The sequence below is a fragment of the Manis pentadactyla genome, chromosome 5, assembly GCF_030020395.1.
Source record: "Manis pentadactyla isolate mManPen7 chromosome 5, mManPen7.hap1, whole genome shotgun sequence".
Lineage (NCBI taxonomy): Eukaryota > Metazoa > Chordata > Mammalia > Pholidota > Manidae > Manis > Manis pentadactyla.
Genome location: NC_080023.1, coordinates 173,490,802 through 173,632,789, shown reverse-complemented (window position 1 = coordinate 173,632,789; position 141,988 = coordinate 173,490,802). Strand labels below are relative to the sequence as shown.

Below are 141,988 nucleotides of genomic sequence, written 5' to 3'. Positions count from 1 at the left end.
CCAAGAGGCCGGGTCATCTGAGGATGAAGTCAACACAATGGACACAGAAGGAAAGGTGGGGGGCCTCCAGCCTGGCCACACTGCTGGAGCTGCAAAATCCACCCCAGCATTGCCTGCCCAGTTACAGCAGTCCCAACACACTCCTGTTATCCTTAAAGTCAATTCAAGTGGCGTTTTCTGTGGCAGCAGACCCAAGCCGCCCGGCTGCTGTGTGGCCCAGTCTTCCTAATAAAGATGAGTCCCCGGAACTAAGATCACTCAGTCCCTGACACCCACAGGCTTTCCCAGCAATAGAGCATCTGCTCCAGGGGCCTCTTGTATGTGACCTTTCTTCTTTGGACTTGACTGACCTTAGACATCTGTACTTGGGAACATGTGTGGCCCAGTTTGACCCAGGAGCCCTTCCAAAGCTTGGTCTCCATGGAATCCAGTGGCTACCCTCTCAGAGCATTGCCCCATCTGCCTGTGGTGCAGTGTGCAGGCTCCGGCCCAGACAGTGTCGGACATGCACCCCTGAGCCTGGTGAAACCTCAGAAGTGGGGAGCAGAGGAAACGGGCCTTCTTGGTTCAGAGCACGGAGCCAGGAGCTGCCCCCCAGGGGAGGGATCTCACTTCTGGGATTCTTTAGGAGTTAAATAGTGGAACCAAAACCAGGAGGAACTCAATGGGTCCAGATGAGAAGCAGACCCAGAGGACCCCAGCCCTAAAGCAAGACTGCTCCTGAGTCTCACCACAGATGCAGCGCGGCCACAGTCTCCTTGTGTCTGTTCCTTTTCCTGATTCTGCGTCCTGGTGGGACTCCAGTGCAGACACATGTAGGGGGAGGCATCCCCAGTGCAAGCAGAGATTCAGCCTCCTGCCCTGCAGACACCACACACAATCTCATGCATGGAAGACAAGATATATTCCTGTGGAGAGGAAGGAGCAGAGGCCAGCACAGTCGAGGGCAGCATCCTCTGCCTTTTCCAGGGCATGCCAGCCACTCCTTCACAAGACGCCACCATCAATGCAGGACATCCAGGTTCCCTTATATTCTTCTGTCTACGATTACAAATGCATTACATTCTTACCGGAACAAGTCAAATAACCACAATGCACCAAAAGAGCTGACATACCCCATCCTTCCTCCACCAGCTGCAGTCTCGCCCCCCATCTCTTCTCTGTGCCCCCATAAGCCCCTCCCACAGGGGCCCCAAAGTGTCATCATATCATAAACATCACTCAAAACTGCTCTCCCTTAAAAACCTGCAGCACCACCTATCCACATCTATTCATGTGGATCAAACTTGTGACTTTTCATAGATGCCAGCACTCCTGACATTCCCTGTGAGTGACATCTAGGTTGTTTCTGGTTTGTTTGTTTTTTAGCCACAAACCACCCCGAAATCAACATCTATGCATGCAGGTGTCAAAGCCAAAATATGTGACAACTATACCCTGTCAGGTACCAACCCATCAGGCAGAAGTGGCCTCTAACGCACAGCGCGGCTGAGGAAGGTGGGGAACGCAGGTCCTGAGTAAAGGAACTTGGATTGCTGAGATCCTGTGCTTTTATTCTCTGAGATCCATTTGTATAAGTGGGATCGCTGGGTTAAGGGGTGTGCACTTTCTTTTAACATAAGTTGTCAGAATATTTTTCCAGCAAACGAGGATACAACAACCTTACATTGACCACGTACACAAGAACTCTTAGCTGAGAGGGTGGAGGGCTGCAGAGCATAGCACACGCTGTGGGTTGTGTCCACTGAGCAGGAAGAACTTTCTTTGCAAAGATGGGCAGCATCTTAACTGCATAAAAGACAGCAAGGCCCACATGGTGAAAGATCCCGTCCAGCCACCCACATGCCACCATGTCAGGGGAGGGCAGGGACTCGGCTGTACCAGCCCCGCCAGTGCCTGATGCTGACTATGTCACAGTTCATTGCTACTGTGGAATCTTTTGATCCTTTCAAATGTACTGCTAAAAACTCCTTATTTGTATGTATTTGAAAACATACAGTGAACCCCCAAAATTGGGAACTGGTATTCTAGACCAGCCCTATTCGATTGAAACATAACCAGATAAGCCACATTTTAAATTTTCCAGTAATTCCATTTGAATAAGAAAAAGTAAAAGTAAAAAGAAACAGGTGACATTACTTTTAATAATATATTTAATTTAACCCAATATATCCAATATCATTTCAACATGAAAATTACTGATATTTTCACTTTTTAAAAATACTAAGTCTTTGAAATCCACTATGCGTTTTACACTTGCAGAAGGGTTCACGTTGCTGCACTGGACCACTGGCTGCCTGCCCAGCCTCCCAGGGGTTTGCCGTGCCCTGAGGAGCTGGGCCCGTGACTTCTCAGCCCCATGAACCTGCCACGTTGTCCCCAGCACCCAAGTAAATGCTGCCACAGTGCGATGGGAGCTCCCCACTCCCCCCAAAGATGGCAGTCATCAAAGGGGCTTCTCTTATGTGGAACAAAGATCAACATTTGCCGCCCTTTTCAGCCCCTGAAGCTGGTCTGCCTTTTGGAGGCACAAGGAATAAGTGGCTCCTTCGTGCCCAGGGATGTCAATGCCCTCAGCACTCAGCTGGGACTACTGAGCACCTGCTGTGTGCCAAGCTCTGTTCAAGATGCTGGGACACAGCTATGAACAAAGCAGCCCCTGCACCTTGGAGCCCAGAGTTGAATGGGGCAAATATGCAAAGAAGCAGCAATATCAGCCTGTGGGAGCCCCAAGGAAGGACCTAACCTGGCCTTGGGGTCAGCAGGCCTGCCAGAGGGAACACTCTGGACGTAAGTCTTGGGAGATATCACGTAGTTATCATGTGGGAAGGGGCTGGAGAGGGAGTGGTTCCAGGCAGAGGAACAGCATGTGCTAGGACCCAGGGCAAAAGGGGCCTCTGGGGGGCCCATGCTAGCTCCCAGCTGGCTGAGATGCAGAGAGGCATGAAATAGGAAGGCAGAAGGTGTTGGAAGAGCACGGTGGGGCTGCATGTGGCTTGCTAATAGGTCTGGGATGTTCTAGATTTTATCCCAGAGGCACTGAGGAATGCTTGCACAGAGTGCCCAAACCTCCCAGCCCTGATTCTCTCCTCAAATAGGCACCCAGCCCCTCAGCTCCCTGTTCCTTCATTGCTCCAGTTTGCACAGCAGCCTTGCTGAGGCTCCCGAGGGGAAGCAGGGAAGGGTGGAGGGCTCACACAGGAGGGCCAGCGCCCATCCAGGCCACCGCCTCCTCGCCGCTCACACTGCGTTCGATCCCCAGAGACCCCCCCTGCGCTCCTCTCAGCAAGCATCCCCCACGCCCCTGCCGTCAGCCTCCTGCTCCACTTCCCCCCTCTTGTCCCCACCACTTCCACCACACTGGCCCTCTTCCCTTTCCCAAGCACCGAGGTGTTTCCCACTTCAGGATCTTCGCACATGCTGTTCCCGCTTCCCCGCCCCCCAGCCCCCAAGCAGGCTGGCTCCTTGGTGGCCTTCAGATGTCAGCTGAGCCAGTGCCTCTCAGACCAGTGGTGCCACCTCCTCCCTTAACGCCTTGGTCATCAGGTCACAGATTGTCATGTCATGTTTGCCTGTGACTGTTAACTGCCTGCCCACCCTCCACAGAGGTCCCTGAGCTCCTGTGGCTGTGTCCCCAGATCTGGGATGTGCCCAGCACAGGAGAGGCCCCCCCACAAATATATGTTGAATGAATAAATGAAGTTATCCAAACCTTTCCAAGCTAAAGTCTCTTCATCTGAAGAGAGAATCATGGTCTCCCCCTCCCCAGGTTTGCAGGGGGCTGCCTGGGGGCTGTACGCGAGGCCCCCGGAGCCCAGGGGGGCTGGTGTGACTCCCCAGTGACCGGCGGCCCTCGTGCCCAGCAGTGACGCCTGGCTAGCAGGATGCTTCTGAGTGCAAATCTGGACTCACACTGCTTGGCTGTACGGCCTGGCTCCCCCTGGTCCGGCCTGGTGACCTCAGCAAGTCTGTGCCATAGCTTCTTCCTCTAAACAAAGGAGGCACTGCCCTGAGGGTGACCGGAGCTGATGCTCACAGAGCTGTCAGCAAGCCCCTGCCACAGAAAAGGAGGCGGCTGTGATTAACCGTCCTCCCCTGGAAAAGGCCGAGCTCCACACCAACCCTTCACTGCAGAGTGCAGCCCCAGGGAGGCAGGAGACAGCAGTTACAGGGGCACTGCCAGGCTGGCTGCTGCGGCAGGCAGGCTGTCCCCAGGGGGACCGGAGGGCGCCTGCCTCCCGGACCAGTCTGCCCGAGGAAGGAGGGGAAGGCGATTCCTCTCCTGGCTCCCTCCCCCTTCGGCCTCGCCGTGGACAAAGGTGTGCCCTGTTGGGTGTTGACTGCTCCCCCATACTTATAGGGTATGCTGCTCTGCCTCTTGGGGTGGCATGGAGAAGCCGGAGCATCTGAGAGTCCTCTCCAGGCACACCTGGGCCCTGGAGTGGCCGCATACCCCATGCCAAGGACGCGATGCAGGCTGTGCCAAGGCCGGACCTCACCGGGGTGGGGCGCAAACCCTGAGGTGCGCAGAGGGGAGCAGCACAGAGGGGGCCGCTGTCTTGCGTCCTGAGGAACACAGTGCTCCTCTGCTGGGGAGTGGAGGCAGGCCCAGGGAGCAAGGGGGGCCATGCGAACCCTGGGGGAACCAAGACAGGGCTGGGTGCATGTGGGCCAACTCACGGGTACCCACCCTTCACCTCCATGACAGGCCAGTTAATCAAGTTTCCAGGCTGTTGTAAAACCTAAAACAATTAGCATTTCTAAAATAAACATCACTATTTCTAAAGCACCAAGAATAGTGCCCGCATAGACAAAGCACTATGTGAGGGAAGGTGAATAAGTTAAGTACGTCTGAGTATTTTACCAGATTTTGAATGTTGTACCGTGGTTTCTGGCTTGTGCTTTGTTATTTGGTTTATTTACTTTTTCTTGGGCCAGAGTTACCTGTTGGGAGAGGCGTGTGGGACGGTGTGGGGCGGGAAGAGCTGGCCAGCCCCTGCGGCCTCCCTGCCCTGCTGGGGGGCCAGTGATCCATTGTTCCAGAGTCCCAACTAGTGCTGAAAGCGTCATTTAAAAATAAAATAAGACAGGGGAAGTCAGTTATGCTGAGACTACGGTATTTTCCCAAGCTGTCTGCAGGACAGAACAATAAAAAATTTACCCGTAATAGCATTTTGCTGAGTTTTGCCACGGGAGGTCTTTTTCTCCCCCCTGGAGTTTGGAATGATTCTGGTCAGCTGACATCCCTTCCTCAGCCCGCGTCCTGCTCCCCTCCTCCCCCTCGGAGACCCTGCAGCCAGCCTGCCTGCTCCTCTTCCTGCCTTCCCCCGACAAGACCCGTCTGGACCCCATCATTTCACCCCTCGGAGCTCCAGGAAGGGGAGAGGAGACCCAGACAGCCTTTAATCAGCTTCCCCTCCGCCTCCCCCCCTCCCTCCGACAGATGTGTGCGAAGAATGGTAAACAAGGGAAAAGAAAATCCAGGCAGCAGGAAACTTAATTTCTTAGAAACAAGTGGGATAAGAGATGCTAAAAATTGGCGGGAGGGGAGCAGGTGACGCAGCATGCTCCAGGCAGTGTATAACGCAGTGATGACAACAGCTATGCATATAAAAAATCAGTGTGTATTGATGATGCTTGTTATGTAAATGCATAAAGAAAAATCTGGAAGGACACACTGCAAACTTTTAACAGTGGCTCCTCTGGACTGGGGCGCGAAATGAGAGATGGGAAACGAGAGGGGCCACCTGATCTGTGCTCCATCCATGTTTCTCCACTGTTTAAATGTCTTCCAAGTAACTTTTTTTCATAATTTAAAAAATTAAAAGGGGATCTCTATCCGATTAAAAATATACTTGAACTGTGCTGTATCCCTTGTTGGAGAATACCTGGGGAAAGGCCATATACCACCAGTGGGAGCGTGAATTGAATTGGTAACAGTCATGCTGGAAGATGATTTTCCAGGCTTTGTGCAAATTTTAAGTATGCAAGCCAGCACCCAGCAGCCCCATTTTTCTGGGACATGAGCACAGGGAAGAACATCCACTCAGGGATTATCCATAACAGCAAAAACTGAGACCTTAAAAGTCCCTCTGAAGGAGCTGGCAGAATAAACCAGAGGGCACAAACCCTGACGTCTACTGCAGCTTTAAAAGCATGAACCAGAGTTACACATCCTGACAGAGAATGCTTTCTGAGATAGAGTGTTGCAGAATGACCTTTATGATCTGATACATTATGTGTTTTCTGTGGGTGCCTGCACAGGTATGCAAATGCACAGAAAGGGGCCTGGAAGGAAATGCACCAAACTGATCCCAGGGGGTGGTGGCCACCAAGTTCTTCTCCAAATATTTCTGGCCCACTCCACTTCCTGACCACCTTCAAGTTGGGTGGGGCCATGTGGCCACTTAGGGCCAATAAGTTGTAAGTGACAATGTCCCAAGGCCACTTCCAGGCTGCATATTAATTGATGCTGGCAAGCCACGTTCAAGATGGGGCTGCCCGCCAAACTCATCCCCATGAGCAGAGAGCTCCCCACAATGCAGATGTCCAGGCAGCTTTGAGCCTGGAGAACTGAGCTCTTTGTTGTTATCCCTGTCACAGAATAACTCAGCCTTCCCTGGCAGGTGCACCCCAGGAAGAAGCCTGGGACCTGGGCAACCTGGGTGGGGGACCCCTGCCTGCCCTCTCCCACTGCAGGCGCCTGTTCTTGGCCTCCAGCCACAGCTGCAACCTTACGGTTCCCAGGAGGCACTGGCACCGAGAAGCATGCCTTGTTCTAGGTGGTGTCCCAGAGCTGAGCATTCAGTAGGGGCTCAGTCAACTTCAGTGGAATTCAATAAATGAATACATTTCTTAGGAAGCTGCAAGGATCCAAGGGACACAACACATCCTTGCCAGATCTGGTCTGACAACTTCCCAAAATCCTCCCTTCGTCACAGCAGCAGAGAGTGCTGCCTGCCTTCCCATATCCACATTCCTCTCCTCCCTGAACAGGGGGTCCTCCAGCTAAGGGACTAGGTTTCCCAGCTGCCCTTGCAGCTCAGACACCATGAGATGAGCACTGACGTTGCTGTTCGGAGCTGCAGGAAGCAGGGCCCCTGAAGAGCTGGATGGACAGCTGGGGAGCCCCTTTTTGCCCTAGCCCCCTGCCTTTACTGGCTTTCCGCACAAGCTGATGATAAGTTAAGGACTCAAGTAAAAATGGACTTTTTTCAAAGTAGTACAGTGGGGAAGTGAGTCAGAGAAAGAGGAAGCCACAGAGCATATTGATAGGCGAGTTATCTGTGAGCAACTGAAGCTCAATCCTGCGGGGACCCTGGGGGAAATGGTAGAGAACATGCCTGTCACAGTCAACCCTCCCAGGAGTCAAGACGCTGGGGTATTTCTCCACCAACTCTCGTTCATCACTGAGGGCTGCCCCCTGGCCATTTCTAGCTCTCCCTGAATGAGCTTACCCTGAAGAACAAAACTTCCGGCAGAGTCACAGGAGTTCGCAGTAGGAGACTCTCCACATACACAGAAATAGTGAGAGTCAACGACAGCTGTTACACATCCGGTTCCCTTCTTCCTGCCTGGAACACAGAAGTGCCGTCTGGCATTCCAGGTGCCATATTAGACCACAGGGCAAATAGGAATGGAAGCCACATTCCTCATCCATAAAAGGATAATAGTAAAAGAGCCTACCTTATCAAGGTTCTTGTCCACTCTTTCACCAAGTAGCTATTGAGCAGGTACTATGTGCTGCCCTCCAGTTGAAGAAAGAGCAGTGAATGAGACTTACGTCACCTTCCCTCCTAGATGGCACAGTCTGGGAAGGAGACAGATGTTGATCACGTTGTAAAGTGCATACCTGTGAAAGAATGATTGTGAAAGTTCTACAAAGATAAGGGACTGTGATAGGAGGGTTTGACCTTGTCACACACAAAGGTCCTGAGGTTGAAGTGATTAACCATGAGGAAGCCTGTAAACCTTTAAGATCCAAGACTGGTAGTACTGGATGGGAGCATAGTCAGTATGTCCTTGGGCCAAAGTTAGGAAACTTTTGCCTCGACAAAGGGACTTCCCTTGTTATGATTCTGTCTCCCACAGGCCCCCTTCTGGTTTGGATTCCAGCATGGGGTCTGCCTGCCAGGAGAAATGGATTGGGCACTCATTTCCCACAGTAGGTATTTCTTATGATAGGCAAATTCGGTGGCATTCTGGTCTCCTGTAAGGGCTTGGTTATGATGTAAAATGGGCCAAGCTAAGCAAGCTGGCACAACAGGCTTTACACCCTGTAAGCGCTGGTGTCCTTGACTTATTCTGAATTACCCCAGGTAAGCAGCCTGGCACACCTGGTGGGGGAGGGCAGCCAGCCAGCCTTTTACAAGTGGACATTTTCTCCCTGTTGGAGTTACTGGGAGGATTAGAAACAGGGCTTGGGACCTGGTACGTTTCCTCTTCATCATGTCCCAGATTTCAGGCAAGTTTCTCAATCTGGCTTCAGGCAAACCTGGGGCTCCAGGAAGCACTCCGCCCCTGTGCTTTTCCAGACATCAGCTGAGGGGCTCAAACATCCTAAAAGCAAGTGTAAGCTCTGCCTTCTTTGTCTCCACGTGACGCAGTCTGGCTGGCCCCAGCAGCAAACAGAGACGGCATTTACATGTCGCCCCCACGACCTCATTTCTAAATTCAAACATCTCCCACAATGGGCTGCTGGGACCTTCCTGCCCTGCAAATGCCTATTTTTCTTTGCCTGGTTAGATCAGGACTTTTAAAGGGCTCATCAGTGACCTGACACAGCTTTCCCTTGCAAGGTTGTCGCCAGCTGTGAGCCCCTTGCAGCAGGTCCAGGGGGACCAGGCCAGACGCCGGTCCATCTGTCTGCGGCTCTGGCTGTGGCCCTACCCTGGATCAGCCCTGTGTTTACAAGGCCCATCTCATGAATGATGCTTGGTGAGGCCAGGCCGGGGCAGGCAGGGAGAAGTCCCCACGTGTGTCAGGGGCCTCCCTGCCGGGGATCAAATGTCACAAGGCTCCTCTGGTCCTGCTCACCCTTCACTACCGGGGACATTGAGGCCGAGAGAGGGGAAGGACATGACTCAGGTCACAAAGACTTCAGAACACAGCAGAGAAGAGAAGAGAGAATGCTTGCCTTCTCTCTGCTCTCCACAAGTCAGCCTAGGCCTGCCTGTGGCATCCCCCCAGCACTTCTCCCAGACCTCTCACCTTTCAGGGGCCCTTCTGGCTCTTCAGGCGGGAGTCGGGACCCCTCGTCTCTGCCTCTGCCACCCTGAGCTCCTCCCACCACATCACCAAACCATCTTGTCTCTACCTAGACACTTGTCTGCTGCCCATGGCATGAACCTCCTGAGGGCAGGGGTGGCGGGATGCACATGCTCACACTCATGCTCACACACACTCACATGCAGAGAGGCTGAGAGATGAAATCCTCAGTTACCTCCAGCTGCACATTCCTGCCCCTGCACATGCCTGGCTGTGTGTCCCAGCAGGACCAGGCTGGCTGCAGAAGAAGGGGATCCTCTCATCCTACTTCTGCTCTGATTTGCTCTGTGAACTTGGCCATGCCTGCTTCCCCCCCAGGCCCATTTCCCTGCCAGTAGTGAGTTGGATCACATGTCACTCTCTTACACTCATACATGCATTCATAATTTAGCACAAGCCCAGACTGCAGAGCCAGGCAGACTGCATCAGATCCTAGGCCAGCTCCTCTCTGCTGTGTGACTCTGGATGAATCACTCCACCTTCCTGAGCCTCAGTCTTCCCAACTCCAAATGATGGCAGTATAACTTCCTCATAGGGCTCTATGATATTCACATAAACCATTCACGGGGAAAACACCAACACAGCACCCAGCACTGGGCAAGCATTTGGTTTTTCTTAATTTGGAGTATCCCAAATGCAGAGCCTGAGACAAGGATTTTGGTGTGATTGGTTTGAGGGTGATTCAAGAGGAGAGGGAGTCAGGAAGCAAGACAATGAAAGTAAATCAATGCAAGGGGTGGTAAAGAGGTCATGCTGTGGTCAGGGACCCACTTGGAGGCTATGCAGGCCAGGCCTCACCATGTCTCACCAAGGGCCAAAGGGTCTTTACCTCACAAGTCTTGTCTATCATTGGCTGAGGGCTGCTCCCAAGGAGGGGAGAGGAGAAAAGCCTCAGCTCCCAGCACATGTGCTTGCACTTCTAGGCTTGGAGCCAGAATACTCCTCCTGTGGACAGAGAAACCCAGAGGCAGGGAAGTGCAGGAAGCCACCTGCAGCCAGCCTCTAGGGTGGACCGTGGGGATAGCATGGGCCACTGACAACATCTGCTACAGCTGCTGCCAGCGCCACCACCACCATCAGCAGCAGCACCATCATCACCTCCATCATCACCTCCGTCAGACGCCAAAACATCACGGTAAACACAGACCTTCCACATCTCACAAAAACAAACTCAAAATGGCTCATAGACCCAAATGTAAAATGCAGAGCTAAGAAACTTGAGAAGAAACATAGGTGAACACTTAAATGACCTTTGGTTTGGCAATGGGTTATTAAGTGTAACACCAAAAGCATGATCCATGAAAGAGATAATCAATAAGCTGGGTATTATTAAAATCTTCTGCTCTGTGAAAGACAATGTCAAAAGAATGAGAATATAAGATTCTGACTGGGAGAAAATATTGCAAAAGACACAGCTGATGAAGGGCTGCCATCTAAAGTATACAAAGAACTTTCAAAACCCAATAATAAGAAACCAAACACCCAATTAAAAAATGGGCCACAGACCTTAAGAGACACCTCACCAAAGAAGATATAGAGATGACAAATAAACATATGAAAAGAAGTTCCACATCATATATCAAGGAAATGCAAATTAAAACATGAGCCATCACCATACATTTATTAGAACAGCTAAAACCTGGAACCCTGACAACACCAAATGTTGACAAGGATGTGGGGCAACAGGAGATCTCATTCTTTGCTGGTGTGAATGAATGCAAAGGGGTGCAGACACTTTAGAAGACAGTTTGACAGTTTCTTATGAAACTAAGCATACTCTTTCCATGGGATCCAGTGACTATGCTCCTTGGTATTTACACCAGAGCACTAGAAACTTATGCTCACATAAAAACCTGAAGACAGGTGTTTATGGCCACTTTAGTCATAAAGGCCCAAACTCGGAAACAACCAAGATGTCCTTCAGTAGGTGATGGGTAAGTAAATGGTGAAACAAGAAGATGAGAGAACATTATTCAGTGCTAAAAAGAAATGAGCCATCAAGCCATGAAAAGACCTGAAGGAGCCTTACATGCATATTACTGAGTGGAAAAAGCCAATTTGTAAAGGCTGCATACTGTAGGCTTGCAACCAAATGACATTCTGGAGAGGCAGAACTATGGGAACAGTAAAAATATCAGTGGTCGTCATGGGGGAAGAGGACAGATGAATAGCTGGAACGCAAGAGGTTTCTAGGGCAGGAATAATACTCCACAAGACACGATAGTGGCCACAGGGGTCATCATACATTTGGCCAAACCCACAGAAGGTGTGACACCAAGAGTGACCCTAATATAAACTCGACTTTGGGTGATCACGGCGTGTCACTGTAGGCTCACGGTTGCAGTGCATGTCCCACTTTGCAGGGAGTGTTGATAAAGGGGGAGGCTGGGCACACGTGGGGGCAGAGAGATTATGAGAAATCTCTGTGCTGTCCTCTCAGTCTTGCTGTGATTTAAAACTGCTCTAAAAAATAAAGTCCATATTTAAAACATAAAAGACCATCAGGGCTAAGGAAAGAAAAGAAAAAGCAGAGCAAGATGACGGGGCTCAAGATTATTGAGGGGCTGGAGAGGGTGCACTGTGAAGTGGAATCATCAGGGAAGAGAAGGCAGCATTTGAGGAAAGCAGGAGGGGTTATCCAAGTCAGTCTCTGGGGAAGGAGGGCCCCAGGCAGTGGGAACGGCCAGTGCAAAGGCACTGGGGCCATGGTGTGCCTGGCACATTGGAGGCACTGCAAGGAAGCCGGTGCGCTGGCCAGAATGAGCTACGGGGCGTGCAGGGGAAAGAGCAGGCCAGTGGCTTGTCTGGGGGATCCTGACCAGGTAGGACTCTGAGCCCATTTTAAGAGCTTTGGTTTTATTGTGAGTGAAATGGGAACGTTGCAGGGGTTTGAACAGAGTCATAACATGCTTCGACCTGTAATTTGGAGCATAGTGGCTGAGGACAGAAGCAAGGGGACAGGACGGGGCCACTGCCGTGGTGCAGGCAGGACTGTCTGGTGGCCTGGGCCATGGCGGTAGCAGTGGGCAGGTGTGGTGTAACTGGCATGAGGCCCCACCAGCAGAGAGCGGGGGAACGGGGGGCACGGCCTGCTCTTGTCCACGGCCTCGTCCCGCCGCCCCCAGCGCGCCGGGCCCTCCCCACCTCCCTGCTGCTGTCTCCCCAGCAAGCCCTCTGTTTACACGATGTCTAGACAGGTCTGCGGGGGGGGGGGGCGGTCGGAGAGTGGAGTCCCCCCCGTAGCAGTTCTCAGGCTGGGCACGGGGCCGTTTCCACAGAGAACAAAGCCGAAAGACGGAAACGTGCCTCCGTCTGGAGAGTTCATTAAATAGGAATACGCTTAATTCTTTTCTCTATCAGCTGACAACCTCCAACAGATAAAGCTTATTTTATTTAAGCTTTCACACGCCCGGCAAGATAAATATCCCTGAATTCCAGTTTTCACAGGAAAAAAATTAAAAATGAATGAAGCCAGAATCTTGAGAAGGTTCCTCAAAACTTGAACAAGGACAGAACCACGTGACTGGGTCTGAGTCAAATCGCCCCACGCTGTGGGCACGGGGGATGGGCCGGCCCCCGGAAGGGGCACCTGTGGACCTACTGGTGGAGGGTATTCCACAGCGGACACCTGTCCGTAAATGTCAGCTGGTTACTTCCCTTCCCTGTGCCTCAGTCTCCCCCATGGAATTCAACAAGCTCTGGGGCAAAATCTTTGCGCAGGCCCTGTCGGAGAATGTGTGTCTGTGTGGTGTCCCTCCCAGATCTTCAGGGACGGAGTCGTGCCCACGGGCAGCACCTGGGCCCTGACCTCAACTGCTGGCCCATGCCCAAGGGCCTCCTTACCTTACCAAGGCCCCTGTGCCCAGGATGGAGTCAAGGGGCTGCAAGTCGGGGGCTCTGGCAGCAGGGGCAGACACCGACGTCAGTCTCAGCAGAGAAGGAGCCTGTTTATAGGACTTCCCAGGGACTCAAAGAACTACCCGGTTGGAACAGGCTGTGACCTCCAAAACGGAGTGGGACAAATCGTGATCCAGCATGGGGGCTGCTGGGTGGTGAGGGCCCACTGGGCTGCCCACACTGGGCCAGGACCCCTGTGCTGCTCCCGCCCTGGGCTGTCCTCGCGTTGACAAATGACACGAGCTCTAAATCACAGAAAGTACCCAACCAATGAAGATCTGGGGCCAAGGGCCCAGAAAGAGGAAACTTCAGGACACAGGCTGCAAGGCAGGAGCAAGCCCGGCCTGTCCGAGGGCCAGTTGGGTGCAGGGGGACACCAGCATATGAGGAGCGTGGTGGGAGAGATGGCGGGGGGGTGCCCTGGGCAGAGCTGAGGGGCCTGCCTAGCTCAGGCAGGTCACCGGGCTTTATTCTGGGTGACCTGGAAAGTTCCTAAAGTGCTTTGGGCAGGCATGAGGCATGATAAGTTTTTAAGTTTTCAGATCATTCTGGGTCCGTGTCCCTTCCAGCTCAGAGTCTCTAATGCTAACTAGTATTTATAAAGTGCCTACTGTGCATCCCACCAAGAGCTAGCAGAGGCCCAGCCTCTGACCCTCCTGGCATGGGTCAGGGAAACTGGACATGGATAATGGTCAGTGCAAATGGGAGAGTGAGACGAGGGCCCGCACCACAGATCTCGGCAGAGGCTCAGCGCCCTTGGGTGCTGAAGGCGAGAGTCTACTACACACGGTACCCTGGGCCCTGTCTGTGCCCAGCTCCATAACCAATCTCACCTCCCCAGGCACGGGCATATTCGTGACATCTTGATTCACACACCTCCAAGCTGAGAGGTGACAATGGGTGAGGCAGTGGCAGGTGGCCCCCAGCCTTCCCACCTACCAGGGGCAGAGAGAGGGCCGCCCAAGAGGCCTACGTGCTGGCCGTTTGGCAGAGGCTTCCCAAAGTCATCAGTTGGCAGCCAGATCAAAAGCAGAAAAGAACTGATACAGCTCCTTGCACAGGGTTTATTTCTAATTAATTCCTCTCTGGCACATGCAGAATCTGCACTTTCTCTCCCTCCCAGCTCTTCCAACAGCATGCATATTTAAGAGCTTTACAGCCTTACTCGTGCTAAATATAAATCATGTTTTAAGCTGAGAATTCAGTGTGAGTCGGTGGTCTTCATCCGAGCATCGCCATGTGTGACCAGACCGACTGATCTGAACACTGGGTCCCTCCAGCCCCGTGATTTTTCAGGGATGTGCCCATCAACCACAAGAGGCCAATGAGAGACTTCCCTGAGACTTCTGCAGGGGCCAGAAGGATAGAGTCACCCTCTTTTCACTTAAACCACTACAAGAGGAAATCCTGGCAGCCGTCTGGTCACCAGGAGGGGAAGGCTGGACTGTGGCTGTGGCCAACATAGAGAAACGCAGTGCCCAGAGGCAGAAATAATGAGAGAGGCTGAGTTGTAGTCACACTGTTTGAGGCCCTTGATCCAGCCACACCTGAAGCTTAATCCAGTTACATGAGGCATTTTACAGGAATAAATTGTCTTTCTTGCTTAAGCTGTTTAGAGATGGGTTTTCTGTTGTTTGTAACCAAGAGTCCTGATGCTACCAAAACCCACAGAAGCATCCTGACATGGTCGTCATGAAGGAAAAGCCAATAATAAATAGGATGGTGCCTGGCACACATGGGTTCTCAGTAAACATTTTCTTCTTTTCTTTCCTTCTCCACCTGGTTTGTCTCTTCACAGCAGGACCCCCAGGACACAGGACAAGAGGTGGAGCCCTCTGGGGTCCCACTACCACAGCTGAACTCCATACGTGACAGGTCTGTGACATTCCTGGAGCAGGTAGAGGAGGGAGGGACCCCAGGCCACGCTTTTCCATGGTCCTTCCTGGCCTAACCGCTCTCCTCCTTCCTATTACTATTATCAACAGCATCAGACTTTCATGCTCCTATTTGACTCCTTATGTATGAGGCACTGTGATCCCCCAGTAAGCACTCACTCAATCCTCTCACAATTCCAGAGGATTCGATACTGTCATGAACCCATGTCCTCCAGCTGGTGCTCCTCCTGTGAGTGGAGCCATCATTTACTGCTCTGTGCTGGGCCCTTTCACATTATCCCGTAAGATCATCAAGCCCAACCTCTGCCGTGAGCAATGCCATCATGGTCCCCATGACAAAGGCAGGAAAACGGAGAGGTTGAGTCACTCCCCCAAAGCCACACAGCTAGTGTGCATGAGACTGAAACCTCACTCCCTCAGCCCCCAGCACCCTGGCTCATGTCCACTCCATGCGTGGTCTCCCACTCAGTTACCCCAGCAGAGGCCCTAGGCTGGCTGGATCCGAGCTGTTTCCCAGAGGCACCCAGTCATGCCCCTCTTAGAAGCAGCCCCGGAGGGAATATTCCTAACAGTTTTCTTGTTGGGAAAGTGGAGGGGACTCTCCAAAACCTTTCAAGAGGCCACTGGCTATTCCAGGAGGGATGCAGGGGAGTGAGGTTGAAAGATGTTACAGAATCTGGAAGAGATGAAACTTTGAAATGCCTTGTGGGGAGAGAAGAGGATGCAGTCAACAAGACGCATCGCCGCTGGATCCTGAGTTGAGGGATTTGTGTCAAACCCCAGTCCCATTGATCCAGCGCTTTTAGGAGGGCCTGGTTTGTCCCATTAGACTAGGGAATGCCATCCTGTGCAGCAGAATGCCAGCTCATCAATGTGAGAAGAAAGAGAGCATTAGCAAATTCACTATTTGCAACTCCCAATAAAGAAATTGATCCAGAAAAGGATCACCAATGGATACTAAAAGCATTAGCTGAGAGGTTGTTGGGAGAACAGATGCTTTGCAAGGAGCCAAAAGGTCTCCCTAAAGAATAATTTCAAAGGGAAAACAGAACTTTTCACACTGGAAAAACTAGGGGCGCCATTGTCTCCAAGGGACCACATTTAGCATCACTAAGAGTGGGCCAACCTTGCATTATGATTTTATAGAAAGAGAGAAGAGAAAACGGGCAAATGCCAAATGTAGGATGGTCTGCAGGACGGCTGGATATGTTCACTTCAAAAGTCAGTGCTGTGGGAATGACAGGAGCAAGGAGAATGTTCTAGATTTCAAAAGGCTCAAGAAATGTGAAAGTTAAACACAATGTGAGAAAGTTGTTAGATCCTGATTTGAAAGCAAAACAACTTAAAGGATGTTTGGGGGATAATTGGGGAAATTTGTGGACTGGACAATAGATACTAGGAAGGATTTATTGGAACCTTTCTTAGGTGAGACATGGTGGTGTGGACATAAAAGAGAACAAACTCTTTCTTAGCAAAAGCAACTGAAGTGCTTAGAGGTGAGCTTTCATGGTGTCTGCAACTTGCTTTCAAACAGTTCACACACATACACACACACACGCTTAAATAGATACAGCAAACTTGGCCAAAAGTTAGCCTTTGTTAAATCTAAGATGTAAGTACCATTCCAACAATTCCATGTATTTGACAATTTTCATAATAAAAAAATGGAGTAAAACCATCCTGTCACTTACTATGGAGTAACCTTGAGCAAGTCCGTTCAAGGCTGTCACTCTCCACTTCCTCGTCCATCAAACTGGGACCATGAAAACCAAATCTTCATAAAACTCTTGGAAGTAGTTTCTACATGAAGTATTCCATGTAGAAACCTTGGTTTTAATGTTTGACCCCTGAAAGCTACATACTAAGTGCTACATATTAGCATCATTAGAAGACAGTGAACTAAAATATGCCCTGCTCTAACCAAAGACTCCAATCCAAACACACTCAGAAAGCACAGAATACTCCTCCAGGACAGGAGGCCAATGTTTGCCCTGGCCTCCCCCGACCAGCACATCCACCCAAATTCAGTGGTCCAGGGAAACAAGCTGCTTGGGGCCACGGTAAGGCTGGGCCCCCGGAACCCATCCCTTTTTCATTGTCTCCTAGGATCTTGGTTTCTACTAGAGAAGACAAGAGTGGCTTACACTCCTTGACATAATTGCACCATGGTTCAGTCGAATCAGCAAAGATGGAGAAGGCTGATCTCGGGCAAGGTTGGTGACAAGCAGGAAATGGGCCCTCACATCCATTCTTGGCGGACGGTAGCCAGGCACAGCTGCCCTGGAGGGTAACTGGCACCATGCCACAAAAGCCCGAGTACCATGTGTGCCCTTTCATGCATCAAATTCCATTTCCAGGAATCCATCTTAGGGAAGGAAGGAGTCAAGTCCATAAAAATGTACGGGGACATCCGTTCCTGGTTCCATTTGTAAGAATAAAAAGCAGGGCCAACCTAAATGCCCATCGGCAGGGGAACACACGACACAGCACGGCCATCCAAACCATGGAGCAGTGTACTGTGAAATCAGCAAAAAATGGGGATCTGAACAAATAGTAACATGACAAGATGTTCCTTCACTGCAGATTATTAATACAGAAAGAAGCAGTTACCAAAATCATACGTGTAAAATAACCTTATGACTAACATTCGTGGTGGTGGAGGGCTGTCTGTAAAAGGAAGTATTAGGAAGATCGGTTAAGTAAGTCATGGTACGGCCGTATGATGGGATTCCATGCAGCTATTTTTTTTTTTTAATAGGGGAACTCCTAAGTGCTGGTGTAGGAACTCAGATGTATCGTTGGCACCACCAGCGAGGTGTGGGACAATATGCATAGTATTACACCTTTTATGTATGAAACGGGATTCAAACACATAGGTGTATTTTCCTGTAACTATATAGAGACCATTGCTGCCTAGTAACTAATGAAGGATGTCACCTGGGGGTGTGGCACTGGGCTGTTGGGGACCAGGAATGGGAACAAGACAATGCTGCAGGCCTTTGGTACTGTTTGGTTTTGAGCCTTATGAATATAGTACCTATTCATCACTTGCCTTCTTGTTTAATGTATCGGAAAGTTACTCTGTAACGATAGTGTGTGAAATTGTACGAGTGCCCCTTCAATGAGATCCCTAGTAAATTTTATTGCCTTCTTTATGGCTGTTTAAATATCCGATTCTTGTTTTACAATAAGCATGCATTCTTTTCATAAGTAACATTTTTTTTCAAAAGTTTCCATCCTGAAATAAAAATTATAAAACCAGCCACACTTGCTTTTCTTTCTTCTCTGTTCGCTGGTCTTAGTTCACCTTCCCCTGGAGCACCTCTCCCACCCACTTACACCCACTCACGGGTTTATTTCCTAACCCCGTCAGCTCTCTATTTCAGGTCTATTTATTTATTCACAGGATTTGAACAGGACCTTCCTCCCTGAGCAAACATCTGGGGGCGCACAGGCCCAGGGACAAAGCCAGAAGCATTTCGGGGAACGCAGGCCATGGAGAGGAGAGCCAGACAAGATGGTCACAGGCCTGCAGAGTAAATAGGAAATCACCACCTCCAGACAGAAAGGAAAATCAAGTCCAAAACTGTTGACTTGTGTTCTGGAAACTCATCACAGTGGCAGCATACTTTAAAAATAGGAAACAACTCTCTAGGTCCAAGTAAAGTGCAGCTTTCCCTCAACCCTAAGCCATGATAGATGGAGTCAGAGAGAAAGAGGCAGAAAAATGTATGCTTATCTAATCCTTTCCACAGACAAGTAAATAATATTAGACTCCTGATAAAAATAATAATAGCTAACATGAACATGGCACTTAGTATGTGCTAGGCACTAGTTTAGTGTTTTCAAATATAATAACTTTTCTAATATGAACAATTATGATTATTCTTAGTATATAGATAAGAAAGCTAGGCACAGAGAGCTTTCGTAACTTGCCCAAGGTCACACAGCAGCTGAACACTGAAGCCAGAATTAGTCACCTGGTCATTTGGCCCCTCACCCTGCTGCCACCACTGATCCCCACTGCCCCCTTTCCTGGGGGAGGGAAATGAATTGAGAATTTAAAGAATTTGCCCCGGTTACAGAGCTGCTGTATTCTAGGGTATGAGGTCTTGTTCTTGGGCTCCAGTGGGGACCGCTCAGCAGACCCCTTCTCCCATGGCGCCCTGACAGGCCAGTCGGGGTCGGGCCAGTGTCCCGTGTCTGCAAGTGCATACAAGGGTACACTCGGGGCTTCGCCCCAGCCCCCACCCCACCCACTGTGCCCTGATTAATCCGTTCTCAGTCCGACCCAGCAGGGTCCAGCCTGCATTCCCCAGTCCCCATTATTTATTGTGCCACTGACTTGGAGGCAGACAGTTGAGAGAAGGAAAACATGCCTGTTTCCTAAGGCTTAGCAAGCATGGCCACACCTGAGAGGGGACAGGGGTGTCCACAGCCAGGAACGGTCAGGCCCTGGAGCCCAGCGGCTCTGCTCTCAGGGACACTGGCCACTCCCCTCCCTGGCGCACCTCGCAGCAGAGACACCCCGGAGAGCTCCCTTGGCTATTCTGGCGACATGGGCAGCCCAAGGTGCGGTCAACCTGAGAAGGGGCAGTGCGTGAGGGTGGACAAGCCGGACCCTCTGGCAGAGAAGTTCACCCACCAGGCCCGGGAGCATTCCATGACTGGCTGTGTCATTTCATGGCCAAAGGACAGGACTCACCAAAGTGTCTACTACTCCCCAGCCTCAGCCTAAACTAGGCTGAGTGGCCTTCCAGTCCCCTGGCCCCCCACACCCTCGGCAGGGACACACTCACGTGTAGCTGGGCCCTGTTCCCTCCGCCTCCCACACGCATGTGCCGGGCACACAGCATCTACCAGGTGGTGGAGTCAGCAGCAAGGGTCTGTGCCCAGTCCCGCTGGGCAGCCCGGGTGTGTGGCTGACTTTGAAATCACTTTGGCTTTTGAGCCTTGAAAGGGGTTGATTCTGACAAACTGACCTGAATGGCAATGGCGTGGGGCCTTGATCTGTGTTCAGCTGGGAAGAAAATCAGCCACTCCGAGGAGACGATGCTGTTTAATTAGGTCTAGTAGTTAACTCGGAGTAAAGGCAGCATGCTGCCAGGAAGCAGGAAGGAAAAGGAACCTCCAGGGAGCTCACAGACTTCAGAGGAAAAAGCAGCCAGGGGTTTAGAAATGAAGCATCCACTCCCTGCAGGAAGCAGACCCCGCCTCTCAGTCAGGCACTGAGGGTGCTTGCTCTCCCGGCTCCCCATCCAGTCAAAAACCAGAAGGAAAAAACGCGTGAGACTGTGTGGTAAGGACTCACACCTGCACGTGTGCGTGCACAACGTACAGGGCCACAGGGGCAGAGCCAGTTTCTGCCACAAACAAGACAAGCCTTTCCTAATGCTCTCAACAGCACGTGGGGTTCATAATAGCCAAAAGCCTGGGACAACGCCGATGCCCACCCACCGCAGAATGGACGACCCAATGCCGAGTCCTGCGTGGAGCGCTGCAGAGCAGGGAACAAGAGCAGGCTGCTGCTGTGCACAAAAACATGGAAGAAAGGAGAGGAAACGGAGATAAAGACAAGCAGCAGGCACCAAAGGGCACATCCTGTATGCTTCCCTTAACACCAAGTTCAAGAACAGAAAAAAGGCCAGTGGACAGTGAAGGAAGGTAGACTAGCCCTTCCTTAGCAGGAGGTCAACATGGCTGCTGAGATGCTCTGTAGCTTGATCACAGTGGGGGTTAGACAGGCACATATATGTGCAAAATGTGTATGTAAACGTGGGAAAACATGTTGAGTGGCACATTTTACAAGACCCGTGCACTCTTCTGTATGGATGTTATACCTCGATTTAAATATATGCATATTTAAAGAAAACCCTATTCTAAGTAACATGGCAGCAAGACGTGCTTCTCTGCCGTGGCACTGCTCCGTGTCACACTTCTGACACGTGCAAGCTCAGTGCCCCGCATCCCTCCCCATGCAGCAGACAAACCACTGCTCAAGTAATGGGAGCGATTATCCTCACAATTATAGGTTGAATTCTTCGCAGTTGTCTCTCCAGTTCGCAACATAAATTATACATCTTCCCTGCACTCTCTTTGCCCACATGGTTTAATAAAGTGGGGAGACTTGGCATTTCTTGCTTTTATTTAAGGGCTCCGAGGGGTGGGGAGACGTGACGACGCTGCAGATTACTGATTTGCTCCTCATGAAATTTCACGGCAAGCATAAAGCCGTCCCTGCACCACGCAAGCGCAAGAGGGAGAGATGAATTATGCTTCAAAGTTATAGGATGTGCAAATTGATTTGGGAACGCTAGCTGTTTTCAATTTCATTTTGCCATTATTTTAAGAACATCCAGGCTTTCCCAAACAGGAGTTTATAGGCAGATAGGAAAATACAATTAACACTTAAACTGACTGCCTGGGTCCTGGGAGGTGGCTGTTTATGCTCTGATCTGCATAGCTAAGGCAAGCGTGATTCAAACCAGGCTTAAACAAGGAAACAATGAAACATCTAAGAATAAATAAAACAAAAGAATCTGCTGCCTTTTTTCAGTTTCTCCTCCCCAGCCTGCCTCTCTCTGAACTTTACATGGAAACTTCTCTGAGTTGGTGAGAGGATTCCAGGGACTTTTAGATTCAAAGCTTGAGAAGAAACATACCTTGCACAGCAGAGCCCAGGTGAGGTGATTTTGTTTGTGCATCTGCAAAATGGGAGGCCAAAGCGGTGGGAACGCATGGGCTTTGAGACAGAGAGATGCATCCCAGTATTGGCTTGGTCACGTCCCAGCTGGTACCAGCCATTCCACCTCTTGAGCCTCAGTTTCTTTATCTGCAAGCTGGGGATAATAGCAGCACCCATTTCCTAGTGCTTGTTGGGAGGATGAAATCAAGTGATTCGTGCAAAGCACACGGCAGGGAACAGGGTGCGCAGCAAGCGCTGGCTCTTTCTGTCATTCTCTTGCCTAGTTTCTGGTAAAAAACAGGTCAGGGGCCTGGTCGCAAACCCCGTAGGACCGGGTCCCTGCTTCACCTAGAAGTAAGGCAGCTCCATAATTTGTGGGAGCCAGTGCAAAATAAAAAATGTGGGGCTCTTTGTTCAAAAAGCAGGGGGACGTGCCATTAAAAGTACTTTTTCCTTGCCCCCACACTCTCTCTCTCGACGTGCCATGGTGTTTTTAAATTTGCCACTCAAAGTCGTCCTAAGTAAAGAAAAATGCTTAAATTATTAGCATGAGTTTTATCATACATCTGCATATTACTTAAGGCCCATTTTAAATACAAATATGTAAGAGCATTTAATGCATCAAAGAATCACTGAGATCACAGGATTTGTGCTTCTTAGCTCGTATATGCATAGGTATTTTGTTCTTACCGGAATAGTAACACCACCACTCAAAACTCGACCATTTTTAGTTCACCTCTTGATACATGCACACTCCCCCAACACTCTCTGTCTCTGGCTTACTGATAAGTATGGGAGGACAGAAAGAAAAAGAAGTTGTGGGTTGCCTTATCTCTCCCTTTCCTTTGACAGCAATATTTTCAGCATAACTGGTTGACTGGCACAGGGAGAAATGTAAGAAAAGATACAACATGGTCGCTTGGCCATCAGTGTTTCACAGAATGACCCTGCCTTCTTTCTGTTAGGAGGTTCAGAGGGAAAGCGTGGCATCTTGAGGAGCCCATGCCACTGCTAATTCATTGATACATGTAACATGCTCATGTTGCACACCGGAGTCTCACTGAGCTCCCATGAGAGTTCTGTGCTTGTGGGGTATCATGAGCACATGTGGATAGGGCAACAGGGAATGGGGACATGTGTACTGCACATGTGTGTCTCCTCTGCTCACACACATGTTCCATTGCTCCATGGACTTCACTTATGAAACACAAGTTCAAAGATAAAACTATTACACATGTCCAGATGGTGACAAGAGAGCCTTGCTTGTGGTCCCTCACCCCACCAGCATTCCTGACACCACACTGAAAGGTTACACAGCAGACTTTGGAGTGTCCCTTCAGAACACCAGTGGGAGGGTGGGGAGGCAATCCCTGGGGGCTTGATCAAGCCATTCCTGAACTCCCACTCACAGAAGTTGTGCCCTGGGAAGCTCCCCAGTCCTATTCCTCAGAGGAATTGTTCCCAGGAACTCACAGAGGAAGTTGGCAGGGCAGGCAAGTACCCACAATGGGACAGGCACACTCTGGACTCAGCATCAAGCTCAACCCAGAGCCTGGGACTCGTGCCTTTATTTTGGAAACATGGGAAAATCACAGAGAAGGCCAACAGAACCAGGTCTTTCACTGGCAAAATCAGCATTTGTCCTCTTGGCTTCAGCACTTATCTGGGTGACTTGGAGAAATCCCTTCATCATTCTGAACGTCAGCTTCCTCATCTGTAAAATGAACTAACATTTGCCTCATGGAGCTTTTGGGAGAATGAAAGGAGTATAAACAAAGCGCTCAGCTAGTGTCTACCGTGTGCTGATCATCGGTAAGGTGTTAGTCGCGGTGCCCACCAAGAGCCTCCCCAAGCGTGGGAGCCAAGCTGGTCTCAGAGAAGCCAGGAGCCATCCTAGCAAGGCTGCCAGGGTGGGCACCTGCCCAGAGGGCATGGCAGTCCTTGCGGCCGGGCAGCGCTTTCCTGCTGATAATTAGTCCTGGAGGCTGGCTCCTTGCTCCTCATGATTCTTTGCTTTTCTCTGACAAGGAATATTCTGCTTTCCCTTCTCTCTCCTGGGGGCAAACCCATTTCCCTCTCAACATCGTAGGCAACAAACCAGAAGGGAAGAGGAGAAGCATGCCTGGTCCTGAGGGGCTGTTGTAAACTCATGATTTAATTATCTTCAGTTGTAACTGGCAAGCTGTGTGCGATCTTCCTGCCTGGGCAGCCTGATGGTTTCTCTTTGCTGAATGTTAATGATGCTTTGCAAAACCTCTGAACTGGGCTCCCAGGGAGAAAATAGCTCCTTGTGGCAGGCAGATGGCAGAAGGGCTCTCTGGGAAGTGATGGCTGGAGGCACCATTGTGGGAGCCCACCGTGACACATTCTACACACCCTGACCCTGGCTGAGCATCCCCTGCCTGCCAGACCATCTCTCAGCTCCTTGTGGGTGCCAAGCACCTTCCCACCTCAGGGCCTTTGCACATACTGTTCCCACTGATAGAACATTCTGTCTCCAGACGTCCAGAGCTGCTCACCCTCAATCCTCAGGGAAGCCTTCCCAGGCTCTGCTCTCTAAAGACAGAGTCCTCTGCACTCATTGGCTTGCCTGTTTTCTGAGAAGCACTCACCTCAGCCTGCGAGTACTGTCCATGTCTGGCCAGTTTATTTGTCTCGCCTGCTATCATGTCAGTTCATGAGGTCAGAGCAGGGGTGTGTCAGCCTCACTCCATGTCCTGAATCAACAAATAAGTGTTGAGTGAATAAATGAATGAGCGGGATGAGTGCTTGGGAAACGGGGAAAGAGAGCAAGGAGCAAGCAAGGGATGTGTTATCTTGCCGAGACCTCAGTGTCCCCGGGCTCACCTGCTTTGAGCCAGTGACTAGACGAAGTACTAGTTTTCACTGCTCCTGAAGCAGGCACCCTCACTCCGCAGAGTATGGGTGGCTGGGCGGATGGATGGATGACGGACGATGGGCAGATGGATGAATGTGGATGGGCGGGTGGACAGGTGGATGGGGAGACACCCAGGTGACAGAAGAGTGGAGACCACCTGCACGTCCCCTGAGCTGGTTTCCGCGGGTGGGCACGGGCCCTCCCTCACCCAGGGACAGCTGCACAGCAGTCCCGTCCTTCTCTCTGTCCCGGTGGGCTGTGCCCCTGGGCCCTCAGCTGCCCCACACCCTTCCCTCCCAGCCACACTGTGGCCTTCCTTTGCCGGGACCCACTCAGCCCCTGATTGTTTTCTCGCTGTGACTCACTGTCAGTGCTTCTCCCGGCAGCCTTGCTGCTCAGTGAATGGCTGCCTCCCCGTGAGCCTCTCTCTTGCCGGCCAAGCCCCAAACAGCACGGAGAAGGCCTCCGGCTAGGCGCCCTCAGGGAGAGGAGGGGAGCATTGTCAGGCACCTCTAGACAAACTGAGGCAGTCAGCAGGTTATTTGATCTCCCTTCTGTCTGGCCGGGAACTTGGAGGTGGTTTTTCCATCCTACAGGCAAACAGCGTCATGACGTCATAGAGATTTCGAATCTCCCCAGATAATCTACACATCCGATGCGGCTTTCAACAGATTTAGCAAGCTACCCCGTTTGTGTGGAAGGAGACAGATTAGAGAGGACAAGTGGGGGGGAGTCTGCCCGGGCCGGGGCTCCTCCTGAACCTCACCCCTGAGCTGCCGCTCCTGCCTCCGCCCAGGCCCAGGCCTGCTGCCGGCCTCAGTAGTAAACTCTGTGCAGCTGGCGGGTAAGATCAGACAGGCACAGCGAAGGAGTAGAGGAGGCAGAGCCACATGCCCGTGGGAACTTAGGTGGCTGCGTGACCTGGTGCAGGTCAGGTCACCCTCTGAGCTTCCAAGGTCACAGGGGTCACAACTCCTGCCACCTGCCTGGGCCCATCTGTCACTCATGCTGTGCTTAACAGGGTGGATTAGGCCTCATTCTGGAAAAGTATTTGCAAATGTTTATCCACCCTGGACCAATAGCCCCCTTGAGGAAAGGAGAGGGAAGGAGAGGGGTCAGGTGCCCACAAGCTGGGGTGCCTGTGACCCCAGAGGATGGAGGATGAACCCCAGGGGAGGGGCGGTGGTTCAGGGAAGGGAAGTCAAAATCACAATTTCAGTGTGCACCAGAGACTAGGGGAATGTCCCTGTTCCCAACACCCCCGGCCCTCTCTTCAGGCTTCAGTTTCTTTTAATTAATCCAATTCCTTCTTTTATCAGCCCCAGGGGTCCGGGGAAGGGGATCCCTGTCACCACAGGCCCGGAGGATTAGATGCAGTCTGGCCAATGTCACTCGTGTGAGCAGAGCTGGACCGCGGGCCTGGCATGCAGCCGGGCACAGTGCCTCGCAGGCCCACTGTGCAGCCCTGAACTCTGGAGGTGCTGCCAGCACTGAGTGGGCACCCAGCACCCAGCAGGGACAGGAGACCAGCCAGAGAACATGGAGATGAGCTCCCTGCCTCCAGCACTCCTGCTCTGGGCAACAGGCAGTCAAGGAGCAAGAGGGCATCTGAAGGTTAAGAGCCGTGAAAGAGGCACTAAAGGGATGTTTACAGTGGAGGGATTCTTCAAATGGTCACAGAAGCCCCTCTGGGGTGAGGGGAGATTTGAGACCCAAACAATGGGAAGGTGGCAGACATGGAGAAGGCTGGGAGGAGAGCATCCCAAGCAGAGCAAATGGCAGGTGCAAAGGCCCTGGGGCAGGAGTGTGCTAAGTGTGCTTGAGAGAAGAAAAAGGGGCCTGGGTGAAGGGATGTGGGCAAGAAGGAGAGTGACCTACAATCTGAGGGTCAGGTCCACAGGGACAGATCACTTGGACCTTGAAGGTTGCAGTGAGCAGTTCGGATCTGACCGCAAGTGGCCTTGGAAGGGATGGGCTCTGAGAGGCTTGAATGAAATAGTGAATGATGACGGTGAGAGTGGTGATGGTGGTGGTGGGGATGGTGAATAAAAGTGTCAGTTTGGTGGCTGCTCCCCGGCCCTGATCCCTGCCTCTGGCCAGGGGGACCAGCTGCTGTGAGAGATGCTGGCACCGAGGGGACACCCTTCCCAGGGGTCAGCAACCTGCAGCCAAAAACTGACTAACACTGGGGTACAAAAGCCTGGCCCCTTGCTTCAAGAGAGGCCAGCTCTGTGGTGCATTCACACTGCAGAGCTCCCAGGGGCTGAGGCTGGGGCTGACCTCCAGCTGAAGCCGCACCCTTGCTCAGCGGCCCCCCTGCCCGCCTGGCGCACACCCCTTCCCCCAAGAACAGAGTTGCATGCAGGCTCATCCCTGTGCCAGGATCTGCTTCTAGGAAACTGGGCCTAAAACAATGTTACTTGAATAGGGACATTTATCATCTTACAAAGCACATCCATGGCAGGGTAAAGGTGGGGTAAAGGATGAGACTTCTCTGGCTTGGGAGGTGGAAAGGAAAGTCCTTCTGTTCCTTCTTACCTGTCGATCTCTCTGGCTGGCATAGCCCCCGGAGCAGGGTCACTACCCCACTGAAACCAACTGGCCCACAAAACCTAGAACATTTATTATCTGACCTTTTACAAGAAAATGTTTACTGAACCCCTGCTCTAGACCCACTCCTTGCCAGCTCTGTTAAGGGAGGGAGAGAGAGAAAGGGCACTGGGCACCAGTTTTATCCAAGACTTTTCATGCACTGCATCTCCTCTGATCCTCAGAGACTTACGAAGGAAGCACAATTATTATCGCCATTTCATAAACAAGGAAATTGAGTCTCAAAAAGATGAAATAATTAGGTGCCAAGGTCAGGATTCAAGCACAGCACTGTCTGACTCCAGTGCCTTTAAGTTCCTGCACCTGAGTGAACCGATCAATTGTGCAGCCAGGAGGCTGACTGAGCCCAGCAGCCTCAGGAAGAGCCCCCACCCCACCCTCCCTCCCAGCCTGGGCAAAGGCCCTGGCAGGCACACGCCTGGGGCGGATGACTCATTGTTGAATCACCAAAACAAACAGAGGCTAAGACGTCTGTCTGGGCCTCGAAGAGCCCCTCTGGGAGTGGGGAGGGACCAGAGCAGGATGGCAGCTCAGAGGCACAGGAGGCAAGGGTCCCACCCTGCTGCTTTGTCATCGCTGCATCCTGGCCCCCAGTGAGCAGCCACCCCAGCAAGGCTCAGCCTTCCTGCAGGGGGAGAAAAGCAGGCACAGTGTCTCCTGGTCCCTGGAACAGAGCTGGCTGGGAGGTGCTTTGCAGACACCAGCTTCTGGCTGTTCCCCCCCAGGCCTCAGTCGCCCAGGGAAGGTCTCACCTGGGCGCTGCAGCAGCCTTCCCTCCCCCCGCCCCCCACTGCTCCTGTCCCACGCCCTCTGCTCCCCGCAGCTGCCAGCTGACCTCAAAGTGCTGCCCGGGGTGTGCTGGTCCCGGCGTACAGCCTCCCTTTGCTCCTGGTTTGAGAAAAAGCTGTTTGCCCGAACTGCAAGGCCCTACACGAAAAGCAGAGGACACCCAGTTCAATTTGAATTTCAAATAAACAACAGATAATTTTTTTAGCATGAGCATGTCCCATACAAGACTTGGAATATACTTTTTGTTTTGTCATCTACCTGAAATTCAAATGGAACCGTGCATCCCGTATTTTTACCTGCTAAGTCTGGCCACTCTATTGCACACCTCTCTAACTTCACCACCCCTCCCCATCCTCCCAGAGCTCTCCCCCACCCCCATCTACTCTGTTCTGGAACTTACCATGCCCCACCCACCACAGGGCCTGTGCCTCATCCTTGTTAAATTCCACTCATCCTTCAGAGCTCAGCTCACATTTCACTTCCCCACTGAGCTCCCTGGGCAAACCATGTTCCTGTCTTAGGCACATACAACACCATGTCCCCCACCCCCTTAGCACGTCTGTGGTTTTACACACGGGGATGTGATGACTGGGCTCACGTCCAGAGCTCTGACCAGATGTCCACCCTGTAAAGCCAGGACCTCATCTCTCGTGTTTGCTGCTGTGACCCCAGCGCCCAGCACAGTGACCGACACACTGGAAGCTCAGTAAACAAGTGTCCAAAAAACAAATGGCCCAGGCCTAGAACCAGGAGAGCAGCGCTTCAGCGGAAACCCACCATGACCCTCATCCATGGGGCCTGACTCCACTGCAACTTGTGCGGGCTCCACAGCTTTGCCACGTCCCAGCGGGGATCCCAGCTCCCGTGTCTGCCACGGGCAAGGGCTTAAGAGCACAGTCTACAGAGTGGACCTGGTTTGGGGACACAAAATATGAAAATTCTGAGTAACAACATGTGACATTGCAGTGCATCGTTTTTTAAAGTTTCATTTTCTTCTCAGGAAAAAAAAAAAATCCCTTTCCGAGAGTTAACCATTTAGAGGAACTGATGAGGTGGAAAAACTGGCCAGCACCAGCTTCGCGTGCCTTCTTTCACGAGCAAGAGAAAGATGCTTGTGAAAATAACCGTGACACCAACCTCAAACCCAGCACTCTACAAATGCGTGCGTTTTCTCAGACATCCAGTGGGGCGGGGGGCCAGGCCCACGGATGTGCCCCTGGGAGGTAAGTGAGAGAACTGGCTGGAGCCCAGGGCTGGGGAGGTTCTCCTCGCTTCCGCTTCTCTTTCCAAGAACCAGTTAGGAGATAAAAAGTCACTCAAATCGCCCCAAAGTTCAACCAGAGGACTTCCACTCCTGGCGATTACTGAATGATTCCCTCACAGAACACGATGCTGAAACCTAAGCCTAAAGCAACAAGCAGCCCCCCTGAAGGTGCTGGACAGGCATGAGAAGTGGATCCGGAGGGAAGGAGAGAACTGGACAAAGCAGGTCATTACCTTTGCAGCTTCTGGCCTGAGGCTAAGTGCAGCTGGCACAGTGCCAGACACGGACAACAGGGCCATCAGGGGTACCCTGCCTTTCTGGTCTTGGTACCCAGAAAACAGAAGCTGGTGAGCCCTTGCTGCTGAATAGAACAGGGGAGTCCTGGATGGAAAAGATTCAGAGAGGAAATCCCCAAATTATGTGTGCCCATATATCCCATTGACCCCCTGAGCACACCTGGGACAGACACAGATCATCCCAGGTAAGATAAAGATGTGAACTGAGCCCACAGCTGCTGCCCTAGACACAGAATTTGGAGTTCAACATCAGTGCCTGGTAAAACACAGAAACAGCACTCATCAGAGAAAAACAACAAAATCCTAGAACCTTTACAATTTAACAGTTATGATACCCAGGTGTATCCATTTGCCATTGATGATGTAACAGATTACCACAAATATAGCAGCTTGTTAAACACAGTTATTGTCCCACAGTTCTATGTCAGAAGTCAAAACTGGGCCAGCAGAGCAGGTTCCTTCTGGAAGCTCCAAGGGCAAATCCCTTTTCAGCTTCTAGAGTTATCCTCATTCCTTGGCCCCTGCCCCTTCCTCGCATTACCCGGCCCTGGGCTTCCATTGTCACATCTCCTTCTCTGCCTCTGCCCCTCCCTAGAAAGAGAGCTGTGATTACATTGAGTTCCCCCAGGATAATTTGGGTTAATTTCTCCCATCTCAAAATCCTTAATCACATCTGCAAAGTCCTGTTGCTACATAAGGTCACACACAGGTTCCAGAGATTTGGATGCGGACATCTTTGTGAAGGAAGGGCATTGTCCGATCACCGCAGAATACAATCCAAAAATTACCCAACACACATGAAAGTAAGAAATGAAAGCTTTTCTCAAGAGAAAATGAAGTCCACAAAGATAAACCCCAAGATGAACCAGATGTTACAAGTTGAATACAAAGATTTTACATCAGCTATTCAAATTATTCAAATAAAGTTATATACACGCACAATTAATGAAAAGACAGACAATCTCTGAAGAGAATTAGAACCACAAATGAGGACCAAGTGAAAATTGTAGAACTGAAAGATACAGTATCTGAAATGAAAAAATTCACTGGATGGACCTTAACAGCCAAATGGAGAAGACTGAGGAAAGAGTAAGTGAACTTGAAGATAGGCTAGTAGAAAGTATTCAGTGTAGAAAACAGAGGCAGCAGTGAAAAATAAAAATGAGCAGAGCCTCAGGAACCCATTTAAATGCCATGAAAGTGCCCCACATGTGTGGAAATAGAATTCTAGAAGGAGACGAAAGAGAGAATGATGGTTAAAATCTTTCCAAATTTGGTGAAAAACAGAAATACACTGCTAAAGAAGTTCAGTGAACACCGAGGAAAATCAAAGAATCCTGGAGCAAGGCACATCGTAGTGGAACTACTGAAAGCCAGATTATATACTGCAACTTGAAAGCCACAAGAGGAGCACATAGCACAGGGAAAAAATGATCCAATTAAAGCTGGCTTCATATGAGAAATCATGGAGGCCAGAAAGTGTGGAACGTCTTCAAAGTGATGAAAGAAAAGAAACCATCAACCAAGAATTAGGCATCCAGTGAAAATATCCTTCAAGACTGAAGGCAAAATAAAGCCATTCTCAGATAAAAGAAAATGAAAGGCAACTGTTGCCAAAGGGTGGGTCTGCACTACGTGAAATGCTGGAGGGAATGAACTCTTCATCATCCTGAAGGGAAATGATGCCAGATGGAAGCTCAGATCCTCATAGAACATGAAGCCTGAAATGTATGAGAATCTGCAAAGGGTCTACCTTCTTTTTTCATCTTAAATTCTTTAAAAACTATAGAACCATCTAAAGAAAAAAATCATAGCATTAGTTTGCAGGGCTTATAATGGAATATAGGGGTTTTTAATGGACTATTTAACAATTATAAGATAAAGGATATAGAAATATGAACTTACCCAACTGTAAAATTTCTACATTTTACATGAAGTTGTACAATATTGACCAAAAAGAGAGTATGAAAGTCAAGGATATATGTTCTAATCTCATAGCAACCATAAACAATAATGCAGAGAAGTATATCTTTTGAAACCAATAGGGAAATCAAAATGAAATTCTAAACAAAAATTCAGATAATCCAAACATCCAAGAGTAGGGAGGATGAAGCAAAAGAGCAAAGCACAAAAACAAAAAGAATGGAAAAATCAAAGGAGACAACAGAACCGAAAAATAATAAAATGGTGGACCCAAACCTAATGATATAAGTACTTACATTAAATATTAATGTAATAAACACTCAAATCAAAAGATAGAGACTATCAGAATGGATTGTAAAAAAAAAATAGATGAAACTACATGCTGTCCTCAAAAGACACAGTAAGCCATCAATGAATGAAAGCAAATGGATAGAAAAATATATAACATACAAACAGTAAGCATATGAATGTGACTATATTAATATCAGATAAAGTAATAGTGTTTTCAGAGGTAAAGATGCCATTCTACAATAACTGCTGTCATTTCTTGTGTTCCTACTGTGTGCTAGGCCCACATTCTGCTACCATAACAAATCTGAGAGGCAGGGACTGTTCTCACCCCCATTTTATAGCTGAGAAAACTTGTTAAATGACTTGTCCGAGGTGACACAACGAAGCCCAAATTGTTTGCCACAAGAGCCTTAATTTTGGGCCTCCCTACCGTCCACCCCTTGAAGCTAGCCATCAGCTGCCTGGGCATGCCACTCAGCCAAAAAAGAATCGTTGACCTCTCCTCAATAGAAGTCTGCTTCCTGCCAACATTGCCCATCTCAGGAATGGCACCTACACCCACCCAGGGGCACAGCCCAGACCTAGAACCCATCTTTAGTGTTCTCATGTCACAAGCCCCATTGCTCCCCCACCGCACTGTAGCCTGGACCTGACCACACTTCACCACCTCCTCCGGGCCGCCTCCAAAGTCCAAGTCACCGTCATCTCTCCTGTCTCAGACACACTGGAGGCCTACAGCCACTCTTGCCCTCCACCCCCTTCATCCTCCACATGGCAGCCAGCTGACCTTTTGAAAGCATGAATCAACTTCCTCCCATGCTAACCGCCCTTTAATGGCTTCTCATCACACTGGACCAAATCCTGTCTTCTGACCCTGTCTGACCTCCCTCTCCACTCCCATCCTCTGATTCACTGTCTCCCACCACAAGCTTGCTCCTGTCTCAGGACCTTTGCACAGACTGTTCCTTCCGCTTAGATGACGTCCCCCCAGATCATCACACAACCAGCTCTTTCTCATCAGTGAGGCCTCAACCCACATATCACCTCCTCAGAGGGGCTCACCCTGACCACCCTGGCTGAGGCATCCTCTCCCCCACACTATCACACAAACTCTTTTTACTTTTTCTTCGTCCTTCTCGGTGCCTACATGGTTTTATTTCTTTGTGCAACCATCACAGTGAACAAGTGCAGCTCAAGACATACTCATAAATTGTGTTGTTTTTCTCCCATTGTCTGTTTAAATTTATTCAGTGGGGCCATTTTTCACCTTGGGTGAAAACTTGGACAGGCCCTGTGGCTTTCTGATCATTCTTAAGTAACCAGATACAAGACCCTCCCACCTATAATTCAAATGCCAGGCCCCATGCAATAGGCAAAACTTTGTCCTTGATTTAATATGAAACTGTGCCCTGTCCCTTGCTCCAGGTTTGCTGCAGATGGGGGGGGAATCTTCCCTCGGGGATCCTTCCTGCCTGTGGGTTAATACCCCCCCCCTTGTATGTCTTGCTCCCCTGGCTCTGCCCCTCCAGGCCTGGGATGCAGGGATGGGAGAAAAGCAGTCCTCACTGGCCTGATGAGCCAGCCCCACTGCCCTCTCAGATGGACAGATATTTATCCTGACTTTGCAGGATGGCACTTTGGAGACCCTCACCTCCAACTGGTGGGTGTCTGACCTGCAGTTCTTTTGTAGAGAGTACAATTATCTTAGTTCTAACTGGGGGCTCCCTCCCCAGGAAAGCCCAGTGCCCGCCCAGCTTCTTTCTTCTGAGGACTGTTCACTTCCCGGGTTCTGGGTGACCTTTCATTCAGGGCAAAACATGGCCCACTCTGACTCTTGTATGTGCCGGCCATTGTCTGAGTCATAGGGCACAGCCATGCATCTTTGCTCCCACCAATGCTGGGCTGACATTAGACTGCTCCCCAGCCCACCCCTGCTCTTTGCAAACTCCCAGGGGAGTCAGGCACCATCCATTTCTACCCCCAAACAACAGAGGCCACTTAGTAGGAGCTTTGAGTGGCCTCCTTTCACACTGTCCTTCCTGACTCGAGGAACAAGGAAGCCCCCAAGCCCTGTTCATGGGGAGAGACTCACAGAGCCATGCCAGCTCCTTGGAAGATCCTTCCTTCACCTGCCTCTTTCGTGTCTCCTCCTCCAGATCCTTCTAAGCCCCCAGTGACTCAGAGAACTTCAAGGGCCCCACATGGATTCTTGCTCACCTCCTTTTGGGAAGTACCTCACGATGGGCTCTCTCCCAACTCCTTTGCCATCTAGAATCTAGTCCTTTTAGGTCTTTGCTGAAATGTCCGATTTAACACAAATACATTTGCTGGGCTCCCCCAACAAGAATATAACCTCCCTGAAGACAAGGATTCTCTCTCATTCTCAAATACATCCCAGTGACTGGCAAATCATAGGTGCTTAATAAATATTTTTCACCCTCATCTACCAAGGCCAAACCCCTGTGGCTCAGCCTGCCTTCTCTGGACGTTCCCCGGGTCAGGCGGAGGGAGGGCATTAGGAGGAGTGTTTGGGGGGTCCAAAAGGCTGAACACATTATCCCATCCGGAGGGGCAGTGAAGGAAGGGCAGAGGGCGCCATGCTGGGGGTCTACCCATGGCTCAGTGAGGCCACATCAGCGGCGAGGCAGGAGGCGTGAGGCAGGGCTGGAGAGGCAGGAAGGGACCCGATCCATAGAGGAATGCAGGTCATGTTGGGGAAACGATTCTACTGCCAACCAGCCAGGCACCACTGAAGGATTTTAAGCAGAGAATGACACCCAGCATGACAGTCTTTATAGCCTGGTCACCAGTTACGCCCCCTCTCCATCTCCTGGGCTTGCGGAAGGTTTGCCCATTTGGCCATGTGACTTGCTTTGGCCAGTCACAAGGAAGCAGAAGTTCCATGTCGCTTCCGGATGGATGTGCTAAGGGGCCACACCCCCTTTCCCTGCCGCCATGATCTTCCAAGCACAGGACCAGACCGAACCTCTGTCGGCCTCCCTCGGCCCCTGAGTGGCCGTGATGAGCAGAAGCCCCTGACAGCCCACGCTGATGTGCAGCACCGGGAAGAAATAAGCCCTTGCTGCATTAAGTCACTGAAATTCCAGGACTGCTTGTTACTGCGACATAACCCCGCCTATTCTGATGTTCATTTTAAATCAATCATTCTGGATGCTGTTGGAAGAAAAGACTGGAAGGTGGTAGGACCCACCAGGGGAGTATTACAGAACAGGCGGCACCAGGGTAGGGGGAGAGAAAGTCAAGAAAAGTCCATTGATTTGAGGACTTCAAAGGAAGTAGAATCAATGGGAATTGTGGCTGGACTGCACGTGGGGTGACTGGAGGGGGCGGATCACACCCAGGTCTCCAGCGGACACACTGTGAGGACAGAGGAGAGGAGCGCTCAGTGTGGAAGAGAACACAAGAGCCGCACAACCCTGGGGGTCTGGATGATGTGGTGAGCGGAACACAGTCCCTCAGCAATATCTACACCCTGATCCTCAGAACCTGGCATCGCTACCCCACGCCAGACAGAGACCGCAGGTGTGATTCTGGGCATGGGCCTCCGATGGAGAGCATCCGATCCAGCCACATGGGGCTTTAGTACCGAGAACCTTTCCTAGCCAGGTCAGAGAGAGAGAAGACAGGGAAGGACGTCAAAGTGATTCAGGACGAAAAGAGCCCCCTTCTGTCACTGGCTTTGATGACGGAGGAAGGGGCCGTGAGTCTGGGCATGTGGGCCCCACTAGAAGCTCGAAGAGGTGAGAAACGGATCCCCTCCTAGAGAATCAAGAAAGGCACACAACCCTGCTGACGCCTTGATTTTAGCCCAGTGAGACCCATGTCAGACTTCCGATCTCCAGAACAACCAAGTAACAGATTTGCGTTGTCTGCGTTTGTGGTAATCTGTTCCAGCAGCACTCGAGGATTCATACAGAGAATGAGGTCACATGTGGACATGGTGAGCTTCAAGGGCATGGGCCCTCCAAGGGAGAGGAAAGGTAGTCATGAACAGGGCACGGCCAGTACTCTGCAAGCCCTGGGACCCCTTACACAGCTGCTGTTACCTGCGACTTTTCCACAGCGGACTCCCACGGGTGACAGGAGCCAGAGGGCCTGGAAGTTTACGGCCCCCCCCACCCCACTCTGTGGGCAGCTTATCACCAACCCCTGGCCAGGGCCAAGGTCTAAAGCCCAGCTCTTGTGTGTCTACACAAAACAAACTCCGAGGCACGGTTTACACCCCAGACTCCCACAGACAAGGCTGCACTGCACCGTTCCACCTCCCGGGGTCCTTCTCTGCCTCCCTGCTGCCCCCACCCTCCACCAGCTGCTTCCGGAAGAGATTCCCGGACAAATCACTTCCACACACATCCTTGCCTCTGGGGAGCCCAGCCTGAGGCAAGGTACTTGAAAATAAAGGTCCGGAGCGTCCCTCACCAAAAGAGAGTCACCGGCCACATGTAACTGTTTACACTGACATTTAAATTATGTAGTATTGCAGGAAACTAAGCAGCCCGCTCCTCAGGGGCACCGCCGCAAGCTCCCTGCAGCCTTGCATGGCTGGGAGCTGCGATACAAGAGGAGAAAGAGCATTTCCACCACAGAAGGCTCTGGACAGTGTTTGTCAGGGCTCTGGGCCTGGGGCGAGTGGTCGCCAGTGTCTGTAGATGGAGAATGAAGCCTGGAGACAGCCTGACCTCCCGAGCCCATGCAGCGTGGCCCTGGTCTTGCTTCCTCCGGCCTTTCACGGAGAGCAGAAGGGTTCTGGACGCTCGCTCCAGCCACAGCACACCTGCCTCTCCGCGTGAGCTGGCCACCCCTGCTTTCTGCCAAGACAAAATAGATCACTGGCGATGTTTGAAAAACCAGAAGGAAAGATGTATAATTGTCCCCTTTGGCCTGTCAGTCACATCATTAATATAGATGTTTAGGAAGGCAACCTTTTTATCTTTGCCTGTGAGCTGACTGAGGACTTCCCCACAAGATGACAAGCAAACACTTCCCCCACTGTCTTCCATCTGCATCCCGCTAATGCTGTCGATTGGCACCAAGTTGCAGCTCCAGCTGATGGATGCTGAAGCCACCTCGGGATGACAGACCGCTTGCTGGAGTCTCGACATTTGCTAATCAGTTTATTAGGCAGCAGTTGGGAGCATGGGGCCCGGACAGAAGTTCTGGCTTGGCTACTCAGCAACTAGAATGCCATGGGCATGTGACTTGATATCCTGGATATTCAGTTTCTTTGTCTCTGGCAGGGGTGTTTTAGAAATCCCTGCCTCCCTGGACCACTGATGGGGGACTAGCTGGGATGAAGCAGAAGGGCCACTGCATGGCTCCTAGGACAGTCTAAGTCCTTAAACTCTAGAGAGGTTTTTGTCATGACATTGTTTAACCATGGAAGGGTGACTCATGTGCCTCCCCCCCTCCCAGCTCCCAAGGCAGTCCCAGAAGTCCAGGATACAACAAAACTACCTTGAATCAACAAGCTCAAACTTCTGGAAGATTCTCCCCTAAACAGAAAACTTCCCTATGTAGGCTTTGATGTTGGGGAGAGAACACGGGCTTGGCATCCCACAGCCCGGTGACCTTGGGTAGGCCATTGCACCTGCTGTCCCAATCTCTGCTGTACGATGACAGTGTCCCTTCAGGGAAGAGCGGAAGATCAATGTGCATATCACCTGACAGGGGAAGGTGCTTAATTAAAGAATTCTCCAGCGTTTTCCTGCAAGAATTACTTAGCAAAGAGCTGGCCTTCGGTAAACTAGTATCAGAAAGTATCCAGGAAGATCCCACGGTGTTTGCTCTCAAATTCAACAGAGATGACCTATGGCAGAAAGCCCCTCAACCCAGAGAAAGGACCAGCTTCCTGTGGGAATGAGTGAGTGCCAAAGACCAGGGCACCCCTAACTCAGGGAAAGCTGACACCTTCCTAAATTTAGTAAATGGTGTCCCCAATTAACCTACCTAAGCCAATCATGGTAAGCCCATCTCCCTTGGCAGGAGTTGGTTCCATTTAGCCGGTCAGCTCGTAGCAATCTTGAGGCCACTATTCCTGTTTAAATAATGGGCATGTGTCTTAAGTTAACCCAGTCAGACCTCGGGAAAGGAGGACTTACATGCTTAGTTGGAAGGGAGGTTTTCTTCTTCTCCCAAAGGACATGAGTAAGGAAGCCTGTTGCCCGGGCTCCTGGTGATACAAGGGGAGCCTGAGAACAAAGCCAGTGTGTGGAAAAGGGCAGAGCCAAGAGACTTGCCGCATAATGGAAGCAGAGCCTTGATCACAACATATCTGAAGCCCTCCTTCTGGACTTCACATTATGTCAGAAAATAAGATCTCTTTTTCATTTATGTCTTCTTGTTGAACAATTTATATTTCTATGTAGGTTGCTAAACTGTTTCTTTCCTTCATTTAACAAAGGTTTATTTAGCAACTACTCTGTGCCAGACATTGTGATATTCATCAGTGAAGAAGATAGTCTTTAGGCCTGACCTCAAGAACTTACAGTCCAGGGGCCCTAGATGACCCTCAACCATTTCTAATATAATAAAGGGTGGGACAATTTGACCACAGTCATGGCTATGAAAATGACCTAAGACCAAAAACATACTTATTTATCTAACAATCCTATGCTGTGTTGGTGTTGGGGGCATGGGTGTTGATCAGCCCCTGATAGCCGCAAAAGGGGGACTGACAAATGGGACTGCACAGGCCTCTGATCTTAACAGTTTTGAGCACAAGCTTTGGAGCCAGACAGTCCTGGGTTCACCGGCAACTTCCAGTTGTGACCCTGAGCAGACAGTCCAACCTCACTGAGCCTTGTCCTTGTCATCCATATGATAAGCTAATGTTAGGATCTATTACATAGTGACATTATGAGGATTATATAAACCACTTTAGTTGCAAGGAAGGCTGGGAAAGTAAGTGTCTGATCTGTAAAGCTTGAATGTGGAAGGTGGGCTCTGCCTCCAACCACCATTTATAATGTTGGGGATTCCTAAATTTAAGAGAGGGGTTGGACTAGTGACAGCTAAGACAATGATACGTGTCCATAGCCCTCTGTGAGGATCCAGGTGCCTGGGACAAGAAGCTTCCACTTCTGAAAAATGCATGTGGCACACCCTCCTGAATGGCTAAAATTAAAAAGACAGACAATACCAAGTGTTGACAAGATTGTGGAGTACCTGGAACTCGCATACAAATGGTAAGAGTATAAAATGTCTCAGCCACTGTGTAGGATTGTCTGGCCAGATCTACTGAAGCTCAATGTATGCCCGCCAACATTCCACTCCCAGGAAATTCTTGAGAGAAATGAATACAGATGCTTCAGAAGATGTGTACAAATGTGGTCAAAGCAGACAATTTGATCCTAACATTTTTTTAGCACAGGCTCAAAGTAGCTGGACACAACCCAAATGCCCATCAACAGCAGATAAGATAAATAAATTTCAGTCTATTTACACAATAAAATACAGAGCTGCTCAGCCTCATCACTGCTGACATTTGGGCCTGCTAATCTCTGCTGGGGACTGTCCCAGGCACCATAGGCTGTTTAGCAGCATCCCTGGCCCCCTACCTACCAGATGCCAGGCACACCCACCCAGTTGTGGCAACCAAAACTGCCTCTTGATATTGCCAAGTGTCCCTGGGGAGCGAAGTCACCCCAAGCTGGGAACCGCTGCTGTAGAACAGTGAAAGGAAGGAAGGCCAAAGGAAGAAGAGGTGCATACTGTGCACGCATCTGTGGATCCATCTCAAAAATGCGTTGAGCAAATGAAGCCAAACACAATAGAGCATGTGGTTCCATCTATGATGTCCAAAAACAGGCAAAACTCATTGATAGTGAATGGTTCAGAATTGTGGCTATCTTGGGAGGGGTCACTGCCTAGGAATGGGCGTGAGGGGTCTTCTGGGGTTTGAGGTTATAATGGACACATACGTAAAAATCCATCAGGCTGTAAAAATAAAATTAGTTAAGTTTACTCTAGGTTTGTTAGACCTCAATTAAAAAGTACTTAAAAAATACATGGGGCAGCTCTGTCTGTCTTCTGGGTACACCTCCCCATTCCTGAGCCCACCCTCTGGCAAGAACTGAGGCTCTCTTGCCTCTCATCTCCGCCATCTCTGGGGGAACAGACCAATCTTATTCACACACAGCAGTCGGGGTTCCCCACCACTGCTGGGGTGCCGAGGACCACAGCTTGGGCTGCTGTTCCCTCCCAGGCACCCAACAAACTCTACTGAACCCCACATGGGCCTCCAGGACCAGTCTACCTCCTGGGGGCAGGGAGGAATCCCCCCTTATTTTCAACAGTCCCCAATCAAGCCACAGCTGTCCCGGGCAGGGTCCGACACTGTTGGCAGAGCCCTAAGCTCTGGCCAGGGCGTCAGCAAGCAAAGCAAGCCCCCCTGCTCAACATAGGTGCCATCACAACATCAGGGAGAGACGGCAGATGGCAGTGTGACAGGCGCCACCATCTGGAAGATCACGGGGGTCCGACTGCTTCACTGGATGTATGCATCCCCAAGGGGCGCAGCAGGGACAGAGGGCCCGTGTTGACACTGCCATCCCCACGCAGCCGGTGGGCGTGGAGTCTGAGTCGGTGCCGGGTCTTGCAGGAAGCACCAAGGATGCAAAATCCATCGGTTTTTGTGAGCACGTGAGAAGATGCTTGCCACTGTCAGTCACTAGGAAAACGCAAATCCAAATCCACAAAGAAGGAACGTCGCCCCCTGGGGTGGTTAGAATTTTTTTAAATGGGTAATAACAAGTGTCGGTGAGGGTGTGGAAGAAGTGGAATTCTCGTCCATTGCTGGTGGGAATGGAAAATGATTCCGCCGCTGTGAACAGCAGCTCAGCGATTCCTCCGAAAGTGAACTGTTGAATTACCGCATGATCCAGGAACTGCACTCCTGGGCATATTCCCAGAGGAAGTGAAACAGGGCCTGAAGCAGATATTTGTATGCCAGCATTCAAGGCAGCAGTGCTCACAGCAGCCAAAAGTGGAAACAAAGGCAGAGGAACAGATAAATACAAGGTGGCGTACCAGACAATGGACTATTATCCAGCTCGCACAAGGAAGGAAGTGCCGACATGTGCTCAGGGTGGAAGCCCTGCAAATGCCTTGCGCCAAGTGAAGGAAGCCGGCACAAAAGACCGCTTAGCGTGTGACCCCGCTGGTGTGACGTGCCTGGGACAAGCCCATCTGCAGGCTCAGGAAGTAGATTAGTGATTGCCAGCGGCAGAGGGGGAAGGAATGGGATGTGAGCTCTTAAGGTCCAGGGTTTTTTTGGGACAATGAAAATCCTTTGACACGTGATGGAGGTGGTAACCGCGCAGCATTGTGAATGTGCTGAATGTTACTGAGCTGTAGATTAGAATGGTTTATATTTTATTATGTGAATTTTGCCTCAATGAGTTAACCCTGTTCTGAGGAATCCCAGAGAAGGCCCACTATTCAGGAGGTAAGGACACATACAAGGCCCGTGGTTCTAATTATTTTTTGCTGAGTAGCAAATTACCCAAAAAGTAGCAGCTTAAAGCAAGCATTTTACTTTGCTAACAATTTACAGGGCAGAAACCGGGACAGCGCACAGTGGGGACTGGTGTCTCTTTTCTATGATGTCCTGGGACTCAATCAGCCAGAGAATCTTCTGGAGGCCTCTTCACTCACATGTCTGCAGCTGGGCTGGGGTAACTCAGAGGCTGGGCTCAGCTGGAAGCCGCAGAATCTGCACAGGACCTCTCCATGTGGCTTGGGCTTCCCCCCCACATGACAGCCTCAGAGCGTCCAAACAAATGCGACAGAAGCATTGTGGCTGCTTGTAAACCCACCATGTAACCAGACAGCACCCCTCTTGCCATGTTTTCTTGGTTGAAATAGTCACAAGCCCATTGACATCCAAGAGAGGGAACATGGACCTTACCTGTCAGTGGGAGAAATGTCAGAGAATTTAGGGATGTGTTCTGAAACCTCCAGACCCATCTCTAGGGGTCGGACTGCCCATCTGCAATAGAATACCATGCAGCCATCAGGAGGAATGGGGGGTGCTGTATGGTGTACCCATATGGCGCCATAATCCAAGGTGCTCATCGAGATTTAGGTAAAAATAAGCAAGGGGCCGAGCAGTGTGCTGTACATGCCACCACTAATGTGCAAAGGAAAAAGAGGGCCAGACAGATGACATATGCTTCTCTGTGCCCAAGCCTTCTCTGGGAAGATGCACAAAAATTAGTAACAGGCTTGCTTCTGGAGAAGGGAAACAGGCTGGGGGCAGGAAAAGGAGAGACACTTCATTTCCATTTTCTATCCTTTTTTACAATTTTTTTTTACTATGTGTCTATATCATAGGTCCAAATATTTAGAAAATATTTCTAAAAATTAGAAATGAAAGATTAAGTTAGATGAGCACTTTCAGGGAAACTTGCCAAGACACTGTTTTGAAGCTTATATGTTTTGCTTAATAGGCATAGTACAATCACATTTATAGACAAAACAAAAGGATACACATACACACTCACAAGCAACCTCCCAAAGGCCAGGAAGGACAGACTGCTGGGTGGGATATAAGATTAGATGGGGTAAGGCTTCCTCATCACCCTCCCCATACTTCAGGAGTTTTTAAATTTTTTTATAATGAGAATGTTTGAAAAACTCCTAGGAAAATGTTTTAAGTAAAAAACATAAGGCATCCTCATAGAGTGTGGTGTGTGCTGAGGGGCAGCCTGAGGCAGCAAGAGGATAGAAGAGGGCAGCTAACATAGCTGGTGGTCAGGGAAGGCCTCCTGGAGGAGGAGGCATCTGCGCTCTCAGAGGTTGTCTCTCATTTTTTTTCAATTGAAGTATAGTTGATATACAATATTATACTGGTTTTGAGTATACAACATAGTGATTGGACAGTTATCTACATTATTAGATGATCACCCCAACTAGTGTAGTTACTATCTGTCAACACAGAACGATGTTACAGAACCACTGACTATATGATCTAAGCTGTATTTTCATCCCCGTGACTAATTGATATTATGGGTGAGATGCTGTGATCCTCTTTGAGCCTCTCGTGGGCCCTTCTGCTCAGTGTCACCTGCTGCTCTGCCAGGAGGATGAAGCCCTGGTAGGACCAGCCTCTCCTTCCTGCATTCGGTGCTGCTGGCATCTGCCGGGCCCAGACTGAATGTGGAGTCACTGCCTGCACACTTGGGGCCCTGCTTCTCTTGTCCCTCTTTTCCCTGCATTGAGCCACCGCCTCCGTCGTAATAACAATAAATTCAAACGCACTGACGATTGCCACTTTGTGCCAGGTGCTGTTGAAGCACTTTATTTGTCTTGCCTTGGAGAAGAGTACTATTATGGTCAATGTTCTTATTTTACAGATAAGAAAATGGAGGCACAGAGAGGTTAAGTGTCTTGCCCATAGTCCCACAGCTGGGAAATGGCACAGAGGGAGTTGGAACTCATACACACCCTTACCCTCCCGCTGGGCCGCCTGTCTTCCAGGTTGCTCACTAGTGCCCAGCCAGCTCCCCAGTGCCCCCCACCCACCCCACCCAGTTCCTTGTCGTCTCCCACAGTCTCCTTCCCCCCTCCTCTCCCTGGCTTCTCTCCCTCACCCTGCAGGGCTGGCATGGAGGAAGATCAGCTTCCTGCCACAGGCAGCGCACTGCAGCAGCTCGGGTTCCTGAAGATTCCTCTCTGACCCTCCTCCCAGACCCTTTAAAATTTATTTATCTAGTTAAAATCTCTCAGGAGCCCACCATGCTGGAAGAGTTCATATTTAATCAACACACGCGGCCAACCCAGCCCACCTGGGCAGGACTGCCCCACCCGGGAGCATCCCCCTGCCAGCCGTGGGGGCCCAGGCGACCTGAGCAGCCAGGGTCCCCTCAGAGTCAGCTCCAGCCGGCTGCGCTTCCTGCCAGGGAACCTGCCGCTCGGAGCCTCCTTTTTAATTAATTCCATATCTCAGGCGGCCGGAGCACGTGGGCAAACTTCTGTCTGACTTCACCGCAAAGCCCAAGCACATCCCAGTTTGCTTTCTAAGAATAGAAGCGGGAGATGGGGGAAGGAGGAGGCCAGGATCTAAAAATGAATTTGCAGCCCAGAGCAAAACAACCCAGCCGAGGAGAGGGGAGAGAAAGCAGCACCGCACGCAGCCCATCCCGGCGGGGCGTCTGCTGTCTGCTGCCCTCCTGGGTGTGAATCGCGGGCCTGGCAGTCTGCCCAACTGTCTGGCAGGGATGGGGGCGGGGGTGTTGCTCATGTCAGAAGCCAGCAGCTGGGGACGCCCATGGGAGTCTGGATTTTTTTTCTGGACTGGTTGGTTTTCCCCTGCAGGCAGAAGTGACTCATGGGCTTGCAGGCTGGTCCCAGAGGTTCACAAGAGACCCAGATGTGGCGCAAAGTTTCAGGAATTCGGGAGCCACATACCTGGGGGGCAAGGGGAAAGGTTCTGCCACCAGGGGTACCCTCCCAGCACTGGGAAGGTGGGAGAGAAGAGGAGACCCAAGCCCCTTGGTTTCCAAGGGGGAATTGATCAGGGTGGCATTCTTGGCTGCAAATAACAAAACTAGTGACAAGAATAATAGTAACAGCTGCACTTCAATGAGATTTCACTCTGTCCGCTGCTGCTCTAAATACTTCAGGTCAAGTATCACACTTGAGCCTCATGACTTGTGATAAGAGCGACTATTGTCCCCATTCTACTGATGAGGACACTGAGGCCTGGGGAGTTCCTCTGGTGCCCGAGGTCACACACTCAGGAGTGTGCACCAGGCCCTTCGCCTCTGAGCAGCAGCATCTCCCCGACAGCAGCCCCGCCTGGCTGTCAGCTGCGCACCCCAGGGCCACCTAGGTGTGAGGTTATGGGGTCCTTGGACCCAGCATCACATGACAAACTGCATAGAGAATGCTCTTCCCTTTCCATTCTCATCAACCTTTCCAATGGCATCTGTTGTGGAGAAAGTCACGTCAAGGTGCTGGCTTGTCCTTAACGCCTCCTCACACTTGCTGGTCCCCCTTCTACCCAAAAGAGCAGGCTGGCATCCACCCAAAAGTCCGTGACACTCTTTTGTTCTCTTTGTGTTTATTTTTCCATCTTTATGGAAACGATCCAGATTTTCCTTTTAATGTAGTGACAGAGAATCCACTTTTAAGATAAACTCGGTTTTAAAAAAACATCAAGACTTTTAGAGACAGATACTGAAAAATTTAGGGGTAAAGTGACATGATGTCTAGGATTTGCTTCAAAATAATCTGGAGTGGGGGCAGTGAGTAGAGAGAGAGGAAATGAGATTGTCCACGAGTAGAAGTGTTTTGAAGCTAACTGATGGGTGTTTTGTTATCCTGTAAAATTACATATAATTTTAACGTAATTCCAGATGTATTTTGATATAATTTTATATTACAAATTAAATTATATAATGGCATATTAAAATTGTATATATTATATTATGTCTTAATATAAAAATAATTATATATCTAATATGTTGCAATATACTTTACATTATATATTATATATTATACACTGAGCTGAGTAAATATTATGGATACATTGTATTATATTATTCAGGCCACTTTTGTATTAGTTTAAATTTTTCTATAATAAAAAGGGATATTTTTAAAATTAAGGTATCATTGATATACACTCTTATGAAAAGTTTCACAAGAAAAACAATGTGATTATTACATTCACCCTTATTATCAAGTCCTCCCCACACCCCATTGCAGTCACTGTCCATCAGAGTAGTAAGATGCCACGGAGTCCCTATATGTCTTCTCTGAGCTACACTGTCATCCCCGTGACGGCACACACACCATGTGTACCCATCATGATACCCCACAATCCAAAAGGGGTATTTTTTAATGCTATATAAAAAATGTTTAAGTAACTTGCTTTAAAGAAAAGGGCTAAGTAGTAGTATAAGTGATACCCAGATATGGCAAAACCTATGGCAATACAGTACACGTGAGCGAGGTGTGTGGAACCCTGGCACACGATGTGTTCTCCACATTCCCTCCCACCAGGAATTCATCTGGCTGCACGGTGGGCCCCTGGTGAGGTCTGAGGTCTGAGGTCAGCCTCGTGTACCCCAAGAGGGAGGGCAGGAAGGGAAGCATTGCATCTTATCTTTTCCTTTCAATGATATAAAAGTGCAATATTGCTGAAATGATTCCCATCTGGAAATCTAAATGCATTAGGAGTAAACAGGCCTGGCTCTGGGGAGGGGGTGTCACAGCGCTGTGCTGAGGTCATTCGCAGGCCATGCTGCAGGCCCAACCCTGAGAGCACCCACAGAGCAGGGGGCGCTGCAAGGTGAGACCGAGAGGCGCAAATAGCAGCAGCCAAGAACCCACACTGAGCCCGACTATATACAGGGGTACCTTTCTCTTCCCACGGGAGCCCCATAAAGTGTGACGTTCGCAGGTGCCCTCTGCACGCTGAGCTGAGGAGTGGGTGTGAGACTTGCCCGGGTCAGTGCGGTGCACATACAGGGAAGGCAAATTGCCCACATCCTCCCAGCAGGAGCACAGCAGGACCAGATCCGGCTGCAGGGCCCAGGCGCTGAGCCTTGGTGCTCCTTCCCTGCTGCCTGGGCTTTCTGGCTGAGGGCCTCTTGGAACCCAAGGCCACATCCCCACCTCTTTTACCACATTCTTGGTGTTTCCGCCACCAGATTCCTCTTTCTGAAAAGCCTGAAGCGGGCTCTTCTTCAGAAAGTGCATACACATTTCCCAGGCCTCACTGTTTAATTTTTCCAAACTGGGTGCAGCTCCTGTTTCAGAAAGCTCCAGAAGGCTCCACCCAGCCTTCCAGCCACCTCCTCACTCATTCCTTGGTTAAAGAGAAGAAGAGGCCTAATTGGGAGCAGTTTATGATAGGTGGGAATATTATTAAAGCACTTAGAGGTTATTAACACCTTTTATGAACCTCATTGTTTAAAAGCCTGCCATGCTTAATCATTTTAGCACCATTAACTGAGTATTAACAACAACCCCCTGACTTGCACTCCAAAATGTCACCTTTTGATAACGCTCACGAAATTCAATGCCTTGGAAAATCTGGGCAGAGTAGGTGAGTTCTCAGCTTCCCTGCAAATGAGTGTGCTCGACGTGGCAGGCCCCAAATTAAAAGGGGGTGCCCCTTTCTAGCTAGAGGCTCAAAATCTGCCTCCCACCCTGCTAGAGCAGATCTGGGATCCTGCCTGGAGACCTTCCTGAAACATCACCCATGAGCCCCACTGGAAGAACCCCCTAGAAGGTAGGAAAAGGGCCTGAGATCAAGAGGGTATCCGACAAGAACTGTGTAAATCAAGACATGTGTTTATCTTTTTCATGCCTCCCCAATAACATATGTATCTACAAAGTAAAAAGTGTTTGCCCTTCTCCCTCACACTTGAATCCCAGCTCTGCTGCTCGAACGTTATGTGACCTTGGGCAAGTGACCTCACCTCTCTATGCTTTTATTTTCCCATCTGTAAAAAGGGCATCAGATAGCACCTACCTCATGGTCTTGTGATATTAAGTGATGTAGTCTGTGCCTTCACCATAGTGCTCAGCACCTAGCTCATGCCCAGTGAAGTGTATTACCTCTCAAGTTCCAGAGGTAACATTCTTATCTAGTTGCGGTATATCCTTTCAGACCTTTATGCACCTATAAAATACATCTACATGCATGTTTCTATTATTTTGTTTGTTTTTCATTGTTTTTTGCAAAACTGAAATCACATTTGATGATGATATTTTGATATTTATGATGTTGTTCATCTCCTCCCCATTTTGGGAGTTTTTGTCATGTAGCAGTAGGCCATGGTGTTTATTGATAGAGCAAAATTTTTCTAAAAAGGGTCAAATGGAAAATATTCTAGACTTTGTGGGCTGTCTGTTGGAACTACTCAACTCTGCCATTGTAGCTTGAAAGCAGCGTAGACAGTATCTAAACAAATGGCTGTTTTGCAATAAAACTTTATTTATAGAAACAGGCAGTGGGCCACCCTTGACCTTTGGGCTGCAGTGTGCCTAGCCTTCCTCCAGCCCCAGCTTTGTGGACAGCTCCTGGTGTCCCTATGCATAAATAAAATATACTTTATTTATTTCATTCCCTATTACAGGGCCTTTAGGCCAGTTCCCAAGTTTAGCTTTTCAAACAATGCTTCCAGGTCTCACACCCAAATATCTCTGGGCAACTGTGCCAGAGGGATGCATTCCTCCCGCTGAGATTGCTGGGTGATGGGTGAGGTGTCCCTGGAATGTCACCAAGACGCATTTTAATTGCGTGAAGCATACGCCTATGAAAATCAAAGTTGAAAGGATCCATTGCTCCCACTCTGTTGTTTGCTGGATAAAGGCAGGGGTCATTCTAAAAATGTGACCTCCTCAAGATCCCTGAGTCAGATGGTGGGTAGCAAGGAGATAGGAACTCTATTTCATGAGCAAAAACTGCCCTGGGCTGGCAGACACAGCCCCCTCCTGGACTCACTCAGATAATCCTGACCGACTTCTAACAGTCCTACATCATAGGGACAGATGTTGCTGGCACTGCTGGATTAGGGGACAGAGGTTCAGAAAGGAAATGGCAGGGAACACTCACTCATGGCCCATGGAAGTGTTCTTATCTCCATATGCAGTTGACCCTTGAAGAAAGGGGGGTTAGGGGTGTCAACCCCTTGCACAGTTGAAAATGCTCATATAGCTTTTGACTCCCCCAAAAGTTAACTACTAATAGCCTACTGTTGACCAGAATCCTTACTGATAACATAAAGCCAATGAAAACATATTTTCTATGTTATATGTATTATATACTGTATTACAATAAAGTAAGCTAGAGAAAAGAAAATGTTTTTCCAAATTGTTGCAAATCTCCAAAAATTTTTCCAGTATGTTTATTGAAAGAAATCCACATATAAGTGGACCCACTCAGTTCAAACTCATGTTGTTCAAGGTTCAATTATAATTTATTTTAGTTTATTTTGTAACTGGTTGCCAAAAGGCAAACATAGGACATTTCACATAAAAATCAGGATTTTGGCTTCTCTCAAACAGTCAGAAAGTCTAGTGAGTGCAGCCCACATCCCTCATTAAGAGTATAGACTTGGGACAGGAGCATCTGGGTCAGAAGCCCAGCCCGGGGAACTTGGAGAAGCTTATCTTACTTATTTCTCTGTGCCTTGGTCTCCTCTGCAATAAAGCAGTAGGCGAAGAGCATGTATTTTCTCCTTCCTCATGTGCCAGAATGGGTCTCGTACCAGCTTCCCAGACTCACCAAGGTCGTGCCCTCCTCAGGCCCTTGCATGTGCTGGAATGCTCCTTTCCAAAGGGAACTCCTTGCCTCATCTTTCTGGTCTCAGCTCCGAGGACTTACCCTCGGGAAGGCCCTCCCAGACCTGCAAATCCATAGCAGCCCCTCAACCCCTTCTACTCCCTTCAGACCCTTTTATACCCCTACTGCCTAGAGTACCATGATCTGACATTATTTTATGTTATTTGCCTTTCTGCTCTTTTGCTGCCCATCTCCCTGCACCCCACCCTGCAACACCATGACGGGCAGCCAACACTTGGCCTCTGCGCAGAGGCCAAGCCAGGACATGACCCAGGCTCCTCCAGCCACAGTGGTTCTTTCCTCTACCCCCCTGCACACCCTCCTCCAGCATTGCCATAGCTCCAGGCTTTAGAACCACACTGTGGCCTGTTCTCTGTATTTCACCTTCCTCAGCCATAAACTGGGTCACTGTGCCCAGCTCCTGGGCTTGTCTGAGCATTAGATGAGTCCACAGGGGTTAGAACACTGCCCTGTGCAGGGCAAACACATACATTAGCTATCACTACATCATTGCAACTCTCCACTTCCTAGCAACTGCCATCTTCCCAAGAGCAGATGCAAGCTGGTGTCTGGCTTCCCCGGGGGACCAGCCAGCACCGGTCCTAAGCACCAACTCACTGAGTTTCAGCAGCCCAGGAGGTACGTTCAGTTACTACTCCCATTTTAGAGATGAAGACACTGAAGCCAGAGAGGTTAAGGAACATGTCCCAGATGGAACAGCTGGTGAGGGGAAGAGCCCAGATTCACCCTCATGCCCTTAATTCCAGGGCCAACCATTACAATCCTCACAAGGCCCTGCTTCTCGGGCACATCCTTTGGGGCAGAAATTCCACCTGTGGAACTGATCGCAAGGCAAGAATCAGACCATTACACAAAGGGTGCTATGCAGGGATGTTCTCAGCACATTGTGTACACAGCCATGAAAAGCCAGAAACAACCTAAATGTCCATCTGAAGGGGATTGCTCAAATCACGAATGCTGATGTAAACACAAACGTTCTACTGCCGTGAAAAATGATGGTTAATCTATATTCATTAGCATGGAAAGCTGTGGCAGCTAAGTGGAAAAAAGCAAGCCGCTAAACAGCATTCATAGTGTGATTCTATTTTTGCTTCAATATATATTTAAATTTGTGTGTGTATATACCCCTGTGTGTGCAAATATGCATAGAAATGAGACCAGAAGAAAATGCATCAAAATGTTAAAAGTAGTGTTTCTGGGCAGTAAGATTCTGGATTCTTTCCACTTTCTTTCTGCTTATAATTTTCTGTTTTCTCTATTTTTTGCCATGAGCATGTATTGCTTTTATAATTGGGGGCGGGTGGAGATGTAAAAAATGATTTAGCTACTTTCATTTTGAAAAATGTACAACTTGCTTTCTGTACTTAAAGATAAATCATGAGCACCTCCCTAGATCCACAGATAAAAATCAAGTCCTTCTTCATTATTGCTGCACTTATTCTAGGATATGGAGGTATTGTTATTTATTCAACCATTCTCCCGGTGATAGTCAGGGAAGGGAACGTCACTCCAAGCTGATGTCACTCCCATGTTTATATTCTGTTGTAAGACCCCCATCTCATCAGCAGACTCTAGACTCCTGCTGTGCTTAGGGTCTTGGGAGAAGTGAATGGCCATAAGTCCCACAACCACAAAGGAATCGGTTCTACCAATAGCCTGAGGGAACTTGGCCTCAGTTTCCCTTCCTGCCCCCTACCTTGGTCTCCAATGAGACCCTAGCCCCAGTCAGTGCCTGGATCCCAGCCGCAGACACTGTGACCAGCTAAGCTATGCCTGGGCTCCTGACCCACAGCCACTGTGAGGTAATAAATATTCATTATTGTAAGCTGCTAAGTTTATGGCAAGTTGTTACACAGCAATAGATAACTAAACAAACTCATTAATTTATTCATCCAACTCAGCTCTACTAGATAAGGTTGCCAGATGCAGCAAATCAAGATACAGGATGCCCAGTCAAGTTCAGATTTCGGTGAAACAACCCGGAATTTTTTCAGTATAAGCATGTCCTATGCAACATTTGGGACATATTTATACTAATAAATTATTCATTGTTTAGCTGAAATTCAAATCTACTGGGCATCCTGTTTTTTATCTGGCAACCCTCCTGCGAGGCCTCATGGGAGAGCCTCCTGAGCAGAGAGCTGCACGTGTCCTTAACTTCTGCTGGGAAGGCCTGCACAGCAAGCCCAGGGCACGCCTGGAAACAACTTTGCAGGCCAGCTTGGTGAAGCCAGAAGCAAATTCCAAGCTCCTCTTTTGTGACCCAGGTTTTCAGCACCATGTCACTTCCCTAAACTGAGGCACCCCTGCATTTTGGTTCTCCCGAGCCTGAACAAGCCCAGGACAGGCCTCCAGGACTCCCAGCAAGAAGGAGTGGAGGACTGGAGCCCTTCACACCAAAGCTCTCCTGTCTACTGAAAATAAGCACCCCTTGCAAATAGCTTGGCTACGGGCCTGCAACCCTACAGATCTTGGCACCATGTTACAGACCTGAGTAAGGCCAGTCATCCCTCAAGGGAGTAGGCCTAGCAGGGCATAAGGAGGCAGATGAGAGGGAGGCGGGGAGGGAGGGAGGCAGGGAGGAGGAAGTAGGGAGGGAGGAAGAAAAGAAGAGAGGGAAGGAAGGAGTGGACACAGGGAGGGAGAGAGGAAAGGGACTCGTATGTGCAACATTGTTCCTGGAGGCATTATTCAGAACGGCCAAATACAGGAAACAGCCCAAAAGTCCCTCTTCAGCAGACTGGATAAACAAAGTGGAACATCCACACAACGCAACACTGCTCAGCAATGAAAGGGGCGCGCTGCCGACACGCAAGGATGAGGGCGAAGGCTACCGTCAGAATGCTGAGCGAGGCAGGCAGGCAGACGCGAGCAGGGTTGCAGGAGTGATTCACGTGAAGCTCCAGAGCCATCAGCTTAATCAGGGAGTTAGAAAACGGGGTGGGGCTCTCTTTGAATGGGAGGCAGTGATCAGAAGGGGTTGGAGGCTTCTGGGGTGCTGGTCATGTCCTGTTTCTCGATCTGGGTCCATTATACAGTTCCATTCACTGCGTGAAAATTCACTTGTCTGGTCATGTGTGATATGTGCACTTTTCTGAATGTACATTACACTTCAGTAAACACTGCCACTGTGAAAAAAGAGGTGGATTTGTCAACAGGTGCATGAACCAATGAGCCGGGCATATCCATGCAACGGAATACCCCCGAGAAAGCAAAAGCAGTGAACTATGGCTCCATGCAGCAACATGCACAGATCTCAAATAATCATGTTGAGTGAAAAAAGCCAGACCAAAAAAAGCACATACTGTATGATTCCATTTATATAAAACTCTAGAACATGCAAAGTAATCTATGGGAACAAAAGCAGATTGGTGGCTGCTTTGGGGAAAATGGGCCAGAGAGAGATGACTGGGGCACACAGGGAAACTTCTGGGGGTAACAGACATAGATGTTCAGTATCATGATTGTGATGATGGTCACAATGGATCAAATTGTACATTTTGAATATGTGCAGTTCATTGTATGCGCAGTGCGCTTGCCCATGCGTGTTTCCTTGGTTAAGCAGTCCCCCATCGCAGATCCAGGCAGAGAGCAGAAGTAACGAGGGAGGCTGGAAGTAGGGAGGCTTGCATCATGGAGGCCCCCAAAATGTGTGCTAGGGGATTGGAACAGCTGGGGTTGGCTGGGGCCTTCCTGTTACCCCTCTACCTGCCTCTACTCTGAGGGCCTGAAGCACCCTGACTAGGTCGGGACTAATATCGTACCCATTTTACAGGTGAAGGAACCGAGGCCTGGTGTTTGAGAGTCCAGGCTCTAGAGCAGTGCTTCCCAGCCTGGAGCTATTCTGCCCCCTTAGGTAGGGTTGGTTGGCAGAGTTAGCAGACAAATACACAGGACACCCAGTTAAATTTGAACTTCAATAAACACGAATAATTTTTTTAGTATGAGTGTATCCCAAATATTATATGGGACATACTTATACTAAAAATGACATGTTAGCTATCTGAAATGTAAACGTCACTGGGTGTCCTGTGTTTTATCAGTTATCTGGACCCACGCGTCAACAATGACAACACTGAGAAATCCTGAGCTGGAGCCAGACCCTGGGGCTTGAGACTGTGGGTCTGCCCCCGTGGGGTAAGAAGAAGCAAGAAGGGGACACCAGGGCTAGCCATGCCTCACGTGGGGAGCTCACAAAACAGAGACAGAAGGCAGCTGCCCGCTGTCCCCTGCCCTGAAGGTCTGAAGGTCCTTCTGTCTGAAGGTCAGATTTGTGGGGAAAGAGTGTAAAATGGCACCTGGCGGTCTAAAACTAACTGAATAACTAGAGAAGCCCGAATTAGCCGGTGATGGTTTTAGCCTGGAGACTGGGTACAGCTTGCTCCAAGCATCCCAGTTTCCTTGGATACGCTGGCTGTGTATTAGCTGTCTCAGGCCAAAAATAAGATTCCCGAGAAAGAAGCCACAGGACGTTGCCACGGCCGCTGCTATAATGCTCGCTCATCATTTTCAACACCAGACACCCCGGGCTGAAGGGCAGACAGCACTGTTCTCTTCCTCCTGGCACAGGTGAGAGCAGCGGAGGACTTCCAGTCCTGGCCCCGAGGAGTAACTGGACAGCCTTAAGCGTGTTAGCTCACCCCCCAAGCCCCAGAGAGGTTGACTTCTGTTCAGCAAAAGGGGAGATGCTCCCCGCCTCGCAGGGCAGTACAAGGTGTTGGGCACAAAATGGGGACCAGAAGAGGCCCAAGATCTGGGAGCTGCTTCCAAAAGCGCCAGGAAAATGGGCATGGCTGGCTGGCACACGACATGCTGAGCCAAGGCACCTCCAGGCATGCCAGGGTTGCTGCTGGCTGGTGAGGGGGCCGCATCCTCCCGGCATCCTGGCTGGCACTGGCCTTGGGCTTGGGCCACAGTTTGCCACCCTGGTCTAGGGGAGCCATAGTCAACCTTTAACTCATTATTTCATTGAGCACCTACTATACCCCAGGCACTGTGCGGGATCCTGGGGAGGCAGCAGGACACATGACAAAGTCACAAGGCACAGAGGGGATCACATTTGCACCTCTTGACAACAGGGAGGGGCGTGTACAGCCACCAGCTGAAGGGGGTCCTGCAGCTGCCACCCCAGGGCTGAATCCAGACCAGAACTCACATTTCTCAAATTGACGTGTGAAGGTCCCCACCCTAATGCCCCACATGCGCCAGCCTGTGCAGGGTGCTGGGACGGGGCACATAGGGAATGCCATCTGGCCCCTTCCCTCCGAGGGAAGGGAACCAGCCCTGAATCTGGGCCTCACACTTCTCAACCCCAGGAAATCATGTTTACTTTGCCTCCCATTTTACGGATGAGCCAGCTGAGCCCAGAGAGGTGCGGCGGTTTGCCCTGGGGACTTCAGCTGGGTGAGCCCCAGCTCTCAGGAAACCAGCTCCCCTGAGGGAACCGAGACGATCAAAACAAGTGAAGCACTGAAGGGACGGAGAACCCTGCCAGCCGCCGCCCCCTTGGGGATGGACCTTTGGCCTCATGTTGCCCAGCCCGGAGCCATTTCCCCAAAGCCCATCACAGTATACTCTTATTTATTTTCAGCTTTGGGACATTTCACCAACAAATTATGGGTGCACATCAATATTTTATTTATGACTTAGTTACCAGAAATATAAGCTGTCTGCTTCCACATTTATCACACGTTCCACCTGATGGGTGCTCCTTTTGGACAGTCATACTTGTTCTCACCTCCCTCTTCATTCCTCTTTTCTGGGTCAGTTTCAGACATTCCTAAACCTACCCTCAGATACATGGGGCACAGGGCTGCACTAGCAAGAAGCCGGGAAATGGGATTTTTCCAAGCTTGTCCCATCCCAGATTCTCGATAACTTGCCACGGTGGGTCCCTGCAGTATCCTGGCTTCTGCTGAGGCTGAGCTGGTGGAGAGAGGTAAAGTGGCTCACCTTTTGTCTCTGGGCTGGTAGGTGGGAGAGCCACGTAGATTCACCTGACCTGGGCTCACATTCCCAGAGCCTGGGTGCTATGGCCTTGAGTAGTGGCTCTCACGTGCGCAGAATTCACAGACTGGTAACAGGAAAGAAACAGGGTGACAGGAGAGGACATGGGGGCAGGTGGAAGGCTTCCAAGAGGAGGTGACATTTGTCCTGAGAAGTAGCTGATCGTGAGAAGACCATTTCAGGCTGAGGGAACAGCAAGAGCAGAGGCCTGGGGTGAGCAGGTGGAGGTGGGGGTCCTGTCTAAGGCCACGTAGTTCTGGGACAGAGGAGGAGAGGCAGGAAGGAACCAAGCTGGCCAGGTGGCAGATGGGTCACAAGCAGCCTGGGCACCCATGCAGGGTTGTGGGCTTGATCAGAAAGAAGGGGAAGTGCCCAAAGTTTGCAGGTGTCTCTCAGGTGACTCCTCACCTGGTTCTCTGGGAGGCACATGGCTGACAGGAGGCCTTGTCTGTCTCAGAGATTCAACCTGAGGCCATCCTGGTTTGTTTTTCGGTGGGAGACAGGTGACCTTCTTGTCAGGGATCAACAGGTCTGGAGTTTCAGACTGCTTTGTCAGGATTTGCATGAAGAGAAAAGGGTACAATTTGCAATTCAGTCCAGAGTGGATATTTACATTTTTGTCTGTTTCCTTGACAACATCTGCTAACAGACAGATGATCAAAGAGTCAGGGGGATTCAGGGGTCCTTTCTGGTCACTGGACTATGTGCTTCATGTGGTCAGGGACTGCATTGTTCTGCTCAAAAGGAAATCAGCAGAGGCCCAAACACTGAATGAACAAGTGGAATGAGGGATGAAGGAATGAAGTGAACTCCGGTACATGCTGTAGTGGTACCGACATTCTTCAAAGAGAACTCTATAGTCATTCCTGGATTCTAAGAAGCAATCAACATACCATTGCTTCAGTAACAACTTATCCAGGAAGAAGAACCCTGAATCAAATGTACCTGTGACTTATGTCCCCATTTCAGAAACTGAAGATTGTAACTCCGGGGAATGGGATGTTACCCAGTTGAATAGTGTCCCCCAAAGTTCATGTCCACCGAGAACCTCAGAATGTGACCCTATTTAGAAATCGGGTCTTTTCAGACGTCATTCGTTAAGATGAGGTCATACAGGATTTGTATGGGCCCTATATCCAGTGACTGGTGTGCTTATAAGAAGGCCCTATGAAGACAGAGGCAGAGATGGAGAGATGCACCTGCAAGCCAGGGAACACCACCGGAGCTGGGACGGGGCCGGGGCAGATCCTTCCCCAGACGGCCAGAAGGAGCAACCCTGCTGACAACCTGATTTGGACCTTCTGGCCTCTGACCTGCAAGAGAAAAAATTCCTGCTGTTTGAAGCCAGCCACGAGGTAAGGACCGGGAGTCCTCGGCTCACTCCGCATCCCCTTCACTGGTCTGCTCGCCTCTGCCCAAGGTGGCCGCTGAACCGGGAGCCATGCGCTCCAGACATCAGGAAAGCAGAGTTCTTACCCTGGTACATTCCTTTCCTGGGACTGCCCTCCCCCCCCACCAGCCCCTCCCTCAACATCCTGGAACAGTTGAGACGGTTCTTGGGAGGCAGAAATGGTTCACTGGGAATAAACAGCACTTCCGTGTTCCATCAGGAGACTTGACTGGCAGGCCATGGCAATGCTCCTGGGCCAGGCAGGGAAAGTCAGGGAAGGGAGTGGGGAAACTGAGGCAAACTAGAGCCTGAAGCCCTGGGTTCTTGCCTCCCACCTGGTATGGCCTCGTCTTTTGATTTATCAGGAAGTGCCAGACATGAAGATTTGTTCATGTAAAATATCCTCATTGTTAAATAAGCAACTAATTTAAAAAATTTAAAGCACTCTGTAGGTCAAACAAGACACAGCCAATGGGCTGCCAGCTCCAAATTGGCTGTAGACAGTCTGTTGGAATCCAGCCAGGTTGTTCTCTGGAGCAGTATCAGAAGAAGGTCAACAGCTGAGCCCTTGGAAACAGAAAGACTCAGGTTCAAATCCATCCTTCACCAGCTATGGGACCTCAAGCAAGTTATCACCTCCAAGCCTCAGTTTTCTCATCTGTCAAATGGAATGATGATACCAACTCCTCCAGTTGTGAGGAAATTTACATTGAGATGCTGCAGGTATAGAAGCCCCTGCACAGGGCTTCCCGTGTGAATGAGATAATGGTTGGGTATTACCATTATTGCTGTGTTGCTGAGATGCATTTCTTTCATATTTTAATCATTCAGACACTGAGCTGCAACCTCCAATTGCTGTGTAAATTTACTACGGTCAAATTTGTTCTGTCCCCTCTCCTTCCTCTCCAAAGCTGTTTTAAATAGATTTCATGACTTTAAAAAGTTTAAGATACCTTCCTATTCAAGATGTGGAGATATAAAGTCTGTGATGTTCATGTTGGGAGAGGAAATTAGTGAAAGACCCAAGACCCCATTCCAGAAGAAATTGTCCAGGAGGAAGCCCCAGGACTCTGCCCACATTGCTGTTTCCTGCGCAGGGTTTGCGTCAGCACTTAGATGAAGTCAATGAACCCTTATGAGATTTGCAAGTGACCCCAAGGGGCAGGGGAAGCTTCTGGATGGCAAGTGTGGGTCCAAGAACCAAAATCTCACCAGTGGTCAGTAAGGAACAGCAAGTGTGAGTCCCAGCACCCGACTTCCTTAGGACAGTTCCAAAAGTCAGGAGTGACACCTACCAGAATAGCTACAATGAAAAGAGCAGCAATGTCAAGTGTTGGTGGAGTCTCAGACTGTACATTGGTAGAACTGCCTGGGAGACTGTTTGGCAATCTACTAATGCTGAGTGGAAGCCTACCTCTGACTCAGCATCCCCACTCCTGGCAGTGAACCCAGGAGAAATGTGTTCACATATGTGCAGCAGGGATGGAGACGAGCCCCAGGATACTCAGAGCAGCCCTATCTGACATAGCCAACAGCTGGAAATAACCAAGAACAACAAAAGAATTGATAGAAGAATGGATAAGCAGTCATACGTCACAAAAGCTAAGGAGTAATGAAAAGGAACAAACCACGATTACAGTAATGAGGATGAGTCTCTCAGACCAAGAATGAAAAAGTCAGACACGGAAGAGCACAGAAGTGTGATCCTGTTTGTATGAAGTTTAAGAACAGGTGGAGCAAATCCACACTGAAAGGAGTCAGAATGGCAGGTACCTCTGCGACAGGGTGGGGTGGGGGGCAACTGGGAAGGCACAGGCGGAATGATCTAGAGTGATGGAAATGTTCTTTATCTTGATCTCGGTGGTGGTTACATAAATGCATACAATATAAAATTCCTACTGCCTACCTTTTCTCTCCTTTCCCAGGAGCACAGAAAAGAAAGACTGGATACTGGATAAATATTGGGAGAGTGCAGTGGTTAAGCACAAGGTTTCTGGAAATAGACAGACCCGGTCTGAATCTATGCCCACCACCTCCTGGCCACAGGATCTTAGAAAAGCTGCCTGGCCTCCCTCTGCCTCGGTTTCCACATTCATAAAATGGGAATGATGATGGTACCTAACTTGTTTGGTGAATATTAGAGAGAAGACTTAACTTTGTGAATATTAAGTTTGTTAAAACTTGCACTTTTGTGAATATTAAATTAGGTAATACATGTAAAATGCCCAGAATGCTCTTGCACATAATAGGCCCTGAATCAATACTAGCTGTCAAATTCTTTATTGCACAAACAGTTACCATTTATTAAGCCTACTACGTGGCAAACAGTGAGGTAAGAACCGATCCTTGAGATAATTATTCAGCAAGTATACACTGAACAGAACCATGGGGCAGACCCTCTGCAAGATGTCAGGGTACCTCCGCCATCACCTCCTGTCCTGGAATTCATGCCCATGTAGGGGAGAGCATAAGGGCTAGGGTGAAGCAGAGCAGTGGGCAGTAGGGGTAAGACACGTTGCTCAGGGCTACACAGAAGCAAGCGTGGCATTCACAGCATGACTCTTGTGGGTTCTACCTCATCCCACCAGGCCCTGCCTGGCACAAACTAGATGCTCAGTTAACGTCTGTGAATGGGTGAATGCCAGAGGATCTTCACAAGACCCTATAAGGTCTCTGCAGATACAATGGGTATCTGCCCAGGAGCGCAGGAGGAGGGGGGTGGGTCTGCACCACCCCGCCGTCCCCGTACAGGACTCGAACCCTGGTACTAAGCAGCCTCCGCCCAGCCCTTCCGATACACGTGGATTTAAAACCCAGCGGCCCGCGGCTCCTGCCCCTCTTCTATCATTGGTCGAGGCCCTTGCACTTGCGTCCAATCGGGTGACTGTTCCCGGAATCCGAACTTCGGATTGGCCCCTCTGCTGTGTCATTCCGGGCTGCCCGGGAAGTCAGCGGCGTTAGGCACCCCTTCCGAGTCTGGACTGGCGTTAAAGCAGCCTCGGGGGAGAAGATGCGCGTGCTGCTTCAGTGGCACTGTTAAGTAGTCTTTAAGAAAATTTTCGAATTAACCGTCATTGCAGAAAATACAGCAAACAACATAAGAGAAATGTGAATTTAAGTTAACCCATTACCAAAAGCTAATTACTGTTAAAATATTGGCTTCAGTCATTTCTAATCATTTTATTTGTGCAAAATTGGGATCAGTTCTGCAGTCTATTTTTAAATTTATTTTATAAAAGACTTTCTCTCTACCATCAAACAATCTTTGAAAACACCGGTTTTAACCATTGCATTATCTTTGACTTTCTTTATTTAAACGATCCCCCTTTTTTTCTTATTTTTTATTGCATTTTTTGCTTTTAAAAACGATAAGACCAATATTCTTGACCTTAATAATCAGGTCTCTGATTATTTCCTTAAAATATGTTGTAGAAATGGAACTAGAGGTTGAGAATACTCATACTTTAAGGGCCTAATGCACATTGCAAAATTATCTAGCATTCATTCATTCAGTGAGTATGTGTTGAGGAATCAGAGCCTACTTGATGCTAGGCACTGTGGATACAGCAAAGAACAAGAGGAGCAGCCAATAACCCTTTCAAAAATGTAATGCCATTTCACCTGAACGCCTGTTCCCAGGAGCCTGTATGAGCACCCAGCTTCCTGTGCAAAGCGGAGGGGGCCAGATCTCCAACTCCGGCAGGGGCCCGCTGCAGATGGAGGGCAGAAGGTGTTTTCTGCCTGCCACTCCCTTGTGGGACTGTCAGGGCCTGTGGTGTGGCACTTCTTGCATTCTAACAGCACTTGTCTGGTGTTCTGGAGGTCCTGGGGACATCTGAGCATCTGTTCCTGGGACCAGACATCCGGGATACACAAGGCACAGTTCAGCTAGGGCAAGAAACACCCAATGGAGCAACTCACACATTCATGAAAAATTACAGTTTGGAGTAGCATCTTCAAGGGCAAAAAGGAGATTCTGTGGTTCATTTGTATCTTGCAGGGGATTGGGAGCTCCTGGGGCAGAGCATGCTGTAATAATAATTAACTTTTTTCAAGAGCTTGTTCCAGCCAGGCCCTGGGCTAAGTGCAGGGCAGGAGTTTCCCCCACTTAATCCTCCCAATAGCCCTCTGCGTAAGTGCCTTTATGCTCTCCATTTTAAAGATGAGAAAACTGAGGCCTGGAAAGTCATCGATTCATTAACTTTCCCAGTCAAGGTCACACAGTTAGAAGTTGTGGCATATCCTTGTGTGACCTCATGCAGAATTCAGTGTTTGGGGAATGGAATGAGTGTGTGATCCCTGGAGAGGGTAAACTCTGTGAAGACAGAGCCCAGCTTGCCCCAAACGGCATGTACTCTCCCAGGGCCCGGGGCAGCTCCTGGCTGGCCATACGGAATGGTGTCTGTGCACAGGTATAAAGTCACTGGCCCAGCCCAGAGCCGGGCAGACACAGCCCTCCCTACACTCTCTGCAACTCGGCTGGCCTTTCCCCTCAGAGCGAGCCCCTTCTTCATCAGCACCCCCCAAGCCTAGCAGCAGACTGCCATGGCCCAGCCTGGCCCGAGGCCTTTAGGCCACTGAGAATCATAGTTTTACATTATTAATCACTCCTGACAACAGTAAAATGTATCCTTCACTAGAACAAAGACACAGAAACATTTCTGCTTGGGTACATCTTGACCTCAGCTTCAACGACACACAGTTTTTTCTGGAAGTGTTTCAGACCGGAGTTGAACATCTGGACCCTGCCAAAACCCAATCAGTCTCAGCCTGTGAGAGAAAGGTCCTAATATCAAGCTATTTAAGGTAACCAAAGACCCTGCGGGCCTGGGCAGGGAGTCAGGAACAGGATCCAGGCTTGGTTTGGTATTTCACCAGCAGCTTGACCTTGGCCAAGTCACGTCCCTGTCTGGGTCATAGTTTACCCATCTGTCAGAGGGTGGGATTTGGCTCTCCGGTTTCCTTCTGCCCACCCCTCATCTCCCCACCTTGGTTGCAAAGCCTCATCTTCTCTGTAGAAACTAGGTGCCTGCTGGAAATGAGAAAATGGTTTGGAGAAAAGGAGACTCCTCTGATGGGGGTGGAGGTACATCTGTGACCAGTTTAGCCAACTTTCTTTGGTTTACTGCTGGAGAGCTCAATCATGTGACATTTGTCCAGGAACTAAGCTCCTATATTAGCACCTAAACACACCCAACACGACCAAGGAAACAGACAACACACACATCCCCCCACAGCATGTGTACACACAATGTATGCAGCGGACACGCACCCACAAACCCACAACACTCAGATTACGTACCCCCTGCCTCCCCATCTCTATGGTTAAGACTTCTGGCTCCAGTTCTTTTACCAGGCAAATATTTGTTCTTGGTAGGCACTGGCCCAGGTTTCTGGCTTCCAGATATTTCGTGGGCATTGCAGGGGACCCAACAAAGGAGATGTGTGGGGGTGGAGGGAGTGAGAGAGTAGGGAAGACAGAATTGTCAGTAAGAAATGCAGCCCCAAATATGACTTGTGTGCTTCTGTGTGTGGGTGCCAATCACTCATGCCACAGAGGTTTGCCAAGTGCTTGCTGCATGTCAGACCCCAATCAACACACCCACCAGGGGTGCATCAGGTGACTTGCCCCATGGGGTGCCAGACAGGCATGAACATGCGAACACACGTCAGATGCTGCTGGTCAGTATGTTGATGCCTTGACACACACACACCCTCACTGTGAAACACTGTTCCCACCATCACTTAGGGACAGAGGACACACAGGTTCAGCAAGGTAAAGTGACCTGCCAAGGTCATCCACTTGGATTCTGGCAGCCAGGAGTCCAGAGGTGCCTCTCTGGGTTTGGTCTTGACCTTCTCTCCTCCCCATCCTCTTGAACTCACCCCTCCCTGTAGAAGTCAGCGGCTCCTGTCTTCCAAGGTAAGGTGGAGCCTGAGGCTCCTCCAGGGAGCCCAGGAAATGGTGTGGCAGGGAAGGCCAGGCCAACCCAGGCAGAGACGGTGAGGACGGGGCAGGGGCGGAAAGCACCGTCTGCCAAGGCCTGCCTCCAGCGTTGGGGTCTAAGCATCTGCTTTCATAGCCTGCTCCCCTCACTGCGGGCCCCTGATCCTCCTTCAAATGGGAATAATATTAGCTTGAACCTCATAGGGCAGTTGTGGAGATCCAGTGAGCTAATCCTTGGCTCACTGTAGCATCCCAGTGCATATTTGTTGAATGATTAAACGGAAGAATATGAAGTGGCTAGAACAGGGCCTGGCACACAGGCGGTGTCCATAAACATTAGCTTTTATTTGTGTTTCAAGGCAAATCAAGGCAAAAAAACCAAAATAAAAACATGAAGTCCAAAGATTCTAACCTGGGAACATTGACAGGCCCACTAAACCACACGTAGGACTTGGAAAAAAACTCGACTCAGTGGGCAGGAGTTTCCAAAGATGGTAAATTGGAGGAGAGATTGTTGAACCGCTTACGGCTGCCGGAGACTGCTGCTGAAGGGGCAGCCTGTGTGGCAGGCCCAGGGTGGCAGGGGTGAGGGCAGCAGGGCTGGGCCTGAGGAGGCAGGGGTCTGTCCTGTCCCCTGCCCCACTGTCCACTGCCAAAGCAGGCCCTTTGTTGACTCAGCTGGGCACTTTCCACAGGGCCCAGCAGACAGTCAGGGCACAGCCAGCCACCCTCAGCTGCGGCCAAAACCCACGCTGGCTTCCCAGGTTCCTGACTGGCTGCCAACGAGGGCCTGGCACCAGAGTAGGACCAGCTACAGGATTTTCAGGGCCTCTTGTTCTCAAAGTATTAGTTATGAAGAATTTCAAGATGGCGAGAGGAGAGCATTAAACCACACTTGGGGCCCTTCTGAGCACGGAGCCCTGGTGTGAGCACGGGTCCCACTCCCGCGAAGGCGGCCTCGCGCAGGGACGGCCCTCTGGAAGCAAGGACTCCTTACCGGAGCGGACGGGACCTTTTCTCTTTAAAGATCCCCCTGTGGCAGGTGCAGTCCATGCTCAGGGAAGACAGTGGCGTGTGCTGTCCGCAGGTCCTAAAAGGCCTGTCCCAACAGCTACCGGGGGACACAGACCCATTTCACAATCCTATAACCAGGTTGGGAGGTGCATCCGGAACCCCAGTCTTCCTGGCACCACAAGAATCCCTTAGCTCCTTTTCCAACATTGGCTTTGGCCTGGGCCCCTGCTGCCCCCAGCCTGGGGCCCCCTCCCAGTTAGCGCACCTCCCCAGAGAGGTCACCCTGCCCCCTGGGCTTCAGCTGTGCCCAGGCCAGCTCCCTCTGATTCCTCTCCAGCTCTTGTCTTTCTCTGAAGCCATCACCTGGACTTACATGTTTACCCACTTATTGTTTGTCTCACCTGCAAGAAAATGAGCCCCAGGAGGGCAGTGGTTTGTACCTGGCCCTGTAGATGCTCAGTAAATATGAGTTAAATGAAACGCTCCCTCCTCAGGTGGGCTTCCCAGTTTCTAGCTCACCGTTACATCTGCAGTGACCTAGTTCACCTATGGGTTGGCAGGCAGGTCTGTAGTCTCTCTGCCCCTCGGCCCATCACAGGAAGAAGTGAACTTGTTTTGTCTTGTTGCCATGTGATCAGTACCCAGCACGGAGCCAGGCACTGAACTGGAGCACAGTACTGGCTGGCTGAGTGGAGGGGACATCTTTCTGTGACTATGGCCTTCCTGCCGTGGACTCTTGGGGCTCAGTGGAAGTGGTCCCCACTCCTGCACCTGCACTCCCAGCAGGGTGAGTGCTCCCACCCTGGCCCATCAACCCCTTGACTCCGGGGCTCTACCCTGGACAGAATCAGTGAACTGTGAACTCATCTCCATGCACCTGTCCTGACAGAGGTCTCTGTGACTCTCATCACTGAATACCCTGCACCCCTGTGCCTGAACACATACGGATGCCATGTTTAGTATTAAAAAATATAGGACATCCAATTAAATTTGAATTTCAGATAAGCAACATATATATTTTTAGTCTAAGTATATCCCAAATATTGCACGTGATATACTTACACTTATTCATGTTTACCTGAAGTTCACATTGATCCGTCAGCCCTAGGCAGGAAGCCCCCGCTGAGTGTGGGTAACTGCATGCTTCTTCCAAAGAAATTCTGCCCTTTCCCACCACCTACCTTAGCCAGGGGTCCTGTCATTGTGCCAAAGAGTTTCCAGCTGTCAACCCCTTCATGTATAAAAGGGAAAATAAAATGATGCTAGGTCCTCCCCTCCTGGGCTTGCCATGAGGATTAAATTACAGAACCATTGGATGCAGTTGTGGCCACCATGCCTGACACCCCACATTAGACCTCCAGGCAGAACTAACTTTGGAATCAGGGTGAGACCACTAACCAGTCCCAGGTGCCACCGTCAGAACAGTGGTGTCACCACGTAGGCGCTCAACAAATGTGGCCAGGCTGTTGTCCCAGACAGATCAACCAGAGGTCAATGCTGTAGGTAGGTTTTTTTTTTTTAATCCACTGAATTAACTGGTTATTTTTGCCCGCTGGCGGCTCACCCTCTATTGTGTAAATGCTGCCTCATTTCCAAGACAATCAACGTGTGTGATTTCTTGAGACCGCATCCAGTGCCAAAGCTTGGAGAAGGGCTGGGACTTCGCCCTGTCCCATATTTCCAGAAGAAGGGGTAGAAAGCAGGGACCGTGGAGTCTCTGGTCTCCATTAGCTTAGGAAGCGAGCGAACCCATGGTTATTCCAGGCCCTGCCAACGTTTCCTGAATCCCCCAAGAAACATTTGGGGCCCCTCCCTTCTCAAGGTAGGGGCTGGGACTGCCCAGCCCACAGCAGGGGCGTCCTCCACGGTAGGCCCTGAGCACTGCGTCATCTGGGCTGGGATCCTAAGCTGGGCCAGGTCTGTAGGTCTGACAGCTTCTCTTCCCAAAAAAACGGTGGTCAGTGCCTTGAACTTCCGTCTGTGCTGGGCACTCCTCCATAAAGCTCCAACCAACTGTTCCTGAGTTCGGCCCTCCAGAAAGTTGCCTGCCTGCCCTCCTAAGAAAGTGAGAGGCATGGCTGTACCCAGTGCGGGGAGAGAACTCACCCACCGCTAGGGCTGGCTTTCTCTGGGCTCTGCAAGGCTCTGCTCTGGTTCCAGCCTATTCAAAGGAAGTAACAATAACTTTTAAACCCTTTTCCCTCCCCTGAGTACCAAAGGAATCTCTGCTCATTACTAAAATTCCAGGCATTCCAGGGATATGTGAATTTTTAAAGAACTAGAAACATACATGGGGGAACAGATATCCCAGAGACCTCCGTTGAGCTCAGGATCCTCCACTGTGTGACCCTGAGCAAGCAGGGGTGACCCACTCCCCCCTCCCACACTGTTTCCGTGTCTGTAAAACGGGTTAATAATATTCCTGCCTTTGAGCATAGGTGTCAGATTGAGTTAATATTTGGTAAGTTTCTGGCACACGGTGAGTGCTCCCTAAGTGCATGTGAAATAAGAGATTTAGGGGAGGGTCCAGAAGGGGACACACCAAATTGTTGAGAGGTTGGAGATGGGCCAGGAGGGGTCTGTAATATTTTAATACCTTTTTAAATCAGGAGAATGTGTTCTTGTAGCATTTGTGTAATTAAAACCTAATGAAATAAAACTATTCTCCAGCACTTCCCCCCACCTCTTTTGAACTCCGGAGCCGCTCTTCTCCCAGCCGAAGGCCCTCCGGGCAGCAGACAATGGGTGTGGATTCGCCCCGGGCCTGCCGGCTGAGACTTTGCACAAGTCCCCGACAGGTATTTACATGACAAGGGCTTTCCTCGGAGCAGTCCCGGGCGTGTCTACGCGAGTTCCAGTCTTCCCCAGTCGACCTCCTTGGGGTCAGGTTAAAGAGCGCGGGGGAGGGGGCAGGAGAATAGGGGCCTCTTGGGGTGCAGCACTGCAGGCAGGAGTCTCCTGCGAAATCAGATAAAGGCGTTATGCTGAGGAAACCCCGCTTTTTCTAATTCCCTCTGCCCTGAGCCCCAGGGACCTCGCGCTCCTTTGGGGACGCGGCTTCCCCAAAAGCCTGGGTCAAAGACCCCGGGATGAAGGCGGGGAACACGGCTGGGACTAAGACCCACTCCCCCGCACCGGCTGTGTGTAGGGCAGGGGTTCCAAACTGATCCCCGCAGGGGAAGGGACCCTGTGCCCCTCCAAGGGGCGGCGCAGGTCTCAAGTGTTCGCGGGCCGCCTCGCTCTGGCCCTTTAAGAGCCCGCCCCCTTCCTCGTCATCCCGCCCCGCGGCCCGGTGAGGGGGTGCGGGGGAACCTCGGCGGGGATTGGCGCAGCACGCGCCCCCTCCCCGGCCCCCGCGCGGTGGGAACCGGCAGCCCCGTCTAGCGCTGACGTCAGACCGTCTGCCTGCCTCCGACCGCGGTCTCGGAGCGAAACCCGATCTCCTTGGACTTGAATGAGGAGGAGGAGGAGGCGGCGGCGGCGGCGGAGGCGCTCGGCTGGGGGAAGCCAGCAGCAGAGGCTCAGCCCCGGCGGCGGCAGCGCGCGCCCCGGCTGCCAGCCCATTTCCCGGACGCCGCCCGCGGTCCCTGCGGACGCCCCCGGGGCTGCCAAGGGGCGGCCGGGGGGCAGTGGGGAGCGCGGCTCCGTGCACTGAGTCCCGCGGCGCCCCGGGAACTTGGCGGCGCCCAGAGCCCGGCGAACCGGGGCGCGCCTTCCCCGCCGCGCGCCTCCTGCATGCGGGGCCCGAGCGCCGGGCGCCGGCCGGAGTTCCCCCCGGTCGCCCCCGCGCTCCCAGCGCCCCGCGCCGCGCCGCCGCGCCGTCCATGCACCGCTTGATGGGGGTCAACAACACCGCCACCACCGCCGCCGGGCAGCCCAATGTCTCCTGCACGTGCAACTGCAAACGCTCTTTGTTTCAGAGCATGGAGATCAGTGAGTGACCCCGCACCCTCCTTCCCGGAGACCCCTTGGGGCTCGTACCCCTAGTTGAGGCGTAGCTGCGGGCGGGGGCCCGGTCTGTGCGCGCCCCCTCGGGCCGTGCGCCCTGCGCCCAGGGCGCGCCCTCCCGGCTCGCGGCAGCTGGCTGCCGGCCCGGCTTTGTCCCGCGGCGCAGCGAGCCTGGCACGGCCTCGGCTGCCCGCGCCCCGCCCGCCGGGACTCGGACCCCAGGCTGAGCGGCGGGGAGGGCGGCGGGGTGCCCGACGCGGGAGGGTTGGGGCTGGCGGATACGTGAAGTTTCCATTTTATTTCCCTAAGGGGCAATCGCTGTGGAGCAATTAGGCCGGCTCTTTATCAACTTTGGCTGGGGGTGGAGGTTGGGGGGTGGCGGGTGTGTGAGACACTGTCTGGCCTGCGAGGTGTCTGGGGCTCCTGGTGTGTGTCTGGAGTGTGCGTGGCGCTGTGTGTCTCATTCTGTGTGAGTGGGTTTGCGTGAGTCTGTGGAGTGTGCGTGTCTGGGTCTCTGTCTGGGTCTCGGCGCGTCTGCCTCTGCGTCTGGGCCGCGGTCTGTGCGAAGAGTGTGTGTTTCCGAGTCTTCTTGCGTCTCTAGGTCCAGGTCTGGGTGCCTCTCTCGAGTGTGTGCATCTCTCTGGGGGCTGGGGACCATTTGTGTCCAGGTGTCTGAATCCAGGGCTCAGCGCTGGTGGGTCTGGGCGAATGTGGATCCCGAGTGTGTGTCATTGTGTGAGTGTCTGTGTCCCCGACGGACCTATAAATAGCCTCTGTCTGGACAGCTTGGCTCAGCCTGGCTGGAACGGTGGTTACAAATGAGTCAAAGTTTGGGGCTGTCTGTGTTTGGGACTGCCTTGCCCTGCGAGAGGGAGGGAGGGAGCACAGGGAGGGGGTGATTGAAGCTTGGCTGGAACTTGTTCTGCATATGGATAAGTTGAGGCAGACAAGTCTCTTCTTCCTTCGTGCATAGCCCACCCAGGTGGACACTCCGTTGGGTGGGGAATGGACTGCCACCCCATGGGGTGTGCCCCTAGCTTACACCCCCTCCCCTGCCAGTCCCTCTGGGGACCTCTTGCCTCTCTGAGCTTCAGTTTCCCCCTTCTTGCCTCTGAGCACCCCAGGCGAGGGGTAGGGCCAGCTTTCTTCCAGTTGGGACCTGGAGTCCAAGCAGCCGCCACTGAGCAGGGCAGTCACTGCGTGACTCATAAGCCAGTTTCCGCAGGCGGCTGCCACAGTTTGCAGCCCCTGAGCTTGTACAGTGAGGCACAAGAGGTAAAAATAACTCATGGCTGGCCCTGCTGGGGCAGGCCGGCTTACTTTGGTGGTGGGGTCCTTCCACCCATAGGCCCCCCACTACCTTCACCAGGCCGGTGTGGTTCAGGGAGAACCTGCCCAGAGCCAGCGTTTGCGGAATTGAGTTTCATTAAACCAGATTGCTTCCCAAAGGCCCTTTGTGAACTGGGAGGCTAATGAAATGCACGAGGATGTTATTAAAATATGTTCGCACATGTTTGGAGAGTCTTGCCGGGACTAAATGGATTGCTGCTCGAGTACCCTCCAAGCTCTGTTTCCCCCCTCCTCCTGTAAAGCTGCCTTGGGGGGGGCTTCCCACCCAGGGAGTCCACGTTGCGTCCAACTTAACCATTATGAGGCTACACACAGTCAGACATTCTGTTCTTGTCTTTCTCAGTGTTGAGGACTTTAAAAAAAAATTCATTCGTGTATCTGTCTCTTTTTTGGGCTGCTCAGCCCTGATAATATTTTGGCTGACACCAAGGACTTGTTAAATCGGTTGCCTGTGACCCGTGTGCTTCCCACAGATCTGAGTGGGACCCTTGAGGGTTGGGCCTAGAACACCGGCCTGCCCCAAATGGCTTCAGGGTGGCCCATTAGTCACCATGCTCCTTGCAATTTTTACACACCGCCCCCTACTTACTGGAAGAAAGCCCAGGGCAGAAAGGGAAGTGATCTTAACCCAGGTATAATGTAACAGTTTGTTGGTAGAGCTAATCAGATTTCCCGAAAGAGTCTCGTGAGGAAGCTTTAAGCCCAGAAGTTTCTTTATACAAAAAGATGAGGAGGAAGGAGGGAAGGATAAATGAAGGAAGGAACAGATAGTAGCCGCTGGGTATGTCACATGCCAAGAGTCAGGGGTTGTTTCCAAGTAGACTGGTAAAAGCAGACATGGAGCTGGGCTGCAGGGTAGTGTCCAGGCGGCCACTGTACTGTAGGAGACGAGGTCATCCTTATTAGGTCCCTTGGGCCTCTTGGGCCTCAGTTTCCTTATCTGAAAAATGAGACCGTGACGGTTGAAATATAAAATTCTGCCATCTTTAAACATGGGGCCTCTGCCCTCTGAAAGTCTGGCTGGAGGCTTCAGTGCCAGAAATGGCTCTGACCCCTCAAATAGTGCTCCATCCCAGGTGGGGTGTTCAGCTGCTCCAGATTTCAGGCCTGGGTGGAGCCCTGCCAGCTCTGGGTTCATGCCCTCCCTTTAGAGATGAGGGAGGGCGGCCACGGAGAGCTGTGCCCCAGGTCCCCAACCCACCCTCCGCCCGCACCTGACATAATTTCTTGGGGAGTGCACGCACTTGTCTCTTGAATTTGGAACCTGGGCCGCACACTAGGTCCACCTTGGCCTTGGGGGCTGGAGGAAACCAGAAGCATCCTCTTTGCACTTGGGAGGGTGGGAACTGGATCGTCTCCGAGGAAGCCAGGAATCTGGGATGGTCTTCATGCGACTTTAACAAGACCCTGCCAAGACAGCCCAGGGACCCCCATCTATTCTGAGAGTCAAGGAGAATTCACTGTTCCTAAAACACCCTTTTTTTTCTTTAAAAAAGCCAGGGGTCTTGGGATTAAAAACAGCTGGCTCAAGTGACAGCCCCCTGGGGCTGACAGCCGGGGAGTTGGCTGTGGCGACTTTTGAGGAAAAGACTCCTTCTGGCACATGTTTTTCTTGGCATTCTCATGGACCTCTTTTTCATTCTGCTGCGCCTCTTAGTTAGCCCCTGTCTTTCTCCTCCAGCTTTACTTGAGATTTCTGGGGGGCAGATAGATGCTAACTGTTCTCTGGGCAGGCTGACGTGGGGTGCTGCACAGCTGGAAGTTCCTGTGGCAGTATCTCTTAAGGGCCTGTGGGGGTGCCCCCTGCCCTGGACCCATGTTGTACCCCTGCAGGAAGTATCTACTGGTGGCAGTTTTGTTTCTTAATACGATCAGAGTCCCTGAGCCTCTGACTGCTCCTCAGCCAACTGCAAACACATTTTCCAAAACCCTGGAGACTTTTCAGAAGCTCTCAGGACATCCAGTTTCTGATCGTTTGTGCTGCTCGTGTTTAACGCTCGAATCCAGGGTGTATCAGCCTGGGCACTAGGATGCTGTGGGCCAAATGATTCCTGTGGGACGGAGGGAAGGTTGTCTGGGTGGTGGGTGTCCAGCAGCATCCCTGACCTCTACCCGCTAGATGCCACAGTGTCGTAACAACCAAAAGTGTCTCCAGACATTGCCAAATGTCCCTGGAGAGGCACATTGCCCTGGTGGAGAACCACTGCTTCCATCAGTTACTGGTTTCTCCGAGGACCTGCGGGCCAGAGGGCACCTCTGAATTGCTAGAGGGTGATCATCAGCTCCCGTCAGAAGTCACATCGCCCTCCAAGCGGGTGCCCACCGCTCATTCATTTAGCCTTTATTGAGTGTCTGTTGTGTGCCAGGCAGGAAGGATAGGGGCTCCCTCTTGAACTTGCCAGTTTTCATCTTGGATTTGCATTTATTACGTGGAGGGACTCGGCACCAGGGAAACAGGGAAATGCGTATTTCCAGGTTCCGGTTAAGCTGGCTGTCCGGTGCCAGCTCTTCGCCCTGTGGGCCTTCTCAGCTAGGACTTTTAGCCCATATGTTTTCTGTCTGTGTTTTAGGATGAGGTGCAGTAAGGGGTGGAGTTTTGATTGGCTCTCAGGTCAGGCAGTGGGTCACAGCTTCCCAGGAGATTGGGTTAACCAGCCACACTACCCAGTGTGACCCAGAGTCAGGGGTGAATGTAATATTTGTCAAGACACAGAATAACTAATTGCTCGGGTGCGCAGTGCCCATGTGCCTGCACACACACAGTCAGCTGCCACCCCTTTCTGCCTTAACTGCCAGCTTCTCTCTGAGTTGGGAATGGTTACAGCTTCTTCTGGACATGAGAGAACAGGGGAAAGGTACACACACAAAGTCTCCCCTATCAGTTTGCACAACTATGCCCTCGCCCTTCGAAAGAGAAGAAGGGAGAGAGAAAGTGAAGCTGCCTGGGAGAGGAAGGTGCTGGGGGTTTTCCAGGATAGCAAGACGTGCTTGCCACCCAACAGTCCCGGGGTCCCCCATTCAGGGGCCCAGATACCTGCCCCTGCCTCCTTTTATCTCCATCCAGCAGTTTAAACAGAGTTTAAAACAAAGTTTTTGGTTTGGTTAATTGTTTAAATCTAAGAAAACATTCAAGAGGATGGCTGTAGCAAAAGGGCCCAAACCAGAGGGTCAGCGTGGTTTTCCCCTCAAGGGTGTCCATCCACAGAGAGTTTGCAGGCACTCAGGGTCTGGGGTCCTGCCCAGAGAGAAGAGCTCTTACAAATGGAAGTTTGGAGGCTGTATTCCTGCCAGCCTTGGGCTCTTGTATGGCACATGCTGAGGAGGCGATCAAAGCCGAGGGTGCATTTTGTGCCTTTCAGAGGGTCTCGTGCAGGCACGTGTGGGCCGTGTGTGCTTGCACGCCCATCCCTCTCTGTGCCGGTGGAGCAGGGAGGGCTGTGCAGGGCTTTTTGAGACCAGGAGGGGCTTGTGGGCAGCCAACTCAGTATTCCCTGAGATGGGCTGTCCAGAACTGGGGTCGGAAGCCCTTCCCAAAGGGCTTCTGCTGCCTGGTTCCTGACTGCCAGTGGGCCCTGTGTAGCCAGATCTTTCTGTTTCTGGGACTGGACAGCTAGACTTTCATGTAAAACTCCTGGGTTTTAAGTACTGGCATTATCTTTCCTTCTTGAAGGGCCCCACAAAACTTGCTCGTAGACCCAATATCTCCTGGGGGCTACAGTGGGTTAAGAGTGTGACCAACGACAGAGTGGTGGAGGCTCAGCCCGGCACCAAAACGTGCCAGCTGCTCACCTTTTGCTGTCACTCAGCCCGTGTGTACAGCCGGGCAACACAGCCCCCATGTGCTGGGGTGCTGAGTGTTCAGAGATGATTCTCGTGGAGTGTGGCCCGCGGTCTGCACAGTCCTGTGCTCATGGGGGTGGGTGGTGACAGTGCGGGGCACAGTAGACTCAACTACCCACTCTGGCCTGTCCCCTTAGTGGTCACAGTACAGCACACTGCCTGATGAGAAGGCCTTCGCCAGAAAAAGGTTTCCCCATTCTGGGGCTGGGGTGCCCACACTGGCTGGGAATGTTGGCATGAAAAGGCCCATGTGGAGACCGTGGCCTTGGAAGTGTCTGTAACTGAATATTTGTGTACCTTCCCTTGTCCTTGCCTGGCCCACTGCAGACCCGACTGGCAAATCTTGCACACGCCTGCCCCCAGCCCAGGAAGTGCAGATAGCCTCTCACAAACCCCACCCTCCAGCGCTGGGTCCCTCTAATCCACTGTCAGCTTTGGGGGACACAGGCCGGCCAGGGGAGGGTATGAATCACAAAATACCACCCTGGCATCCAGATGCCCCACTAGGTCCAATTCAGAAGACGGCCAGAAGCAGAAAGGCAGAAACGCGCAATGGTTTGAGCCTCCCATTTTGAAAATTAATTTCACTTTTTGAATAAGCTGGTGTATGCAGGGGTGGGGTGGGATGGGGTGGAGGACGTGTGAACCATCAAAATAAGACCCTCACCTTTTTTTTCTGGGATGGGTGGGGTGGGGTAGGGCGGGAGAGAATGGAGTGGGGGCACATCTCCCGTTGTCATTTCTCTCAGCACCTGTGTCTTCACTCCTGCCCTTCCCCCTCCCTGAGGTGGGCTGCACCCCTTCGTGGAGTCGTGACAACCGGCAGCACTGACAGTCAACATCATTTTCCCTTCAGTGACATTACAGAGCCAAGCCCTGACACCTCAGGGCTTGTCAGGCACAGGTAGAGAGCTGTCTGTCACCAAGCTGGGGCAAGTCCCAGAATGTTTGCTGAAGGAGTGGGGGGTTTCAGCACCCTGGGGTGGCCCTGGAAAGGTTTGGGATGCCCCTAGGCTTTCTGAGAGCCACAGAATGGCTTCTCTCTTCCATTTGTTTCCAGGGTGACTGATGGATTTTTGCTTTCATTCCCTTTCCTAGTTGGATATGGAGAGCTTATTATGTGCCAAGCACTAGTGACGCATTTTTTTCTCATTCCTCAAACAACTCCAAGAGAGCTTTTGCTATCACCAATTTGCAGATGCACAAATAGGATCAGAGAGGGTCAGATACTTGCTCCAGGTCTCACAGCCAGGAACTGATGCTCTTTTGGGATCAAACCTAAGCTCCCCGGCCCCACAGCTCATGCTCCCATCATTTTTTCTCAGAAACACCACACTGACTCCCTGAACCCCAGTGCAAGACTTGACATCACAGTGCTAGTTTAGATTTTGTCCGAAGACTGCAATCCCATGTTGGACCATTCATTAGGGAGAAGCAGTAACAAATTTCGGGGCACGCACTTGGGTCTATTCCACCCTGGCAGCAAACTGGCTGTCTTGGAAAGGTCTCCCCCAAACTGGTACCTGTGTCAGGAGCTGGTGTCTCCATCTCAGCTCCTTTCTGCAGCCCCAACACCACCATCAGATATTGCGGCAAGAGCGTGCGAAGTGGCCCAGGGCTGTTCCTGGGGGAATTGTATCTGTAACCTTCCCCGTGACTTCCAGGCCATCTGGGGTCCGTGCACTGCCAGCATTTATGGCTAGGCTGACATTATGAGACTTTGTGGGGGACACAGCATGGTGCAGGTGCTCAGCCATGCAGCACTTCATTATGCACCCGTGATGCTGTTCCAGGAGCTATGGCATGTCGGGACCATGTAGACAAAACCCTGCCCTCTGAGAGTTGCCAATCTAGTGAGCAGACAGCCAGGAAAATGAGTTTATTCTGGTGGGGGACTGAGGAATCCCAAACGGGGGTACCCCCAAGGCTTCTGTCGGGGAGGCTCCCCGCTCCCTGCCTGGTCATCCCGTTTGGGCTGGAGAGCCCCTTGTGGGTCTCCTGTCACACCTGCCATGCAGTATTTAATGTTGTATATTTTGGGGATCTGTGCCTGTCTGGTTCAGTATAGACCCCAAGCCTGTAGGAACCTCATGTGTAGGAGGAGGGAAGGAAGTGGACAGGGAGGGCAGGCAGGCTCCCACACCCCAGAGGGGGAATTTCTAGGGCAGTTCTTTTCTGCACACACCAGCTTCAGACTTGGAGTGGTTTCTGCTAACTCTCCTAGGCAGTGGCACCCCTGGGTGGAGCTGACGTTTGCTCCAGTGTGATGGTTAGACGCTGCACCTCGACAGGATTAGGCGGCTGCTGTGACTCTCCTTTGGAGGTACCAAGTGTTAGTTGGATCTTAATATTTGAGGGAATTCTAATACGTGTATTTTTTTCAATGGAGAAGAGGCGGAAGGAAGAAGAGGGGTCACTTGGCGTAGAATAGCGCCTGCCGTGAACTTGGCTAGGATGTCAGAAGCACTGGGAAGCAGAGAGTCTGATTTTCTTTTCTTTCAGATCTAGTTTAGCATAAATCATTTATTATTGTATCAGTGGGTTTGGGAAATGGCTTTACTGGCAGAAAAGAGTTTTAATTATTTGGTAACAAGTGTAAAATCCCCAGCGGCTCTGGGGTATAAATGCTGGGGAGAGTTTGCGAGTTTGCTCCTGGCCTCTATAAGCCAGCTCTCGAGGTTCCACCGTCCTCTAGAAGCACCTCCCAGTCCTCCCTGGCAGGCAGCCCTGGGCTCCCCCAGCCTGGACAGATGCAGCAGCAACCTCTGAGCAGTCGTGTGGGTTCAAGACACCAACTTGCCTTTTAAATTTGGAGAGACTGTCCTGTATCTTTGGTTCCTGTTAGGGTCTTTGGTGGCAATGGTGGGGGACCAGGCAGCCATGCTGTGTCCTGGTTAGAATTGATGCAACTTTTGCATAATCTTGGTACAGAGTAGATGTTCGATAAACAGTGAAACAGTTGGTGAACAAGAGGATTTATGGTGTTCCTCGGTTTCCCCCATGGCTCCTGGGATCATGCAGTGATGTTCTATAAAGTCCTAGCACGTGATGGGGGTCTGTCCATAGCAGCTGTCACCCCTTATTATCACTGATGGGGGGTCTTCAGTTCCTGGCATCAGGGATGGGAGAGCCTTTGGGGTCCTTGAGATCTCTGGGAGGTGATGCTTCCATGTGTGGCTTTGGAGGTGGGGGTTTCAGTGGTTAAGAATACAGAAATGTGTGCTTTAATATATAAAACCACATGTCTTTGGTTATACAAAACATATATAATATAAAATATGTAGAATTTTTTTAATATGTGCTTTCCACTCAGCAAGGCTAGGAGACTTCTCTGAAGTCCCCTGAATGGAAGCCACAGTGGGGGCACTGCCACCACAGGTGTGCCCAGGGCTGAGCCTGAGCCTTCCCTGGCTTTGCCGTGACCTCCCCAGGCAGGCGAAATCAGGGGTCCTAGGCTCGGTTTTCAGAAGCAAGAGAAGTGGGTAACTGAGTCAGTTTTCCAGGAAGTTTCGGGGAAAGCAAACCACCTTTGCCCCAGAGAGGTTTTTCAGCCCTGGTAGTCTTTGTTGCCGGTCCCCGCCTGCCCGTCTAGGTAGAGCCTTGAGACAGCTCTGCCTGCCACGTGCCTCGCTTTGCCCATGACGGGCCGGGCAGCCGGTGGTAACTGGGACCGTTGCCTGAGGTTATAAGCCAGGTGTGAGCTCCGTTTTACTCTCTTCTGTGTAGGTCTGCCCACTAAGGTGGGACATCCCCATTCGGGATGCCTTCAGACTTCACAGAAGTTCCTGGAAAAGGTTCATATGCCCAGATCACAAGTTTCAACCCCAGCCTTGTGTGGTGATTCATCCCGGAGGCCACACTTCCATTAGGGAGGCTCAGACCTTGTATGTGGCCACAGCCAACAGTATTATTCATCAGCCTGAGTTTTATAGCAGGTAGAATAGCTTTGATCTGGAATACCTCCACTTATGTCATTTGAGAGATGACGTGAGAGTCTGGTTGTTTTAGAGGGTCTTTTCAAAATTCCGTTCCTGGAAGGAAGAATCTTTATGTTCTGTTATGGCTGCTACATGTAAGGAATAAAAAGTAAAAGTTATACCAAGGTTTTTACTGAAACTGTGTATTTATGCACTTACTTCCTTTACTTCGCTCACGTGGCTCCACATTTTAAGCCTAATTCTTAGTAACCTGACAGAAGAAAGTAGAAGGTGAAGTGGGGGGTGTCCTGGGAGCCCTGCAGGAATTTGGTGGCAGCCCCCCGCCCGATGGGCGAGTTCCCACGCCGTCAGCCTGAAGTGCTATAGCTGCTCACAGCTCTAATCACCTTCCTAAAAACAATTGAGTCGGTAATAATTCTGTAAACCTGTGAATCAACTTTGCGCAAACACCCTGAGTAATTTCTTTGTTCTTTTCTTTCTACTTTATAATTGGTGTCTGTAAAAGCCAAAGGTTTGGTCTTGCGGAAGGCGTGATTCATTTATTGGTGTCTGTGCCGCCCCGTTATCATTCAGTCATTTCAGAACGCTGTCGCTGTGAGCCAGGAATGATTCATACCAGGCTGAGCTTAGTGGATGGGGTCATGGCCATCAGAGGGAACTATTTTTTCTAATCTATTTATGGTATGGGAGAAAGAAGTGGGTGTATTGAGATGATGGAGAGGGTGTCAATTACATTGGTGAATATAACCGATTAAATAACACTAGCCGGCCCTTTAAACCCCACTGTGCTGCTGTGGGTCCTTAGGATAGATCACCGCTAAACACATTCCTGTGTCAGGTGTATCTCGCCCATGTTTACGGATCCCGAAGTCCAAGCAGGCTGACAGGTAGGGACCCTGCATCAAACCCGGAGCAGTTTCAAATTGAAAGCCACAGATGAAGAGAATGTTGCCTTTTTAAAAAGTCTGTCCACCATAGAACAGCTTACTATCTGGGCTTCTAAGGGTCAGGAACCATTCCCCACTGCACTCCCATTTCTAAACTGGCAGTTATTAGATGTGTGTGATTGTCAAGTCTTTCATTATGCTGCAAAGTGTGCAAACTTAGACCTGGAGTTGCTCATCTTGCTTAACTTTCTTAATTACTTTTGACCCTGAATAAAATTGTCCCCATTCTCCCATCTAGAGGATGACTGGAGTTCCTTCCTACATGGGCCAGAGGTAGCCCAGCTTCCAAACGTCTGCATAAATCTAGGCCCTGCATAATCCCGAAGTTGCTTGTATTTGTTTAGCTGAGAAATAGTTCTTCCCAGTGGCCATTTCTCCCCTGCAGATTCCTTGTCTGGTTGATTCTGTATCTGAGTAACTCGCTTTGCTGCTCTGCATCTGCCGTCTGCATCACAGAATGAGGGCCTGGCTTAGATATTTGTGAATCCCCAGCTCCTCTAACCCTTTAGTTAGAGGAGAATCCAGCCAGTGGTTATTGAGCAGCTTTGTGACTTCCAAGGTGAGGATCAGGGATGAGTGCATGGCAGTGGGCCCAGTATTTGCGTTCCTGCCCGTGGCAGACATTGCTAATCGATAGCAGCATCCATTTTTGCTGGACTCCAGTTCTCCTCAAGGTGGTGCTCCCGTGTCCACTCCCATCCAGGACTCAGAGTGGCCTCGAGTGGTGACATCACTGTGATGTAGGCGATCCTCATGAGGAAGGAAGTTGTCTGCTCAGAGAAACAGCCAGCTGTGAGAGCATCCAGGGCTGCAGAGCTCCTGCAAGGGGAGCTCCTGTGCACAGGCACCAGGGCTCCTCTGCTTCTCACTTTGGGTCACGTGGAGGCGCTCTGGGTTGCATAACAAGTCAGAGACAGTCCCTTCTGAGAGTTCTAGGCATGTACCACCACCTTCAATTGACCCAGCCCCCGCCTTCTGCTGTCAGACCTGGGTCACATCCAAACCTCCAGGCTTGTTCACCGTGAGAGCGGCAGCAGGACCCACCTGTGTCACCTCTCAGCTGCCCAACAGTTCTTCATTTGCTTCCTCTAGAATCAGCGTCACAAACTCAAATGTCACAGAAGCTTCTATTTTACCTTGACAGCTTCTTTCCATGGACATCTGGAGTCCTGCCCGAAGCACATCGCAGCATTCCTTTACACTCTAGTGAGAATGCACTCTGGACCCTTTCCCCAGAATAGACTTAGGCGCGTGGGGGTGGGAAGAACAGGAAAGCGGGGAGGCTGGGAGGCAGTCAGGGTTCAGGGAACGAGCACCCAGCTCCCAGCAACTTTGTCTAGCTGATCATTTTCTTGGTGTTTGCCACAGTGGGGTTGTGGCTTTTTGAGCCTCAGCTATTCAACTGACAGTTGCAGATGCTCGCTGAGCGCTGTGCACACCCTGCCTCATTGAGTCCTCCTGGGAACTCCATTTGTGCACGAGGAGGGGGAGCTAAGTCACAAACCAGGGTGCAGGAGGTCGCCCAGCCAGGAGCAGAGCAGGATTTGAACTTGGGCGATGGGGCTTTGCAGCCTGTGCTTTGCCCCCCCTCCCCTGGGCTGCAGAACCACCTGTCACCTGGCATAATAAGGGTGTGGCTGATTTCATGTCTCGCTGCCGTTTACAGCCAGGCCTGCACCCTGTTCGGCGCCCTCCACACACAACCCTTCTTGGAAGGGTCGCCTGGCTGCCATCCCCAGGGCCTAGGCCAGGGAGAGCAAGAATTTGTCCAGCTTTGGGTTACAGCTGAAGAGAGAAAGGGGTCACCATGACCTGTGGGGTGCTGGGGAGGGCCTGGGCTCCCGAGAGGGGATGGGAGAGCCCCGGGGACGTCAGGACTGGAGGAACCTCTCCTAGCCTCGTCGCAGCCTCTGTCCTCACTGAACAGGGAAGCCCCCCGGGGGCTCTGCAGCCCTACTACTCAGGCCAGTTTCCAGGAGGGGGGCACCGGGTAGTTCTGGTGTGGCCCCTGCCCGGGGCGCCGGCTGAGGTCTCGGGAGGGGAAGGAGGGAGCCCAGGCCAGTGTCCCACCCACAGCCCTCTGGCGCTAATTGGAGGAGCACTATTAATAATGTCATCATCGGAAGGACACCTTGCTGATGGCCCCATGCGAGCCAGGATGGGGCTCTTGCCCATGTGTGTCTGCTGGAGTTGGGCAGCCATACCACGGCGCCCAGAGCACCTGCCTCGTCCTGTCTCCCAGTGCAGGGCGCACCCTCACTGTCCTGCTCTGACCAGGCGCTTGTAAGAGCTCAAAGCCCTGGGGCCTGGGCGTTTCTGTCTTTAGCTCGGCCGCTGTGGGCGTGGGCTGGGTGCGCAATTTCCTGAGAGCCGGACAGGCACAGTGTCCTTCTCGCTCCCTGTGGCTGGCCAGGTGCGGCCCTGAGCCTGGCTGCAGCTGGAGCTGCCCAGCCGTCACCTCCCTGGTCTTGGCGCCCGACGTGAGGCTTTCTGTGTCGCCCGACGGCACATCACTTTGAAGAAGTTTCTGGGCACTGGTGGGCCCGTGATCGAAGGCGGAATGCTCTGGGATTGAGGTTTTCTTGCCCCTGATCCCCAGATGAGCCCATGCATGGCTGTCTCTCCTGTACCATCTCCTTTCTTTTCTTTTCCGTAAAATGGGTGGAATTGAACCGCAGGGCAAGAAGGAAGACGCTGCGAAGACCCCGTCAGACTTCACCAGCCGTGCCTTCTCTTTTCTCATGCTGCTAAACTTCCTCTGGGAACCTGACTTTCTCCTGCTGTGGTGTGTTTATTGAGATATAATTTATAGACACAAGGTGCACAGACAATAAGTGTTCACCGCAATGAGTTTTGGCAAACGTGTATGGAACAGTCATCTGGATTGAGATGTAGGAGCTGGGGTCTCCCCACTAGTCCCCCCGCCCCCGCCCAGTCTGCACCTGCCCCTGAGGCGGTCAGTGCCGATTCCCAGGCAGAGGTTAAATTTTCCAAGTGTAGAACTTTGCATCTGTGGTTCCTGTTTGGCCTCCCCTCGGCCGTCTGACTTGGAGAGCCGTCCATCATGGGCTGTGTCCGCGTGAGTCCTTTCTGTTTCTGGGGAGCATTCCATCGTGAGGATGAACCGCGGGGTTGCTGTTTTAAATGGCAAAAAGCTGGGCCCAGAAGAGTGACCATCTAATGGAATTCCAGGCACTTCTGTGGGGAAAGGTTCTGTTCCCTGAGTCTGGGCCCCATAAATGGTGCAGGAGACGGCGGGCGTCTGTCCAGCTCTAGCCAGGGAGACTCAGGATGGCAGCAGAGTCCCCGGGGACTCAACAGGCTGCCCCTGTGCCTCTGCCTGGCACGACCGCGCCAGCCGCTGATGCCCACCTGCCTCGCCTGGCCTGCATTCCTTTGCAGGGAATGAGGATGTGGGTGACCCCAGCCAGGTGTGAATCATGTCTGGGAGAGGCGGTTACTCAGAGGTGGTGAGCGCTGAGTCCATGTTCCTGCCAGCCGACAGTCCACTTGGACCTCGGGATGGAGCCTGGTGTCCTGGGTGTTGGGACATGGCTTTTTGGACAGGTGGCATGGGCTGACTGGGGTCCCCTGTCTCCACTCTGGCATTCCCCATGAAGGAACAGATAACCCCAGAGTGGCTCCAAAGTCAGGGTGTCAGTTCAGAATCATGGCTCCATCTCATAGCAGCTTTGTGGCCACCAGTGCCCAACTCCTCTGCAAAATGGGAACGGTGATGTGTTCTGACTTCCTTGGGCTACGTGTGACAACCCTCACTGCTGTCATTTACAGAATGCCTGCAGTGCACCAGGCACCGTCTTCCCCGTAGCCCCTGTGGGATCTCCTGTTACTAGACCCACTTCTCAGGTGGGCAGACTGAGGCTCAGAAGACAGAAGTCACCTGCCCAAGGGCACGTGACTGGTAATTGACTGAGCAGGGTCTGGCACTTGTTGAAGCCACATGTGTCGTAACAACCCACCTTGTAAGTTTGGAGAAACTGACAAACCCAAAGCACACTGCTACCTGAGAGGAGGTTTCGATGCCCCGCAGATAGGCGCCCCGAATGTCATGTTGGGCGCCTAGGTTAGTGTCAGTGAGACGTATGTTAGAAGAGATGGAACGAGCAAGTCACTGATTTCATGGACACTGTTTTAAGACAAGGCTAAGCAGAAAGAACAAGTGGATAGAATATTTATTTAAACTTTAAAAATTTAAGATTAAAATATGGGGGAATTTTCATTCCTTTAATGGGTATTTAGAGATAAATGGCAGCAGTCGGGATGGCCGCTCAGGAGTGATGTGTAAGAGGCACGTCCCAAGAAGTCCCCAGGAGTCTTTAATAAGCAGTTACAGACTCCTGGCACCCACTGCAGAATGGAAGCCCTTTGTCCTTTGCCTCCTAAGGGCACCCAGACATTTGAAGGTCATGGTCAACTCGATTCCAGTGAGATGCCGATGAGATCAAGGTCATGAGGCCACATTGCCCTCCAGACCCCAAGGGGAAAGTTCATGGGTGGGGAGTTGTGATGGAGAGGGAATCTCCCATCCTTCCTCCAGCACACCGCGCACAGCCATCCGCCAGGTGATGGGCCCCAAATCTCTTCTCCAGATGGCGCTGCTGATGGGGAAGCCGACCCTTTGCCCCAGTGGACTCTCAGAGCTCCCCACAGTTTGCAGCAGAGTGCTGGGTACAGCTTCTGTCCTCTGATTCATTGTGTTTTAACCAAAATCTCTATGTTCTTTTTTGGGGATAGAAAAATCTCCTTGGTGTAATTGCCTTACGGTGCCTGTAATGGCCTAATGTTTTGCAGAATAGAGCTGTGATTTATTACCTAGCCTCCGAATGCCCCTTTTTGGCTCGGGGGGAAGGGAGAAGCACTGGGAACCAAGTGAAGCATAGGCCCCTATGTGGCTGGGCCCTGGGCCTTGCTGGGGTGCGCAGGCTCCTGGTGTTAACAGCTACCATCTGCCGGGTGCTGCTGTGTGGCCCCCGCCATGTCCTCGTCGCTGCTGGGAAATGTCCCGGTGGCGGAGGCGTTGGGGGAAGTTCTGCCGCCTGTCTGGCTTGGGGTTTGGCAGAGCTGTGCTTATTTCTATTTTCAAAACAGTGTGCTTGTGACAGGCGGGGGAGGGAGCTGTTTGAAGACCCACAGCGGGGTTGGAATCGAACCCCCTTCGAGGTGTCAAAGCCCCCTCGAGGAAAGGCCTGTGGAGACTGGTCTGGCTGGGGTGAGGCAGGCTCCTTCCCAACTCGGAGCCCTTCCTGGGCCAGAACCCCAACAGATCCTGGGCTTGGGTCTGGTGCTAAAGACCTGAGAAGAAGGGTCGAGGAGGCCATTCCCTCAACCCACTGGCCTGACCTGGAGGACACGCGGGAGCACGGGGTGCTGGCTCCCCTCCTCTCTCTCTGCTCATCCCAGGCCTGCCTTCTACCTGACTACCTGTCTAGGAATTTTTATTGCAGCCCACAGAGGCCATTGCAGCTCAGCCGGAATGTGAAGGATCCTGGCCGCAGGGGCGGGAATGCAGAGGCGGGGACCCCCTGGCCTGCTCACCAGCTGAGCGGGGACGTCCTGGTGCACGCTGCTTTGTGGCCTGTCTGGGCTTTCTTCTGTCTCTGTGCTGATTCTGCCTGCTTGGTTCTGGCTAGATTTCGGGCTGACTACTTCCTCTGAGACCTTAACCCACAGCAGGAGCGGAATCAACAGTTGATTGTGTTGCGGTGTGAAAGCTGGAGATTAGGCCTAAGAGCAGCATGCCCTGAGGCAGCCCCATCATGCCCCCCGGAGTGTAGTGTGCACTCCTCCCAGCTCCCCTGGCAGGCCTTACTCCCTTTAGGCCCATCGTAGAGATGTGCACACTGAGGTTCAAAAGGTATTTTGCCTTATGTCTTATGGCCACGTCAGGAGCAGGACCAGGATTTCAGCTCCACGGACTGGCTCCTGTGCCCACTAATTTGTCTGAGGGTGGACCGTGGGTTCGGTGGAGGGTCAGTGATTGTCCCTTATGGGTGGATCTGGTCAGCCTTGCCAGCCAGCTGCCAGTCACTGGAAGAGATGGTGGCTCAGAGTTCCTGGACTTCTGCCTTTCCTCTGGACCCTGAAGAGGGTCCAGGTGGGGTGGGAGTGGATGGAGGGGCCCCTGTTCCAGGCTGACTCTGGCTTTGCAAGCCATGCTGCCCCGGGTGCCGAGCCGGCCAGTGTGGGAGAGGCAACCCTGCCTCTTCTGCGTCTGCATCCGGTAGCCTCCGCCCTCAGGGAATTCCTCCTGTGGCCAAGAGTGGCTGTGGCCATGGGCTCTGGGCCACATGCATATCCGAGCTCCTCCTCCGAAGCAGCAGCCTGAGGGGAGGAGGGAGCTTCTGGAGGAGGACCAGGCCCAAGGACACTGAGCACCAGGGGCAGGGAGGCTGGGGGCCCTGGCCTCTCCTCTGGGTCACCTGCGCTGTCCCGCCCTGCCCTGCCCCCTAGTTCCATGGGTGCACCTGTCTGAACTGGGGCAGCTGCACCCTGATGTGTGCGGTCTGTTGAAGTCCTCATGGGGCTGGACCCAGCGCAGGGGAGACAGTGGGGTGGGGGACCCAGACCCAGACAGGAAGGTAGTGGGGTGGGTGCAGGGCCGGACAACAAGCCTGGAGCTGCTCGCCCTCCTCTGAGCCTCCACGTCCCCATCTGTAAAATGGGGATCCCGAGTCACCTACCTCATAGGCTCATAGTGAGAATCAAACAAGGGCTTAGCTCAGTGTTAGACACCTTGTAAAATGCTCAAGAAATGCACCTGTTCTGCTAAGACATGGTCCCTAGGCCCTTCCTCCACCCCGACCCTGCTGGCCTGGAGACCCTTTGTGACTCAGCCCTGGCTCCTGGGTCCTGAATCTGCTGCTGCTCCTTCGGAGCCTGCGCAGGGACCCGGCCCAGCCCCGCGGAAGGCTCTGCTGTGGACGTGGTGACGAGGAAGAGCTAGAGAAGGAGGGGTGCCTTCGTCCCAGATTAGGGGTGTGAGAAGGCTGGGCCACTGGTGCCATCTGTGATTTTGTGCTGGTTTAGGAACCTGACTCATGTGGTGGGCACTTTTCCTCAATATTTCACTCCTTCATTCATAAATTCAATCAGCACATTTATCAAGCACCTACTGTGTGTTGGCCTGATGTTTTGGAAGTGTGTACAGCCACAAAAAAGACCGACAGACTTGAGTGTGGCAGACTGGAAATGGCAAGAAAACCAGTGCATGTGTAACAACTTGCCAGAAGTCCTACCGGAAAAGAGGGAGGGTGCAGTGGGCAGGCCAGGCCAGGCCAGGACCATCTTTCTCTGCTGATTTCCATCAGCCATGTAAGCTGGAATCCAGGTCCCATTGTATGGATGCATTCTAATTTATCAGGTGCGATGGTTCTTAATTTAGGTGGAACTGAAAAAAGGGAGACTTCTTGACTTTCTGTGGTGCTGACCCAGAAACCAGGGATGGGCCAGGAAGTACAGATACAAGCTTCTTATGGGAGATACAGACCCAGGAAGCCTGGATCCGGAGCTAGACCAGCTGGAGCACCGCGCAATGCTGATGGCTCTGGTGGTTGGGGATGGCCAGGCTTTCCCATACAAAGCCATTTGGTGCATTTGGGGGTGGGTGGGTGGCCTTTGTCCCCTCTGATGTCCTGTAGGACACATTCCAAGCAGTGGAATCACAGGGCTCACCTGTATGCGTTTTTCAATCCTTGTATTCCCAGTGACCCCTCAGAACTCCCAGAGCAATGCACACCACCCCCACAGACATAATGAGCAGTTCCCCTTTTGTTTCACAGTGGAAAAGGTACAGTTCTTCTGATGGTAAAAAGTGATATGTGTTCCTTCTTTAACAGAAATTCAGAGAATGTGATAAATGACAAAGACAAAGTCAGAATGCCTGTAATTGCATCCCGTGGAGATGAGTTTATTCTGATAGGATTCTGCAGGCCCATCTCCAGGCATTTGCATTGAAGGCTGATAAAGGACTGGTAGCAGTGAGTGGGGAGATGGGTGCAGCCTCCGCCCCCAGCAGTTTGGGGAGGGGGAAGGACACGTCTCCACAAGGTTGTCTGGGTGCTGTCAGCCTGCAGCTGCCCAGCATCTCCAGCCTGGGATGCGTGGGGACTTTCCCCTGCTGCTTGGCCGCACTCCCCATCCAGCCTGGCCGCCCGTGCCTCTGCCCTCGGAGCCTCCAGCTGTTTGTCTGTCAGATGGGCTGATGCCCACAGTTCCCATCCGAGAGCCGAGGTGAGGAGCGCACGGGTATCCACTGGGGCTTGGCCGGTGCCCCACATGTAGAAAGTGCCAGTAGACAGATGCTGTAGGCTGCCATCCTCTCTCCCCTGGTGCAGCTTCTGTGTCCATTTGATACGTCGAGCTCCAGAGGCAGATTTGCACTCAGCTTTGAAGATTTCTGCTGGTAACACAAGTCTGAAGAGCCGCAGCATGGATTCAAGCCTCTTGTTAAAGATGGGCGTCCCTGGGACCCAGGGGTATAAGTATGGGCCAGGTGTAAGTAGGGGCCAGATGTAAGCCATGGCCAGGTGTCCAGGAAAATGTCCCCTTACCTGCTTGGAGCAAGACCTTCCAGACGCAGGAAGACCCCAGGTCCCTGCGGGGGACCCTCCACCCATGCCAGAATGCACATGAGCAGCATGATAAAAACAGCTAACAGTTCAGGATGCTGCCTGCATTCAGACGCTGTTCTGAGGGCTTCCTGTGAAATAGGGCTCTTCAGTGATGGGCTGAGGGATGGCCCGAGTGTCATTTGAAGATGCCATGTCCAGCCTTGGCAGCAGCCCAGCTGGATTCCCAGTGCCAGGCTCTGGCCACATCAGGGTCCCAGGAGGACTATGGTGCATGGGACCCGAGAGGTGGGTCCAGTGGGAGCCAGCCCTCTCCTCACCCCTGCCCCTGCACCCCGACCTTTCCGCCCGGGAGGCCAGGCCTCTGTCCTGGCCACACAATGGTCCCTTCTCACACTCAGACTAGTGGTCTAGATGCTCACGCTTCCTTTTGTTCTGGAGGGTCAGGGGTTGGGGAGCGGCCCCAGAGAGTGGGACTTGGGCTGAGGCAGGAAGAAATCTTCCCCAAAAGGAGAAAGCGGAGAGGGGTGGGGGGGTGAAGGGACAGCAGTTTCAAAGAAGGCCGCCTGTTGTCTCTGCCTGCCAGCGAGTGACCGGCCCTACGGCAGAACACGCATGGATTCACAATGATGGAGGCAGCTCCCCACAGCGACGCGCTCTGAAACCCAATCAAGGTGACGCCCACTCGCGCCTGTGTGCCCAGAGCTGCTTAGCTGACACCGTCTAAATAAAAAAACCCCACAGCTGGTGCCAGGAGGTCTGGGCCAGGTTGCCAGTGGGAACCCAAGGGCCAGAGGCAGTGCTCAGCCTGGCCCAAGCCTAAGAAACTGGGAAGAGGTGCAGCCATGCCACGTCCTCAGGCCCCCCCCACCCACTCGAGGTGCTCATGGTGTCTGGGTGCAGGAGAGCAGCAAGGGTGTCCTGCTCTGTAGTCGGGGGCACTGGTGATGGCCGCTGGGCCAGGTGGACGGGAAAGGTGGGTTCAAGATTACGGTGAAGACAGCTTGCAGGGGGACCTGGGCCGCTCCACCTGACCGCAAGGTGCTCACGGCTGAGGGGGGAGACAGACACAGAACTCCGGGTTGGTGAGGGACAGAGGCTGCCCTGGAGCCCGATGGGGGAGCCTGATTTCTGTCCTTTGGAGAGCCCAGAGTGGAGCGAGGTGCTCCTACCTCTTTGGAGCCGCTTGAGGGGCCCTGTGGGTTCAAGATGAATTTGGGAAAGTGGAACAGGCCTGAGAAAGGCAGGCAGAGCAGGGGCCCAGGAGGGCAAAGGTGCCGGACATCTGTGGGTGTTGTGAGGCTCCCCCGAGCCTGGCCTCTCCTGCTCTCCCTTCCACCACTGATCATGTCCTCCAAGTGTTTTATCATTTCCTTTCAGGTCCAAGACTACCTGCAAGTGTGTTCAGGAAGAAGTTACATTTACTTGATGGGCAAAGACTTCTGGGTCGATGGGGAGTGGACACTCCCAAGGTCTGAACTGGGCTCTCAGTCATTGATTAGTAATGTCTGTTGTGGCCAGATGAGGGTGTCATCATGCGTGCTTAGGAGCAGACCACAAGTACAAGACGGAACTGGGTTCTTTATAGTCCTGGCTGGGTCACCTGGGCTCACTGCACCCCTCTGGCCTTGGGGTCCTGCACTTAAATGGCGGTGCTGACTCAGCCGGCCTCTCCATCAGGTCAGAGCCTCAGCCCTGCTTAGGTCCAGAGACCCTGAGGGGCTCCTGTTTCCCATGCTCCGGTTGAACCCCTTGACCAAAGAGAACAGTGTTGTAACTCTGGGTCATGCCCCCCTGTGGCAGGGGCATCCAGAACCTACATATGCATGTGTCTGGGAAACCAGAGGGTCTTCCTATAGTGCGGTGGGGGCTGCCCCCTGTGGGAGGGGCAGAGATTGGGAGTGGCCTTGCAGAAACAGTTGGGAGGTAAAAGTGTGGAAGCCAAAAACAAAAAATGGGGAAGCCCTAGAATCTTTGGTCCTTGGACGCGCAGCCCATCCCCCTTCATTTGAGTGGTTCGGGGTCACTGATGTCCAGTTGGGGGGTCCCTGAGGGCTTGTATCATCAGTCCAGCCATCAGTCGGTGGACTTGTGTGGATGGCAATTGTCTGTGGGAATCCAAGTCCTAATGGAGTGTTTGCCGTGCGTCCTGCCTTGGGCCCTGCGGTACCCGTGGTGAGGCAGCCCCCGCCTGCTCACCCCCAAGGTCGGCCTTCCTAGGGCCTCACCCTGGAAGAAGCCAGCAGCATGCTGTCCTGGGGATCTTCACACAAGGCCGTGTAATCCTCACCATGGCCCTTCAAGGCTTGTGGCTGGATCCCCGTGTCAGAGCTGGGGAAACTGAGGCTCACAGGTGACTTGTTGGGGCCAAGTGGCCTGAAGGGGTGGAGCTGGAGTTTGATCTGTGTGTATGGTTCATGTCTGGACTCCACGCATTTGAGAAACAGACAGGAAGGAGGGTGGGCATGTCTCAGAAATGGAAGCTGCCTGTGACGGGCAGGCATGCAAGGTAGTGGCCATTTGACTGGCACCCTGGCAGAGGGCAGCAGAGGTTATTCCCTCGGGCACCTGGTGGATGCCAGGCCTTGCTCTAGAAGTTGGTGATCCTGAATCGAAGAGACCTCCATGTAGGGAGCCACCCCTGTCAGGCCGCCCTAGGTTGGGACCTGGAGAAGGGTCAGCATGCGCCCTGTGCTTGGGCCCACAGCCCGTCCTCCCTTTGACCTGGCCTGGCCGAGTCGGGCATGGTGTGGGGCATGTTTCAGGTCACAGTGAGTGTGTCTTGGGTGGAGAGGTACCCCTGAGGCCAGCCCACCCCTGACATTACCCTTCCCTGGGAAGGGAGGTCAGCCCGTTTTTCAGGGACCCTGTGCAAAAGCAGGGGCAAGAGCCCCTCCTGCAAAATGCAAAGCCGGAGGTAACCCCAAATTCCTGCTTGCTCATTTATTCCCCTCAGAACCCCCCATAGGCAGGTGGAGACAAGTTTTCACACCCCCATGCATTTTAAGTAAATCTTTTTTGCTGCCCCTTTTAAGTGAACAGAGCTGCACAGCGGCTACCATACTAGGTGTTAGAAACATTTTAGCAGCCAGCTTCTTAGAACAAGAAGAGTGAGAATTATTTGCTGGTCAGCCATGTACGGGCCTATTTTAAAAGCAACCTGGAGGGCAGCCCAATCAGAGATGATAGGTTTTCTATTTCTCTGGAGCAGCCAGTCCCCTGACATCTCCTCTCCCCGTCCGCTGGCAGACCCCAAACCAGACCCATAACTTAGCATTTGCATTTAAGTCCATCTGACAAATCGTTTTAGACGGAGAAAGCAATACTGCATCTTTAAAAGGCTACTTTGTCAGCGCTCTCTGGGCGCTGTAAAAAGTCCTTTGTTATCTGTGTCTAGACAGCACGCCAGCGGGATATTTGGTCTGCGTGAGCAAGAGAGATCTGACAAGGTTGAATTCATTTACCGGCTTATTTAAAGCAGAATTTCGAAACACTTGCTCATAAACTGTTTTCGGCCCAGACTCCCCCGGTCTCCCCCTAGCCCACACCGGCTTTTCTTGTTTTTATAATTTTTCGCCTGTTTGGGCAGTTAGTGTGGGTTGCAGCCGAGTGCCCTGGCGAGGAGGAGACAAGGGGTGACTGCGGCTTGCAGCTTTTTTTTCTTTCTTTAATTGTCCTCTTTATGACTGTCTAGACACCCTGCAGATGTACGTTCACAGGGAAATGGCTTTTCCCTCTGGTTACGGGACACTAAGTGGGAAGGTTGCAGATGCCACCCCCCTCCAACCATTTGACCGCCCTCCCCCCTCCCCAAACAGTTCTTCTGTGAGTCTTTCCTCCTTATATTAAGGCACTTGGCCTCCTGGCAGCATCTTTGTTTATAACACATTTACTTGACTGTGCTAATTTTATACCATCACCCAAAAAAAGAGAGAAAAAGTGACATTCCAGGTTTTCTCTCCGAAGGGCAGGCAGAGACCCCTTCACCCCTCCTCACAACTTTCCCCACTTCTGTCACTCTTCTGCATTTATTATTATTAGTAGTATATTTTTTTTGGTGGCACACAGACTAATAAAGTGTCAGGACAACCTGAACAGGTCCAGGGTTTTAGTTATTTGAAATAGATGCATTAATTGACCTCGTTGCCATGGTGACTGAGCGATGTAGCTGGAGCAGAAAGGGGGCACGCTGCGGAGTGGAGGGTGTCCCAGCCCCCAGCCACCCGTTGCCATCCCCACGGGAACCCAGCCTGCCAATCGGCATTGTCATGTCGGCGCCCAGGAAAGCGGGCCACTTTGGGGCTTTCTCCCTGGTTCTGTTGTGCTTGGGTAGTTTCTCAACTAGCCCCCACTTGTGAGGGGAAATCAAGGGACGTTCAGTCCAGCTGTATGTGAAGGCCAGGAGAGAAGCAGTCACTGGAGCTCCCGTCTGGGGTGGAGACAGGATGGAGAGGTGCGCCCTGCCTCCCTGCCTCCAGCCTCCTTGGAAACTATTGTCATTGCTGTTGATTCTGCTGCAAAACCAGTGTCCTCCGTCCACCCTGCACTCATCAGTCTGCCCTCTGGGTTTTACATGGTAGGGGGCACAAAAGGTGGGGAGGGGCCTGGGGGTGGGCCACAACTGACCACATGTCCCGGGATCTCCAAACTGCATCTCATTTCTGCCAGGCCAGGGAGATCGGCTATCAGTTACATCCTCGGGGGCCGGGGTGGGACATGCCTTATGCAGGAGGTAGGATATAGAGAAAGTGCATCTTAAAACACCCTGGGCTTCTTGGCCCGCTCCTTTTATTTCTCTCCCAAAACAGACAAAACCCTGGTCAGGAGTGGTCTGTTAGACACTGCGCCGGCCATGGGTTTACTACCGGCTTTGTGTGGGCAGTGACACAATGAGTGGCCAGAACTGGGGAGTTAGTTGTAGGGCTCTAAGCCGTTTCCTCTTTATCAGTTTGGCCTGAAAACCTGTAATTCACCCCCTCCCTGGAAGGGAGGGATTGGGGGACTGAGTTTTGTAATAGTTCGAGTTATACAGTCACTGAGCTTTCTTCCCATTGCCCCATTACTGTAATGTCCATATTAAGGAGAAAACTCCAAAATGAAGTGTTTTGAGGGTCAGGGGTCCTTGTTAGAAACAAAGAGAAAGCGAGAGACCGAAACAGCAACCCCAGGCTTGCAGTGTGAGCAGGCCTGCCGCTGCCCCTCTCCGCCGCGAAGTTCCCCAGCAGGAACGGTCCTTTAGAAGGATGGGCTATTAAATATCGGATCCTCAGGCTGGCAGACATGTCTGCACTGTAATTGGGTCTGTCTTGGAGTAATTAAAGGAAAATGATTCTATTAACCCAGTCACCAAGCCAGTGTGGCACAGAGAAATGGGTGGCTCCGGCATCAATGGTTCCTTCCCCAAATTGGCCTTTCTCAGCACATCAAAAATGCACTCTTGGCTTGAGATTGGGGGACGCTTTTTCTTGTGCCTTTTTTATAATGGGTCACATGTTCCCTGGTCTCTAAAGAGCAGCAGGGTCCCCATTCCCTCTAACACGAGCAGCGTCGTCGGTTTGCACAGGGAGATGTGAGCTGTCAGACCAAGGATGTGTGTGGTACAGACACCCAAGAGCCCAGAGTCTGAGACGAGGCTGAAACACATCTACTTTTTAAATCTCAAATCTGGGAGGCCTGGCCCTTTGTTTTTCTCCTCTGAAGAGTTGGAGAAGCTGGAGTGTCAAGGCGGCCTTGGTGCGCTGCCTTATTTAGGAGGCGAATTGCTGCTCATTTGTCAGGCAAAACAGATGTGGCGGGGAGACAACATCTATTTTCATAATTGGAAACAAATCTGGTGAGCCGCTTTCCTTTGCAGTGGGGCCTGCTCATGCAGAAAGCCCGGCTCCCCGGCAGCATTTAGCAGAAATATTTATAGCTCGCCAATTGAACTTCCCTGCCTCCAGGAGAGGTTGATTTCTGCTATAGCTGCTGGGGACATGGACTCTTGACAGTGGGCGCTGGTGCAGGAATTTTAAAGAAATTTCAGAGTTTTCGCTGGCTGGTGGTCCCAGCTAGTTGGCACACATGTGCTTCACCCCTCAGTGGATCTGCTCATCTTCTGGGTGTGGGGCTGTTGGCTAAGAACCCTGCTTACCTGTCACTGGGGGCACCTCTTTGTCTATGGGAGGACACTTGGAGGCTGGATTTGGAGGGACTCTTCTGGGCAAGCAGGTGGCACTCCGACACTCTGGGAAGCTTCCCCCCTCTTCTAGGACCTGGGGTTCAATTACACCATTTTACAAAGAAAAGAAAGGAGAAGATGGTATAGGAGAGAGAGCCAGTGGGGAGTTTTTGCTTGAGTTTGCCAGGGAACCTGGGGGGTCATTGCCCCATTTTATGGACGAGAATACCGAGGCCCAAACAGCTTGCCCGAGGTCATGTGGCCAGTTGACAGCTGAGCTGCTTTTTTTGTGGCAGGGTCCAGAAACGAGCCGGAGCGCTCGGATTCTGCCCGGACCTTCATGCCCAAGTGTAACCGTTGCTGTACCGTAGTCTCCAGCTAAGTGTAGCCATAGAAACGTGCCTGTGCATTTTATGTAAGAAAAGAGGGTGGGCCCCCAGGTTTGGGGAGTTGACCACTACCTGTGCATCCATCAGTTAGTTGAGCTCCTACTGTGTGCTGCTGAAGGAGCTGGAGATGGATAGTAATGGGCGAAACAGCCCTTCGCCTGTCCCCACGGACTTCGGGCTCTGGTGCGGGAGCAGACGGCAGACTGGTAATGCCAGTGAGGAAATAAAATAGGGCCATGACAGCAGGGGGTTGGGAAGGTGCCCAGAGGGGCTGGCATGGATCCTGAGACGAGGGATGAGACAGAAGCAACAGGAGGGTCCAGGACAGAACGTCAGATAGGAGCACTGGAGGTGAGGGTCTGCGGGCTCTGGTGCCTGGAGGAGGGACTTATGGGTTTCATTCCCCTTGTCTGTAAAATGGGAATTGACTAAAAAGTGCAGGAGTTTCTAATTCTGGGGCAGCCGCAGTGATAGAGTTTTGCGAGAAGCTGCTATTGTAGAAAACGGGGCAGGGTGCACGGAGGTGGCTGTGGTATTTCTTACAAGTGCATGTGATTGTACAAGTATCTCAGAATAAGATTTCCTTTTAAAAAAGTGAAAGGTCAGGGGGCCCCTTCCCTTCTTGGTGCAGTAACGTCTGCTGCAGACCCGTTAGTATCAAATTATCATTGAAGCTCAGGAGGAGGAAACCTGGGGAGCTTCTCTCTCATTCTCGCCTGCCAGCTGGGGAGTGGGGTTTGGAGGCTCGGCGCAGCTTGCCCAGGGCCCCGTGTTGCCCTGGAAGGAAGGAGTCCCATCGGGGATGGGGGTGCCCTCTGGATCTCAGGCAGGTGGCTGGTTTGGAAGGCAGGGTGCATCCCAGTGAAGCTGGGGTTTCTTGTTACCACCAGAAGTCAGAAGAAACGCATCTCATGTGTGCCGCCGGCATCCGGGGGAGACATCGCTAACCAGTCGCAGCATGCTTCGCTGGGGGCCTGGACACGGCCTCAACCCCTGTCCGTGGAAGCCCTGGGTGGGTGACAGGGGGCTCCCAGACCCAGGGCTTCTGGTAAGCCTTTCCCTGGAGAACTGGGGTGAAGGTAGCCACGCGGAGTTCCCCAGCCAGTCAGCGGGGACAGCATTGCCATTAGGAGGCTCCCTCCAGGCTACTTGAGACCTTCCAGCTCCCCATGAAGACTGAAAGAAGACGTGGTTTCCTTGTGGCCCCTGAGCTTGGTGTCCGGCATGCTTGGGTAAAGGGCTCTCAGATAGCGATTGCCCTTTGCACAAAAGGCAGAAGTTGGAAGCTGTCATACGTCCTGGTTTTCCCACAAATTGACATTCCCATTTCAGAAACCCTTTACCTCCTGTGGGGACCTGGACCCCACCAACGCTTGGTTTTTATTCTCCTTCCTCCAGAGACGACAAGCCTGTAAACAGGCTTAACGTGCACGCAGGCTGCTGTCCCTCGCTTTCCCTCACTCGGGTACTCATTTCCCAAGCATTTATGAAGCACCTACTGTGTGCCAGGCACAGGTGATGCTTCTGTGGTCGGGGCAGCTGCTTAGGGTCCGTGAGCAAGTGTCTTTCCCTAATTTGCGTGCAAATCCAGTTTAGTCTGGGTTGTTGTTAATCTTTATAAACAGTCACGTGTGAGTTCAGTCTTTGCTGCTGACTTCATATGGGGCCCAATTAGGAATCTTGTTCCTGGCTGATGTTCTCTGAGCAGGTATTATGTACCTGGCAGTGTGCTTTACATATTACTGGCTGTTTTATTTAATCAAGAGTTGCTAACCTTGGCACAGATGACAGTGGGGTGGAATAATGCTCTTCTGGGGGGCTGTCCCAGGTACTGTAGGGTGTTTAGCCACAGCCTTGTCCTCTACCCAACGGCTGCCAGTAGTACCTCCTCCGGGTCTCATGGCCAGATGTCCCCCGGTGTGTGTCGCCCCCAGGAAGACCACTGCTCTAGCCCTAAGGGCCTGCCCTGAGGTGGCTGTGTGAGTGTGGGCAGGCCAGCAGCCTCTTCTGAAAGATGTGCATTCAGTCCATTGGACGTAAGGGACATAGGCCCCAGGGTGCTGCGTCGGAGGAGCAAACCCTCAGTCCTGATGTGTGGCCTTGTTTGGGAACTCACATGGGAAAGTGACACTGAATCATTTTAAAACTCACATTTCCTGTGCTGGCTCTGCTCACGTACATGCCCGCAGCCACCCCCAGGAAGTCATGTACATTTGGAGGCCCCAAAGCAGCAGACTCCTCATAACCACATCTCACCCTTGAATGTGAGAAATGTTCCTACCTCAGGGCATTTGCCCAGCCATCCATTCAGCCCCGAGTGTTCTTCTCCCAGCTTCCCTCATCTTTTAGGGCTCAGCTTAAGGGCCCCTCCATCCCTGACACCCCCCACTGACTGAGCCCTCCCTCAGGGCACTCCACTCATCACCCTCCTGTGTTCTCTTCCGAGCACAGTAGAGCTGGGTGCTTATGGGCACTTAGTGCACATTTACTAGCCCGGCGTGGTCCCCCGCCCCAGTTGGTGTGAGCCTGTGGGGGCTGGCGTCTGCTTCTGAGCTGGCTCAGGGCTGATGTGGCCCCCAGATGCCAGGGGCCGGCACTCATTACAGATCACTCCAGCTCAGTTCAGGTTTCCCAGGAAGACAGGTGAGCGGTGTTTGGGAGGAGGACCACATGCCTTCAGGGACACCCGCGTCATTGGGAGGTCCTCTGTGCCTGGATGGTGCAGCAGCAGGGCCTGCGCTCACTTGGCCACGGGCGGTGTGTTGGTACTTTACAATGACACTGCCTCTGGGAGGTGATGACACTTGAGTACATTGCACTGGGGGTGGCTGACTGTGCTGGGGAGATGGGTGGTTTGTCTGGGGGGGGAGCCCAAGCTGCTCTCGCTCCCTTGGGAAAGAAGTTGGGGGTTCTTTGCTCTTTGCTAGGGTGAAGCCAGTGGGAGCCAGTGCATAGGGTTACTTAAAATCTTTCTTTGTTTCTAAATTTTAAATGGCATGTTTAGAATTTGATCTTCAAACCTGGGAGCCAGACCTGCAAGTTGAAAGATGACAGCCGTGAGAGATAGTTTCGTTTGGCTGCAGCAGCCAGATGGCAGATGCTGTGGGCGGGAGACAGGGGGAGGCTGGGAGGGGGAGGGCTGCTGTTCGGGCTCCTGCCCTCCCCCTGCAGTAAACCATCTTCCCGGCCAGGCCTGGGCTGAGCTTCAGGGCCCCTTTGGGGCCGCCAGCACCGCCTCTGCTGGGGGGATGCTAGGGCCCCAAGGCACGGGGCCCATACTCTGCACTTCTTAAAAACACTAAGTTTGAGATAATTGTAGATTTGCATGCAGTTGTGAGAAATAATGCAGGGAGAGCTCCCACACACACCACCCAGCCTTCCCCTGTGGTAATTCCTTACAGAGCTCTGGTAGGATACCGCAGCCAGCAAGCCCTCCCTGGGGGGGCAGCCCACCGACCTATGCAGGCTGCTCCCATGGACGTGCACTCATTTGAGTGACCGTGTGTGGGTGCCTGCATGCATTTCTCTTCTGTGTAGATCCGTGTGACCCTCACCAGGTTTCTAGACACAGAACCGTCCTATCATGAGGACCCCCTCTTTCTAACCTTTTGTGGCCACACACCCCTCCCACCCATTCCCTCCCTAGGCCCTGCCAACCAGTCATCTGTTCATCTAGTAATTTTGTCATTTTGAGAATGTTATGTAAATGGAATCACGCAGTATGCAACCTTTGAGACTGGCTTTTTTCACTCAGTGTAATTCTCAGAAGATCAACTCAGGTTGTCCTGTGCATGGACAGTTTGCTCCCTTCGATGGTGAACAGCATCCTGGGATGTGCATCTGCCACAGTGAGTTCAACCATGCACCTGTTGAAGAGCATCTAGGCTGTCTCCAGTGTTGAGCTCTTAGAAATAAAGCTACCATGAACATTCGTGCACAGGCGTTTGTGTGACCATAAGTCTGTGTGTCTCTGGGAGAAAAGCCCAGGAGCCTGGTTGCTGGGTTTATGTGGCCATGTGTTTAGTTTGGTGAAAGACCCTTCACTTCTCATCAACACCCATGCCTCCTGACACCATGCTGTGGGAGGTGCAAGTCCTCCGAGTGGACCTTGGACATGAATTCCTCCCTCAGGTAGTAATTAAGAGCAGTGTACTGTGCTGGGTATGGTGTTAGCCCCCAGGCTGTGGTGAGGGCACAGAAGCAAGGACCTTCTTGTGGAGCTTTCTTGATGGCAAGGTGAAATCAGCACTGAATAGACCAGCAAAGTCATAAAAAGCATAGTTACTCATAGTAACTAAGCCCACACTGCACTTTCCCGCATGCCACACGCTTTCGAGGCACGTTATAGTCCTCAAACAGGACAGTGAGAGGCTCTCGTTTACCCTACAGTACAGGTAAGGAAGCAGAGGCACAGAGCCAGAACAGGACAGAGCTGGCATAATGCAGGCTCCTAACCGAACACCACATCATCCCTCATGGCCAAGACAGGCTGTCGGGAGATGCAGAGTGAGGTCAAAGGTGAAGGCATTTACAATGGGGTGAGCGGGGATGCCACACTGTGGTGGTAACATGAAGGCCATGCAAAGATCTCAGGACAGAACTGCGTATGCAAAGGTCCTGGGGTAGGGATAGGAAAGGCTGGTGCAGCTAGAGTGTGGTGAGCAAGGGAAGGAGGTGGAAGGTACAGAAATGCGATTGAGTGCCTCTCATGGGGTTTTAATCTGAGCATGAGTCAGAGATTCAATTCATGTTTTAAAAAATTGCTCTGGCTGCTGTGTGCAGAATAGGCTGGATGGGGCAGCGGAGGTGGGGGCAGTCAGTGCAGCGAGGAAGCAGGGAGAACTTGCAGGCAAAGCCTTTGGTCTTGAGTGGTGGGCCGTAAGTCTCTCCCCCCCTCAGCCTGGGGAGACAGGGTCTCCGTGTGGGCGGTCAACTCTCTGGATCACAGTATAGAGCAAGGTCTGCCATGGCTGGATGCCCCTATGGGCAGCTCTTCGCCTGCTCTGCCCTGAGAGGCAGGAAAGGACACCCAGCCAGCTGCCCCCTTGAGCATCTACTGCTGGACCTTGGGCTCCTGTGTAGGTCTGTCTTCCAGTGGATTTTCCTGGTTTCTTGGTTTTTCTTGCATTTCTCTTCTTTTTCCCTCCACACCAGCTGTTATCATATAAATTGAATTTACCTGCTCAGTGTCAGCCACTCCAGATCATTAATAAGCGTGCACCAATGTCCTTGTTTCCCTCGAGCTTGGCCTGGTCGGGGGAGGCCACCTGCTTTTAATCTAATGATGGCCACCAGTATTATGTCCTTGCTGTGTTCCAGCTGGTGTTGGGAGAGCTAGGACGCATCTAGCAGCTGAGTTCATCCTCAGCAATCCTGGGAGGCTGTACATCATGCTTTATGATGGGGAAACTGAGGCCAAGGGGTCAAGTAACCACCCAAGGTTGCACATACAGGAAGTGGCAGCATCTGGATTCAAACCCAGGGCTGGGCTACTTGCATCTCACAGCCCTGCTGTGTCCCCATCTTAAAACTCAGAGAAAAGGCACCCTCATGGCTTCTGCTTCCCTCAGAGGACCGTTGGTCAGAACCTTACTCTTTCCAGTGTTGCAGAATTTCTGCATGCTGTTTAAAAAGGAAGTGATGTCGGGCTGGAATCACCTCACAGTGGGACCAGAAAGGCTGCTGGTGTCTGGGAGGCTTGTAACTGCCCTCTACGAATCTGTCCTGTTGCCCAAAAAGAAAGAGGAGGAAACTCATGCAGCATCTCAGGAAGACGGTAGGCTCAGACCCAGGCAGTCACACACAGAGACACCCTGAGAGAGGAAGTCACACATGAGCAGACGATCAAAGACAGGAGACAGACACACAGACGCCCCCAGACAGACCCAGCTGCCAGGCCTCAGAAGCAGAGACAGACGCTCTCCCCAGACCTGCGCTGCATGTGCCTTGGCCATCAGGCCAGGTGGTCCGTGCAGTACCCACTGTCAGTGTGTCTGGCATCGTTGCCTAGAACCTTCCCCCACAAATCTGTAGGACAAACTGGCAGTAGGTAATGCATCCTGGGCCAGGACTCTTCCCCGGGACCAAGTCCCACATGAAGTGATGCACCACGGCACAGCCTGGGGCCGGGAAGTGGTACTTGGGCCACGACGCGTCACCTGCCAGCCCAGTGTGGCATCTGATGGACTTCCTGAGGGATTGTAGGAGGTGATGGAGAGGGAGGGCACCATGGCTGCCTTAGTCGTTGGGGCTGCGGCTTCTGGCCGTTTGTACTGATGTGCTTATCCACTCAGTGATGAGGAAAATGGTAGTTAGGACACCAGGCTTCAGTGTCCAGGCCTTGCCACATAACCTGTGTGAGCATGGCATGCCCTTCCGCCTCCCCCATCCCCACGTCCTTGTCCCCAGCAGGACTAGGACCCTCCTGGAGAGCTGCTGGGAAAGTTCAATGAGATGACTGAGCCCCTGACTGGGGCAGGTGCACCTCAAGTGTGGACTGTGCCCATTTTATGTGAATTGTTGGACAGTTATGGAAGATTTCAGACAATCGGTCATTTGTTCCAGAAATAAATCCAGCCAGGTTTCTGGGGGCACAGATTCAAATCATTCTGCCCCAAAGAGGACAGATCACAATAGCATTTAAAGTGTCTCAGCTGCCCTGGAAACTGGCTCCTGGGCCTGGCACGCAGCAGAGGCACAGTAATATGAACGGGACAGCACCTGAGGAAAGTTTCAGATGCCAAAGAGAACACCTCTCATGGGAAATAAAATCAGACACCCTCTGGGCAGCGTGCAAAGATGGAGGGCAGGCTGCCGCCTGTGCTCCTGTCTAGACGGGGTGCCTTTGTGTCTCTGTACCCCCCAGGGCACGTGTGCGTCTGATTTCCCTACATTCAGCTCCTCTGGCTGTTCAAGGTGAGTTTGTCTTCTCAGGTACAAGCACGAAATTCCACAACTTGAATGACAAATTGGTGTTTTCTGAGTCCCGGAGGCTAGAAGCCCCAGTTCAAGGTGCCAGCAAATTGGGTTTCCGACGCCATCTCTCTTCCTGGCTTCTCACTGTGTCCCACCCGGCCTTTCCTTGCTGTGTGTGGGCAGAGAGGATGAGCTCTCTGGTGTCTCCTATGAGGACACTAATCCTATAGACTCAGGGCCCCACCCTTATGGCTTCATTTAACTGAATTACGTCCTTAGAGTCTCCATCTCTAAATACAGCCACTTGGGGAGTTAAGGCTTCACTGTATGAACACTGTAGGAACACGCAGTGCATTCAGAACACAACACCCCCTTTCCTTCTGACCCAAATGGAGGACTTGGGAAGGCAGGCGAGAACTGCCAGCCCTGAGCGTTGTTCTGTCCACCATAGCTGCTCTCACCTGTAGGGCTCAGTGTTTGCCCAAGCCCTGGGAGAGCCATTTTTCCATGGAATTCTCACATTAGTTCCACAAGCAAGGCACCATTTGACTATTGGGTGTGATGGTGGGGAAATGAGCCCAGAGAGGTATGTGTCCACATCCCAGTCTCCCCTTCGAGCCCCTGCACTGCTCTAGAGGTCCCAGGCTCCTTGTTCACCGTTTGGCTGGCCATGTACCGACTTGATCACCTCAGTGGCCAGACACAGGAGAGACCTTTGAAGGGGACACTCCCTTGGAGCTGGGAGCCCCATGTGGTGACAGCCTGGCTTGGCACCACATTGGGTTGTAGAAGTTGCTCTGGGGTGGCCAGGGCTGGGCTTTGAGGGATGAAGAGGAGTCCAGTAAAAGACGGGGCAGACAGGCTCCGACTTGCCAGGCTTGTGCTGGCTGTGAGCAAACTGCAGGACAAGGGGACCACATTCTGATGGAGTGGTCAGACCGGCAGTGGCTCCTAGACTCGGACCAGGGAGAGGCCCCGTCATGACACATAGATTTTCTTGGAAGTCATGGCAGATGTCCTGGGAGGTAGTTAAAAAATCAACCACCAGTTATAGGGGAGAGCTTACAACTGCCCGAGAAGGAAGTGACCACAGAGGGTGGGGCAGTCGGAAACAGGGCGCGAAGAAGCCACCAAGGATCGGGAGCAGCAGAAGAGTGGCCATCCCAGGCAGGTGGCCTGGCCTGAGCGAAAGTGCAGCCTCAGGGAAGAGGAGACTCTGCTCATGGGGCAGCCAGGGTGCGGGCGGGCAACCAGGAGGCAATTAGCAACGAAGGTAGGAGGCCAGGGGCCCAGCACAGGTGGTGGGCGGGCTAAGCATTAGCCCTAGTTAGTGACAGCTCTTGTTTATTGCCTGCGTAGGTATACACCAGGGCTGGTCATTGCACTTAATATGTATGCATTCACCCTGCACCATCTTCAGGGTGTGAGGTGGGTGCTAGAGGTGCCCTGCTCTTCAGATGAGGAAACTGAGGCACAGTAAAGGAAATAACTTCCTCACCATCAGACTACCCTGCTCTGAGTGTTTACTGAATAGAACTCAATTCCTGGAGCCCAAGGGTGTGGGCAGCCTGTCTAGGCCCTCCCTCCTTGACAGCATCTCTGGACATCTGGCTTTGGCCTCCAGGCATCTCCCTGCCGCTGTGCTGGGTGGACCCAGAACAGCTGGGCCCCTCTCCAACCTGAAAGGAAGGGGGTCCCCGGGTCAGCCCTGAGCCCCTCCAGACAGCGTCTGCCCCGGCCGCCCTCGCGGGCTCTCCAGCACGCGGCAGATTGATTGAGGAGCCATCGAGAAGTGACTGAATAGGGCTGCGTTGTGGCACCCGATTCAGAGCGGCCCTTTTTGTCCGAGGGGCTTGGAAGTGGAGCCCCAGTCACTCCCCCTCTCCTGGCGCTCCCATCCCAGCTCATGTTGGGAAACACTAGCCTCTTGAAAACTGGTAATTGAGAGAAACATGGGCTGGTTTCCTGAGTGGCGAGGGCAAGTGTGGGTGGCATTGTCGGCCACACAGCAGGCTCATACCTGAGTCTCTCTGGGATGTTAAGATTTTTTAAATTATCAATGCTCGTTCTAAAAGGGAAATAATATAGAAATGCAGAACTAAAAAGTATAGTCTTCCTCCTCCAGAAGTAGCCATGTTAACAATTTGGATTGTACCTTTTTTTTTGCCATAAAAATGGGCCTGTTAAAAAAAAAAGGGTCCGTATTATGTATTTCATTATTTCTGCTCAACGGTAATTGCAAACATCCATCCATCGCCAGATTTAAGATGAGTGGTTCTCAGCCAGGGGTGATTCTGCCTACCCAAAGGACACTGGACATTGGTCAGTGTCTGGAGGCCCCAGGGTTACAGCTTGGGGATGTATGCTCCTGGCATTTAGTGGGTAAGGGCCAGGGGTGCTGCTAAGCATCCATGATGCACAGACAGCCCCCCAACAGAGAAGGATCCAGCTCGAAATGCCGGTAGTGCTGAGGTTGAGAAGCCCTACTGTAGATTTCCATCTCTCTCTAGTGGCCTGTGTAGTGATGTATTCCATAATGTGACATACCAGGGTTTGTTTAGTGGGATTTAGATGGTCTCTAAATTTAGATGCTCGGTTACTTTTTTACAAGCCCTGCAGTGATATCCTTATATGGATATGCTTTCAGGCCCTTCTGCGAATTTTTGTCTGATAGGATCTTGGAAGTTAAAATTGCTGGGTTAAAAGATAGCGTGCATCTCTGATTTGGGTAGGTGTTGCCAAAATGCCCTCTTAGGAGATTGTGGCCATCAGCACTACCACCGGGGGCAGACCCGCTCACCCCCGCCCACCACCCTTGCTCACCTCAGTGAACCAAACCCATTTAATTTATGGTCAGTAGCTTCCCGCAGCACCTCCGGAGTGTCCGTCAATGGGGTGGGTCTCCCCTCGCTGTCAGTCCACTCCCTTCCGCCGGTAACTCTTCAACAGTGACTGGTACTTTGTTGACAGTGGGGGTTTAAAGATGTTCGATGTCGGTGACAATAGAAAAAACAAGTCCCACTAGTTCTTTCTATTTGGATAATAGCAAGAAAGATAAAAGGCACCTCTTTGTCTTTTCTTTCTGAAGATGTGTTTAATCAGGAGGTTCTAAAATGATTATCCAGGCCCTTTGCTCTCCCTGGAGGTCTTACTCGCGTTCCCTCTCCAACACGTACTCCCAGACCCGGAGCTCACCTTAGCCGAAGCTGCAGCCCCCCTCCCAGGCCACCTCGGGACACATGGGGCAAAGCCCCCCAAAGTGACTGAGACCCCACACACTTCTGCCACTGGGGCATAAGAAGGCGTTTCACCCCCTAAGCTGAGCGATCCCCCAAAAACTAGGACAGATACCTCACCAGTTCAGAGGAGACCCACACAAAAGCAGGACATGTGGAGTTAATGATTTATCTTCAGAATCCTTTAACCTGGCCCCGTATTTGTCTAATTAATGCACCTTGGCCACGTGGTCCTTCAGGCTTCCCGATGCTTCTATCTCCGCCGGGACAGCCTAGTGCAGAGCCTTCTCTGTTCGGCTCTGGCCAGGGGGCTACATGCCCAGAGTGGGATCTTGTGCGCCCATCCGGGAGGAGCTCCACCAGACGAGAGCCAGATGACGAAAAGGTCAATGGTGTGAGATTGGGAGCAAAGAAGGTCAGTGGTGAGGCTTGGAAGCCCAGCAGGGGGGAAGTAGGTGTGTGCATGCGCACATGCCCCTGGGGAGGTAAGGAGGAATGGGGGGAGAGAGTCAGCCAGGTGAGGAGAGGCTGGAAGCCGCTTCTAGGTAGAGGGAAAGGTGTCAGCCTGGACTGCCTCTGTGACAGGCTGTGTTGTCTGTATTGTTTTTGCAAAACACAGGCATGCCGGGGGAGAGGACCCCTGCCTCCGGAGAGGCATCAGTCCAGCCCATGATGACAGCCACTGAGCCACTGTCTCAGGGCAAACTACATGTTTGGCCACAGCATTTTCCTTATCCAGGCAAGGGGAAGGCAAGCCCAGGGAACGCTGGCCCCTGGATACCACCTTGGGATTCTTAGCAGGGTCACCTGGAGGGGCGGCCAGGCACCCCTCCCGTCCCACCAAGGAGTTCCCTGCACAGTGTCTCATTCCCCAGCGCCATTCAGAGGCCACCTGATAGCTGGGCTCCACTACCCTCAACCCCAGGCTGAGGCGCTTGACCCACCTCCCTGTCCCTCTGGGGAACAGGAAGCAGGCCACAAATAGCCTTCCAGGTTAACGTGACCAGGAATGAAGTAGGCATAGGGGTTTGGGGCACAGCACTATTTCAGATTGGGTGCTCAGGGATGTGGCACTGGGACACGCAGAAAGCTAAGGAAGGGAGCAAGCACATGGATATGGGGGATCATGCCAGGCATAAAGATCAGCAGGTGCAAGGGCCCTGAGGTGGAGCTGTGGTCCTGCAGAACATGCAATTAGAGCAGAGTGATTGAAAAGGGTAGCCTCAGGGTAAGTACATGCGGAGATAAGCACCCAGAAGTTGGTTTCCTCTCAAGGGCTCACACTTGAAAGTTTTGAGGGATTATTATTTCACTCCACAGAGGTGCTCCTGGTTGACACTGTCCATGAATCACAGTGCTGGCAAAGGGGGTCCACCTTGGTGGGCCTTCTCCAGCCTGCCCCTGTAGATTTGACGCCCTGGGCTGGAACTTTGTGGGGAGAGAAGACAGGTATGGCCCAAGACTTAGAGTTCTAGATTACAGGGGTCCCAGAAACCTGGAAACATTGGCTCCCAATCGGCTCATGTAGTTCTTTCCACAAGCATGTGCAGGGGGACAAGATTATCTCTCTGTTTTCTTTCCCAGATAAGGACACGAAAAAGGTCACAGTAAGTGGCAAAGCTCTGATTTGAACCCAGGATCCTAGGGGCAAACCTCATATATTCTTAATCTGTACCCTCAGATTTTATGTTGAGCAGCAGCACAGGGAGCACCCCCACCCCCACCCCAGTACCCACTCCCTCAATTGCCAGCATATGCTGTTTCCTTGATGACACATCTCAACACTGGACTGAATCTCAGGGCTCTGCTCATGTGATAGGTGCCAGGTGCCCAGAGGCAGGCTTGGTGTGGAGTACGGACCTGGTAAGCGGTGCGGGCTGTTTTTAAAGATGAGAGAACTGGCCTAGATTTGCTGCCCGCCTCTCAAACCTCAAGGAAGAGACAGATCCACTTTTTTTTTTTTTACCTATAAATGGTCTTACTCTAAGAAACGTGTGCCGTCAGGGTTGTTTGAAATGGCACCAGGAGCGATCAGAAAGTTAATCCTTTGACGTCTGGTTCAATTTTATTTGAAATTCTAGTCGGGGGCAAATACAGTGGGGTGGGCAGGGGAGGAGGGGCAGTAAATGAAGTGGCTGGAACCCCGGGCAGGCTGGGCTCCATGGAATGACAATGAGGCCCGCCCCCAGCGGGTCTCATCCAGGCAGACCTAACAAGATTAGATTTTCATAAATTTCAGACAGCGTCAATTCCTAATTCCTCAGTGCGCGGCCGGGAGGCCAGACAGGGCCGCCTGCACGGCTGCTTGTTAACCAGGAAGCATGCCGGCCGCCCCTCCACCGGGTGCAGACACAAGAGGGCGGGCGGTGGCGGGGTCGTCTGGTCTGGAACCTCCTGTGGTCTGGCAGGAGCCAGGTGGACTCTAGCCCAGCTCTCCAGCTGAGGAAGAAAAATGAGCTCCAGCCCCCAACTGCTACTCCGGTTATTAACCAAATTGCACCCACTTACAATACCTGTAGGGACGAGGCATATTCTTTGAACATGTCAGCGAATCCTACACCAGCCTTCTCCCCATTTACAGCTGGCAGGTGGCTCAGCTGGGGTCTGAACCGAGGCTCCGTCCCCAAGAACATGGGGACACACACTTGGATGCAAAAGAGTTGCAACTTTGACTCCATCCGGAACACCGGCTCTGAACCACAGTGGCTTCGCAATCCCTGCAGTGTGGTCCCCGGTGGAAGCCACAGATTTCATACAGAATTGAACCTGCCAGGTCGTATTTAATGGGGTAATATTCCCACGTCACAGTGTAATCCTGTATATTCTTTCCCTATCTGTTACAAAGCTCGTTGAGCATTTGATAACTTTTCATACAGCTGAATTCCTTTTCAAGCCACAATTTAATTTTAATTTTATTTTTAAAACCATGTGTTGAGAGTGTCCCGGGGCCCCACCGCAGGAGGAGGGGAGGAGCACGGTGTGGCCGTGGAGTCAGGTCTGTGCTGACTGCTCACCGTGGCGCGGCATGTCTGGGCTGTTCCGGCATTGAGGGGCGGTCCTGGCGCGGTGAGGCGCGGGGTCCTCAGGTAGCCGTGGAGGAGGTGGAGCTGTTAGTGTCCGTATGCGGTGCCCTGGGAGGTGCGCTGTGCTCCCCCAAGTGCCTGGCACGAGGTCCTTGCTGACCCTCTGGTGATTTTCCTCCGTGCTTGCAGTGAGGTGGGTACCTCCGGCCACATTACTGGCTTCGTGGACCGTGTGGTGGGTGATGCCCCGGGCAGGCCTGATCCGGCCTGGGGTGCGGGGCAGTCAGCCAAAGTGGCTTTTCAAAGCTGAACTGGGGTCTGGGCGCTGGGCTGAGGGGCGCTCCACAGTGTCCTCACCTCTTAGCCTCCGTTTCCTCACCTGGAAGGTTGGGGGTGTCACGTTAGTATCTCCTCCTCAGAGTGACTCTGAGGACCCAGCCAGGCGATACCCATAGGGTTCTGGCTGTGCCGTGCCTGGCATTCGGCGGGGTGTGCGTGCACAGCCTTCCTCACTCATACCAGACAGGCAGGGACCAGAGATGTGCTTGCACACTTCTCCAAGTGACTGTGTCTGTCCTTGGAGGAGAAGGCAGAAGGGGGAGCCAGGCCACTCCGACGAGCTGGACGAGCCTGTTAGTTTGAAATTATTCACCAGGAACGAGGATGCTAAATTAAATTAGAGCGACCTTACTTTGCATGTGCAAATGAACTCGGCCACCCCCGTACATCCATCCCGCACCCCAAGGGGGAAATTACAAAGAAAAAGGGCAAGCTGCTCCTCCCTCCCCAGTTCTGCGCAGACCTGACTCCCCCAACAAAGTGAGCAAATGGGGTGCTTTTTCCCAAAGGCCCCTGTTCTTAGAGCCAGGTCCTTGGAGCAGGGACACGTGGCTGTAAGTCCCTGGTGCTTGGGGTCCAGTTGCCACCCTCAGTGCACTTTTTGGGCTGACCTTGCCTCAGCCCCCCACCCGGAGGCCAGTAGAGCACACCGGGCCGAGGAGACGGCTGGGCGAACCTCAGCGTTCCCAGGGCATCAGCCTGGAGGCGGGTGTTGGGGGAATGGTGACAGTGGAGCGGCTGCTGTTTCCTGCCCTGTCCTGAGCTCTAGCAGGCATCCTCACAGGTGCTCCCACATGGGGAGGGGAACCTAGCACACACTTGGGGAAAACTGGGGGAGTTTAGCAGGAGAGCAAGCCCGTGGGGAGGCTCTGGGTACAGTACCCAGCCTTGCTCTTCCCAGGTGCTCCATCCAGGGCAGCTTCCCCCTGTGCCTCAGTTTGCTCACCTGCAAAGTGGCAATAGCGATGGCACCCACCTCAGACTGGAGCAGAGGGCCAGGCCCATAGCTCAGGGCAGTGCTTATGCCATAACTGCTGGAACCCTAACAGTAGTTACCTTGAGTAGTTGCGTGAGTACAGATTTTGGGTTGGGGTGCTGCCCGCCTGCCGCCTCTTGCTTCATCCCCCTTTGTCTGTGGCCTGGCTTTGGCTGAGTCCTGTGGTCACATGAGACTTGAGAGTAGAGTGGGGGGGGCAGTGGTAGGACCTGTCACCTATGCTGGACGTTTGATCTCTGCAGATAAAGGGGATGCCTGTCAGATTGGGGAAACTGAGGCAGGATTGGCGTGGTTCCACCTCTTGGCCAGAATCCCTAAAGCCAGGGTCCTGCAGTCTCTGACCTGCCTAGTGCTTTTAACCTCTTGAATGTGTCATAGGCAGGAAGGGCCCCAGCAACTTCATAGATGTTTCTGGTTTCTGGAGAGATGGGGAGAGGTGGCAGTGCAGGCCGGCCTGCCGCGGGCGCTGTCCTGTTTGGCCTGCGGGGTTTCACCTGGCAGAGCCTGTCTAGAGCTGAGTGTGGACCTGGGGGGATCGAGCTCATGCTCGATTCGCACTGCCCGCCGTGGGAGTGGGGTGAGGCCCAAGCTGCCCAAGGGGCCAGCAGATGGGGTCAGGCAGGTGGCCAGGCCCAGGTGGGGCTGGGGGCTGAGCAGCCCGCACGAGCTGGTGTAAAGAGGGTGGCTGCCGCGGCTCTGTCCCTTTGAGTGGGGCTGGGGACTGGATGCGCCCTTGTTTTGCTGTAGCTGGGGTGCTGGGGAGCCCCCCCATTGACCAGTCACCTTGAGGGAGCATTGCCCAAGTGCCGAGCCTATCACCACACACAGCTGTGCAGGGCATGGGGAAGTGGGCATGGGCTCCAAGGTGGAGCCCAGGGTCACGCAGAGCCGGCCAAGGATCACACTGGAGCTTCTGTGCCCACACAGGAGTCCCCCTCCTACTCTGGGCCTGCACCCCAGCCAGGCCTCTGTCCAGAATACAGCCCAGAAATCAACTGGTTTCTTTTACTGAAAGCTTACCCTCCCTCCCCGTGTGGAGTGTCTGGGTGCGGGCCTTCATGGGCTTGTGGTCCGGGTCGGGGGCCAGAGTGGGCACATGGGTGCTCTCAGGGGCCCTGTGCTCATTTCTGAGGGCAGTTCTCACCCTCTGAACACTGCCCCCAGAAATCAGACCTTCTGGGCTTTCAGCCCTGCCCCGTGGAGTATTGGCTGCTGGGGCCTCATCTCTTGACCCCTTTTGGCCCTCAGCAGCCCTGTTACCTCAGTCCCTGTCTAGCTGCTGCCCTCTGGGCCCCAGACAACACCAGGAGGGCAGTGGTCTAGCCGAGGCCTGCAGGCTGCCGTGGCTGGGGACAGGGACAGGCAGCCAGCCGAACCACCCTCCTTCCTCCAGGCCCGGCGGCGTGGGCAGGGCCCCTGGAGACAGCAAGGGGAGGGGGCAGAGAAGTGCCCACTGACGTGGTCCTGGCTGGGGTGAAGAGTGCACAGGGCTGGGGAGGGGAATTGCAGGCTTCTCTGGGGAGGGAGGGCATGGGTATTGCACAAAGCAGGCCTGTGTGTCCTCTGAGTGGATGGCTTTATCCCAGGCCCTAGCAAACAAGTTCTGGGCCCTTCAGAATCAGACCCCACTGCCCAGGTCCTGGGCCAGCCTGTCTGGGAAGGCAGGAGGTGTGGCCATAGTCCCTGGGCCCGAGGCCCCTAGGCCTGGCCTTTGCCCAGCAGGGCCCCAGACTTCTCCGGGCCCAGGAAATCTCACCAAAGGCCCTGGCTAAGTTATCCTCCCTGCTGGCCTCTCCAGGGCCGGGGGGGATGCAGTTCCACCCGGGGCCAGAGACAAGGCCCAGGCTCCAGGCTGGATTCCTACACACAGAGGAGGACGTCCAGCGGGCGCTGGAGTGGGAGCAGCTGCCCCTGAGTGCCTGCTGGGCCCCAGAGCTACAGGAGTCCACGTTTGCCTCTGGATCTCGGTGTCCTCACCTGTGAGAAGAGGTGATAAAAGTGGCTGCCCCGGCTCAGCCCTGTCCGCGGATCGTCTTCCCCCGGCGCTGTGGACCGCGTCATTCTCAGTCTCGGGGCGTCCTGGGCACTGTAAGATGCTGAGTGACACTCCTGGCCCCCACCCACTAGATGCTGGGAGCACCTCCCGTTGTGTCAGCCACTCATGTCCCCAAGACGATGCCACATATCCCCTGTGGGGGAGCAGACCCACCTGACCTACAGGTGGCAGGTAAACATTGGCAGTTGGGGAAATGTACAGTGTGGCAGGAGAAGGTGGGTTCCCAGGAGAAGCTGGGGGGTGGGGGGGAGCGGTGGCCACAGCTTCTCCTGTCTGCAGAATCTTCTGTTGTGTCCTGAACAGAGCCGTTCCCACCCGGGATGCGTTGCTTCCCCCCTGGAAGCTGCAGGGAAGCTGAGGCTGGTGGCAGGAGGGGCTGTCCTCACAGGGTGAGGAGTTTGGCAGGCCCACTGGCAGTGGCCAGAGCCCTGGACACGGCCGCAGCCCCTGCTCTGCCGGCTTCGTCTGGTGGTCTTGCGGGGGAGGAAGAGCGCTCGGTGGCCCTGAGCTTGCACGTGTGCCCCGGGGAGCCCTTGACCGGTCGCCTGTTAGCAGCGGCGGCCTGGGGCCTATTCCCGCCCACCCTCCCGTCGGGGAAGGCACATTCCCGTGTGCACCTGGCCGGCTGTGTGGCCGGTGGGCAGCCTTGGGCTGGCTGAGGCTGGTGGGGCTTTGTGCCGGCACTGCTGACTGGTGCCCCATCTGCCCTGTCACCACCCGGGTCCCTGCGGGACCAGCACTGGCAGCTCGCCTGCTGCTGGGGGCTCTGCTAGCACCGACCACAGCCAGCTGCAGGGCCGCAGCGACCAGACCCGCTTGAGTCAGCAGAAACCGCCCCGCTCTGGCAGGACCAAAATAGCCTCCTTCCTTTTCCAGCACTTGAGGGTTTTTCCGCCTTCTAGGGGAAAAACAAAACAAAACCCAAAGAAAGACACACGAATTGCAGCATCTGCAGCCACCAGAATGGTTTTCCTGAGGCCTCCTCACGAGACGGGGGTCCTCGCTCCCTCCTGTCTGGTCCAGGCTGGCGTGTGTGCGGGTGCAAACGGGTGTGTGGGTATGTGTGTGTGTCTGTGTTGGCGTGTTATCTGCGTCCGTGCTGGAGCGTGTGAAGGGTGGGGCGCCCGGCCTGTTCCCGCTCCCCGAGACTCACGGGCCCCCTTGGTCTTACAGCGGAGCTGGAGTTCGTTGAGATCACCATCATCGTGGTGGTGGTGATGGTGATGGTGGTGGTGATCACGTGCCTGCTGAGCCACTACAAGCTGTCCGCGCGCTCCTTCATCGGCCGGCACAGCCAGGGAAGGAGAAGAGAAGATGCCCTGTCCTCAGTAAGTGCCCTGCCCTCCCGTCCACCCCCATGGCAGGGGCCACCCCTTGTAGAGGCGCCCATGGTGCCCCGGGTGGGCTGTCCCAGCTGGAGGAATGAGACTGGACCAAGGAGGCAGCCAGCAGCCCCGGGCGGTGGTGGGGCCGGCCATGGAGGAGGGCGTTTCTGGTGCAGGCAGAGACACAACGGAGACCCAGACAAAAAGGAGGCGGCCCTTCCCCTGAGAAATCCCCTGGGCCACAGACCTTTCAGGGCTCGGAGGCAACAGGTCACCCAGGAAAAGACCCTTCCTAGGGCCTAATCGCAGCTGCAGCGCTCCTAGCCATGTGTGCTTGGACCAGTCCCTGATTTGTGAAACGAGGCGTCAGACCCATTCATTGTGAAAAGGTTGCTACTGGTCGCGCCACCACCCAGAGGATTCAAGGCGTAGCACAGAGCGCAGGCCCATGCATTTCTGGCCAGGACTCTGCATGCACTTCGTTTACTCATCCATCCATGTGTCTGTCCATCCATTGGCCAGATACCTCCAAGCACCCTCTGTGTGCCCAGAACCCTCCCAGGCATTGGGGGAAATGGCTGTGGTAAATCCCACATGGTTACTGCCTGCTGGCTGGCTCTGGACAGACAGGAGTTCTCTGCAGGGCTGTTACTGAGCGTCAGGCTGTGTGTAGGATGAGAAGGACAGACACTGGGCTGGAGGGGTCCTTGCAGAGGGGTCCCACTGCATTTTGATGTGTTACTGGAATTGTGAGCACCATCAGGCATTCTGGAAGCGCTAGGAATATTCCCTTAAGACACCCCCAAATTGGAGCAGGTTGGGTGGGAACTTGGCTGCCCTCAGCTTTGAGCACACAGGTCCCCTCGGTCACCTGTGCCCTTGGGGCTGAGCTCTGCCCTGCAGCTGGGTATACCCAAGGGAGGTGCAGAGTTCATCCCCCAAACGGTTTCCATCTCTGTGCCTGTAATTAACAGCCTGGAACAGAAGCGGCTGTCTGATGGGCAGGCTGGGAATTAGAGCGAGAAGGTAGCTTGTGGGAGGCACACGTCTTTGAGCCCATTGTTTGGGGGATCCCAGGAGGACAGTGACAGAACAAGGAGGTGGTTCTGGGCCTGGCCTTCCAGTTCTTGGGGGGCGCCTGTGCTTGGCAGCGGCGCCCAGAGTCTGTGGGCCTGTCCCCCACAGGTTCAGGCGTCTCACTTGCATCAGGTTGCTGCCTCGGCATGTCACCGGGTTGCCAGGGCAAGGAGCATCCTCTCAGGGCCCTCTAATGGGCACCCTGGGGGCCCCAAACCGAGGCCCAGTGTGCGTCCGGAGGCACTCGGCAGGCTCTGCTGCTCTGAAGGAATTGCGGCCTCGGCTGCCTGGCTCGCCTGTGTGTTTATTTGCCAGTGTGGTTACCTGCGTGACAGTATGTACACGTGTGCCACATCTGTGCTTGGCGGTCCCCACCCCCTGGCCTTGCAGCAGCCCAGGAACCCCATTTTATGGAGGAACGACTGGGGCTCAGAAAGGTGGGCACCTCTGGCCACACAGCATTTGAGTGGTAGTGGAAGGAGCCCCGGCCGGCTCTGTTCCCCCTCGAACGCTGGGGCAAGCGAGGGCTCTGGGTGGGTCCCCTCGGCCCTGCCCTGCCCCTGTGGGTACATCTGTAGAATGGGTGAGGCTAGCCTTTCTCTTGCCTGCCTGCATGGTCACGGGGAGGGTGACGGTAGCCGAGTGCTGTGAAATGGCAGACTCTGGTGTGAAGGCTCCTGGTTACCAGGAAGTGGCAGACAGTCCCACGGGCAGCACCTGGGACTCAGTGCCCAGAGGGAGGTGAGTATGCGGCCCTGACTCCTGGACGCTTGAGGCTAAAAGAAAGCCCCACCCCCAGGCAGCCAGCCACCTGCCCGGGTCCCCAGTGCTACCTGGCTGGGTAAACACTGAGCCTCCTTAGGCCTGATAAGTGCAGTGGCTCCCCTGGGGACTCCCTGCCAGACAGGGCGTGTCTGAGGCGTCTCAGGGCCCCATAAACCCCCGGAGAGGCCAGACCCAGCTGCCATCCCCTGGGGCTGGGCCCACCCCTGGCACGGCTCTCCTGCCCCAGCCCTTTTCAGGAGGACCCTCTGGCGGTCTCTCTCCTCCTTTGGATTCAGAGGCTCAGCCAGGGCTTTGGATAAGGTGACCCTTCATCCTTTTTGTCCCCAGATTAGCCGTGGCAAGGGTCTCCTGCTCCCCACAAGCAGGAGGCCAGATGGAAGCCAGGCCAGGAGAGGGGGCCAAAGGCCTGTGTCCGGTGCTGCGGCCTCCGGGAGCTCCCCAGGGCCCCTTGTGGCAGGCTGAGTCCTAACCAGCATCCTGCTGTTTCACTCTTTCAGCAAACATTTATGAGTACCCCGTGTTTGGCTTGCCAAGCTTGGCGAGTGCAAGCCTGCTCCCCAAGGTGGGCAGGAGTATTGCTGGGGAGTCCAGAGACGAGTCCAGGGTTCCGTTCTGGCCTCACGGAGCAGGCATGGGGCTCCAAGTCTGGAGGTGAAGGGAGGTCGGGAGTCATCAAGGCATAGACCTGGGGCCAGCTGCCTGTTCTTGTAAATAAAGTTTTATTGGCACATAGTGATGCCCATTCCCATGAAGACCTTTTGCTGGTTTGCCCTGCAGCAGTGTTGGTGGTGTGACAGACCGCCTAGGCCACAGAGCAGAAAATACTCTCTTGCCCTTTACAGAAATAATTGGTGGACCCGTGGTCTAAGTGGGGAAGCCACGGCCAGGTGGGATGAGCCCACCTCCAGGAAGCATTTGGAAAGAGGAGGAGTTTGGGTGTTGGGGAGAGGAGGGGCGAGGGGAGCCAGAGGTGCAGCCAGGTGGCAGTGTAGGGAGGGGGCAGGTGGGTGGAGAAAGCGAGTCCAGAGACCCAGGGGGATGGGCTGGGAGGCCTCAGCTGCTGCGTGTGCGGAGAGCTCCCCGCCAGCCAGATCCCGTTTGAGGCTGGGGAGTGACTGACGGACTGTGGGAAGCCCCAGGACTGGGAAGGGCCCCCTGCGACTCCGAAGCCCCTGTCAGGTCCCACTGGGACCTGCTTCCATCCTTGTTCAGAGGCACGGAGACGGCTTGCGTGGGGCCTACAGCAGCTCACACACTTGAGGAGCACCTGCATGCACCCCGCCTGACGCTGGGCCCAGGGACACAGAGGAGCCGCCGCTGCCCCAGGGAGAGGGGGACAAGTCAGTGTAGACAGGCAGTTACAGGCTGAGAGGGGCCAGTGGGCAGGGAGGGCCAAGGGAGCCCTCAGGAGACAGCACACCCACCTGGAGACGAGAGGGGCAGGTCGGGTTGATTGGGAAAGAGGCCGGGGGCCCAGCTCAGGAGGCCGGGTGATGAGCGTGCGTGTCCCTGGGCTCCAGGAGGGGTGGGCCCCAGGCTGGCAGCTGGCGAGTGAAACCTGGCTGCGTGGTGCGTGGTGGTGCTGTCAGCCCTCACACAGGTAGGAAAACCCATCGAGGGAAAGTCAGTGGCTGTATGAATGGGCTGCGGAAGGCTGCCGGGAAGTGGGGCTTGGTACCAAGTCGGAGCTGCTGAGGACCCGGCGGGCCCCCGGGGGTGTACGTGAGGCGCGGTGGGGTGGGTGTCCGTGTGAGAGGAAGGAGGGAGGACCACCTGGGGGGCGGGGAGCTTGAGCAGGGGCAGGAGATCCCTGGGGTCTCCTGAGAACCCACAGCCCCGCCAACCCCCTGGTGCAGGTGGCCTTCGCCGCCCAGCAGGCAGACAGCTCAGTGCCTGGGCTAAGGTCGGGTGCAGAGGGGGGTGGCCTTGGGCTGTCTGTTGGGGGCAGAGTCCAGGTGCTCAGGTGGGCAGATGGGGCAGGGGTAGGGAGGGGCGTCAGGAATGATGTGAGGGCCCTTCACTGAGTTAGGGAGTAAGGTGAGGAAGACACAGGTTCTGTGGGCAGGAGGCACCTACTCAGGTACAGTGGGCCAGGCTGAGATAGGAGCTGAGATGCTGTGGGAGACCGGGGAGCAGGCCCCGGTGGGTGGTTCCTGGAAGGCTTCCCAGAGGAGGTGACCTCCGGGCGCACATACTGGAAGTGGTCAGGTGATAAGTTTGGTGGGTGGCTCTGGAGTCTACAGTGGGGTCCCCCTGGGCATTGATTGGTGTTTGCTTAAGCTCCCTGGATGGTGCCACTATATAACCAAGTGGAGAACCCTGGTGCTAGGACAGGGGTGAGAGGTGGGGGAGCAGTGGTGGGAAGAGGCTATTGGGACCACATCATGCAGGGTCTGGGACAGAGGGCCTCACAGGAGGGCTCCAGGCAGCACCTGGATGGAATCCCATCTCATCCAGGCTGGCCTTCGCTGCTTGCATCCCCACCCCGCCTCCCGGACCACGGCTCCTGACCCTTCCAGAGAGCAGGTGGGTGCCCCCACCTGCCTCCTGACTCACACGGGGTGTGCTGGGGCCCAACTGGGTGTCAGAGAGCCTGCCGGGACCAGCCTGAGACGGTGGGTCTCGAGGCAGGCAGGTGAAGGCTTGGCTCCCAGCACTGCCTCCTACCGCCTGGCCCTGCTCACTGGCCCCAGCCTGCCTTTGTGGGCTCATTGGGAGGACTGGGCTAGTGCTGCAAGGAGTGCTTAGCGCAGCGCCTCGCCCCCAGGCCGCGGCGGATACATTACTGGTATCGTTAATTGAATGGCCATGATGACCATGTTAACAGCAATGGTGTGAGCCTGCTCGCTGCATGGCCATGCCTGGGAACACAGTAGACCCCCAAAGAGTCTATAGGTATATGGTGTTCCCGTTGGGACAGTTTTGAGAGCCACAGAACCCCCTGGTGGCCATACCGGCCATTGCAGTCCTCTGGGCAAATTCCCCCCACCCCGCACCCCGACTGCAGGTGAGAATCATCTTACCTGGGAACCCTCAAGAAAACGTACACCCAAGGAAACTTTGAGGGTGATGAATATGTTATCTTGATCGTGGTGATGGGTTCCTGGTGTGTACATATGCTAAAACCTATCCAAATTGTTTATCTTGAATACGTACAGTTCATCATGCAATCAGTTACCTCTCATCCCTCCTCCAGGCCCAGGGCTGCCACCACATGCCAGCAGCATCCAGGTTTGCCCCTCAGACACGCTGATCCTGGCATGCGGCCCTTCCCTTACCCTTAGGTCTCTACCCCACGAGGTGTAGATCATCCTTCCAGCTTGGCGAGAACCAAGGGCCCTGGTTTTTGTAGCTGTTCCCTGTCCTGTTGGCCTTCCTGCAAGGTGGGCTCTCCCCACGCTCCATCCGGCAGCCGGGTCTGGGGTGGTCGGGGTGGCCTGGGTAGGGCAGGCGCTGCCCACAGGTGACACAAGGGGTGAGGAAGTGCACAGTGTTACTTAAACTTGTACGAGCTGTGCAGCGGCCGGTCATCCCCCACAGCCATCCCGGGCAAACGAGTCCGGCACCAGCCACCTGGATTCCTGCGGAGCCACAGGCCCCTACCCAGAGCAGAGGGCATGAGCTTCATGAGGTGGCAACTACGTGCTCGGCGCAGAAGTGGGGCCGCATTCCACCTGTGACTGAGCCAGTCACTGCTTTGTGGTAGAGCAGCTATACGAGGCATTTTGTTCATTAACTCTCCTGTATTTCATCCAAAAACTGCACTCACGGTTATATAGAGGGAGAGACAGACTGTAAAGAGTTAAATATGTAGCCAACATGATTACGGGTATGGAGAGGCTGCAGAGGAAATTAGCAGGTGGCACGATTGCTCCTGGGAAAGGCCCTTAGAGATGGTGTCAGAGAAAATCTTCAGGGGACACTGCAGTGGGTCATGGAGAAGGGGCCGGCCATGCAGCGGGGCAGCCACATGCTGTGATGTACTAGGCAGCATGTCAGTGTGGCTCCCAGCACTGCAGGTACTCACTGAGGGCCACATGCACTCCAGTAGTTGGCATGAGCCACACCCTAAGTTCTGGAAGTTAAGGAACTTGCCCAGGGTCCCTCTGCAAGCAAGTGGTGGTCACAGCCCAGAGGGCTTCCTTAGCAGCCAGTTCACCAGGTAATTTGGATTTATCCTAAGGTCCAGGGGAGGTGCTGGAGGGTTGTGAGGAGGGACCCACGAATCAGATCTGTGTTTTGGAAAGCATGGGGGTGGAGGATGCATTTCTGGGAGTTGGCAGAGGGAGCCTAGAAATCATCACCTCTGAGGAGAGGCCAGGGCCCCGGGAGCTGGAGGGGGACAGGGGTGAAGGGTGGTGCGTGGGTACCAGATCTAATTATGAAAGGAAGATCTTGGGGTCCAAGCTGGCTGACCCTTTGCCCTCCACCTCTGCCCATCTCACTGACCGTGCCTCCTCTCCCCCACACAGGAAGGATGCCTCTGGCCGTCAGAGAGCACCGTGTCAGGGAACGGAGTCCCAGAGGTGAGACCCAGTGCCGCCTCCCTTCTCCCGCCTTCTACCCCCCCCTCCTGTCCCCAAAAGCTGTTGCAATGGACACTGATGGCACCTGCCCAGCCGGTCCCCTTCACCAGGCTGGAGGTACGTCCCCCAGCTGGAAGGCTGGCTGCTGAAGGCTCATGCCTCTGCCCTTCTCTGAAGAACTGTCCTTAGCTGTGTGGTCCTCCCCACCCGGACGTCAGACACCCTCGCCCCCGAGGAAGCAGCCCACAGTCTGCCAGGTGCAAGTCAGGGCTGCTCCTCTTCCACCTCTGTGCTGGTGTTCACAACCCAGGGCTCCCCACAGGTCAGGTGAGGCTGGGCTGCAGGCTCAGCTGCTCCCCAGCCCATCCTGCTGCCCTAGTGCCCTTTCCGCAGAGGGCAGAGTCACTGGCAGCCGAACCCCTGTCCCGGGCCCTGCTTCTGGGGGACCTCATGAGCCACTCTGCCCTCCAGCCACAGGTCTATGCACCTCCAAGGCCCTCCGACCGCCTGGCCGTGCCCCCCTTCACCCAGCGGGACCGCTTCCACCGCTTCCAGCCCACATACCCGTACCTGCAGCACGAGATCGACCTGCCGCCCACCATCTCACTGTCGGATGGGGAGGAGCCCCCGCCCTACCAGGGCCCCTGCACTCTCCAGCTGCGGGACCCCGAGCAGCAGCTGGAGCTAAACCGGGAGTCCGTGCGTGCACCCCCAAACAGAACCATCTTCGACAGCGACTTGATGGACAGTGCCATGTTGGGCGGCCCCTGCCCACCCAGCAGTAACTCGGGCATCAGTGCCACGTGCTACGGAGGTGGCGGGCGCATGGAAGGGCCGCCCCCCACCTACAGCGAGGTCATCGGGCACTACCCGGGGGCTTCCTCCTTCCAGCACCAGCAGAGCAGTGGGCCGCCCTCCTTGCTGGAGGGGCCTCAGCTCCACCATGCACACATCGCTCCCCTGGAAAGCACAGCCGCCTGGAGCAAAGAGAAGGATAAACAGAAAGGACACCCTCTCTAGGAATCTCGGGGCTGGGGCTGGGGCAGCACCAGGGAAAAGGCGAAACACTCCGCCCTTCTTAAGAGAGAAAACGGAGCATGGGCAACACAGAAAATGCGGCGCATAACCATTCTCTCCCCACCTCTGTGTATAAATATTTACGTGTTCTGTCTGGTCTGAATGCACAAGCTAAGAAAGCTTGCAAAAAACCACGTTTTTTTGTTGAGCTGTGTCTTGAAGGCAAAAGAGGAAAAACAATTCTACCCTAGTCTTTTCTGTTTCTAGTTGAGCTGCGTTGTGTGGATGCTTCTTTCTTTGTTTATGATGATTTCACTTAACTTTAAAAACATATTTGCACAAAACCTTTGTTTAAAGATCTGCAATATTATATATATAAATATATATGAAATAAGAGAAACTGTGTGTGAGGGCAGGAGTATTTTTGTATTAGAAGAGGCCTATTAAAAAAAAAGTTGTTTTCTGAACTAGAAGAGAAAAAAAATGGCAATTTTGAGTGCCAACTCAGAAAGTGTGTATTACCTTGTAAAGAAAAAAAAAAAGCAGGGGTTTAGAGTTATTTATATAAATGTTGAGCTTTTGCACTATTTTTTAATATAAATATGTCAGTGCTTGTTTGATGGAAAGTTCTGTCATGTCTGTTGAGACTTTTAAGGGAGAAATGTCAGAATTATACGGTCGACGTCAGGCAAAGGGTGGGCTCCACACGGAGTTTGGAGAGAGGCTTCCAGAGGGGCCACTTTCCTGCAGAGTGGCAGCTTCTGTCTAGTGATAGGTTGTTACCTCGTTATACATTCCCCACCCAAGGAGACCCATTTTTTTCCCTCTGGGCCAGAATAGCCTTTGGATTGCAAATGAAATAGGACAGTTACTCAGAGCACCCGAGTTCCAGAGTGGCTTCGCCTTTCCCCGGATGGAAATGAGCTGCTCCCCAATCAGCATCATAGCTTTCCCTCCTTTGTTTTGTCAACCACGAAGCCCCCCGTAGGAAGGGGCTGGGGGTGCTCCCTGCAAGTTGCAGCCACTTTCTGCACCTACGGCCAGAAAGGTGCAGATGGCTTGTTTGCACAATGCTGGGTGCCGATTCAGCTGACCCCAGAATATATCGGCTGCGGTCGGTGCAGCCCACTGGCATATAGGAAAGGCCCAAAGTATTAGGAATCTGACCTCATCCCTGTCATTCTCTTTATGTATCGATCCTCACTTAACAGGCCGATAAACAGAAGACAAGAGATGAACCAGTGACACGCCCACGTTTCTCCCAGGACACGCGAAGAGTTTTAGAAGCAGAATTCCTTACCTTCTGTCCTGCATCTTCACTCCCTTCCCTTGGGGAAACAATCATGTTTGATGTGTTTATTATCTGTGTTTTCATAAGCATTTTTATCAGACACAGAATGATTGAGTTGATTTCGGTTTGGCGGGACCGCTTGTTGGCAGCATGTAGGTGAAGAAGTGTGACTGAGCAAATAGCGACAACGGGAGGGTGGGGCGCGGGCTCCTTGGGGTCTGCCAGGGACCGGGGCTGGAGCCGGAGGCCCTGCCTTCCCCGAGGACTTGCTAACACTCCCTGGGGTGAGTCCCCAGCTGGAGAGCAAGCCCCCACCCCTCCCATCCCACAGAGGCGTCTCCGTTTCCCGCACAGTACTAACTGGTAGGCTAACGGGGTAAGAGGTAGTAACTTGTTTTTTTAGCAGCTTTTTTATTACTTGAAAACAAAAACCTGCCAACAGTTTTGAAATTCTGACTATTTGAGCTCTATTTATATATGATACATGTCATCCTGAGGACATGGTGACCAGCAGATGAATATGGCCTGTGAGTATCCACTTACCAGAAACTTCTTGTACCCTGATGACAAAGCCTGCCTCTCAATGGGGTCTTCAACCTAAAATTTGCTTCTCTCTCAAAGAGGATTCTTTTATAAGGTCGTGCAGAGAAATCAATATATTTCACCCTGAAAGGTACAGGGACACATTTATAAGATAAAATTTTTTGAAAAACATTATCTTTACGTGAAGCGTCTCCCTAGTGCCTTACTGAGGATGCGGTCGACCTCTTGTCGCTGGGCGGGGGCATTTCCCGGACAGTGCCTCGCTCACCAGGACTGGCCCCCAACTCGGTCACAAAGGGCTGCTGCTGTTCTCCCAACGTCCCTCGCCCTATCTGTCCTGTCCCGCCTGCCCTGCATCCTCTGTGGTCAAGCACCGTGTGTAACTCGCATCTGAGTTGTAAACCTGGAAGTGGACCTCATCTGTGTGAGTAGCGCCCGCCGAGAGCCAGGCCGCAGCATTCCCAAGGTCCTCGAGCCAGTCACTGCTTTGTGTCTGTTGCGTGGTGAGATGGTCTGTATTTGCCATCTTTGCAACAAGGTAGAAGGACAGAGCAGGGGTGTGGGTTCCTGACCTCAGCTGGCTTGAGGGCAGAGCACATCCCTCTGCTCACGCCCCAGTTCTGACGTCCAGGCCTGGCCTCTGCTGCAGTGCCCTTGAGCTCAGCACACCCAGCTCATGACAGTTGCAGAACTTTACAGTGGAGCAGCTTGTCAAGGCTGGGGTGTACACACCCCAAGAAAATGAGTGGGATGTGTTTCTGGAAACTACTGCAGGAGCTAAGCTCTTGGTTTTCCTGCTGGACCCCTGGGGGGGTGCATTCTTTTCCTCTAGATGTTGGCCGTTACTTTTGATCATCCCTTGGGAGGTCCCCATTGTTCAGTAGAAAGCTAGTGGGGTCCTCTGCAGTGGCTGGTTGGAGGGGGACCAGGTTGGGTTCAGAGATAGTGGCAGACCTCGGCTTTCTCTATTCTTCATTGTTTCCCTGCTTGTCAATCATCACATCTCCTCCAGAGGAAAATCGTTTCCCCTGCAAAGCCCAGGTCTATGCAGACAGACTCAGCAAAGTGCACTAAGAGCCATTCATGTTATCCCAAAGCCCAGCGTTTTTGCAAAGACCTGAAATTGAATCCTCTCTACGCATCCAGCCAACACCGGGCAGGGTGAGAACCAACCCCCATCCCTGTCCTTGCCCGTCCTCTCTGAATTGTCTGTTTCATTTTCTTTTTGTACGTGCAGCACCAAGCTTCCAGATCCATAAGACATCTTGATGATGAGATAATTTTTTTTTTTCCTGGAAACCGCGCTTCAGATTTTGCTGTAATATAGAGCTCGGAAGGACACAGTGTGTTCCCGTTTGCCTGATTCCATGGTGGCTGTGCTGATGGCAGCACTGTATGTTGTGTTCTTGGCGTTGGAGCCACTCTCCTTTGCAGCCCTGTTTCCCAAGTTCTGTTCATGTTAAATTTACGTAAACTCTCCGTGGCACGCTGGGTGCAGCGCCCACGCTGCTGTGTAAGACTCTGTATTTGCCGATCCACAGGCCTAATGAAATCGCTTGTTGTGTATCAATAATCATTAGTGGCAATGATGACATTCTGAAAAGCTGCAATACTTATACAATAAATTTTACAATTCTTTGGAACCAGCCTTTTTCCCTTGCTTTCCTCTGCCCTGCATTGCCCTTAGCAACAACCCCAGGGTGCCTGATCAGTGCGGAGGCAGTGATCCCTTGCTGCCGCTGTGTGGCCTTGAACAATTTCTTAGACTTCAGTTTTAGTTCAGGAAGCCCAGAGAAGACACTTGGTCATGCAGGCAGTTACAAGAAGCCAAGTGGTGTTGGAGTTAAAATCATTTGCAAAACATTGCCTGCCTTTACTGCCTTTTGGGAAATCATTCTCTATAGCACAACAAAGACTCGGCTAAAGTCTGCAAGGAAGCAGCTGCCTTAGGTGGGGCCCTTCTAGATGTCAACACGGGCGTAGATGTGTGTGAAGGGCTGTATCAAGGTGTGCCCCAAAGTAGACAGTGAAGGGGATCAGGAAGAGGATGGAGGAAGAGAAGCCTTGCAGAGGAACAGTTTTAGGCAAAGTCTCAGCCTCAGCCTGATCCCCAAGGGGACCTGTGGGGAGCTCTGGGGTGCAAGTTGCCCCTGGGAGAGGAGACTCCCAGACACGTCTGGTTCTTTGTGCAGAGTGGAGCAGCGAGGAGTCCTGAAGGCCCACAGTGGCCCCCTGAAGACATTCCCAGGGGCCAGCTTGTAGCAACGCTCACAGAGCAAGGGGAAGGGTGCACAGAACACTAAAAGGGATCCCCACAGTGCCATCTACAGAAACTCATTTACTTCTCTAAATAAAACCATCTTTAATGTCTATCAAGGTTTTCAAAAAGCCAGCCGAAGCAGAGTTGGTCCTCAGGCACCGACTGGGCCACAGAGCCCTATGATCAGTGCAGAATTCAGCACACACCTGCCTTACCTGCTGCCTCTCTCTGGGGGAGAAAGACCTCAGAGATTACACAGAACCGGGCAGAGACCAAAGAGCTCATATTCTTCAGTGGTGAGAGCAGGGCCCCAGCCTGGCGCCAGAGCCCAAGCGTCCCTTACCAGGGCTCAGCTTGTCCGTAGAATGGGTGATGTCAGTGCCTGTGAGGCGGTTGCACCTTGTTTCTGAAAAGATAATGTCTATTAGTCCTCAAAAGGGTTCCTGGCACACACAAATATTAGCTGTTCTCATTAATAATGGGCTTCCAGGGAGGGTATTCATATAATCAAGTACTCGTGAAGCTTTGGGTCGGTTTGCAAGTCCTGGGCTGAGCACACAGCACCACCTCCCCCAAGGGGTCAGGACAGAACAGAGCCTCTCCCAGCTGGAGGGGGGCATCCGGGGGTCTAATTGAGAAGGAGACCCTCCCCCACTTTGGGAACAGCTCAAGTGGATACAGCTGTATCAGTCCAGAATAAAGACCCAAATCAGAACAGCTGGTATTTATTGAGCACCCACTGGGTGCCAAGCATGATGCTGCTCTTGACTGAGGTTGGCAGCCTGTTCTGGGACATCTCATCTTTCATCTGATATTGTTGTGAGCACAGGTCTGTGCCCCGCCCCGTGATGGCTGCTGGGGGCTGCCCGCACATCAGACCCACCCCGGCCTCAAAGAACTCACCTCTGGTTTTAGAGACAAACTCACAGACAAGCCTCACAATGGGCTGAGGGCAAGCTCTCAGGAGCAAGGGGAGGCTGCATATTGAACTTGGAGATAAAAGCAGGGGTGAGGGTGAGCCAGGCGCCTGCAGAAGCAGAGGCTCCTTGGGACTTGGCTGGGCTCTCGCTCAGCACAGCAGCAGCACCCTCGAGCGGCTGAGCCGGTGCACCTGCAGACAGCCTGGAAGCGTGCTGGGCGTGGCCTGACAGGGGGTGGGGCACCGAGAAACCCACCTGATTAGGGATAGTCGTAGGTAATTAGAACGTGGCCAGAAGGTCCTTGGGCCACATTTACAGCAGATCTGAATGGCAGATACTGCAAACCCACTATATGCCACCACAAGGGTGGTGCCAGAGACACCGGTAACAGGACAGACCCTGACCTCCCCTCAGCAGCCCCAGTTGTTTGGCATAGGTGGCAGGCAGACCCCACTCCAGGCCTCTGGCACGTCTGAGATGGGCGGCAGCCTCCTGTGCCGCTTTGTGAGTCAGGGAGCTCAGTGGTGGTCACCTAAGCATCAACAGGTCATTTGGTCTGGCCTCCCACACCCCCTGCCCAATTAAGCCTAGCAGCTACTGTCTTCTGAGCAATTTCTGGGATCTGGCCAGAACAATGGGGCTTTTCTCCATGGTGGCTGCTGTCCACCTGTAACAGGCGGGGGCAATGTCAGAATGTCTTGTTTGTGTTTTGTTTAATCGAGCATGTTTTACATTTCTATCAAAGTAAAACAGCAGCTCCAGCAACATCCCTGCCCCATCGCTCCAAAGCCCTGGACCAGTCCTTGGAGGCAACAACAGCCTCTTACACTTTCTCTTCTGAGAGTTACTGATTCGTCGCCAAAATAATGGTCTCCACCTTGATCAAGTTTTGAGACATTACGGACTGACTTCCTGTTTACATAGCCAAGGGTTTAGCACATCGCTCTCCTCCCTCCCCCTTCCCAGCAAAGAGGTTCTGATCTGGCGTGCCTTTTAAGTCTTTATGACTTACAGTGATGTTGTCCTTACCTCTCCGTGTGTGCTCCGGAGCCCCCACCCTGCAGTCAGGGACGCTGTGTTGAGCATCTTCAGCTCCCCACTCCCTCCCAGCCTCCTTTGCTTCCTTTCTCCCTCAGTTCTCTCCACTTTTACTTTCAACTCATCAAGACTAAGGACATTCATATTCTGCTCTGTCACATGATTCAGTCATCTCTGCTTTATGAGTTGATTCTAAAACTGAAATTCAGTAAATAGTGTTTACATTGCTGTGACTATGCAGGTATTGTTCATTGAATTGCAAAGTCCTATTGTATATAAAAAAGTGATTTCTGTTGTTATTTTTATTACACCATGCTAAGGGGACTGAATCATGTCCCACTAAATTCATATGTTGAAGCCTTACCCCCCAGTGTGATGGTATTTGGAGATGGGGCCTTTGAGATGTAATTAGGTCTAGATGAGGTCAGGAAGGTGGAGTACCCACGATAGGATTAACACCCTTATACCAGGAGCTTGTTCTCCCACCTCCCCAACCCCATGAGGACACAGAAAGAAGGGAGCCGTTTGCAAGCCAAGAAGCCAGCTCTCACCAGAATCCACCCTGTACTGCCTTTCTGATCTCAGACTTGCAGCCTCCAGAACAGAAAATAAATCTTTGTTGTTCAGATCACCCAATCTGTGGTAGTCCACATTTACTGTAGAGAATAATTAGAAAACACATAGAATACAATCATCTGTGTATAGCTAAGAAATAAACTGCGCTCAGTAGGCACTTTGCTGTTATGCATACTCACATATATTTTTAAGTGGAACCATACTATAGCTTTATAAACATTTTTCCTTAATATACTTAATGTCCTCTGAACACCTTTCCATACCCATAAATACAGTTCTGCATCCCATTTTTTTCATAGCTTCAGAGCCTTCCATTGTGTAGATTTCCTAATTTATATAAGGGGTTCCCTTCGGGTGGATACTTAGGGTGTGTGTGCTTTGTACTTCCTTCACCTTTATAGACAGACCTGTGACATATAGCGCTTGCATCTTAGGACACGGCTGATACTGTCTCCTGAGGATAAAAGAAAGAACCGCCTCGTATTAATGTTGGTACATAACACGTGGTGAGGTTGGATGGAGATCACATGCAAAGCACATAGCAGAGGGATTCTCCCTCTCTATACTCTCTCAGAAATGCTCCCCATCCCTAGATGCCCACAAGTGACCTGGAGCCAGTTCATTCAGTATTTCAGTTTTCTGTCTGATAATGGTAAAGTTTTATGTATCAGCCAATTCTTTCTATAATGAGTGACCCAAACCCAAGTCAGCCTGGCTTTAGCAGAAGAGGGAATTGTTGACTCTTATAGCTGAAAAGCAATAGGCAGGGCTGGGTTAGATTATATGCCACGGGGTCTTGATGTGCACACTGTGAAAGGTGTTTATCTCTACCACCAAACTGCTCTCCTCTCCAGCGATTGCCCTTTCAAGAAGATTCTCCTCTCCCAATGACATCTTTTCTCCAGACTTTTTCCCCGTGACTCTACATCAAGTGGGAAGAAATCAGTTCCCAATTCTCCCAAAGTCCCAGATTGAATCCCATTGGCCTGGCTTAGGTCATGTGCCCATCCCCGAACCAATCACTGCAGCCATAAGAAGAGAGTGCTCTCATTGGCCAGATTGAGTCACATGCCCTGCCTTAGCCCTGGAGATGAGGTCAGCTCCCTCCCATCTACAGGCATTGAGGAGAGAGAGTGATTCTCCAAAGAAAAAATGGGGGTGATTTTACAGAAGAAGGGAGTTGGGTGCTACGTAGCTAAAATCAACAGATGCCATGACCACTGGACAGGGTAAATAAACATATTAATACTGAAAAAAGAGCTTGCAGCCTGCAGAGCAGCAGGCTCTTTTGCACCAAGCTGGGGAAGGCAGCAGTGCCTGAAGCAGCCCTACCATTTTAGACTTCAAGCTGGTTTTGAGTTGATATTTGTTGAAATTATTTCAGCATGTGTGTCTGGCTTCCTGTCTCAGCTGCAGGCATAGACGGAACGTTCGGAGCGAGGCAGAATGTGTGAGCCAACGGCAGAGACAGAACACACAGGAAGTCTGTGCCAGATCAGCTTCGGATTTTCTTCAACACTTTATACAGTTGTCCCAAAGTAAAAAAAACTGCTTCTAAAAATAAAACAAAATGTTATAAGAACTTCACAATGTGAACAAACGATGGGTTTAAATGTACAAGTAAATGTTTAAGATAAATATCCATCCACGTTCACGTGCGCACGCGCGCGTGTGTGTGTGTGTGTGTGTGTGTGTGTGTGTGCGCGCATGCTGACTTTGCCCCTGCTTCCTCCCCTCCTGTTGAGCCCCCTCCTTGCCTGGACTGATAACCCCGAAAATGGAGAGCTGAAATCATGATGTTCAGCTTATTAAAAGGCTTTTATTGAGCTCAGAATAATTAAATTTGTCTTTAAAAGCATCTAACTTGATTGAGTGAGCAAGTTTAAAAACGAATTTTTTAAATTCATGGAGATAGACTCCTGCCTGCTCTTTACAGGCATGTGCAGATGCAGAGGAAGCTGCAACGCATGAGCTCAGGGGCTTGGCTCTGGGGTCCTACCATCAGGATTCAAAGCCTCCCCTGTCCGTTTTCAGCCAATTCATTCCTGGGGCCTTAGTTCCCAAAAGGAGTAACTTGTGCAGAGAACTGGAGCAAATGCCAGCAGCGCCCCCACATCTCCTTGGCACTTTCCATTTCTGTCCAAGTAGTTCCAACTTCCAGCTGAAAGCATCTGTGTCCTGCTGCCTGAGGCTTTCTCTGGCTTCCGGATGCTTCTCTGGCGATCATGCAGCAGGCCAGAAATGCTGAGGAATAGCTATGGGGAGCAGCCTCAGCCTCCACCAGTGATGAAGAGGGGGGTGGGGAACCCTGAGATGACGTCAGCCTTCCCAGCACTCCCCAAGGCATTGAGCCCCACTTGCCCACCAAGGTCACTGGCTTGACCGCAGAACCCTTGATTAGCCTCCATCCTTCCCTGGCCCACCTCCACACCACCCTTCTGGTGTTTCCTGGCATCATCTCCCAGATAAACCGCTTGCACCCAAATCTCTGCCTCTGGGTGTGCTTCTGGGGCGCCCAGCCTCGGGCAATGGACTGTCAGGTGGTGGTCAGCAAAGTGAGGTCAGAACACTTCAGAGGAAAAGGGCTTGAATTGTGGAAGGTAGAGGGGCTCGTGGTGTGTGTGTGTGTGTGTGTGTGTGTGTGTGTGTGTGTGTGTGTGTGTGTATTCAGGGGGCTGGGCACCTGCTCAGGTGTGGGCATACAGTCACCAAGTCTTTTTGAAAAGATAACTTGATGTATTCAAAATATCATTTCAACATGGAACTGATATAAAAATTGTTGAGAAAAAAATCTTAAGCATTGGACTTCCTTTTACAAACTTGTCAGGTTTCTGTGCCTCTGAGTACTTAGCTCAGCACTCTGCTCATACGAACACTGTTATGGGCTGAACGTCTGTGTTCCCCAAATCCATACATTGAAACCTTCCCCCTTCAGAGTGATGGTATTGGGAGGCAGGGACTTTGGGGGGTGGTTTGGGTTAGAGGAGGTCATGTCATGGAGACCCCATGACAGGTTAGTGCTCTTATGAGGGTCTCTTATTATAAAGGTGCTCTTATTAGTGCTCTTAGGAGAGGCTTTGCTCTGCACCCCATGCACCTACCGTGTGAGGCCACGGCCGAAGACGGCTGTCTATGAACAAACGAGGAAGAGGGTCTCACCAGAAGCCAAAACTGCCAGCGCCTTGACCTACCAGCCTCCGGAACTGTGAGAAATGTTTGCTGTTGAAGTCACCCTGTCTATGGTAATTAGTTCCAGCAGCCTGAATGGACTAAGACGGGCACACTCAGAGAAACCTTAGAAAACAATTAAATATCAATTTTTTTTCCTGGTTGGTCTGATGAGTCATGCTGGGTGGCACGCAGCTGTCTGGCATAGAAAGTACTGCCTCTTACCCCTGTAGCCTTATGGACGGCAACATCCCTGTTCAGAGCAGAAGAAATAATTGCTACGAGCGTGGATCCTGGAGCTGGGTAGCCTGGGTTTGAGTGCCTGTCCATGCACCAGCTCCATGGTCTTGGCCATGTCACACAGTAATCTCTCTACACCTCAGTTTCCTTGTCTGTGAAATGCTGATTTACCACTGCTTTGCTGCCTTATGGGACTGCTAGAAGAATTCAGTGAGATAATGTAAAGCACTGGGAACAGGGTCCACAGGAAGCCCTAAATAAATATCAGTTGCTATTCAGTCACTAAGTTTTTTAAGATATATATCTTTGGGTTAAACTGTAGACTAGAATACCCATTGAATTACAAATTAACATGCAAAACTGTTCTCTCGCACATCCCATATCCCAGACTCGGCAATCCCTGACCGCGACTCACCTGGGCACAACCCTCAGAAGAGCAGGAAACCTGGCTCCATGGTGTGTGTTCTCTGCATTTTCCATTTTACCTTCTGGGCATAGCAATCTTAGTGCCTCAGGCCTATGAAAGCGTCAAGAGCCTTTGAAAATGTTTGAGCTCCAAAATATGGGGGGAAAACCCACTGCAAAATCAGAATCAATAAATGTTTAATTAAATGTCTAGGAAGCCTAACACATGTCAAGTTCATTAATTGTTCCATTTAGTCATCATAAAAATTTCATTACACTTTATTATATTTAAAATGAATTTATAGGTGAAATCTCATTTTGCAAGTATTCCCAACAATACCAGATGCTTGGTGGAGAAATGGCGGCCAACTGTCCTTAAGTGAATTTCTTATAGGCAAATAATTTTGGAAGCAACATGAACAAAAGATCTTCCGATTATAAAAATGAAAGTTTGATGTGAATTCATTTCAATATGTTTCTTGGGATGTGGGGAAGGGCTCTCTAAAAAGAGTTGGATGGGGGAGAGAGGTGTGAAAACAGCCTGGTACTGGCACATCCCTCTCCCCTTGCCCACCTCCAGCACAGGGCCACCTTTCCAAATCCCCAACTCACTTCGGATGAAAATCTCCCAGTGGCCCTTCCTTTGCTCTCCAGGGAAAATCTCAACTTTCTGCCATGGCCGTCAATGCCTTGGCCCCTGCCCATCCCCTGACGTGCCCCCCCACCCAGGTCCCTTTAGTGGCTGGCACTGCTGGGGACTCCACCTGGGCCACCTGTCCCCTCCTGAATTGGGCAGTGTGGCCTCTTCTGCAGCTGGAGTGTGAAGTGGAAGACCAGATGAATAAATGGGACTACTTGGCCACCTTAGAGAGGGACACTTGGCGTCATATGAAAACACGACAAGCCTGTGCTCGCCGAGCTTACCATATGCACGGTGCTCTGCTAGGGCCTGCAGGTGCGCACAACCTCTGCAACAACCCAGGGTAGGTACTGCTCTGCTCCCTTTCTAAAGGGGAGAACTGAGGCTCAGAGAGAGCAGTGACTTGCCCCAGGCACAGAGCTAAAGGGTAAGGGTGCAGGAACAAGAGCCCCAGGTCTGTCTGACTCCAGAGGACATGGATGACCAGTGGAGGCCCACTGAGTTCTGCCTGGAGGGGCAGGGAACAGAGCCAGGCTGGACCCCAGAACCAGCTGCCCCAGGAACCCACTGCCCTCAGTGCAGCAGCTGTGCTCGGTCCTTTCTTAGTCCTCTGGCCATAGCTCTGTGACCTCGTGTCACCCCTGTCTCTCTCTCTGACTACCTTTGGTTCTCTAACCTTTGCTCCTGACCCAGGACACGTCATTACACATTTGGTGCTTCAGACATCTCCACCCGCTCCCCCTGAGGTAATTCACAGAGGAAATGTGAAAATAACATCCAGCCTGCCTGGTAGAAAGGAGATGGGGTTTTGCCAACACAATGTGCAGTAAAAATATCTCTCTTTTAAAAGAGAGAGAGAAATTTAAAGACTCAAGATCGGTAACATGTAATTATCATCTGGTTTGGGCGGAAAGTTCTAATAGTTTCCAGAAAAACACAAGCCATGAAAAAGGAGTGTGCTTTCCAAGGCACTGGGTTTGGGCTCCAGCAGACAGCAGTCCCATCCTGAGGCCACTGAGGATCTTCCCTGGCACAGAAGGGGGCACCTTGGGGGCCCCAGACCCCCTCAACAAACAGGTTCCCATGAATGAATATACCTAAAGGTGCAGAGGAGGTGGCTTGATTCTTCCTTGGGGGAACAGTGGAGTCAGTGACAGAGACAGGCAATGACAGAGACATCCAAGCATCCCCAAATATCTGTTGTCCCCTATTTGAAGTTACAGAACTCCCGATTTTTTCTGGATACACTGTGGCCCAGAATAAAGACCACCTTTCCCAGCTTCCCTTGCCAGGCCAGTTCTCTGCTGTTCCCAAATAAACCCATTTTGCTGGTAAAATAACTGGTTATTTTATTTTCAGGTAAACAGTTTCAACACAAAACAGTTAAAAGACATGATGTGTTAACTAAACCTGGGCCACCTCCCAGACATGTCTGTAATGTTTAAGCCACTGATATTTGGGTTTAATACAATCCTTGTAGTCATAGTTACCTTGAAAAGCTCTTAAACTAAGAGGAGAAATACAGAATAACCCAAATCTTTAAAAGCAAGAACCCCACTCAGTGTGATTAGATCCCAGACATGTCAAAGAATGCTGTGGAAGGTGGGACATTAAACTGGTTTTTCTTTCTCCTTTTTTCTTGCCGTTTTTTCTTGGCCTAGTGCCTAAAGTTTATAGTGGAGATACATCGCATCACATTTTCTAACTTAGGTAAATTTTGTCCGCACCTACTAAGTGCCAGATAGATGTGCTTTTTCTTTTTTTTTTTTTTACCCTAATTTTTTTTACCCTAATAATTTTTATACACTCTTATGAAGGTTTCACATGAAAAACATTGTGGTTACTACATTCACCCATATTATCAAGTGCCTTCCATACTCCATTGAAGTCACTGTCCATCAGCGTAGTGAGATGCCACAGTCCCTACTTGTCTTCTCTGCGCCGCACTGTCTTCCCTGTGACCCCACACACACCATGTGTGCCAATCATAATGCCCCTCAATCCCCTTCTCCCTCCCTTCCCACCCGCACCCCCCCACCCCTCCCCTTTGGTAACCCCTAGTCCCTTCTTGGAGTCTGTGAGTCTGCTGCTGTTTTGTTCCTTCAGTTTTGCTTTGTTGGTATACTCCAGATGTGCTTTTTCTTCTTTATTCTCTGTTTTATAATTAAAGAAACTGAGCCCCAGAGAGGTGGTGGCCCGCAGCTAGGGACCACCAGGGCTGCAGCTGGGACCTGCCCTGGACAAGGCAAAATCCTGTCCAGCTGCATCTCCCCCAGTGTGCGTGGCCTTCTGGGCGGAGCGGCTTCTCCTGCACTCCTGGGGGCCGCTCAGAGACCCAGTGTGGGGGCCAGACGTGGCTTCTGCACGGACATGGCCGCAGGACCATGGGGGATGGGAGGGGCCATCCAAACACTGTTCAGATGGACACGGGCCATGAGGGTCCCAGCCTCCACCACTGAAACACAAGGGGTCCTTCCCGAAGCGAAGCTGACCCTCGGGATCAAGCTGGAGTCCCTCAGGCTCAGCTGTAAGCCCACTGGGCAGCTGGGTCAAGGCCTGGGCCTGGGGCCTCCACACAGAGCGGTCGGCAGCATGCAGAGAAGGAGCCAAGAACCGGAGTAGGACGGGGGAATGAGGAGAAGAGGGGCGCGGCCGGAGGGAGCCCGTTTCCTAGTGGGAGTGATAAGTCGGGGGTCCCCTAAATCAGGAGGACTGACCTGGGCGGACCCGGCCCAGGTTGGTGAGCGGGCGCCACCTGGTGACCAATCTGCAAACTGCACCCTCTCGGAGCTCGTGTCCAGTCTCCCTCAACAGCCCCCATCACCCGCGTTTGAAATGAGTACTGTCACTTCGAGCGCAGATACTTCGAGCGCAGATACGCATTTCTTCGGTTTTACATGAAAAAGGAACAAAAGCATCAGCATGGTTTCCTGTTCTTGGTGAGCTGTTCAACAGGCCACCTGACGCAGAAGATCCCCTGAGGCCCGCGGCCAGCCCTGAGAGGGGCGCTTTCAGTCCGTCTGCCGTGGGCTTTGCCCCGCAAAGACAGCTCTGGCGCAAGCCCCCCAGCCCCCTTTCCCTGTTCTCTCAGTTCCTAGCCCTCCGCTCGCAGCAGTGCTGGGGCAGGAGGCTCCAGGGAATGCCCTCCCCGGCCTCTGCAGCTGGAAATTCAGGGCTAAGTTCTTGCCTCTTGGCTGCCACCCCCAAAGCCCTTCACCTCAAAGGCCTCCGTTTCCCCTTTTGTTATCTAGATGACAACAGTGGCTCTGAACTGCTCCGGGCTTGGGGAGGGGTCCTTTCTCCAGGAACAAGAATGTCGTGCCCAGCTGCGCCCGTGGCTGTAGTCGGGGTGGGGCTCTGGTCAGACCGCTCGGCTGGATTGACCCTCTTAGTCCTCAACACGACCTCCTGGGCTCGCTGCCTTTATTAGCCCCATTTTACAGGTGAGAAAACCAAAGCACGAAGCGGCTGAGTGACTCACCCAAGGTCACCCCGCCAGCGCACTGTGTGGCCGGGCTGGACCCGCACACCCCCGCAGCCTTGGGCGAGTGCGCTCACAACCTGAGCCTCTCTGGGAAGGAGCCCAGCGCTGGCCCACCCTGTGAGAAGTCAGGGGGACACAGGAGATGGGGAAGCACATAGTAGGTGCTCATTAAGGGAGCTGTCATTTTGATACGCGCACGAATGCTTGCAGGGCACCCACACACCCTCCTGGTGTCCTGGCCTGGGTGTGGGTGTCGGGAGTGTGGGGAAGGGGCAGCGGCAGCCGCCCAGGGGGTTGGGAGGCCTGGCCCCAGGGAATGCTCTGTGTCTTGCCGCGCTCAGCTCACCCTCACAGACACATAGACAGAGGTCTTGGCCATCAGTTCTGGTTTCACTTATGTTTCTTTCGAAAGCCACTCAAAGAAGTTTCATTTTCTTCTTCTCCAGAAAGCTGATCAGGTCGGACTGAGTAGGCCTCTTTCTGGGGTGTGAACAGCTAACACCACCCTACTGAAGCTGATGTCCCTTGCCGGCTGCCAGAAGCACCACGCTCAGCCACGTAGGGACACCCAGCCTCCACCCAGCCCATCCTCCCAGGCCACGGTGTGGGAGCTGGCCGCTGCCCCCCGCTGAGATTCCTGGGCTTCCAGCAGCTGCTGTCAGCATGGCTGAGGTCCCTGCTGACCCAGGCAAAGAGGTACTTTCTTCCAAGGAGCAGTGGGAGACCCCGGCGGGGTTCACCCTCCTCTTTCCTGCTCCGTTTGTCAGCCGCGATCACAGCCGTGACCACAACACCCCCCCTAAGTGCAGCGGTAACGGGGTAGAGCAGACCGTGGTGTGGTGTCGGGTCCGGAAGGCCAGCTCTGCCTGGGCACCTTGCAGTGCACTGTGTATGCGTTTCACAAACACCCTCGAGCGAGTGCAACAGTGTTTCCATTTTACACAACCGATCACTGGGTCCCTGGCAGGTGGAATGACTCAGGGTCACAGCTGACATCTCACTCTCATTTTGAGAAAAACGCAGACTGCTTTGATGAGAGGTGCACGTGCATGTCTGTATGTCCTCCTTGCTGCCTTCTGTCCTCTGATAATGCTTTACTCCTGACAGAACGCCAAGGAAATACCATGTGCTGGGTAATTGCAGGGCCACCACTGAGGGTTTGTGGGAGGCGGGCACCGGGTGCTTTTTGTTGTTGTTTTTTGTTTTGTTATCATTAACTCATTTAATCCTCAGCACAGTCTTTGAAGCGGCTGCTATTACCCCCATTTCACAGATGGAGAAACTGAGGCAGAGAGGTCACAGCCAGTAAGTGGCAGAGCTGGGGCTCAAACAAGGAGAAAAGGCTGGAGTGCTGGGGAGGGGTGCCAGCGGGTGCTGTCCAAGCACCCAGGCTGGTTCCTGGCCACTGTGTGACCCCACGGGGAGCATGCAGGCCCCAGTCGCTTGGTAGCTGAAATGAACTTTGTCCCCGGTAGGCTAGGTTCCCTTTCCCGAGGGTTGTTACTTCCGCCTCGCCATTTCCAGAGGCAGCAGCCGGGGCACACACCACAGACCCACAATCCTCTGGGCTAGGCTTGTACTCACAGTCCCCACCCCACTTCTCCTTGGGGGTCCAGGGAGCGGAGGTGGGTGGGGCTCACCTAGGAGCAGGCTTTCCAAGAATCAAAACTCATTTCAAGATTAAGGCAAAACCAGGTGTGCTGTCTTGGCCATGGATTCTGGCGCTGGCGGTGGAGTTTGGTGGGTGAAGGCGTGGGCACCCCCCGTGTGTTCTAATTGCACTTTGCCCTGGGCTGCCGTCATCACATGGGTCAGCTCTTCCCCCACAGCACTGCCACCCAGAGACCCTGGGGACCCAGAGGGCACAGGACAGGCCTGCTGCCCTCCCAGGTCTCCCCAGGTAGGGCTTCAGGGCTCTGGGAGCAGACATTTCCTGGTAACACTGGGCTGCTGCCCACAGAGCCGTCTCCAGCTCCCAGGCCAAACTGTCACCAGGAAATCTGTGTCCCCCACTGGGCTGTCCCCTGCTCCCAGGGCTCTGCTGGAGCCACATCTGCCTGTCTCTGCCTGTCCTCTCCCTCTCAGAGCAGCTGGCCTGGGTCTGTGGCAGCCTGTCCAGGGGCAGCAGGGGCCATTTGGGGAGTTCCTCCCTGGGCCTCCAGGATGCTGCGTAGGGTCCCCACTCGGGTGGGGAAACAGGCCCAGGAGAAGCCGCCTGCACCCCGCCCAGGGTCCTTGGGGCAGACATCTCTCCAGGTGTGGACAAGGCCATCCACTCACTCATTCACACAGTCACTCATTTATTCAAGGTACCACAGTGACCAGGCAATCACAGCAGGGGACCCCTGGGGACATTCTGCAGGGGACCCCCACACAAACAGCACCCCACCCACTCAAGGCACCCACTTTGGCTTCCCAAGGAGGTGGTGTCTGAGCAAGAACTGGAGGTTGAATAGACCTTAGACAGGGGAAGACAGGGGATGAGTGTTCCTGGCAGGGGGAACAGCATATGCAAAGGCCCAGAGGTAGGTGGGGCTGGAAGGAGCAGAGAGGGGTTGGCACTTGCAGCAAAGTTGAGGGTGTGTGAAGATGAGGCCGCACAGTTGGCAGGTGCCACGTAGAGGGTGAATGAGAGGAAACCCAATGGGAGCTGGTGGGATTGCTGCCATCTGCGGCGCAGTGACAAAGGATGGGGAAGTAGAGGCAGAGAAGAAAAGGGATTCAAGAGGGCATCAGCAGCAGTACGTCCAGGTCTCCACGATTGGGCATCAGGAGAAAGACCCTTTCTGAAGGCCTCTGAGGTTTCTGACATGGATAACTAGCGATGTGGATGTGAGCCCAGGAGGCAGGGTCATGCCCCTGACCTGCTGGGACTTTGCCCTCTCCCCCCTTCCTCCCGCTCTCCTGTCCTGACTGCACCCCATCCTGCTGCCCTTCACTCCCCTCCCCCTGAGGACATCTGAGAGCTGAGCTTCCCACTCGCCCCCCAGCACTCACACGGGGCAGAGGACACTTGGAAGGCCAGGGCACCTCCTCTGGCCACCAGGCTGTCCAGCCAAAGCCATTTCTGACCAGCCCACGTGCCCCTCACTGAACAGAGATATTACTAATGACTGTCTGGTTGGACCTCTGTCCCGCCGCTGCCCTGGACCCCTCTCATGGGGCTCTGCCTGCCTCCCAGGCCTCCAGCCCAGGCTCTAAGATGGGGGCCTCGGTTCTCTCCGTGCCCCTCTTTCCCTCCCCCAGACCCTGAAAAGAAGACCCTGCAGGTGCTGAGGGATGCCAGCTCCCCTGTGAAGACTGCCCGCTGGCAAGGGAATGCCAAGAGCCCAAGAAGAAGCTCAACCAAGTCCTCTACCGCCTGAAGAAGGAGTCGGAAGTTGCCCTCGAAGGCCAGGCTACGTGGCGCCTCTGTGAGGATGGGGCCGGAGAGGTGGTTCCCACAGAGCCAGCCCAGCCCAGCCAGGGTACCCTGCCGTTCTGGGCTGGGGGAAGGGGGGACAGGCCAGCATGAGCTGTCCCGGCCACGGACAAGTGGGGTCTGGGCCTGGGTTTGAATAGGGGCTCCACCCCTCCAGGTGCATGATGTCCCCCATGGTGCCTTAATTCCTTTTTCTGGCCCATGGAGATAATAATGGGGCTGCTTCATAGGGTTGCAAGAGGATTAGGTGCAAAGGACTCAACCTTATGTCAGCAAAACATTAATAATAATATTATTATAATGATAACAATAGCAGTGATAATGATAGAACAGGCTTAGAACCACACAAGACCCTTTTTCCTAATCCTACAACCCACAGACCCAAAGAGTGGACATGTGTCAAGGAGGCTGGTGTGGTGCCCAGGGTTCACCTCCCTCTCTCACAGCCTCAGGGGTGGCTAGATGGCATTCTAGCCACCCTTCCCCAGGGTTAATCAGCAGGGAAGCCACACCTCTGGAAGGTTGCTGGGCAGCATTTGAAGCCAGTGTGTTTAATTCTAGAATCTGAGTTTGGAATGTGTGTGCAGGGGCCCCCTGTGGAGGGTCCCTGCCCCTTCCTCTCCTGGTCCTTCACCCACTGACCCATCTTTCTTTCTCCAGCAATGACCCCCCAGCAAGACGGAGTTACAGTTCCAGGGAAACCCGGCCCTCAGCTGAGAGAGCAGCATAAGCATCCTGGTTTCCTTGCAGCTCCCAGGACAATGAGCCCATTTCCTTTGACCCTTGGGACAGTACAAGTGTTTGGGGTCTATCCACCAAGCGGTTCCCACAAAGTCTTCAGAGGCAAGAAGCTCAGTTTTCCCAGTGGAAGAAGGTCAAAGGCTGAGAAATCATTTAACTGCTCAATAGTTGACATTTATTGTGCAAGTACCACGTGCCAGGTCCTGCTTGGAGCACTTCATGTACATCCCTGATCCTCAGAATAACCTCTGTGAGGTCTTATTATTATGCCCATTTTACAGTTGAGGACAGGGGCACAGAGGGGCTGGGTCTGTCCAAGGTCACACAGCTAGTAAGCAATGGGGCAGATTCAAACTCCAGGGGTCCTCCCTAACCATGCACTATCCTGCCTTCCCGAGGAAAAGACCTACAGGTTTCTGGAAGCCCATGGGCCCCGTAAAGTCACGGCCGTTGCCCAGGCCCTGGGAATGAAAATAACAAAAGGAGTCGAGGGAGACCTGTGTGCTTTGAGGAACAGGCACCTTCTGGACCTTGACCAGAATTCAAATACATGGATGATTTAGCAGCCAGGTAGGCCCTTCCCTGCTGCCCATACCTGGACAGGGCCAGGGGTTGGAGGGGTGGGCAGAGCTGTGAGGACAAGCCATAATACTCAACACCTGGCCCTTGTGGGGCACCCTGCAAACCGCTCCACCGCATCAGACCCCCCAAGAAGCTTGCAGCGATCTTGCCAACTGGTCACTGGGAAGGGCTTCCAGGAGTGAGGGGCGTGCTGGCAGGCATAAACAAGGAGGGCTTCCTGGCGGTAGTGTCAGGCTGCAGTTACAGAAGACAAGGTGCTGGGAGGGAGGGCTGCTTCCTCTTAATCACCAGCCCTGCCGACAGGGCTCAGCCTGAGTTTGCTGACAGTTTTCTGTAAGCCCTTTGCCCAGTGTAGTTTTAAAGTTGCTGGGAAACTTTAAAACACTGGACTCAGATACATGCAGGGAAGAGGACCAGGGCCGGCTTATCCGTTGCATGCAGCAGGCCCAGGGCTGACAGCCCACAGTACTTTTAGGGTGTCTGTGAAAATGTTCTGATTTCTCTTAAAATCAGAAGAAATGAATATTATAACAGTAATAACTAATTATGACTCCAGCCTAGATTATATTTGTTTTTATTCCAACACTGTCATAAAATATAATTTTATATACTTTTTAGGGCAGGAGGTGAGGGCCCGTGTGAGTGGGAATGTGGCCCATGTGTGGAGTCAGCAAAGCCCCAGGCAGGCGCCCACCTGGCTGCGTGGGTCTGACGTCCCTGCTCCTGGTGCCCAGGGGGGTTTCCGCATCCAAGCAAGGATAATGTGCGACAGCAGCTGGATGTTAGGCACTGGGGACAAATCCAAATTCTTAAAAATGCCACGTGCGTCAAACAAAGCTTATCTGGTGGACAGAAACAGCGACTTTGCAGCCTTTGCTAAAGGAAGAAGGGGTCCCGGAACTCAGTGGTCAGGGCTGTGGATGCCTCACAGGGAGGGGGCAGAGGGTAAGGGGAGTGGACAGGCTCCCATGATCCTCCTGGGGTGGCAGAGGACACACAGGCAGGGTGACCAGCCTCCCCAACATCCTAGCAAGGCTCGCCTGAGATCCCTGTGGCATTTGGTCAACGCCCTTTCCTGGGTCCTGCCTCTGGCCTGCTGACTGAGTACCCCAGGGTGACGTCTGGGGATCTGAATTTTAACAACACCAGGAGGTTTTGGTGTTGCCAGCTGGTATTTAGAACCCCTGGCTCCTAGAGAGATGGAAAGGGAATGGAATATTATTTTGCAGAAGATTCTGGGGGAAGGAATCAGTCCACTACAGTTGTTTACTAGCAGAATCCCATCAACATGATCTGTCAGAAAGGACCAAACAGTCACATTTCCATTGAGAACTCTGGGGGCATTCAGATTGGACACGGGAAAGTCACCGTGAAACAAACGGCGCCCGGGGAGAGCGGTGAGTCCTCAGAGACAGGGGCAGAAGGGGCCTCCAGGGCCACCTGACCACTTCAAGCCTCTGAGGAGAAAGGGCAGCCTTCCCGTCTCTAAGGTCCTCCCGACCAAGTCTTCCTTCGTGCCTGGATCGGGCCTCTCCTGTTTTCCTCTCCCTTCAATGCCTTTGGCCCCATTTTCAATGGGACCTGATCTTTTCCCATGAGAAACAATTCAATCTGTTCTCCCACTGGAGTATTTTGTTTGTTCTGAAACACACTATTTTTTCCCACATTTTAATGTCTCCAAAACTAGGATGCGCCTCACCACTGCCATCCTAGTTTTGATGAAATGTGCACCCCCTCCATGACAGGCACTGCTGGGTGGGGACAGGGCCACCTATCTGTCCAGCCAGTGGACATGAGAGAGAGCATCAGCTCAAAAGTTGGAATACTCCCTGGGACCTCAGGAGACCCTTTACTGGCTCTGGGCCTCAGTGTCCCCAACTGTGAAATGAGCTTGGTTCTAGAATCTCTTTGATTTAAAATCTTAATCAGCATTTTCCCAACTTTAGTCTCTGAGCTCCACCTTCCTAATTTTGGCCATGCCCACATCTGATTATTTACTTGAGATTGTTAGATAGTTTGCCTTTTTGTTCTATTCCCATTTATTTTAAAGTAAACTTTTACAGCATTACCTTAAGTTCAAGACCAGGAAAGTCACCATAAAAATGCATGCTTAGCAAAGTAATGTCAGAGTGCTCAGCGTGGAGGGGCAGTACAGACCAGCTAGCCCCTCCTGCTCATGGGCTCAGAGGGCTGGGGACACGGGGCCGCAGGCTTGTGCCCCCTGTTCAGGTTTTCGAGGGCTCCAGTGACACTCAGGCACCAGTTGTAAAAACCCAGGGACCCTCCCACCCACTGCTCTGCTGAGCCCACCTGCTCTCCAGTCCAGAGCCTGAAATGGCCATTCCCCTTCCTAAGGTGTGTAGGAAGAATTCAGAGGCTTTCCCCCCAGTCTGGCCAGGGCTTTATGTGTGGGGGGAGCCCAGAGGGTGGGGCTCAGAGGCAGAACTGCCGTGTCCCCTGCTAGGCCTGACAGCTCCCCTCTCCCTCCCTCCAGTGTTGCTGCTGGTCCCACAACTCGGAGTCCCCTGGTTGGATCCTGGGGGACCCAGGACATCCACACGGAGAGGTGTGTGTTCAGACGGGTGTAGCTGGGACACAGCAATGAGATGAGACTGCACGCCCACCCCCGAAGAGGGCCCTGCCCACCGCCCCTTTGGCAGCCCCCCAGGTAACGGGAACGTGGCCATCCTGTCCCCATCCCACCCCAGCCTCTTCGGCTCCTCACTGGACAGAACTTGAGCCAGTCTTTGTGAGAGAGAGGCATGATGGGAAATACCTGTCCTTCCACCCGAGGCTATAGCATAGGGTAGAGCAGGCGGGCTTTTAGAGCTAGCCCTGGGGGTCCCCTTCCCTACAGCCCTCCTCAGAGAACCTGTTTCCTTACGTGCACAATGGGCCTGGGGCAACAGAGGCTGGGCTGGCTGAAGGGGAGACAGAGGGTGTCACTGGGCTGGAATGGCATCTAAGGAGGGCGGAGGACAGGAGCCTCTGAGCACCTGTGCCCTGCTAAGCACTGTCAGTGACCCTGAGGGCCCAGGCTGCATCTTGCACAGCACTGGCAAGCCAGAGACAAGCCTGAGGAGGAGGAGAAGGAGAAGGAGGAGGGCCAGGAGCCGGAGGCTGCAGGGGAAGGTGGGATCCGCACTGCCGCCCGGGGATGGGGGCCGGGAACGGGGTGGGGGGGTGCAGAGGGAGCTGGCAGCCCAGGGCTGTGGGCTCAGCTGTGGGCTGAGCACCGCCTGGGCTGCTGGGGGACGTTCAGGAGGAGAGTCAGCCACAGAGAGCTTGGAAGCCAGGCTGGGGGACAGGGCTCTGGGGCCACCGCACAGCTGCCCCCTGACATCCTGACATCTCTCTCCTCGGCTGACCCACAGTCTCTGCCTCCACTGTCGGCCCAGAAACTTTGTTTGACGTTAGAATGCCAGAACCAGGACCTCACGCAGATGGGGACGTTGCCCAGAGAGTCCGTGTCAGTTCGTGCTTCCTGGAGGACGCTGCCATCGGCAACAGAAACAGGGTGGCCTGACATCAGCCAGGGGCAGCTGGTCCGGGAGGAGCTGCAGGGCCTGAGGAGAGCAGGAGGGACCCTGGGGAGCTGGGAGAGGACACAGGTGAGCCTGGCGCCCCCCAGGGCTCCTGCGTGGTCTCTCGTCTCTCATCCGTCCATCCGCCCATTCAACACTCACTCACGAGGCCCCATTCCTCAGAGTCTGGGAGGCAGAGAGGGTCACCCCAGCGAGCAGCCACTCTGGAGTTTGAGTGTGTGGGGTCAACTCTTCCTAGTTGAGTGACCTAACCCGTCACTCAGCTCTGATCCTCTGTTTTCCCAGCTGTAAAAATGAGGATGACACTATCCTGGGGCTCCCGCAGTTTTGGTGAGGATTGGGTGGGCTCTGGGAGTTTGGACTTGACGCTGAGCTCTGTACAAGCACAGCCCGACCCAACATGTATCCAAAGGAACACTCGGCAGGTCGATGCAGCGAAGACGTTGAGGTCATTATGCAGGGAAGAGGTCTTGTCCCATGGACTGAAGGGAAAGTCATCTCAGCCACCACGATGACCTGGGGCCACCAAATCTTTCCCTCATTGCATATCCAGTCTGCAAACATGCCGCCAGGTGTCAAGGGCTTGAAATTGAGTTCGGCTCATTGCTTCTGGCATTGTCTTCCCTCTGTGGTTGGCTGAAAACTGACGGCTTGCCTCTCTGAGGTCTGTGGTCAAATTAACCAAGTCACATCAGTGGGGGGCCCAGATGCATCTCAGAACTCAGCCTCAGCCCCCACCGCCAGCCCAAGCCAGAACGCTGGTTTTCCCTGCGCGGCTTCCCTTCTCTGTATAATTAATTTGTCATAAACATGCTGACAAAGCATCGCTGGCAGTTAGTGGGGGCTGGAGGTGAAGGTCAACACTGGTCTCTTCAGGAAGGTGATTAACCAGCTACCAACCATTGCGCAGAATGATGAGGTCCATCCATCCCCCAGCCTTCTGCTCGCACTGCCCCACCCACCCACCCACCTTGCCTTCGGTGAGGAGCGTGCACACCCTGAACTTGATGCTCGGGGTGGGGTTGCGGGTACGAGGGGGAGAGGAAACTTGCTTTGTGATTCAGCAGTGATTTTCCAAAACCACCATGATCTGCTCACACATGCAATTCTATTTTCTCTTCCCAGATTTTCTTCTTGACTCAGGGTGAGCCCAGACGGGACTGCTCACATGTGGGGCTGTAGCAGAC

At 52.6% G+C, this 141,988-nt stretch overlaps 2 protein-coding genes across 4 annotated transcripts; both read left to right on the top strand.

Moving 5' to 3' along the window:
• The first annotated feature begins 66,816 nt into the window (after positions 1 to 66,816).
• PMEPA1 (prostate transmembrane protein, androgen induced 1) lies at positions 66,817 to 121,425 on the top strand. 3 transcript variants are annotated; one of them, XM_036901889.2, is made up of 5 exons: positions 66,817 to 67,423; positions 109,288 to 109,387; positions 110,390 to 110,544; positions 116,877 to 116,930; positions 117,402 to 121,425. In XM_036901889.2, the coding sequence occupies exons 1-5, from the start codon at positions 67,370 to 67,372 to the stop codon at positions 117,948 to 117,950; spliced, it is 912 nt and encodes a 303-aa protein (XP_036757784.1). In that variant the 5' UTR covers positions 66,817 to 67,369; the 3' UTR covers positions 117,951 to 121,425. The 3 variants fall into 3 exon arrangements, with proteins under 3 accessions (XP_036757784.1, XP_036757785.2, XP_036757786.1); XM_036901890.2 differs by lacking the exon at positions 109,288 to 109,387 and having other exon boundaries at positions 66,827 to 67,423; XM_036901891.2 differs by lacking the exons at positions 66,817 to 67,423; positions 109,288 to 109,387 and adding an exon at positions 109,478 to 110,273.
• A 10,036-nt stretch (positions 121,426 to 131,461) lies between these two features.
• Positions 131,462 to 139,849, top strand: ZBP1 (Z-DNA binding protein 1). Its single transcript, XM_057503289.1, is given in 9 exon segments — positions 131,462 to 131,555; positions 132,528 to 132,629; positions 133,008 to 133,070; positions 133,162 to 133,323; positions 135,759 to 135,815; positions 135,818 to 135,979; positions 136,612 to 136,658; positions 137,070 to 137,244; positions 138,486 to 139,849. Coding segments are annotated over 9 exon segments (1,077 nt in total). The 3' UTR covers positions 138,701 to 139,849.
• The last annotated feature ends 2,139 nt before the right edge of the window (positions 139,850 to 141,988 follow it).

Bases quoted from the DNA above. Each gene is read 5' to 3' on its own strand.
- PMEPA1 (XM_036901889.2), top strand. From the start codon at position 67,370: ATGTCTCCTGCACGTGCAACTGCAAACGCTCTTTGTTTCAGAGCATGG. The intron at 67,424-109,287 runs GTGAGTGACCCC...CCCACCCACTAG, and splicing joins GTTTCAGAGCATGGAGATCA to ATGCTGGGAGCACCTCCCGT. The intron at 116,931-117,401 runs GTGAGACCCAGT...TCTGCCCTCCAG, and splicing joins CAGGGAACGGAGTCCCAGAG to CCACAGGTCTATGCACCTCC.